The 115,391-nt window shown below is 55.9% G+C and overlaps 13 protein-coding genes across 13 annotated transcripts; 4 read left to right on the top strand and 9 right to left on the bottom strand.

The window, feature by feature from the left end:
- Window positions 1-9,434: 9,434 nt before the first annotated feature.
- Window positions 9,435-12,610, bottom strand: BESB_054970 (uncharacterized protein; the record flags this gene model as incomplete). Its single annotated transcript, XM_029363932.1, has 6 exons — window positions 9,435-9,683; window positions 9,999-10,191; window positions 10,507-10,721; window positions 10,954-11,121; window positions 11,565-11,769; window positions 12,192-12,610. 6 exons carry the CDS (start codon window positions 12,608-12,610, stop codon window positions 9,435-9,437), a joined length of 1,449 nt encoding a protein of 482 aa, XP_029219855.1.
- Window positions 12,611-14,427: 1,817 nt separating this feature from the next.
- On the bottom strand, window positions 14,428-18,989 carry BESB_054960 (uncharacterized protein; the record flags this gene model as incomplete). Its single annotated transcript, XM_029363931.1, has 4 exons — window positions 14,428-15,500; window positions 15,844-16,042; window positions 16,612-17,894; window positions 18,518-18,989. 4 exons carry the CDS (start codon window positions 18,987-18,989, stop codon window positions 14,428-14,430), a joined length of 3,027 nt encoding a protein of 1,008 aa, XP_029219854.1.
- A 3,588-nt stretch (window positions 18,990-22,577) lies between these two features.
- Window positions 22,578-29,209, top strand: BESB_054950 (uncharacterized protein; the record flags this gene model as incomplete). Its single annotated transcript, XM_029363930.1, has 12 exons — window positions 22,578-22,653; window positions 23,235-23,273; window positions 23,652-23,726; window positions 23,855-23,916; window positions 24,297-24,367; window positions 24,551-24,609; window positions 24,872-24,999; window positions 25,519-25,553; window positions 25,786-25,834; window positions 26,524-26,624; window positions 26,993-28,563; window positions 29,073-29,209. 12 exons carry the CDS (start codon window positions 22,578-22,580, stop codon window positions 29,207-29,209), a joined length of 2,403 nt encoding a protein of 800 aa, XP_029219853.1.
- A 2,033-nt stretch (window positions 29,210-31,242) lies between these two features.
- BESB_054940 (uncharacterized protein) lies at window positions 31,243-45,902 on the bottom strand (the record flags this gene model as incomplete). Its single annotated transcript, XM_029363929.1, has 11 exons — window positions 31,243-37,730; window positions 37,801-38,002; window positions 40,873-40,968; window positions 41,390-41,691; window positions 42,039-42,209; window positions 42,484-42,679; window positions 43,204-43,398; window positions 43,759-43,901; window positions 44,278-44,473; window positions 44,825-45,078; window positions 45,542-45,902. The coding sequence occupies 11 exons, from the start codon at window positions 45,900-45,902 to the stop codon at window positions 31,243-31,245; spliced, it is 8,604 nt and encodes a 2,867-aa protein (XP_029219852.1).
- A 917-nt stretch (window positions 45,903-46,819) lies between these two features.
- BESB_054930 (uncharacterized protein) lies at window positions 46,820-48,068 on the top strand (the record flags this gene model as incomplete). Its single annotated transcript, XM_029363928.1, has 2 exons — window positions 46,820-47,030; window positions 47,875-48,068. The coding sequence occupies 2 exons, from the start codon at window positions 46,820-46,822 to the stop codon at window positions 48,066-48,068; spliced, it is 405 nt and encodes a 134-aa protein (XP_029219851.1).
- A 3,597-nt stretch (window positions 48,069-51,665) lies between these two features.
- On the bottom strand, window positions 51,666-68,537 carry BESB_054920 (uncharacterized protein; the record flags this gene model as incomplete). The annotated part of the gene is made up of 10 exons (XM_029363927.1): window positions 51,666-52,652; window positions 52,849-52,944; window positions 53,171-53,563; window positions 53,872-54,729; window positions 55,093-55,303; window positions 55,633-65,036; window positions 65,341-65,765; window positions 66,049-66,292; window positions 66,878-68,117; window positions 68,380-68,537. The coding sequence occupies 10 exons, from the start codon at window positions 68,535-68,537 to the stop codon at window positions 51,666-51,668; spliced, it is 14,016 nt and encodes a 4,671-aa protein (XP_029219850.1).
- A 2,040-nt stretch (window positions 68,538-70,577) lies between these two features.
- BESB_054910 (putative LSU ribosomal protein L18P) lies at window positions 70,578-72,119 on the top strand (the record flags this gene model as incomplete). Its single annotated transcript, XM_029363926.1, has 3 exons — window positions 70,578-71,103; window positions 71,612-71,732; window positions 72,059-72,119. 3 exons carry the CDS (start codon window positions 70,578-70,580, stop codon window positions 72,117-72,119), a joined length of 708 nt encoding a protein of 235 aa, XP_029219849.1.
- Window positions 72,120-72,985: 866 nt separating this feature from the next.
- Window positions 72,986-74,713, bottom strand: BESB_054900 (uncharacterized protein; the record flags this gene model as incomplete). The annotated part of the gene is made up of 1 exon (XM_029363925.1): window positions 72,986-74,713. The coding sequence occupies one exon, from the start codon at window positions 74,711-74,713 to the stop codon at window positions 72,986-72,988; it is 1,728 nt and encodes a 575-aa protein (XP_029219848.1).
- A 2,210-nt stretch (window positions 74,714-76,923) lies between these two features.
- BESB_054890 (uncharacterized protein) lies at window positions 76,924-77,616 on the bottom strand (the record flags this gene model as incomplete). Its single annotated transcript, XM_029363924.1, has 2 exons — window positions 76,924-77,105; window positions 77,280-77,616. The coding sequence occupies 2 exons, from the start codon at window positions 77,614-77,616 to the stop codon at window positions 76,924-76,926; spliced, it is 519 nt and encodes a 172-aa protein (XP_029219847.1).
- A 2,452-nt stretch (window positions 77,617-80,068) lies between these two features.
- Window positions 80,069-92,038, bottom strand: BESB_054880 (uncharacterized protein; the record flags this gene model as incomplete). Its single annotated transcript, XM_029363923.1, has 1 exon — window positions 80,069-92,038. The coding sequence occupies one exon, from the start codon at window positions 92,036-92,038 to the stop codon at window positions 80,069-80,071; it is 11,970 nt and encodes a 3,989-aa protein (XP_029219846.1).
- A 148-nt stretch (window positions 92,039-92,186) lies between these two features.
- BESB_054870 (uncharacterized protein) lies at window positions 92,187-100,251 on the bottom strand (the record flags this gene model as incomplete). The annotated part of the gene is made up of 3 exons (XM_029363922.1): window positions 92,187-92,889; window positions 92,982-100,086; window positions 100,158-100,251. 3 exons carry the CDS (start codon window positions 100,249-100,251, stop codon window positions 92,187-92,189), a joined length of 7,902 nt encoding a protein of 2,633 aa, XP_029219845.1.
- A 2,834-nt stretch (window positions 100,252-103,085) lies between these two features.
- BESB_054860 (uncharacterized protein) lies at window positions 103,086-103,963 on the top strand (the record flags this gene model as incomplete). Its single annotated transcript, XM_029363921.1, has 3 exons — window positions 103,086-103,132; window positions 103,331-103,470; window positions 103,650-103,963. 3 exons carry the CDS (start codon window positions 103,086-103,088, stop codon window positions 103,961-103,963), a joined length of 501 nt encoding a protein of 166 aa, XP_029219844.1.
- A 1,952-nt stretch (window positions 103,964-105,915) lies between these two features.
- BESB_054850 (putative serine hydroxymethyltransferase 2) lies at window positions 105,916-108,931 on the bottom strand (the record flags this gene model as incomplete). The annotated part of the gene is made up of 7 exons (XM_029363920.1): window positions 105,916-106,043; window positions 106,256-106,613; window positions 107,009-107,150; window positions 107,386-107,544; window positions 107,787-107,970; window positions 108,192-108,465; window positions 108,683-108,931. 7 exons carry the CDS (start codon window positions 108,929-108,931, stop codon window positions 105,916-105,918), a joined length of 1,494 nt encoding a protein of 497 aa, XP_029219843.1.
- Window positions 108,932-115,391: the final 6,460 nt, after the last annotated feature.

Genomic DNA, 115,391 nt, shown 5'->3' with positions numbered 1-115,391 from the left:
CCTGCAGCGTTGTGTATAGTTAGACCGGAATTGCGAAACCCGGCGGGGTTGTCTATTCTGTGAGAGGATTTACAGCAGTGCACTTGAGAGGCTGGGTTCAATTAATAAAGTTCCGGTGGTATGTCGATGACAAGGGGTCAGGTATACGTCTATCAGCGAGACAGCTAAGAACTGGTGGGGACGTGTGCGTGCGCACGGTAGCGGAGAGCAGCGAGGAGGCCGTCATTTGACAACATTTGGGTTATTGCCATGTCTACCTGCTTCCTCATGCACGAATTCCGCTACCTGAATCATTACTTGCTCCTCAGCTGGATACGATATTGCGAGCTTCCTTGTTGTATAGACAGTGGCTGGGCCGTCGTGCCTGGCATTGACTTCCAAGGCGGTCTACCAAGAAGAGAAATTTGTGGCCTTTGCCCAGCTCTGTTGCCTTGGGTGACCGTGGCAAAGATTATAGGCACACTCGCCCCTCTCCCAGTGGCTGGTTCATAGGATGCTCTGCCGGTTAGTGTTTTTTTAACGAACCCGGGACGATTTTGGGGGGGCAAAGTACTCTTCGTAGAGAGTGGGTGAGGACTCCATCAAGAGTCTTGTCTCGTCCGTTTACGAGGCCGTTGCCTTGCAGAGACGGAGCCCTGTGCTGATGCAGTGTCTAGCAAGGAATTGAAGAGAGAATATATGGCATGAGCTGTGCGGTGGCCTTTCTATACGCCGTTCTGTCCTTATGTGCATAGCGCTTTTTTATTTCGTCCTCTTAGCGTTTGTGCTTCCTCACTGGGGCGCATTTTTGCCTCGGCGGTCCATGTACGTCGTCGGTCGCGCCCTTCTAGGAAGCTCTGTTTTTTGTGGCTCACGCCGCCTTCAGTATCTGGCCTTTCACTGAGGTCTTGCAGGTATCCACGACATCTTCTGGCTACTTTCTAGATGCAGAGCATTGGAGTTCCCGGGGGAAAGCAAAGAGCACAAGCCAGCGGCGTCTGTGGGGGTTCACGTTGACGTGCCACATGCTGACTGCCCCTCTGGTAAGATCTCGGATTCGGCGATAAAGTCGTTGGGCACTTCCCGGACGGAGCCTGGCCAGCAACCGGCATCTCTAGAGACAGCGATATTGTTCGCGTTAAGATGTTGTTGAATGAGACCAGACACGTTGGAACGCGCGATGACGTGTTGCCAAGGGAAGCGCAACCAGCACCCTGCGAAAGCTCGGCGTCACCGCCGCGGGAAATGTGCCGCACGCCAAGCGTCTTGCTGCTCCACAAGAGGCGAGTGAGCGATTCGGCAGGACATGCGTCGCAGTTGGCCTCTTTACCCAAGGGATTTGCTGAACCCTCGGTAGTAAGATCATGCGTGGATTCAGTCGTGGCTGTTGCAACTGAAGCAGCACCGTGCTCGATCTCGAGATGTACACGCGTCGCGTGCGGAGGGGTCCAGCCTCGACCCCTTGAGGCTGTCGAGAAAGACGTCCGGCGAACAGCGGTGAACCATGAAGCGAGTAATTTGATTCCGAAAGACAGCGTGTTTCGTTCTGTGGCTTTATGCCCACTCGGCGGAGTCGGCGTTATTTCGAACAATGCCGATCTTTCACATTGCAACCCCTCTGACTCCACTTGCGCATCTAACGGCACCATAATGTCAAGCGAAAGAGGGCCGCCGCCCTCCACTGTGCCTTCCCAAATAGTTCCGCCCGTTGCGCAAGGCGGTAACATGCCACAGCGGGGAGACCTAAATCAGCTGGAAACTGAACGTCCTTGCGCATCCACATGCGTTGGGGAGGTCTTGAGTGTAAAGCTTCGGAAATGCGTTGCAGCCGGGCTTGAAGAAGGATCGATTTCAGGCAGGCGATCCCCCGGGATCGGGGAGATCGGGGAGATACACGAACTGAACGACGGAGTCGAATGCGCGTGGCCCATTGATGAGGCAGTCAACCGGCCGAATCATAGCTCGGCGCTTGCTGAGCGGGCTCTCGGCGATGGGGAATGCCGCTGCCTGCGGTCGGCCCCGAACGGACTGAAGAAAATCACGGCAGGATGTGATGACAGGTCGTGCCCGTCCGGTGGGCTTGTTAAATTGCACAAGGGTGAAAGTGGTGACAGGAGAGGCCAGGCTGGACGGTGGAAAGAACCAGATAGCGGAGCCGGGTTGCTCGCTTCCGATACGGTTCAGGTGCGGCGTCATACTGGCGAAGGAGACGTCGGTAAATGCCCTCAGTCGGGGCGGCTCAGGCGACACTCACATGGAGAGCGACAGAGCGACGCATCAGGAACTCTGTACAGCTCGACGCACAGGATCCATTTCGAAACTGAAAAGAAAGGACATCTCCATCCGCTCCTCGATTACGAAGGTGAGGTCGGAATGGGCATGGGAGGGGAGGTACGGGGCTCGAGACACTCTACTCGTCTTCCACTCTCCGGTTTTGCTGGGGGCTTTGCGCAAGCGCCTGGTTCCCGTCTTCCTCCGGGGTCTGTGTCCCACACATACGCAGGCATTGGACAAGCATCTGTAGCTGAGACAGCCCAGAAAGACTCGTCTTTTCCTTTGCTGGAAAGGAGAAACTATCTGGAAGAAGTGGACGCGCGTTGCAATGCTGCATCAGAAGATCAGAGGAAGGAAAGAGCGGACAAAGTGGAACATAGAGATGCGGACAAAGTGGAACACAGAGATGTGGACAAAGTGGAACATGGAGATGCGGACAAAGTGGAACATAGAGATGTCAAGAGCAGCTGCGAAACTGCGGAGCAGCTCTTGGTGGAATACCAGCAGGCGACAAGACCAGAGGTGACAGGCAAATTGGAGCCTTACCTACTAACGTCGTCACGCTCCCTTTCACCGGACGATACGGAAACGGCGACGGCGGAAAAATGTGGCACGCCTCCCAGTTCTCCGCGCCCGTTAGTTCTTCTCCCTATTCCGTCAAGAAGAACCGTGAACAGACCTACAAAAAGCCTGTCTATCTCGGAACGAGGGCGGCGACTGAAGGCGTCACGTTGTCAGTGTTCTCTGGTGACCTCTAATACAGCCGCACACAAAGGCCCTCGCTGCGCCGTTACACCGGGAAGCCTTCCAGTATCTTGCATGTCTTATTCGTTGTCGCCCTCGGGTCCCACACCCGCTGCAGACGCTTTCTCTGTACTTCCGCCAACTGCCGAGTTGAACACAGCAGATACCCACGCAGGCACTGATGGACTGCATATCAACGGCAAAACAATGGTCGTCCTGCCAGCTTCTATCCACGAACCAGCGACACCTCGGGCAAGTCAGTGGCTCCTTTCTCCGCTCCCCTGCTCTTTGGATTCTGTAGGACGTGTTCGATACGGTGATTTGCTGAAAGGTGACGCAGTTGAAGACGTAGCGCAAGAAAATGTTAGACGCAGCTGGTTCTCAAGGGGCGATGGATCACCTTCTTCGACAACAGTTATCAGAAGCAACGGAACTCAGCATTCAGCGTCGGAGTCGTGTGGCTCGAAAGTGGACAAATGCAAAGACGTGCCGCGTTTTGCAACTCTCGCTGTGTCAGGATATCGTCCTCCGACGCCCCCAGAGCGTCGAAGAATAACAGCTCTACATTTTCCCAATTCAGAAACCGACTGCTCCTGCTCGCCCCTAGGTTGCCAAGGGGCTGCACCGTGTCTCGGGTCCCCGCGGAGACGCCTGCTTCTGCTTCCGGGAGTATGCCCCCGCGCAGACAGGGAGGTTCCAACAGCGTTGGACTGGGCCGCGGCCTCATCGTCTCACACCTTCACATCCCCGCGTTCGTCTGCTGTAACGCAAGGAGAAAAGGGCCGAAGCCGGAGCGTAGCCTGTTTTCCAGACGATGCAGTTTCGTTGGAACAAGAACACGAAACGGGCGTGAACCAGACAACAAACGGGGGTGCGCGGGAAGGACAGGAAACTCGTGAGCCAAACGATGGAAGAGCCACGCCCGTGACCTCTGATGAGAGGGACGTTGATTCCAGTCCGTCGAATGTCCCCGCGGTCCCGGACTGGCGTGATGATCTCCACGTCGAGGAGAGCTCTATAATTAACGGCTACAAACGGAAGCTGCCTCTTCATTCGTCGTCCCGCACTTCCTCGCCGGCACGTACGCAGCGAACTGGCACCAACGGATACGCAAACAGAGAGTTCACAAGCGACGAGGAACACGGAGCCGGTACTCCGCTAAGGTTTAGATCGTCCTCCAGAGAGGCTTGCCGAACTGGAAGCTTAGCACGATACAGACGCAGACGGCGACTCGGAACCTACAGCGACAGCTGTATCATCTCGTCTGAGTTGTCTGGAGCGAAGCCCGTCAAAAAGGACGGAAGAAAGCGGACTGTCAAGTTTAGTGCGAGTCTTTGTCAAATATATATGTACGAGGCGTGCCCTGGTACAATGGGAAACCCGGAGGGTCTGGATATTGGAGGGATGGAAGACAGCGAGACGAGTGGGTGGTAAACGAAGGAGACGAGAATGAACTGGCAGAGGAACCGTGCCCAAGCTCTGGGTAAACCGTCCTACGAGGGGGCAACGCGTGAAATAATAATACTTGGTGTCGAGGCAGCATGAAACCACGAAGTAGAGCATGTCGCCAGGCGGTGTGCTGGCCATATAAGGACATGTTGACGAGTTCCTCCGCAGCGCATGTATTTCCATCCTACGCCTAAAACAAGGGAGGGAGTCTTTCTTCCTGTACCGTTTCCATGTTACTGAAAGTCATTGGGAGCTTTTCGCAAGCTTGACGAATGACGTATAAATCTGAATGCGTCTTTTGGTCCATATCGGGGGGTCGTGGGGGGGTCCCTTCCACGAGGCGGGTTTTTGTGTATGGAAAATGGCGGTGGGGCTGAGGGAGTGAAGGTCACTGTTGCCTCATGTGTGACAAAGGGAAGGCATTTCGCCTGTCTTCCAGCGCGCGGTTCTAATGGCTGCGAAAAGAAATGAAAGAGTCCCAAGTGCTAATAGGGAGGTAGCCTTTTGGGCGACAGGAAGTCGGCAGGCGATAGGCTTCCGACTATTATTTTGCTTCTCAGAACTACCGGATATCGGTATCATAAGTGATCTTCAGAGCGCTAAGCAGGCCACAACGGAGCTCCCTACAGAAAACGAAACGAATCTTGTGTGGCAGCGAGTTCACCTTGGTTTTCTGCTGAATGCGTCAACACTTTCAGCATCAAACCAAGCCAGTGGATGGAGCTGATTGGATGGTTATTAAGAGGCAGCAAGGGCCCGCCAGACCGTTCCGTGGTAGAGCGTTGTGCGAATGCTGAATTACGCTCCCTGGAGGATGACGGGGCTGTGACCGATCTCCTATCGCAGCTTCGTTCTCGAGGGCGAGGTATGCCTGTCCGGCGGAAACACAAATGGTCGACAACCGGAGTTATGAAGGCTTCTCACTCTGAGGGCTCCTGTTATTGTGTGTGTAGCTGACAGCCGCCCACCTCTATTCGTTGGTGGCATGTTAAGCGTATATCGAAACGGTGGATCCAAGCTCCTTCCTGTTTCTTGTTTGAGCTTTCCCAAAGCCTTATGCGGCGACGTGAGGCAGCAGCATAGGGGAGGCAAGGCCGTCCCCCTACCTCTGCCGATTTAGAGGTTCATTTCATATGGAGACTGGGAGCATGCGGTCGTGAGGGGATCCAGCTCCAGACAGGTCTTCACCTATGATGCCTGCCTTCCGGTCCCAGCTGCCGACAAACTCAGCATAGTATCACACTCTGTTTACATCTGCTTGTCAACAATGTATATATACATATATATGTATATATAGATGGACGCGGCAACGTCTTGCAACTGTGCTGTTTGGGAGCATCCTCGGGTCCGGGGATAAGGGAAGTGAAGCAATCTTTGTGCACCACAAGGTCATTACCGGTTGACCATCCAGCGGAGGCCTTTCAAGCCGGCGGCTATCATCCTGTTGTGGAGACCGACGACAGGGGCTTCGTGACGTTGGTTCTGGCAGTTCTGTGCTTGCCTTAAAAGAGCTCGCTCCTCCGCTATTGCTGAGGGCAGACAAGCCACCGGCAAGGATGCCGCAACCGCCTGAAAAGACCAATGCAGCCATGGGGTTTTGTCCGCTACGTGACAGGCGTGCAGGCACTCGGTCTGTGGAGGCATTTCTGTCCGTCGAGAGCGTACAAGGCTGTCGCCCTCCAGGGAAACAAGGGACAAGGAGTTTGTTCGAACGCTGCGCCTGCTGGCGGTTCCAGTGACAGTGCAAGTGCGTTAACGTCGCGTTTTTAGATTTGGAACCAGTCTGCCCCTTTTTTAGGTTGTCTTCGTGGAAAACAGCGTCGTACCAGTGGGTATGTTTAGGCAGAATAGATGCCGTTAACACGGCCAATACATTTTAAAAGTGCGGGATTCACAGGGGATAACGTTGCATGCCAAAGTTCGCAGTGAGTGGACATGTGAATGATAAGTGCCGCATGCCAGCGCCCAGCACAACTATCAGACTACCCGGCTGTCTCTGGTCCGGGGGAGATCTTGTGGTGTTCTTTGCTTTAGCAACAACAATGTATAGACTACACCGAGGCCAATCGGAGACAGCGCTGCTGCCGCCGTGCGTGTGAGACTCCCGCAGGGGTAACAGCCGGAATTACGATGGTCCCGGATGGGATTTCTTGCCCTTCGAGATGCAGCTATTCCGTTGTATGCAAGAGCGTCGGGGAATGGTTTATCTTTTCAAGTGATCTTGAATCCGCATGTGTAGAAGTATTCACTCGCCGTCCGATGAAATTATGTTTTTCTATACAGCACGCCGGCTTCATGAAACTGACTCAGAGATATGTTGCATTTGGTGCCGCGTGATGGGGAGATCGTGAGAGTATGCAGGCTGTCGCTCGGCACAATAGTGCCTCGCTAGGGTGACATTCTTGAAGGCTCTGTGGGTCCCGAGGGGATGCTTGTGGTGTCACGCAATCACGTGAACGGCCGCGGCCTGTCGGAGGGGATTCATTGCGTAGCGAGCTCCGAATACGCACTTGGCGGCGGCTGCCTTTCAATGCCGTGAAACCCTTTCGCGTAAGAGTTTTGGAAGGGCACGTTCAGCAGTCATTTTGAGTGCAGTGTCAGCTATAGCTCCCTCCTGCTCCATTGCTGCATCTTCGTCCGCGTTGTGATATTTGTGTTAAACTTGGATCTTAGTGCTGTCTTGCAGTGGTGCACCGGTTCCAGGATGATCGAGCAGTCAAAAAGTTCGATTAGTTCTTTGTTCTCTTCCTCTAGTGTCGGGCTTTGTAAGGGTTGGGAACGTGGAGCAGGGTTGATGCATCGGGGGGGGTGTTTCTGGCTGACACATCATCTTTCCACGGTCTCCTTCGTCAGATCAGTTTCCTCTACACGCAGCGTAAGATACCCTATCACCACGGATCCGGACGTGGGATGGGCACGCGCTTGTGTGTCGTATGTATCGCGTTTCATATGGTCATCCTTGGCTGTCCTCTGTCTCTATCTAACGATTTGGGTGTTGAGGAAGGATGTGAAACAGCTGTCGACTCCAGTGGAGCTTGACTCTGCTGGTTGCACACGTCTGTACTGCTCTCGCCAATCCGACGCTGATCCTTTTTTGCGTGAGCTCGTTCGGCGTATCTGCAGAGGAACGCAAGTGAATGATGGCTTGCACATCTGCGAAACATTGGTCGTGTAGAGCCAGCTGGGACTGCATGTTGAAGTCTGCGTGCGTCGACGTAAATTTGGGAAGGACGCAAATGCTTTGTGACATGTGTCGCCTTTGTTCTTCCCATACTTGTTCCCACTGTTGTATTCGTACATATGCGAAGTGCAGCGAATCGGCGGGATTACATCACGCCTGTAATGGGTGTAGAACAGCGCGGAATGTTTCAACTATGACTTCTGTACGCATGCGGTAAAGACGTTACGGGATAACTCCGTATCGTAGTAGCTCTTCAACCATTGTGCGATGGAATCACGTCCTTCCTCTTGATGCGTGTGCCTTTCCTTCACTGACGTACAAAGGCACAGCGCGTTTTCCTGAGCCGAGGTGTGTGCTGGCCATCGGCTCTAGACACACAACCAACAATAAAGCGACTTCCTGAGGATTGCACTCATATGCTCTGCGGATTTGGTCGTCAGGGGCAGTGGCCAACTGTGAGGAAGGAAGAGCGACCGTCGTGGTAGCTTGTAAGAATCTTACGACCTTTCCCATATTTGACCTCAGTTTTTGCTGTAGTGGTGCCTTGGCTGTGGAATGCACTTTGAAGGAATGCAATGGCACTGTCAGATACAGCATGACGGCGGCATCGGTTGGAAACGTGATTCGCTGTACGCGTGAGCAGGTGGTACGCGGCGCTCGTGGCGCTTCAATACACATAAAGCACGTGACAGCCGTCGCCCAGCGCTTGAGCTAGCATGTGCAAGTTCGAGCGTATTTGCGTACAGGGGACAAGTAGTTTTATGCCTTTTTGGTGGTGCCGTGGAATTGCACAATCTGGCATTTAGCCGTACCATGTACTTGGATAATTACATCAGACATGCAGCAGCATATAGGGTAGGATTCAGTGCAGTGCCCCGCGGGCGGACGCGAATTCTTGACTTAACGCGCAGGTGAGTGTGTTGCGTACGGTTCCTGAGCGAAGCCATACAGAGTGCCTGTGTAAGACAACAGTCGTTGCCAGACGTCGTCTGTTGCGAAGACACACGTCACGTCCTAGGAGCGCTGCGGCAACGGCATGCCAATCTACGGCTCTATGCAAGGTAGCAGGAGTGAACACATTCGCGGAAGCAAGACCTAGAGCAAACCGGAAGCATCAGCAGCGGGAGTGTCAGCAGTAATCCAGCTCTGTAAGGGATTCGCACGAGGCAGAAGCTGTATCGCGGCGTGAAACTATGATGCTCGTCTTTCGCCTGCCACATTGGTACGCCGGGCTTTCGACCAAAATACGGAGACGGGATGCGAGCGGAACAACGACGTGTTTCTACCACCATGGTCGTTTCACATAGCAGCCAATGAGGTTAGTGGTAACAGACGAAAAGGTAGCGCAGAGCAAGAGAGGCCCGAGGCGGTACAGGTGCTCTAGCTGTTGCGTGCATGCGTTCTGCTGACCGTACGTCTATGCAGCTTTCAGCCGGTGTCAGACTCCTAACTTAGGTAAACTAAGGTACGCCGCTTGCCATAGCGCACTTTCTCATGCTGCTGTGAAGTGATACTACTATACGGTTGATGGCAATGCCAGTTGACAACCTGTGGGCCTATGCGAGACACACAGCTTGTAACAGTCGTTTTCAATGCGATAACTTGGAGACTGCGGAGAAGCAACATGCTCAGCCACCACCCCACGTATGCCAACAATATGCGGTAGTCTGATTTTGAAAGCAGACTGTTTTTCAAGTGCGCATGGGCACCACATGCCCGCGAGTCGGTAAATGTATGTATAACGTCGTAGGGCGAGTCGGTGACTGTATGACGCGCGACTTCAGTTCCTTGCATCTTGTAACGCGAGTTACATGTGCCGAAGGCGGCGATGTTCTTCGGCCGCTTCATGAATTAGATTGAGCTCTGAAGGTTTCTTCAAGGTCCCCTTCGGTAAGAACGCCATGAGCTCGGCATGCTCCCGTAAGAGACGCTGCCGCTCTTGCTCAACTACTGCTTGCTTCTCTTCTTCTTCGGCAACCAGTCGCTGTCTAGCTTCCCTTTCTTCGGCTCTCTCTGCCTCAAACATTTCCCGTCTTTCTTCGATCAGCTTCTCCACCTACAAAGCGCACGATTCTATCAACATTAGTATCGAGAGGCCAGCAAACGGGATCGTCGCGCGGCGCTCAGACTCGCAATGCCTGGGAGCATCACAGAGTTTGGATTATCCCCATGTGAAGCAGCGTGCGACACAAACTGTCTCATCCAGGTGATGAGTCGGGCCCAGCTGCCACAATCACCATTCTACAAGTCTGCCCAGAACCAGGCGCTGCTTTGGGGATTGGCAGACTTGCCGAGCCGCGTGTGTCAGGTTCTAGTGGGGCAGCCCAGCATCGCACATGCGGCTCTAGTGTTGATACAGAACCGTTATTACCTGACGCATGTGTTCCTGCAGCTTCATGCGCCTTTTCTGTTCGTTCATCTGCTCCAGCCGGTTTTGTTCTGCAAGGTGCGCCAAGAGGTCCTGGCGGTACTGCTGCTCTTGAGCCTGCGCTTCGCGACGTCGCCGTTCCTTCTCTGCCATCTGGGCATCAAAAGCGCGAAGCATTGCTTCCTTGTCGTCCTGCCTGTCGAAAGCCAGCACGCGGTATTAGAGGACAAGTCTCATGGCTGTGGCGGCTGTGGCGGAGGGTAGCTGTGCCCAAGCTTATTCCCATGCATTGACCTGCTCACAGAAGCCACCGATCGCCATTGTGCGGCAGGGCTTGAGTTGGAGGACATTGTCGCCAACACCGCTAGTGGTGTTTCTGCAGCACGATGCCGACCTTGAGGCCCACAGCCCCCTTACTCAATTCGTGAAGTTCGCGTCAGCCCAACAGGCTTTTGCACGTGAAAATTCGCGAGCCTAACGTGCCCGTTCCATCTGCTGGCGTAGGCCTCACTTTTTCTGACGCTCCGCTGCCTCCTTCCGCCGCTCCAGCTCTTCTTTCTCGTCAAGGTGGAGGTCGTCCAGAAGCTGCTGATACTCCTTCTCCTTTGCCTCCCGCTCTAGCTTCTGTCGTGATAACTCTTTGAGGACGCGACGTTTTTCCTCCTCCCTTTCTTCGCGCTCCTGGTCCAGCTGTCTATCACGGGCCGCTTTTAAATCAGCATACTCCTGACGTCATGGCACCGGATTTCCACCACTAGGAGCCATAGGAAATGTGTTTTCCTCTGCCACGCAACTGCTGCTCGTGCGGTATGTGTGAGCTCAGGAACCACACCGAAACGGAATTCAAAACCATCGCAGGAACAGTTGCCGGATAGAATGGCCGGCCTGATCCGTACCGGGAAACGGTCTCCACCTTTGGGCACAGAAAAGGCAGTCGCTGTCAGAAGTGAAGACTTGCCTGAATTTTCGCATCCTCAAGTGCTGATGCTTCTTTCTGCTGTTGGTGCCATAGCGCCTTCTGGCGCAGAGATTCTTGGATTTGTTTCCGCTCCTCTTCCCGTTTTCCGGCCTGCATCCGAAGGTCCTCGTTTTCCTGAGCGAGAACTTGTCTGACGATGTCTTCTACCTGAGCGCCGGATATCAGTCCAGGTTTCGGCTGAATTCGGGTGTAATATAGCGAAACTGCGACATCCGAGAGTAGGCACTGTGTATAAACAGGAATCGCATCATCAGGCACCAAGCGTGTTGAAGATATCGAACCCCCCCCCCCCCACCGTTATACATTTCAGTTTGCAGCGTTCTCAGGATGCCTAGGTCCGAGGGAAGGCATCGGGCGTGATGCCTGGTTGCGATGAAACCGTTGGCACCTGCTGAACACCGCTCAGGCTCTGCGGTTTGAGAGCAGCGGCAACTGTCACACGCGCTTCTGTTTGTCGCAGTCAAGCATTTGCAGACGTCTCCAATTCCCGTTTCTACAGTTATCGATGCCAGCAAAACTGAGGGAGGGCGCAACGGTCACTGCTATAACTCAACTGAAGCCACTAGACAAGCAGGGATGCAGCGCCGCACCTGAGCTCTATCGTTGTTGTATTCCGCGATAGCCTCGCGTTTTCTCGCTTCCTTTCGTTCGTACATTTGCTGGCGTTGCATATCCTTAGCGGCGCGGGCCTGCTCCAGTTGCTCCACGTAGAGTCGTTTTTCTTCTTCTAGCACGTGGAGGCGAGCAGCCTCGACCTGAGCATCTATGGCGGTTTGAATCTCATCTTCTTCAACCCTGCGTGCCGGGCACTCAACGGGGTGAAGCGAATGTATGCTAGTGATTCTAGCGATCCATCCAGAGATCACGTACGCTCAGTTTATGCCTCTCCTCTGATGCCGGTGATAAACAGAGCTTCGTATGCCTAGCATGCCCGTAACAGAGGGCTGCCGCTCTCACAGCGGATCTGTTACATAGAGGTGCGAACGAGTCCTGCTTGGCCCAGAAAGAGACTGGGTACTAATCGAGCAAGGAGAGACAAAATATCATCTAGCGCCGCCTCGCTAGCTTCAACTCCGCCATTTGTTTGCGTACATGGATGTATAACGTCACAAATCTCCTCGCATAACTTTGCACTCGGTTTGATTCGCCGTGGTGAACGTATGCACGTAAGAGCTTCCGTTTGGAAAACCCTACGATCATCTGTTCTGGTAGCTTACAAGCGCATTTGCTGTTCGATGAGCTGAGCGGCTCTTTCCTTATTCACCTTAGCCATCTGAAGCTTTTCTTTCAACTCCCTGAGCTCTTCACTTTCATCACAAATGCGTCGGCGGCGGGTCTCGGCCCTGATGGTCTCCGCCTGCTGACGCTGGAGCTCTGTGGCAATCAGTTCCTCAAGCTCAGCCAGCCGCTTTTTGCGGTACTCGTCCTGCTCGTGCTGCGTAATCATAGCGTCCATCTCGATCTCGGCCTGCTCCTCCCTGTGCTGGCGTTCCCTTCGTAATGCCTCGACACGTCGGTTGCTTTGGGCGTTTATATCGACGCGTGCGATTGCTTTGAGGTGCTCATGCAATGCGTGCACTCGAACCTCAGTCGCGCGCTGGCGATCGATGCGCGCTTGCGCGAGTAGCCGGCTCATGGTTCCACGCTCGTTACACCTTGTTCCACAGTGGGGGATCGCAGTGCTGTCTAGGCGTTAAGGCCGAGCACAACTACTCACCCACTAGTAATCCTGAGGAAAGCCCGGACAAGCGGTTTGCTCGGCTCTTGCCAGCCAGCACTGGATGAGCTTCAGTGACGTTCCACGCGAGTCAGCGTCATACAACCTTCTTCTGTAAAAGACCCCTTCATTCCTCGAGGCAGTCAGTTATACGCGCGATGCAGTAAGGCAGCTTCCGTCCTTGGGCATTTCGCTCATTAGAGTTGTGTCTGGACTGAACGTAACAAGTGAAGTGTATGCAACCTAAGAATGGTTGCAACGATGACATGCGCTATCACTGCAGAATGTATGCGTGATTCTGAATGAAATGTGCCTGTAGTGTTCGCGCTTCGAAGCGTAGCTGAGAGTAAGCAGAAAAGAATTCGACTTCATAAAAAGCCGGCACAGTTTCGTCAAGACACGTTGATACCTCGAGACAGGAAAACCATAGTCATACTCCTTTACCCCAACCGGGATGTGCGGCTTCTACGCGTCTGCAACAGTGGCAGCCGCAGGCTTCACGGTGGTCTCGAAATGCATAAATGACACGGGATGTATGGCAAGCAGACACCTTCTTAGACATGCAAATATCACGAGAGTGGCACAAAGCAATCCTGTCTGGCTGTTGTCCGGTGCGTGGAGAGCCAACGGGTTACCAGCGTGTGGCGCTCTGCATGCGATAATAGAACATGCGGGGAAGACGCATCACACAGCATGCCTCGCCTTACGCTTGCACGGTGGGTCTCTGGTAGATTCTTTCGAGTATCCAGCGTTGCGACATCTGGCATCTCTGATGCAGTGAGTGCAAATCGGCTCGCGCTTCCCGATGCGCTTGCTTCAAACACGTTCAACGGGCCAAGCGCCCGAAGGAGCCAAATCCCCATAGGGCGCGGTAGCTTGCTTCAAACCAGCATTCTGCGGTCCTGTGAAACAAATGCAAATTGTCCTTGCCAGCAAGTTTTGGTGTAAGCACTGACACCGAGGTGGTTCCGCTCGTTTAGGTTCCTATCTTCCTTACACGTCCCGTGAAGGAACGGTGTCGCTGACGTCACATTACTCAAATAGAAACCTCTGAAAGGCCTCTGGCGTAGACATCAACTAATTCCATGCCGTGGCCGCCAGGGTATCGCTGAATCATCAGGGGGCGCCTTGTATCTCATTTGTCCTGTCGTCGAGACTGATGTAAAACGCTGCCTGCCATTTGTGAAAAGTTGTGATGGCTGGAACGCAAGCTACACCCTTCGCGTCGGTCATGCTCCTGAAATATAACACCTGGATTTTCCGTGGAGCGGGACTGTGTATTCTCCAGTGAACACTGAATGGACCGGTTTCCGCAGCTGGCCGACGCTACAACGAAATTGCAGAACACAAAGCTCTGGAGCACAATCGCCATAATGCGCCAGTGAATCCAACCAACCGGCCCGATCCCAATGACTAGCATGCTGCCGTAATCAGTTAGATCACGTGGAAGCCAAAGCAGAGGTGACACTCTATCGCTGTTTTCTGTGGAGTCATTCAGCGGCGTCTACGGGCGTCGACACCAGCTGGTAGTGGCATGATGTGCTAGCTACATTCGTAGATCGGGCAGCAATTGGTAGGTACGATGGCTTCGAGCTCTTGCACTGCGTTCCAGTGGCTTCGTTTACCGACACGGCGGATTTTTCACAAAGAAATATGCGAAAGAGGCAACGTATAGCATGCTGACCAATAGACGGCACAGCAGATGTGGTTCGCAAAGTGATCCAGTCGTACACGAACTACTCTCCGTCTTCGAGAACGTAAGCCAAAAGTTCGAAAACTGCAGCTGCAATCCGCCGATCGTCAGCTTTCACCTCCAGCTTGGCTGCAGAAGCCGCGCCGAATTCCCCCTGCCAGACTCTGACCAGGCATCGACTGTCTGTCGGCATGTCGCCAACGGCCGCTAGTTCTCCGACGGCAAAAATGGAATTCTCCGCCAGACGATGTTTAATGCCATCTGTCGCTTTGAACTTGCCATTAAGCGTGGCTACCTTTGTCAGCTCAGAAAACCCGCCAGATGTCAGCCGCCTGGAGAGACGAAGGCTCATTAACCTGGAGTGAAGGGTCCCGTCAAACCAGAGTTGCATGAACGCAGCCGGTGACAAAGTCACTGGCCTCATAAACTGCGTGATTACCAGCGGAAGAGGGAAGGTGCACCTGTTTTCGGTGCCGTCAGGAAGGACAGCCTCTAAAGTCACCTCGGGGACGATCTGGAAAGGCTGCATGATTGTGGCGGAAATTGTTTGCACGGCCCGTGCTGGCGACCTGGGACCCGCGGGCGGAGCACGGACTATTGGAGAGACAAAGCATGAGAGGGCCCCCTGCTCCACATTCTCAATTACGGTGCGTACTGAGTGGAATCCTGTCGGAAGGCCTCTATCATCACAGAGACTCTCGCTGAGAGTCGCGGCTCCTCCCCCGAGTGCGTTATTGACTATACTCAGCTCCACGGAGGCATGCAGCACGTTGTCGCTTGGAAAAACCGTAGTACCAACGACGCACGTTACTGAGAGTACATCGTCTTCATAAAGGAGGCCCTGCTGCAGCAGGCATACATCTTTGAACCGATTCGCAGCCTCCACACGCGCTGACGCTGCAGCCGAAGTGGGGAGAAAGGTCGTCCGGATCCATCTCTCAGATTTGTAAAGGGGCGCTCCTGTATTCCAGCAGTCCTCGTAACCCCTACTTCTGTCTCCCCAGCCTCGCAAGAGAGTGGAATCTGAAGTACTGCTCTTGCGCATTGTGAGCGCCGGTGCAGCCACGCCGCTGCAATGCGGCGACTCGGGCGCCCTGCAGGAGTCCGTGGAGTCTCCTGATCGACGGCAAACGGCCACTTGGGAGCCGCTCCTAGATCGGATTATTGGTCGCTGTGGCCCGTCTCGCTGATCTACCGGCAAACGCAGAACACGTCTACGTTGGCCAAAGCTGACAACTAGCACACGCTCTGTCCGGATGTATGTTCCGTCCTCGAAGATTGAGATCTGACCCTGCAGGACACCAGTTTTACTGCGTAGCATCTAGGGGGTGACGCAGGGCTTTTGGCGCGTACATCGCCGCACGAAAGATCTTACATGACCACAGCTAGCAGTACTATCGAGTGGCGCGTCCGCTTTCTTCCAGCTACTGTTGCTGCGAGCCGCCAATTGCAGTCTTACCATAGCATGCTTCTGCAGTAGCGCGGCCAGCGATGGCTCTCGGAGAACACGGCCGGGTGTCTCCTAGAATCTTGGCGTTCATTGCTTTCACCCGGGGGCTGGCCACGTCTGTTACCGCGAGCTGTGGACGAGTATAAAAGGGGGTTTCCGTTTGGCACGGAATGGTGTGACGTGCCACGATGGGCTGCTTGTCTTTGGCCTGCAATGACGCAGCAGCAGAATGAGTGTAGCCCGAACGCTGCAGCCCAGAACTCCGAGGGCTATTACTGCGGCAACTGCAGGGGCTTGTAGGCCTGCTACTGCAAAGAGTGAGTGCGTCACTGATAATGTTGGATAGGGATGATGGTGCCTGGAGGCCTCTAGCCCTTCACAATTATATAGCACTGCCCATGTACCAATGGTAATGCGATGGTGGACAGATGGGGGATGGGGAGCACTTTGGATGTGTGTTTTTGTTTGTCTGGGCTCCAGAGGCAATAGAGGAACTCCTGTTGTCTCCTGAGAAGTCGTATATATGGAATAGCCCTACAGCTATATCAAAGGGGCGGCAGCGAGCGTGTTTTTGCAATGCACGATGTGACAGTGGCCCTCGCCTTAGCGGTGTTGGTTCTAGAAGTAAGTGGTAGAGCATAGTCGTTCTTAATTACCAATATCACCGTCTTCACAGCTTCGAATCATGGGGTAGTTGGGAACGCAGCTGAGCACGTTCGCGAAGGGCTAACGACAAGGCACCTCAGGGGAATCCTAAGCCGTGTAGGCTCCTCGTACCACGCATTCTTCAGTTTCCTTGGCTTCGAACAACGTGGGGGGAGCGGGACTGTAGGTGTGCTTGTAATGGAAACTACAGTCTTCGCGAAAGGAAATGACATCGTCGTCCACTATGCATCCATCTGGCTCTGTCAGACGCACTGGCGGTGCCTCATAGATTAATTTCCAACTTTCTTCCTCATGCTCCGACACGGTATTCTCCTCTCTGCCACTCCCCGGTGACGCGGGCGGAGTTGCTCCCGGCATGCTGGAGCGCTCGAAGACACGCAGCAAGATGTATAACGGTTGGTTGAGAGTTTCTCCGACGTAATCTCTTAGCGCCGTTTTGCGTATGCCTGTTAGACGGTCTACGCTGTATTCGATCAGACAGTAGGAAAGGTGTGGGAAAGCTACCGCTTTTGTTGACACTTCAAGGGACGGCAAGATGCTGACCAATGCCCGGGACTGAAGTTTGATGTGGTCCCGGCTAGAAGAGACCAGATCCAGTTGACTAGTACTTTGAGATGAAAGAAGCACCTTCTCCAGCTTGTACGCGTCAGGCAGGGTCTGCTGGTATAAATCAGTCTTTATGCTTTCTGTTTTTGAATGGTCTCGCCTGCTGTACTTCGCCAGACGAACGAGCGGGACCGCGTGGAAGCAGGTGGTTGCTGTGACGTGCGCGCCAGGTAGCCATTGCTCCCCGACGAAGATATACTCTGGAGCGAACGTGTGCGCCGGGATCACCGCGGTGTTGCACGTTTTGCGCTCAGTACCCCAGTCGGTCTGACAAGACTCCTCGTCCACAAGAGTTGTCATTTCCCCCGGATGAGAACCCGCCGTGGTGCATGCTACCACGGGGCTAGATATTCGCACCGTTTTTTCCTCTCCGTAGAACTCCCCAGTTGTATTGTCTTCGGTGGCAGAATGCAACGTAGTTGAGCGGCAGGGTCCCGCCTCTACTGTTGTGGGACAGCCTTGGGTACACGGCATGGAATCTCCCGCACCGCAGACACGATTAGATTCCAGGGCGAAGGTTTGTGTTTGATGGCATGTAGCTCTCTCATCATCACCGGCCGACTGTGTTGTTTGCTGGCAACACTGACTGTGCCTCCGACGGTGCCACTTTGATGGGGGAGGCGCGCCGTGGGCCGCACAGGTGTTGAATCGGCGGGCCGTACCCTGTCCAAAGGCCTCATCGCATAGTTTCGGTTCTGCGCAGAGAGGATTCAATTGGGCGTTGCTGTTGCATCGTCCATATCGATAAGGTGCACGCTTCACCCGCGAAAACGGAGGGGGAAAGTCGTCTGAACAAAAGCGCAACTACACTGCGGTACCATCGTTGAGTCGACTCAGCCGCGCGTCCCCAGATATGCTGGCACTCACTTGCCAAGCACTGTCCCGAAGAGCCGCGGCGCAATAGTTAAACTGCTTTCATGAGTGAGTAAGCCGCCGCTCTCAGATGAAACAGAATTGACGTGACTCGCGGCGATGTTGGCGACACATGATAACACGTAGGCATACCAGGGAGAGTCTCTGGGTTTTTCATCACGCCTGTTATGGTGTCTGAATCCGTCTCTCTGCGAACAGCTGTTCGTTATCTGCACGCTTTCCCGCTGCAAGGATCTTGCGTAAGAATCTTCTCCGCACTCTATGGGGGGTGCTGTTCGCTAAGGATGCCGATTGTCAACTGGAGAATTAATGGATATTTATAACGGCACCAGTGTACGGGTGAATCTACTGGTCATATAAGTATCGTTTCTTGCAGAGTATGTTTAGCCCTTGCTGACAGCCTCAAGGTCTCACGACATAAAACTATGCTATCTTACAGCTACGGCAGCACTGCAGATGAATGGTGGGGAAGAAGTGGGGGCATTCGCCTTCTTCTGGGCGACCGTTATGGCTTTAGTTATTAATGATAGATGCTCACCTAGGGTGGGGTAGTTTTCGTCGTCCCTTACGCTACATGGTTCCCCGTGAACTAGCCATATCTCAGCGAGCAGTGCTGGAGGGCCTTCCTTGTAGTCAGTGTTCACAGCTCTACGAACGCAGCTTGAATTTGCCGACTGGATGGCCAAGTGGAGCTGAAGTTCGCGGAGGCATCTTCGGATTTCCTCTGGCGTTGAGTTCCGATCACAGGATTCCAGCCGCTTCAGGAGCAATGACTTCTCTGCGTCGAAGTCAGCAACCGATCGTCGAAGGTTTGAGAACTCCGCTTCTCTCTCTTCCTTCTCCACTTGCGCTGCTTTCAGGTTTTCCTTGAGTTCGACAACCTCAGCGTGGTAATGCATGTGCGCGCATCGACGCCGGCTGTGGACAAACACGACCACAATAATCAGGACGAGTAGCAGCCCTGCTGCCACGCTAAGGCCAATAATGGCGAGCAACTGCCAGTCCATCATCTTGCCAGTTGAAGGGACAGGCGCAAATTCAGATTCGCAGTGACCCCCTCTTTTGCGCGCCGGAGGAGTGTGGCTCAGGAGGGGTCCGCGGAGTAGGGAGTGACACTCGGGAGCAGCCCCAAAATTATTTTCCGCATGTCGCAGCTGATCCGGCCCGAAAGCAGTCCGGTACTACGCACATCAACCATCGCGTCCTCCGCGCCGGAGTGAATGACCGGGCAGTTGTCCGTTTCGCAGCGCACTGGAGTCGTGCTCAGCCCATCCGGGCACGAGGCTCCAGCCACAACGGCTCGAAAAGCTGCACGTAGTCCTGCGAATCTTCGGTGGCGTCTGACGGAGTGGCCATACAAGGCTCGAAGCGTCCGCAATGGCGCTTCAACTCTGCACTCTGTGCTGTTGCGGCATGAGACGGCTCGATGAAAGCGGTTGGTAGGCAAATGAAACAGGTTGCATGTTTTGTCACCAGAGGGATTAAGTAGGACCGGTGAGGCTGAGCATGCTTCGACGAAGCGAGGCCATAGCACGAATGCAAGTTGAGTGTGTGAATATCCGATTGTGAGGGCGCGAACGCTGCGTTTTAGTGGAGGGAGTTGCGTGACTCCAGCTTATGCAGTGGCACATTGATTGGGACGCGCGCCACTCCCGTGCTGCTGATCGACTTTTCGTGGAGCAACGGGACGCGCACCAGCTCTATATTGACTTGCTGTAGCCGGAGTCTGACTAGACGGTTCGCAGATTGGTATTCAGTTTCCTATCACAAGAATAGCTCTAGCGGTTTCCTGCATCTGATGAGACCGTGTTTTTTCGATCATCGCCCATAGTCACGCTATCCCATCGCATGCAAGGGCGCGCCGCCTACATGGCAACGCTTTTTGTCACAAGACTGAGACGATGCAGATCGTGGCAGCCACGTTCCTGACGGCCATGAGGCTGCCGCATCAGGCTGGCAACAGCTTCTGCGCGCACGAGGGATGGGCCCATAGATATCAAAAGGGATCTCTGCTGAGACTCTAGGCTTCTCCACTACGTTCACCCGCTTCTTCAAGAAACGAGGCCAGCAAGCACCGGGTACGCGGCAGTTGTTAACACCGTTCTGCAAACGCCTGAGGGAGACCCGAAGACTCTATATGCGCAGTGGTGCGCATGCACGCATGCACCAAACCAGAAGGTCCACGAAATTACTGCAGCGTGACCCTGTTGAACTGCGTATGTATATATATAAACTCTGAATAGTACATTACCGAAACCCAGCGTTCCATGGGCGTGGAGAGGGACACCCTTGTCATTCTTCACAACTACGTCCTACCAGAGGACAATGCGATGCATGCGCAGTCGGGTTTTGCCCACACGTGCATGCGTTAGTCAGTAGTAGGCTTTGGTGTTTCCTGCATTACGGCCTAATCCAACAGCAGAGTTACAGGAGTTGTTTGACTGGTGGAGACCGGCCATCTGTTTGCAGATGCCCCCCTACATGGCTGGGGGCATTCGAATGTATCTCCTGCAGAGTGCGTGCCGCCAAACGCCTCCAATCGAGCTAAAACCCCCGACAGCGGCTACCTCACGCTTCTGCAGCGATCACACAGTATTAGAAAAATCTGCCGGACTCAGTGGGAAGGGTCTCGTAGACCGACGGGCCACCTCCCACGAGGGCTTTCCTCATAACCCACAGATGCATAATGTCCTCCATGGGGCCCCAGTGCAGCAATGCTGCCGCCATTCGCAACCCCTGCCTGAGTATACTTCAGCCTACCGTCCTGGAATTTGTGACAGAAGCCAGGCCATTGCTGCGCATCTGCATATAGGCAGCTGAGATCCAAGCAATGGAATTTTCAAGGCTGTCATCACATCGAAAGAGACTAGCAGTTCGCCACGTGCAACCAATACTGGATTTCGAGACAGCTCAGCGCTTTGAGGACACTGCCGCATTTTCGTCCTTGAAATCTTTGACACCATAAGAAGCTGGCGGCACCATCATGGCAACGTGCACACGAATGCCACCAAAAGTACGACTATCTGTCTGTTTCGGAACAGACATGCAGGCCGAATCGGAATCGCTTTCCCAGTCGTCAGGTTTGCTATGTTGAGGGGCCGGCCAGGCTCAAAGAAAAAAAAAGACCCAGGCACGATCGGTTCTGATAACACAACTTAGATCCACTGAAGAAGTATACCGATTATACCCTCTTGCGTCCACTCGTGGAGTACCGCTGCTCCCTGCTTGGGAGTGGTTGCTCTCCTTCATGTTTCGCTGCTCAGTCCGGAGGAGCGTTCGCTCGGTTCGACGGAAGACAATCGTGCACCCTGGATCGTGTGCCTTCGTCGGTTCTGTTATGCTTATCCAGAGAGCTTCCTCGGAACTACTGGCCTCCCGCGATGCATCCAGACTCCATAGAAATTCCACCGCATCCGAGCTCCGCATCCAGGTTTGGCGCACCTGTCTGTGAGGGGAACAGAGGTTTCCACACGCCACTCATCCTAGATCTGCCATTGATGTCGGGGAACTGGCAGGGACTTGGAGCTCATCAATGCCATTCGTGATGCGGCACACCTCAGAAGCGCCTGGAGGGTGTCGGAGTTAGTGGTTCGGTCGAGCTCTAGAGCTATGCATACGATGGCTCTTCCGTCTCTCTCGCACAGCAGCAGTTGCTCCATGATGGAGCATTCAGATTACGTGTGCGTCGAAAAGGCTCTTGTGGCGTCGAACGCCACCTCGTTTGTGTGAATGGGTGCCTCAGGATACATAGAGTGACCGCGGGCGCTCCCGTGGCCGTTTGAGCGCAGCCGGCGGTTGACACAGGTGTCGTTTATCCCGCTTCTGCAGAGTTGTTATGCAATGAACAGGCAAGATGCGCGGAACTGTACTACGACGCCAAGCAGCGGCGAACCAGGAAACTGCAAGGAACGCTCGAGCACGAAGAAGATGATAAGCTCACGCGAAGCACCCGGGTGTACGGCGATAGCTAACCATGAGGCAGGAAAAACGCGTTCCGAGGCGCTGCACAGTCACACCTCTACTGCCACCAGGTTCCTTTTACTATTCAGATTCCTCACGGAAGTAAAACTCCGCACTGGTGGACAAGAAAGCGAAAGTGAACCTTCTTGCTTTACCGGGAACCCGCTGGCGAGTATTACGTGCTTTTGCAGGAAGAAGATGACAGCGCAGAGATGGCAGATAAAGTGGGAAACGGTAACCCAGCGCTGGCATTATCCCCGCCTTTGCTCTGGCAAACCAATTACCAAAACACGCTCTTCGAGCGTGGCGGTGTCTGTGTTCTTATTGGTGGCGCCTTCCATTTGTTCGAGGCATTGAGTCTCTATCTTTGACAGCCGGTAATGAATTCGATACGTGCTGCCGAGCTTGCTATTTGCCAGGTGGGGACTCGTTATGTCATCGGTGGTGAAAGCGGAACACATCTAGTACCGCTTCGCAATAGAGACCATCAAATCCTAGGTCTGCTTTATACGATCCCTCTACCCACGAAAGCTCCTCTTGCATTGTTGTTCAGATGGTCTCGCGAAAACAAGCAGAAGATCGGCGTCGACAAGAACTGCAGGAGCTCCAGGAGAAACTGTGGGGAATTCTTCATTCCAATGAGGTTGCGACTGCTTGCTAGAGTCTTGCGTGTGGATAAGGGCACTCCCGAGCGGGCCCGAAGGAGTGGTAGCTGTAGGGAATACCATCTTACGAACTTCCTTTAGGTCACGTGCCCCAGAGGTTGTCGCGCCTTTTGGTCTGTGGGAGTCGGACCCTCACTTTCATTCACGCTAAAAAACAGCAAAAAGAACAATATGCAAAGCAGCAGGCTGGCTGTGTCGTACCCCTCGCGTGCTGCCAGGCCAAACGTATGAATGCCACGGTACTCGAGAATCTGCCTACAGTCCGTCGGGGCGCGCGAATCGAAGCCGCTCCAGGACTTTTTCTCTTGTTTAACGTGTGTGGTGTTTGAGGCAAAAATAATAGGAAGGAAGATGACGAACTACATGCGTGCACGTTCTGTCCCCGCCGGTAGGTGCTTGTTTGGTGTCAAAAAAAAGAAACCAGAGTAGAGTGCAGTGCTTTAACGGAAACACAGAGCTGCATCTGAGCAAACTGGATAGAACAGCTGCTTCAGAGGGGACGGGGAGCATGATCGACCACCAGACAGTGGCCTAGAGAACCGACCGGACGCGTATGCAGGCTTAGGTTTGCACTGCACTCGTGAGCGCTGCAACGCCGTGAGCCCTTCCCCCCAAATCTGTTCGCGGCAGATCTGGCTCCTCAAAACCCGTTGATCGCCGCCGGAAGAGGTGAGAGTATAGGGGGCAGGCAGCCTGCGTGGGTTCGAATGGATTGCCGCGTCCCGCTCCTCGCAGCAGCATAACGCTGGTTTGTCATCGCTTGCAATCCAGCAACCAAATCGCGTCCTCGTCTATCGCGGGCGCGTGCCTGTCGACTGGATCCGCATTTGCGCCACGTCTGCTCCCCTATCGCCGGCGTTCGTTGATGAGGCAGAACGCAGAGCCAATGTTGTCATGTGATCAAGAGACAGCGCTAGTCCTCATCACCTGACGGCATCGTTCAGAAAACGTAGTCTGCTGTGACAAGGGGCCGTTCCGGAGAGCGGAAAAATCTGAGGGCTCTGGGAAGAGGGGGAGCGGCCTGCAACTTCTCTGCAGTGTGTCCAGTGTGTCCACTTGTCCTAAATGCTCTCAGCCTTCAGTCGTCAGCTGAGTTTCAAGTCCTCCTCAGCAAGCAGCGAGGTGCGTGAATGAGCAAGGCGTGCCTGCGGTGCCTTCGTGGCTGGCCAGCTGTTTCGTTTAATAGGCACATAACTGTGTTGCCCAGGTCTCTCCTAGAGCTATCCGGCCCTCATCGACGGTACCTTCAGGGTTAAAAAAGCAACTGGACGCACTGGAAAACGAAGAGAAGGGGCTCGAGCCAGAGCTGATGGTGAGCACCGAAGCCTCAGCGTTCCTGAGTCGGAAGCAGGTGCCCTATCCGAATGTGGAAGCCGTCTGGTTTATTAGTCGTCATGTTCTCTCCGACGATGACTTTCTTCTGTCGAAGCCGAGCTTTGAACGCCTGGCTCGTAAAGTGACAGAGTGCTTTTTAGCCGAAGGGAAGGGGTGTTGTGCAGATATATGACACTTAATATTTTGTGATCGCTCTGTGCCACAGTCGATATTGTAAAGGGCAAGGCAACGCACAATTCAGCCGCTCCATTGCAGCACTCGGCACCTAATATCGGTCCGGGCGCTGTCTGTTCTGGCGTCTCAGGTGCTTCGCCGCGATGCCAAGCCTATTGCTGGTGCTACGTTGTCTTCGCTCAGGCAGAGTACAAACGAGTCCTTCAGAACTTCATTCATGAGAATTCACGATGTGTCGACTTGTTCCTAGACACGTACGTACTGCAGCGCCTTCGCTGCCCGACTGTGGCAGCACTGCTCCGTACAGCCTTCCTGCGCGCCACAGACAAACCCAGCGACCGGGAACGTTTCCCATACCTTCACAGTCACCTTTTTCAGGCTGATTCGAGGGGCTGGTCCACACAGGTTCACTGTTCACTGTGGTGATATTTAAACAGCCAAGCCGGCAATCGGATGCTACGGGAGCGAACCAGCGAATATGTCGAGTTGAACCCAGGTACGATCGGCAGCTGGCCGCCGCTAGCGTCAGCGCATAACTGCCGTGGTTCGGATGCGTCCTGCCATCGAGGCTTTCCCGCCCGCGGGCAACGGAGGATTTCCATCCCGCCTGAAAGGCACACGTCTGCGCACACGGATAAGCCCCTCCGCATCCATAGTCCCGCCTGTCAAATCTCCGCTACAGTCAGCTTCACAACTCACTTGCTGACTGGCGATGCCGCGGTGATGGCGGTACAGGTATAGATGCCTGTTATGTGTAGGGCTCGACATAGAACAGGCTGAGCGGGAGGCGCGACTCGACTTCCGGGAGGTTAACGAAGTCCACCTCAGTGAGAAGCTGACGCACACATTCGAGGAGATGAAGAAGTGCTACCGCCTGCGCTATGTCGTAAGTGACCTAAGCAGGACGCTGAATTGGCTGCTCAAAGTTGGCTCCCTATATGTCGACAAATGTCATTGCTTCCGTGGGGCAAACTCAGTCAAGCAATCCTTCCACTCAAGCGACTCATCTGGTTGACGCCTGCCGAAACCACAGTTCGGGATGCACATGGATTTGCTTTGAAGATGCTCCTCGGAGCTGTAGACTCCTGTTAACGTCTAGGACTACCCGCTGGTTTCTTGAACACCGAGCTTTCGCTGCCGTGCCTAGGAGCCCCTAAGACCGAACCCGACTTGTGGTAATTTGGAAACGTGTTCGTTTCCTAGCGCATACTGCAGTCTGGCCAGTGTACCTCCGCCGTATAAGCATTAATCGGCGGTTTGGTACATACACCGGTGTCTAATAAGAGGGCCACTAAAGTTGGGAGTCGACCCTTGACAGCGAGCGATCACTATGTAGAGCCCTGATAACGGAGCTGTCGAACTGATGCCTTACGCTGTTATTATCTTTGCTGGCCATGAATCCCAGCTTGGACGGCTCAACGTGATGTACGAGCTCCTCAAGTAAGCTCTCAGGAACGCACTCAGCAGACTTGCAGAGAGACAGGCGTGAAGAAACGAAGTATGGCACTCAGCCCGCGCAACTCTTTGCCGCCCGGCCTGAAGCCCATATGCTGCGGCCGCTGGTGCACACCTTCTACCATAACCAGCCTGCACGGAAATAGATTACTATGTGGCTTGGTTCCCCACAGTTTCGTGTTTCGTCTTGCTTCCGACGGTTCTATGGAATCCTCAGGATCGAGGAGCAGTACCGCGTGCTCGTCTCACAAGGGAAGGTGCACCCTGTAAGTGAAACACGTGTGGGGCTTCTGCGCACGTCATAGTTCCCGCCTCTGCACTGCAACCATGTTGGCGACCGCCACAGTCGCTACAGGGACTGTCTGGGCTGCATGCAGTTTGTCGGAGTAGAGAGGTGCGCGCCCGTCGGACGGTGCTGGATGTGCTCTGGCCTCCTTGTCCGATGTGCTGACGCGTGCACGTGCTTATCCCGTTGTCACTGCTCCACGTTTATGACCATGAGAGGGGGCGTCCAATGTGCTCGCAGGTGGACTCAGCGCTCTTCGACTCGAGAATTACCAGCAGGATGCGGAGTGGGGAATGGTGCGTTTAAATCGTCGTTCTGTGTTTCCTGACCTGCTCGGGTGAACCTCCGGATGGTAGACTGTAGCTAGCAGGTTCAATGAATCGCATGCCGTAGCTACGCACCTGGCCGTTAACAGAGTCTGCGGTCGCAGAGGTGAACACATCGGTGACGTCCAGCGCGTTTGAGAGTTCGACGCGAGTGTGGCAGACGTGTGACGAGGAGAAGTGTGAGAGCTATGACAGTGATGCATGCCTTGATCGCTACTACATCACATCTCTTGCAATGGGTGTCCCTGTGCGTGCCATACTAACAGGTTTCAGACGGTCTCCGACATGCTGCCGTCACTCGACATTTTATTCTGCGTTAGCGCACCCACGGATTGCTCTTCAGCGCCAAACGATTCGGCGGTTGCAGGTGGCCCCTGCGACCCGAAGAAAACGCCGTCCCAGGAAGTATCTCCAAGCAGGAGAGAACTACTTGCAGCGGGACAGGTGCGGCGTGGCGCCATCCGCTATGCTTCATCCGATACTCTTCCAAGGCATAATACCCGTAGGCGCATGGCTGCAGCCTCTGACTCCTGTAACCCGGAAACGCAGGGCAGCCAGACGGAACAAAGCAACATAGTCGCATGCGGCCTTCCGGTTAAGCCTCCCCGTACTCCATCTTTTGACGTGACAGGTGGAAATAGTCCTTCTTCGCAACGACACGGCGAGAGTGCGCCTACGCCTAGTAATCATTCCTGTCTGTCGAGAGCTTCGCGGAGCACCTCTTCTCCGCCCTTGGGGCGCGCGTCGTCTTTTTCACACTCCCCGCGATCACCCCATTCTCTTGGAACGGCAAGAGAGCACTGTGCATTAAGGTTGCGCCCGCAGCAACCTGTCCGGCGTCTCGGACAACGAGGGGCGAGCTTAGCCAGCGGGGAAGGCACAACTCGCAGCGACCCAAATTCGAGTGGGTCAGCGCTGAAGAGATACTCTTCTGCGAACGGCTGCCTGATTGAGCACTCTTTCCAGCGCCGCGCGACACTTCGGGAAACCGCTAGAAGGCCGCCGTCACTATTAGAGAACTCAGCAACTCTTGTGCTTGACTCAGCAGTGAGGGGTACCCCTTGCAGAAGCGAGGCGTCACAAATTGCGGCCTGCTCGTCACTCCTGTCTCCCCTCGCTGAAGGTGCGGGTGCCTCGAGGCTACCCCTCGTCCCTGAGGACACGGTTGGAGCCCCTCCTGGTGCCAGCTGTGAACTGACGCCACACGATGCTGCTACTACTGTTTGCCCCTCGAGCCAAGGAAACCGACAGGCTAGCCAGTACAACAGTCCTTCCTCTAAGGATTTGAACAAGTCTCCGCGTGGCAGGATGGCTATCGCTAGCCCCCGGAGCTTTCCAGGTGTGGTGTCGTCTGACGAGCAGACTGACGACGGCCATTCAATTACGCATCTGGAGGACCGCAGGCACGCGCCGTCATTCGCCTATGAAGGAGGACGCACCTGCACAGATGAAAGATGCGAATTGCCTGTGGAAGACCCAGGGGGCGCTGTTCGGAGCGCCGAAGGAAGTCAGCACCCCGCCGCACACGTGCTCACCAGCCCCAGCTCTGCGGCACCTCTACCCAGGAGTCTTCTTAAAGAGACAAACGGCATTTGTCCCTATCGGGGGCTCCCTCGACACGTTGCACCGTACGAACTGTCCGTCAAGCATAGCACCAGTGAGTCTAACGAGAAGGCAAAAGCGGATGGGCTATCATCAAAGAGCCGAACTCCCTCAGCCACCACGGGCGGAGATTGCAAGTCCGCCGACGGGTCGATACCCCGGGAGCATTCCGCTGGCCTTTACTACCACTCAGACGCGAGAGCCGAGGGCGTCTGCGGAGGCGCTTCAACGTCACAGCGCATGGCGGAATCTACTGTGGAGCTGTCACGCTTAGCCAGCGTGCAAGCACCTCCCTTCGGCATCCCTCAGCTGATGATTCCACAGTTTTCGGCGGACCAAGCAGTATTGTGGCCGTCAGTGTGTGGAGTGCAAGTGCCCGCCGCCCAGATCAGGAAGAGTGCAACAGAGCGGACAGCCGTCGGAAGAAGGGACTCGACGGAAATCCAATGCATCGAGCAGGTCTCCGGTGTTCCCGTGTATCTGAAGGACCAGGATCAGACCAATGACAGCGTGATATTAACACCGGCTCTGATGCAGTGCAGCGGTGCTATCCAAGCGACGCCACTTCGTACATGTCCGGGGAGCCCTCACTCAAGGCATGGCGTGCTCACAACTGCGGCGGGACGGAATGTCTTGGAAGACTCTGGAGGCACAAGCAGTACTGACCATGTCCCTACTGCTGTGGGCCCGTTCCAGGCGGAGAGTAATGGGTCGTGCAATGCAGACGCTCAGTTGGGTCGTTGGCTACTCTCCAGCACCCATGGACGCCATCACATCAACGGTAGACAGACACATCGTTCTCCGCTTCCCTGTCGCGAGAGGCACCTGGCAAGCAGCAACTCGATGGCACGCCACTTCCACGGTCAAAGTCAACCGTTAGTTCAGCAGGCAGTCGGCCAGGAATATGGCCATCGCTCTGTGCAGCGGCCACTCCAAATGGATAGAGCTCAGGCGAGACTACTCTCCTTGTTCCAGCGGCGTGCGGACCATGACACCGAAGGCAGGAGTTCTCGGCTTGCAAGCGCATGCGGGGCTAACTCCTCCATTTCCTGCGCTGAGGCTACGGACAGCCAGTTTCTGCTCTCAGTATCGAGTAGATGCGGTGCGCCGACTGTAGCTGGCGCCGGCAAGAATCGTTCGGCACCTGAAGCGGTGCCGGGGTCGCGTGTCCTGACGACTGTCAGGGTTAGTCAGGCAATAGATCATGGCGGACGCAGAAGGAAGGTCGCGCAGCACCTCGATAACGGCGCAGCTTCCAACCTCTCGACTGTTCAACTGGTGGGCTGTCAGCAAAGATCCAGATGGAGTCCGAGAGGGGCACCGCAGAATATGGCACGACGAATCCTGCACCGCAGAAGCATGAAAGCGTCGGCTACGATCGAACAGCCGAGCTCGTCTGGCGTGTTGATACGTCCGGCATTGACTAACGAACGAGTCCAGCGTCCCAGCCCCCAGTTGCCGCAAGCGGTATCTTGTCCCAGCCATCCATCAGCCGCCTGTAAAAAAGCCCTGGGATGCCACACCATTGATTCGCCTGCCACAGGCCATCGCTCAACGCGAGCTGCTCAACCGCCTCTGGTCCTCAGTGCCGCCTCAACCAACTCTAGTGCGGCACGTCGCGCTCTATCTACATTTTTTGTGCCGTGCAATGAGGGCAAGGCATCTGACATGGAGCGGTCTGTCGCCGAGAAGTCGCAGGCACATCAATCGCGTTTCAATGGAGTCACCCTACCCATGAGTTGTTCAGCGAGTTCAGGGTATTGTACCGCGGCGCGAGAGCCTACTGTCGATGTTCCGAGTAGGGAGAACACGGACCCCGCCGCATCGACGTTGGCACCTGCCGCAGAAGATTACGCTGCGAATGCTGAAAAAGAGCCAGCGCAGCTTGGGAACGGAATCGCAAGAGTCACGGGTGAACAACAAGTGACCTCGAAGCTTCACCAGCGCCCAGCGGGTCATCAATCGGCGTCCGCCTTTGTTATAGGCAGACACGGGTCTAGCGAGAAGCCTCAGGCGTCTTCATTCGCTGGCGGACCGCCTGCGGGTGGTGATGCGGTTCGGAGGAGGACTCCCCACGTAGAGAGGCCCGTTGAGCAGCCGAGCTCTCACGAGGGTATTTCACACCTTCCCACATTTGTGCAGGGGGCGCCTGCTCAATGCGCATGTGGCAATTCTTGTGGAGCATCGCACGAGCATCCCAACAGGGCTAACCAAGATACGGTTGGGCAAGTCTCTACAAACCCCTGCCAGACGGTTACCGGGTTCCCCTTTGAGTTGAGGTGGAACCCCGGTGGTGCTGCCACTGGAGGCGGTGCTGCTTCTCTTCATACTCCTCTGCAGTATGCATTGCTGATGCAGCCGTTGCACTCGCGGCGTAGTAGTTCCTCCGGCGGGCCAAACACCGTCGTGGTGGGGTGCAATCAAGTCGAGAATCCACGCTTGGTGCTCGCACACCCAAACCCACTTTCACTGGATGAAGCATCAAACCTTGGTGGTGCCTGGAGGGTAATCGACTGTCCAACGGCCGGTCACCTTCAATTACCACAATGCATGGCCGCGCCAGGCGCTATTATTCCATCCCACTTTCCACCTCTCAGTTTCCCCGACACAGCATGTCACTCACAACCACTCACAGCGGGGCAGCAATGGTAACCCGCATCTCCCAGATTTCTGGTGGCCGCTACAGACTCCCCTCAAGCCCTACGAATGGGGCGAGTTATATGCTTTGCTATTGCTTTGCCCATGGTTCCGGCAGATACGATGTGGACAGACTGATGCATGCTAATGTACTTCCATGATCTTTCATGCCGGCCTGCTCTGGCAGTAGATCACAACCCGGATGTGCTGTCGGCGGCCGCGGATGCGAGGGCCGTTGGGGGCTGCAGAATCGTAGGGACGAACATAACATGTGTGCTTGGCGTTTCTCGTTTTTTAGCTCCATTTCGCTAGCACCTCTCTAGGGTAACACTGAGTTCTTTGTGCTTCGCCAAATCCTGATTCGAGGAAGACGTCTCCTAGTCTTCCTCGGATCAGAATTTGTCTGCGCCTGGATAAGAAACCAAGGAGCCTGGAGCAATTTCAGCCCTTTTATTTTGTGCAGTAGCAGACGAACTCCAATGCCTGTGTCCGGGTGCCTCTAATAGAGCCGTGGTTCGATGGTGAACCGCAAACCTCCAAGAGGGCACGACCGCACCAACTCGCTAGTGAAGATGAACTCTTATCTTTATTGATGTCATAATGCCATGCGAATGTCCACATCAAGTCATCGTATGTTCCACATGTAACCGATGCCAACCTCCACTAGAGCTGGATCTCCGTAAAGCAGCATACGACAGGGTTATTCACAAAATGACTGTTGCACGGCTCGCAGCCTCCAATTGTCACAGCGCCGGCGCCTACTGTGCCTGACCGTTTAGCGTACACATCATGCCACTCCACAATATCGTTCGGGGTGGTCCCCTTACATGAATAGGGTGCGCAGAGGCCCCTCGACAGCTTGTGATACACCAAGTAGCTTCGGCGCGAATGCCGCTGCCAAAAGAGCTTTCTTGAGCTTGACATCATTGGGCTGCAGCAAGAGGGACTTCAGTGCAAATATCTTCAGTAACTGGGGCGCCTTTCCAAGCATCAAGGTGGCGACGGGAGTCATCAGATGTAGAGGGTCGAGAAATAGCTTGAAGAAAATCTTCGTCAGGGCAACGCAGGAGAATTTCGAATCTGTCACCGCCTCGAGTTCCGATGCCAAACTGAGCAGGGCGCCGAGCTCGCCATCAAATAGCTCGATGTTGGAAAACTGCGTACTCCAGTCAGAAGCCACATTAACACTCTCTGGAATCTCTTTCCTAGCCTGGCGTATCATCTCTGCTACATCCTGTAGGAGGCCTGTAGGTGCAAGGAACTGGTCTACGAATGCTGTAGCGATTTTGACGTACTCTTCCGGCGCTCCTCTAATGTTTCCCATCTCGCCAGCGAACCGGATAATCTGGAACCGTGCCTCTTCTTCAAGATCGTTTCCTTGGTGTCCGGCACTCCTTGCTGCGGATTTTATCGCAGCCATCCTCTCTTCAACGGTACCGAAAAGCTGATCCGCACCAGATTCCAGTTGAGGACCACTGCTCAGTGAAACAAGCGCCTGCACCGAATCCGGATCAGCCAGCAACAGCGGTAGCAACCCCACAAATCCATGGCAGTCACCAAAAAAGCTACAGCCACGCCCTACAGGCACTTCCAGCTTCATACCAGCCTTCAGTCCTTCAATCAGGTTCGGCACCAACACCGCAGCCAGAAGTAGCTTCTTCAACTCCAGGTCGCCGCCGCCAGGCAAGAGGAGACCTGCCTTCAAGAGGAGATCCGGTTTGAGCAGAAGCTCCGGCATGAAGAGAAGATCCGGTTTGAAGAGAAGATCGGGCTTGAGCAGCAGAGCCTTCAGTGCAAACGCCTTCAGCAGCAACGGCTTCTTGTCAAGCAACATGCTGGCTACTGGGGCTGCCAGCTTGAGTGGCACTAGCACATACTTGAAGAATGCCTTGCCAAGAGCAAGGCAAGCGACTTTGGACTCAATCAGCGCCTCTAGCTCGCCCAGCATGCTCATCAGCGCTCCAGTGTCTCCATCAAGGAAGTCAATGTCGGTTGCCGGCGAGTTCATTCCCTGGGCGACTTCGTCGCCATTCTCCCTCGCCTCGCGCGCCGCCATCATCATTCGCGCCACTTCTTGCGTCAAACCCGCGGGAGCGAGAAACTGGTCAACAAAATCAGCAGCGCGACTGGCGTACTCTTCTTCAGCGCCTTCCTGTCTTCCCACCTCCCGCGCACACCGGATAATCATCGCTCGTGCGGCCTCCTCTGCACCTGCTGCCGAGACATCAGAGACCTCCACCGAGTTTGCTGAGTTGGCCAAGTCTTCTCCAGTTGCTCGAAGCTTCACACTATCTGCGTCCATGGTCTCCAGCAATCCGTCAAGGCCGCCACCTGCCAAACCCGAGAGAAGCGTCACGATCTGGGCAGGGTCCATTGAAAGCAGCTTCTCAATTAGCACGAATGGCACGTCAATCGCAGAGGTGCCGAACTTCGCCTTGAGGCCTGCTATCAGTTTCGGCGCCAACACCGCAGCCAGAAGTAGCTTCTTCAACTCCAGGTCGCCGCCGCCAGGCAAGAGGAGACCTGCCTTCAAGAGGAGATCCGGTTTGAGCAGAAGCTCCGGCATGAAGAGAAGATCCGGTTTGAAAAGAAGATCGGGCTTGAGCAGCAGAGCCTTCAGTGCAAACGCCTTCAGCAGCAACGGCTTCTTGTCAAGCAACATGCTGGCTACTGGGGCTGCCAGCTTGAGTGGCACTAGCACATACTTGAAGAATGCCTTGCCAAGAGCAAGGCAAGCGACTTTGGACTCAATCAGCGCCTCTAGCTCGCCCAGCATGCTCATCAGCGCTCCAGTGTCTCCATCAAGGAAGTCAATGTCGGTTGCCGGCGAGTTCATTCCCTGGGCGACTTCGTCGCCATTCTCCCTCGCCTCGCGCGCCGCCATCATCATTCGCGCCACTTCTTGCGTCAAACCCGCGGGAGCGAGAAACTGGTCAACAAAATCAGCAGCGCGACTGGCGTACTCTTCTTCAGCGCCTTCCTGTCTTCCCACCTCCCGCGCACACCGGATAATCATCGCTCGTGCGGCCTCCTCTGCACCTGCTGCCGAGACATCAGAGACCTCCACCGAGTTTGCTGAGTTGGCCAAGTCTTCTCCAGTTGCTCGAAGCTTCACACTATCTGCGTCCATGGTCTCCAGCAATCCGTCAAGGCCGCCACCTGCCAAACCCGAGAGAAGCGTCACGATCTGGGCAGGGTCCATTGAAAGCAGCTTCTCAATTAGCACGAATGGCACGTCAATCGCAGAGGTGCCGAACTTCGCCTTGAGGCCTGCTATCAGTTTCGGCGCCAACACCGCAGCCAGAAGTAGCTTCTTCAACTCCAGGTCGCCGCCGCCAGGCAAGAGGAGACCTGCCTTCAAGAGGAGATCCGGTTTGAGCAGAAGCTCCGGCATGAAGAGAAGATCCGGTTTGAAGAGAAGATCGGGCTTGAGCAGCAGAGCCTTCAGTGCAAACGCCTTCAGCAGCAACGGCTTCTTGTCAAGCAACATGCTGGCTACTGGGGCTGCCAGCTTGAGTGGCACTAGCACATACTTGAAGAATGCCTTGCCAAGAGCAAGGCAAGCGACTTTGGACTCAATCAGCGCCTCTAGCTCGCCCAGCATGCTCATCAGCGCTCCAGTGTCTCCATCAAGGAAGTCAATGTCGGTTGCCGGCGAGTTCATTCCCTGGGCGACTTCGTCGCCATTCTCCCTCGCCTCGCGCGCCGCCATCATCATTCGCGCCACTTCTTGCGTCAAACCCGCGGGAGCGAGAAACTGGTCAACAAAATCAGCAGCGCGACTGGCGTACTCTTCTTCAGCGCCTTCCTGTCTTCCCACCTCCCGCGCACACCGGATAATCATCGCTCGTGCGGCCTCCTCTGCACCTGCTGCCGAGACATCAGAGACCTCCACCGAGTTTGCTGAGTTGGCCAAGTCTTCTCCAGTTGCTCGAAGCTTCACACTATCTGCGTCCATGGTCTCCAGCAATCCGTCAAGGCCGCCACCTGCCAAACCCGAGAGAAGCGTCACGATCTGGGCAGGGTCCATTGAAAGCAGCTTCTCAATTAGCACGAATGGCACGTCAATCGCAGAGGTGCCGAACTTCGCCTTGAGGCCTGCTATCAGTTTCGGCGCCAACACCGCAGCCAGAAGTAGCTTCTTCAACTCCAGGTCGCCGCCGCCAGGCAAGAGGAGACCTGCCTTCAAGAGGAGATCCGGTTTGAGCAGAAGCTCCGGCATGAAGAGAAGATCCGGTTTGAAGAGAAGATCGGGCTTGAGCAGCAGAGCCTTCAGTGCAAACGCCTTCAGCAGCAAAGGCTTCTTGTCAAGCAACATGCTGGCTACTGGGGCTGCCAGCTTGAGTGGCACTAGCACATACTTGAAGAATGCCTTGCCAAGAGCAAGGCAAGCGACTTTGGACTCAATCAGCGCCTCTAGCTCGCCCAGCATGCTCATCAGCGCTCCAGTGTCTCCATCAAGGAAGTCAATGTCGGTTGCCGGCGAGTTCATTCCCTGGGCGACTTCGTCGCCATTCTCCCTCGCCTCGCGCGCCGCCATCATCATTCGCGCCACTTCTTGCGTCAAACCCGCGGGAGCGAGAAACTGGTCAACAAAATCAGCAGCGCGACTGGCGTACTCTTCTTCAGCGCCTTCCTGTCTTCCCACCTCCCGCGCACACCGGATAATCATCGCTCGTGCGGCCTCCTCTGCACCTGCTGCCGAGACATCAGAGACCTCCACCGAGTTTGCTGAGTTGGCCAAGTCTTCTCCAGTTGCTCGAAGCTTCACACTATCTGCGTCCATGGTCTCCAGCAATCCGTCAAGGCCGCCACCTGCCAAACCCGAGAGAAGCGTCACGATCTGGGCAGGGTCCATTGAAAGCAGCTTCTCAATTAGCACGAATGGCACGTCAATCGCAGAGGTGCCGAACTTCGCCTTGAGGCCTGCTATCAGTTTCGGCGCCAACACCGCAGCCAGAAGTAGCTTCTTCAACTCCAGGTCGCCGCCGCCAGGCAAGAGGAGACCTGCCTTCAAGAGGAGATCCGGTTTGAGCAGAAGCTCCGGCATGAAGAGAAGATCCGGTTTGAAGAGAAGATCGGGCTTGAGCAGCAGAGCCTTCAGTGCAAACGCCTTCAGCAGCAACGGCTTCTTGTCAAGCAACATGCTGGCTACTGGGGCTGCCAGCTTGAGTGGCACTAGCACGTTCTTGAAGAATGCTTTGCCAAGAGCAAGGCAAGCGACTTTGGACTCAATCAGCGCCTCTAGCTCGCCCAGCATGCTCATCAGCGCTCCAGTGTCTCCATCAAGGAAGTCAATGTCGGTTGCCGGCGAGTTCATTCCCTGGGCGACTTCGTCGCCATTCTCCCTCGCCTCGCGCGCCGCCATCATCATTCGCGCCACTTCTTGCGTCAAACCCGCGGGAGCGAGAAACTGGTCAACAAAATCAGCAGCGCGACTGGCGTACTCTTCTTCAGCGCCTTCCTGTCTTCCCACCTCCCGCGCACACCGGATAATCATCGCTCGTGCGGCCTCCTCTGCACCTGCTGCCGAGACATCAGAGACCTCCACCGAGTTTGCTGAGTTGGCCAAGTCTTCTCCAGTTGCTCGAAGCTTCACACTATCTGCGTCCATGGTCTCCAGCAATCCGTCAAGGCCGCCACCTGCCAAACCCGAGAGAAGCGTCACGATCTGGGCAGGGTCCATTGAAAGCAGCTTCTCAATTAGCACGAATGGCACGTCAATCGCAGAGGTGCCGAACTTCGCCTTGAGGCCTGCTATCAGTTTCGGCGCCAACACCGCAGCCAGAAGTAGCTTCTTCAACTCCAGGTCGCCGCCGCCAGGCAAGAGGAGACCTGCCTTCAAGAGGAGATCCGGTTTGAGCAGAAGCTCCGGCATGAAGAGAAGATCCGGTTTGAAAAGAAGATCGGGCTTGAGCAGCAGAGCCTTCAGTGCAAACGCCTTCAGCAGCAAAGGCTTCTTGTCAAGCAACATGCTGGCTACTGGGGCTGCCAGCTTGAGTGGCACTAGCACATACTTGAAGAATGCCTTGCCAAGAGCAAGGCAAGCGACTTTGGACTCAATCAGCGCCTCTAGCTCGCCCAGCATGCTCATCAGCGCTCCAGTGTCTCCATCAAGGAAGTCAATGTCGGTTGCCGGCGAGTTCATTCCCTGGGCGACTTCGTCGCCATTCTCCCTCGCCTCGCGCGCCGCCATCATCATTCGCGCCACTTCTTGCGTCAAACCCGCGGGAGCGAGAAACTGGTCAACAAAATCAGCAGCGCGACTGGCGTACTCTTCTTCAGCGCCTTCCTGTCTTCCCACCTCCCGCGCACACCGGATAATCATCGCTCGTGCGGCCTCCTCTGCACCTGCTGCCGAGACATCAGAGACCTCCACCGAGTTTGCTGAGTTGGCCAAGTCTTCTCCAGTTGCTCGAAGCTTCACACTATCTGCGTCCATGGTCTCCAGCAATCCGTCAAGGCCGCCACCTGCCAAACCCGAGAGAAGCGTCACGATCTGGGCAGGGTCCATTGAAAGCAGCTTCTCAATTAGCACGAATGGCACGTCAATCGCAGAGGTGCCGAACTTCGCCTTGAGGCCTGCTATCAGTTTCGGCGCCAACACCGCAGCCAGAAGTAGCTTCTTCAACTCCAGGTCGCCGCCGCCAGGCAAGAGGAGACCTGCCTTCAAGAGGAGATCCGGTTTGAGCAGAAGCTCCGGCATGAAGAGAAGATCCGGTTTGAAGAGAAGATCGGGCTTGAGCAGCAGAGCCTTCAGTGCAAACGCCTTCAGCAGCAACGGCTTCTTGTCAAGCAACATGCTGGCTACTGGGGCTGCCAGCTTGAGTGGCACTAGCACGTTCTTGAAGAATGCTTTGCCAAGAGCAAGGCAAGCGACTTTGGACTCAATCAGCGCCTCTAGCTCGCCCAGCATGCTCATCAGCGCTCCAGTGTCTCCATCAAGGAAGTCAATGTCGGTTGCCGGCGAGTTCATTCCCTGGGCGACTTCGTCGCCATTCTCCCTCGCCTCGCGCGCCGCCATCATCATTCGCGCCACTTCTTGCATCAAACCCGCGGGAGCGAGAAACTGGTCAACAAAATCAGCAGCGCGACTGGCGTACTCTTCTTCAGCGCCTTCCTGTCTTCCCACCTCCCGCGCAAACCGGATAATCATCGCTCGTGCGGCCGCCTCTGCACCTGCTGCCGATGGGGCGTCCGCTGCAGTCGTCAGTGTGTCCTCGGGTGTCCATATGGTGTTAGCGATTCGGGCGGTGTCGGTTATTGCGGTCTGTAGGCGGCGGCGAAGGCGTTGTTGCTGTAGAGTGTGTTCTGAATCACAAGTGGCAGCAGAAAATGGTTTAGTGTAACAGGCCTCCCATACGTGATATGTCTGGCTTACCATCGGCTGTTCGAGGTTTGGACTTGTGCGCATTTTGACCGTTGCTCTTGAGATGAAGTGCGGCAACCAGTAGCGGGTCGTTCGCAATAGACCACGGTGTGTGCTCGCCCGTTTCCACAGACGCGGGAGGAACCAAATATTTGTGCAGATCTTTTAGAGAAGTCGGACCATCATCCTTGAGGAATGTAGCGTCGGACACAACCTGCTTTTTGTAAACTGAGAGGGCGTTTGGGAATGCAAGTACCTCTGACAGAAGAAAGTCTACAACTGGTATAGTAGCTCCTTCACCAATCTGTGTGGAGGTAGCCGAGTCGTGTTGTTGAGAGCCCTGGGCTAGCTCTGACAGAAAACCGAGCCCTGTCCAACAAAGGACTAACAGCAATTTAAACACAGGGCGATTCATTGTTGCTCCACGTTTTCTTGCGATGAAACGGGATACGTATAACGAACGACACAAAGTGCAAAGATAACAAGAATGACAGGGCCGGACGGTTCAGCGGGTTTGCCTGCGCTTCTTGCCTCACGCCCCGCCGGGTCGAGCGTGCACGATCCCACAATTTATATGGCTCTAGCGTAGCTATTAGTGCTTTATACGGACTTGTTTCTTGTGCCGTGGAGTGTGCACAACGTGGTCGGTGTCGAAATCGCGATCGACGGGCGCGCCTTTACAGTAATAACCGGGAGGTAGCGTAGAGACGATACCACCGCAGCCGCTTAACCCTTGGGCCGCGAAAGCCAGGCGGGTCTCCCCTCTGGGGAATGCGAGCGTAGTCTATATCTCGGAACGGCTGCAAGACTCGTTCCTGTGGGAACACATTTTCGAGGATAGCGGAGGGCAGGACAGGGCAAGCCCTGAAAGCAGCACGGTCGATGTGTCATTCCTGTTGAATGGGATACAACGAAAAACCAAACAAGGCCCTACCACCACCAGTTCCGTTCCTTTTGTCTTGGCGTCCGGAGTATCCATTGTGCAGGGGATGCCTGGCTGTTGGATCCAATTTTTGGCTACTGAGTTTCGGAGTGGGCCACGGAAGTGTGGCCCTTGTCTCAATTTTCCTTATATTGCTACGCACCCCGCCGGTATCCACCGTAGTTGTGATACAGTTAGTGTTTCTTCTCGGTAGTCTATCCCTTCTGAAATCGCAGTCGCTCCTCCTGTGGAGTAGTTACTGTGAGGACGCTCGTGACAGTTATAGGTCTGTCGACCATCTAACGAGACAATTCAGCCGATATCGCTCCTTGTATCTGCGACTGTAGGAAGCGTGCAAATGGTACCAAGTTATAAGCCGGAGTACGCCGGCATGTTGTAGTTCCGTCCTTGTGCACTGGGTGGCTCGGATCGCAGAGAGCCGCACATGTTACCGGACCTACGCTAAACCGTTCCAGAGATCCTCAGCGACTGGTGACGAACCCGCAGCGTTTCATAAACGTACCGAGACACGAGCGCGCCCGGTCACTGTAGTGCATTTCCAGCAAACCATGGGCTTTATCTGAGTCTCGTACTGTGATGGAGGTGGATACCGGCGATGGGGGCTACTTGCGCCGTGTGTGTGGTCGCCAACTCATCGGCCAAAAGCATCACAGTGCGGATACTTTTCAGCAATCTGATTCAGTTCTTTCCTCTATGATATGTTGCATCTGCCGCATGTGAATGAGATCAAACATCCACTACGGCACTAGGCGCAAGACAGCTCAGAGCGCGAGTGATGCTATATTTGGATGTACGGACTGTTGGTCCATTGCTGGTGACACTAAGTAACTGCATCGTGGCGGTAACCGCGCCTTAATGCGAAGCATCGCACACGTAGCGTTCTCATGAGCCTTCACTGCATGGGGCTCTCATCTGGCAGTGCCGAGACAGTAGGTCACAACATGGGTGAGATCGCAAGCGGCTTCACACAACCAGACTCATCGGCCGTCCCGAACTTTGGAAAAGTCGCTATCAGTCGTCGTTCTTGCATGCGGATCCGTTGAACGGAGCCGCAGGCCTCCTGGCTTTTGCAAGCGTTCTGAACCATTCCTCAAATGACGACTGCAGTCGTTGTTTGTTGAACTCCATTGTGTGTAGCACTTGCCTGATTTGGTTCTTCACCTGAGACAGTTCTTCAGTGCATCGACTGTAGTCCTTTCTATAGCGTGAAATTCGTTCGCGTATACATTCTTCCTCCTATACAGAAACAGTGTGACAACAGGGCCTATCCAGCTGGCAACAGAGCATTCCGCCTGCCACCATGCCCGCGTCGTCAGTGTTTGTCGCGGTGGTCGTCCCAGCGGGGCGCTACAGCGTGAAAATAACAGGGACGGCGAATCTGCCTGTTTACTGTAAAACTAGTGCGCGAAACCGCATCCTTCGCCGTCTACCTCGCACAGCAAGTGCTTTTGGGACCGGGTCCGCAAATATGCTGTAGAGAGACTTGTTTACCTGTCCTGGGGGCGCGTCGCATGTGTCATTCATGTGCGCCACACGCAGGTGACACAGCTTATCCCGTTCCTCGATTACGCCCCTCCTTGTCTCGTTTGCTTGCTTTGCGAGTCTCTTTGCCATGCCATACAGTTCCTGTAACTGCGCCTTGTTATTCGCGTGAATGCTGGATCTCCGTACGTTTCTCCTGAACACCTCGAAAGCCCGTCCCCTGTCGAGCAAGAGCGCAGTCGCCTTCTCATCGGTTAAAGAATGAGTGGCTGCGGGGAAGGACGCACATCGCGCGTGTAGCGGAGACAGTGTCAAGCATGAAACGCGCCGAGAGGCGCGCCTGCGGACGCTGGCGTCCTGAGCTGGTGCTTCAGCGACTATACTTCGTGTCCGCTGCAGGAACCTCTCACAGTTACATGGACGGCAATACTGCCGTGCTCTTTTGCTCTGTCAACTCCAATATCTTTCAGCATACGTATCAGCCAAGGCATTGAGTTCCTTGCATAAACAAACGCTGCGTCTGGCTAGTGACGGCCGCGGGTGTTCATCTTGCTGTCTCCGTCCATGTGGCACTGTCAGCTGATGCTGCGGATGGCTTGAAGCAGACTTCCTCCCGAGCTAGCGCTTGACAGCCACGGAGAGTATGCCTCTACGCTTACTTTTATCTTGTGAAGCATCTGCACCAGGAGGCGGGTGGGAGTCACCACGAAGCGAGAACTGGCCCGGAGCGCAGTCTCGCGGCAGTGCGCAGGCACCTGTAAAAGCATACCGCACCCTGCCTTGACTGCGTGGCGTAAATTTCCGAGTACGTTACAGAGTATGATATGGCGCGAGGCGCAGCGTGACACAATAGGGGCAAGTCTTCTTGGTCTATCTTTCGTCATCCGGCTACTCGTGAACTGGCGAGACATTTAACTCTGCCACCGAGTACAATTACGGATGGTTTCGCGCCTCGGCTGAAGCGGTTCCGCAGCGCACGGTAGAAACCAACCTGTGCGCGTTGCTGCATCTGTTGTCCTGGAACTGCGGGCTGTCTCCACTCACATGCGAGGGCAGGGCCGCCTCAAACGATGGGATTGCTCGAGGCTGGCCGTTTCCGTGTAGGCAACAGGCTTGCCTCGTCACACGTCATGCACCACTTCTACGCTTTCAGCTGGGGTCCCTTTTGTAGCGTACTCTGTAAGTGCGGGGCATCAGCCCCGCTTCCTCGCCAGCTAAATCGCACAGACTGCACGTACTCTTATCCGCGGCTGGAAGCACGTCCCGTGACTGTGCTGCAACTGCAACTCCGTTCACACTTTCGCGGTCCCGACCGACGCCATGTTTGTTCAGCATGTCGATCAAAATTGCGATCTCTGCATCCCGTTGCTCCACATGCAACTTGAGTTTGGCGATGTCACTCCGGAGCTGGGGGCTGCAGCTCCCCTCCGACGAGCTGAGGTGAGAAGAGACGTTTCCTGTGCCTGTCCCCTCTCTGCCTGGAAGAAGGCGCAGATCCCACGACAGACATGTCAGATAAGCGACAGCGTGCGCGTGGTCTCTGAGCAGAGAGGCAGCAGCCTCGACGCGAACCGGCGAAGAGCCAACCGCCCCTTCTATCGAGCGTGTGCGCCACGACAACCTGAACCTGATCGGCGTAAAGGATTGATCAAAGACATGGGTGGACAAATAGACCACCTGTAGAAGGAAGCCACACCGGGGGGTGACAGGAATACTTCTTATCACGCTGACAGGAATACCGCGGAGTCCCGCTTTTTGGTGGCAGTACATAGTGCAAGAAATGGCTTTCAAGGTGTACTGTGCGGGTGCGCAATCGTTTGCGGACCTGCTCTCTCTGTTTTGGTATTTTCTGTGCTGCATGCCCTGTCGTTCAAAGAAGTCGCCTCCAGCTGCGTCTTGAGACAGACGCAGCGATCGCGAAAGATCTTGAAAGCGAGGCGAATCTTCCGCACATCCGGTCCCAGGAGGGGCTGAGCCTCAGGATCTTCTTTGAAGGCTGCGCAGATACCATCGTAGAGATATCTCCTTCTTTTGCTGGTTCATATCACGGCTTAATTTCCAAGTGCAACACAGAGTCTGCTTCACATCGCCGCCACCGATAAGGTTAGGGTTAGCCCTAACCCCTAAACGTGGTGGCCACGCACCCTGAGTTTGTCTCCTAGTAGCACCTAAGTCAGTAGCGTATGCTGAGGAGCTCGTCACACGGTTTGATAGTAGGCGCCTGTGCACGGCATCTCAGTGTGATGCCGGTAAACCTCACTGGCGACTACCATTGATGTAGGCATCCACGTAGTCTTCACATCTGCGTTTTTCTTCCTCGCTAAGGTCTCTGTCGACGCTGAAGCCGCCACCTCCTTGAGATTTTAAGATCTCGATGTGCGCGCGGAGCTCCTCGTTTTCCCGCTTCAGCTTTTTTATCAATAGGCTTGGATCGATCTCTTCGTTCACAGTCGCTTGGTTTTCGATCTACATAGGGGTCTCACAAGTTGAAGACTCACGTGGCACTGAATGCGGGGCAACTTGAAAGAGCGGTAGTATATCTAATCTGGACATAATCACGATTGTTTGCCTCGAAACTGCATAGTAGCAGCCGGTGCTGGATCCGCTTCTGCAGTCTCCTCAGGCCGCGGGAATGGGTTGCGTTCTGCTAGAGTGAACTAGACCAACGCCCAGTATGTGGCAATGATATGGCCACCAGATATGTCTGAAATGTGTCTGCCATGGTGTATGTATCTGAATTCGACTGCCATGGCCATCTCCAGCTGCTGCACCCAAATACAATTACCCTACGAGTTGCGCGTGGAACACAAACTGCGGCGGCAGCGGGAGCGGCTCGACAGGAGCCTGCAAACTTCAGCGACGAGGATGGTGGATGCTGTCGACTGGTCCACGGGTGCTGGCCGTGCTTTGCATTGGATAACCCCAGTCGGGAAGGACAGAGAGCTCCTGGGTAGCCGGCTAGCTGTTTCCACGCGTGCGTCCCCTCTTACTCGAGCAACAGCTTGTGCGAACCTACAGGTCGACACCGTCTCTGGAATTGAATCTCGTTCCGGAGTCACAGTGGCCACCATGACGGTGTGGCAATTGCCTCCGAGCGAATCTCGAAGGACAGATGTCATCATGGAGTTTCTGTATGGGACGTGGACGCGACGGCCCTGAGCCCGTTCGTGGAGGGCAACGATGACCTGGAGGGACAGTGGACTCCCAGCGTCGCGCGTGCATGACGGACGGGCTTCGCTTGGTTCCCCGGTGACAGGGCGATTGAAGACAAGTTCATCTTGAACTGATCTTCAGTCGTAAATATGGAGGTTCCCTGCTACAGATTCGCCAGAACTCTTTGTCAGACGGCCGAACCTCATCTCACGGTGCTGGCGTGCGCAGGAGTAGATGTGTCGACGCCGGATGTGCCTCCGGATGACGGCGCCAGTATTTTACCCCATCGGGAACGCTGCCTGTTACACCACCAGGCCATTTCGCTGTGTCTAACAAGGTTTGCGCATGCCGTTTGCGGGCGTTAGGTACTCTTCGCTGCCGTGTGCTGATACCTGTTCGAGATAGTGTAGTGCAAGATTGATGCTGCAAGCCTCTCTGAAAACGGTCTCGCCAGGATTGACGCCGCTCTGTTTGACTCTCTCTGACCCCGCGAGGTCGACTAGCTGCAACTTCGAACGCCTGATCACCGAAGACCCTGCAACGCAGAGGGTGGGCAAGTCGGCTGGGCACGAAGCTGGACCCCGGTCGTGGGAAGTCTGCCTGCTAAAGACTCATGTCATATCTTCTGTAGACAGAAAACGGTGAATGGTTCTGTAAATATCTTGCATGACATGCCTTTAGATTCGCTCAAGATTATACGCCTTGTAGGCAATAAACAACTGAATAGCAGTTCTTATGACGCTTAAGTGACTACCACCTGAAAGTACTGACGAGTACCGGACGACAAGAGTACACAGCTACTCAGCACGGCGCGCGTGGGCGCGGCTGCTGACCAATGAAAGTCCAAACTCCTGTCAGCGGCACCGTCTACGAACCCAGTGCTCACTGCATCAAGTTTGCGTCTATCATACCTGCTTCGCGGGCTTCTAACCATATAATGAAGATGCAGTGGGATCGAGTGGAAGAATCGTTCAGCGGCGTTTCTGCCACGATCCTGTTAGTGTCACCATGGAAAAGCAAGTGGATTGCTTCTTCCTCGGTGGTCGCAGTGTTCACAGATAAACCTCGCAAGACGAGATTTCCATCTTCGTCTTCACTCGCGACGACCTAAGCGGAATAGCAGGCAGGGGGATAACCAGTCCATAGATGCGTCACCGGCGTTTCATGTAGCTGGAATAAGGAACTCTCATAGCGCGGCGTAACCCTTCCTTTCGTCATAGGTGCTGCGAACGAATGCTGACTGCTTCGTTGAGTGACTGCACGCGTGAGCGCTGGGCCTGCATGTCCGGGAGTTGGTGGACATGGGTGTCAATCCGAGGCTGCGAAAGAGGCTTGTTGGAGCTTTTTAACGCTCTCCGTCGCGACGGCAGAACCTCTTAAAGGCAAAAAGCTTTACTAAGACGGAGTCCCACGCATAGAGGCCGTGACTTGTGCGTCCGTTATTTGAAATGCGCTTGCCTTTTGCAAATCGTCAATGCGACGCGCGTCGACCTGTGCTTTGGTCAGGAGGTCGTATCCCTTGTCTTGGTACACCTCCAGATAAGATATCGCCACCCTGTATTGTACCAGTCCGTCCCGTTTTATGCAGGAGAAAATGAAGGACAGAGCACGGGGGATTATTCCTCGATCGTTGTAGCTCTCCGCCCCACCAGTTATCGTGAAGGTCTTGCCAGTGCCCGTCTGGCCATAGGCAAAAATTGTGCCGTTGATGCCTGAGTTAACAAAATTCGCAAAACAGTACGGGGCTGTCTGCACGAGCTCCAGTTGCGATTGCCGTCCTAGGCCCTAGGCAAGCAGAGCAAGTTGCTGCCCCGCCTCGCTTCCCCAATTTGAGGCGATTCTGTGTCGCAAAGGCTCTTCGCCGGCCGGTGCCACGGTGCTTGTACAGCTGGCAAAGCGGCGCCCCTGAGACTGCACCAGAGCTACGTGTCTGGACAAAGGTGGCATCATTATAAGTGTAGTGAAGATCAAAGGAACGAGCGTAACCCCGTAGCCCTGGAGCAGCTGAAGATATCGGTCGTAAAGAGGCACAGGGCATAATCTGCTCATTGCGCTGTGGGGATCCTGCGAGACCTCACGTCCTCTTCCGTTGTTGCCATCCCTCGCAGTAGGCATTTTCGTGCCACTTCTCCGAAATTCTGTGACACGAAAACGACAGTTCGCTTTGCGGGGTACCTTTCATAAGGCCCTCCAGGACAGGGGTCGCCACTGTCTGAAAAACATTTTCCTGGTGCGCCTCCATAGGAAAGATGCCGTCAAAATAAAAGGTGTGCTCGAGCTTGGTATTGTCCACGATTCCTTGTCTAAAGTCATTTTCTTTTCGGGGTAGCCGAGCCACCAGAATATTCTTGTGTCGTCCCCGCAGTTCCAATAGTTCTGTCGCCTCAGTTGTAGGTCTCATTCTCAGGTAAACTTGGACGTTGATTCTCCTATCAATGCAAGGTGCGGCGTCGCAGCGGCTATAGCCGGTGGTATTATTGGTAGCGGGCCAAGCGCAGGGGGTGGCATCCGCCAGGTTGACGGTGTCATCCGGCATGTTGTCTGAGGATAGATCAAAGTCAGCATGACTGATAAGATTCGATGGCCGCTGGGGAAAAGAAAGGCGTATCCTGCTGTTCAGGTTCCTTGGAAGAAGGAGGTATCCCGACACGAATGAGATGAAGTCCAGCTCAGAAGAGCTGAGCGCTTCATCAATAAAAAGTCAAGGCGGCTTCCGTCAGTAGCGGCTACCCACCTGAGGAATAACGCGAAGCGAGTACTGACGGTGGTCCCTTATGTCTAGAGCTACGCATCACATCATCTCTCCTATGAGTCATCTATCCGAGTGGAATTACATGCGCGAATCATGCGGTACTGGTATACAAGCCTCAAACCCAAACGCAGACAAGCTACTTGGGCTTTGTTACGCACGTCACGCACTCATGTCACACAATTTCACAGGCGGAGGCTCAAGCACGTACCAGTGTGCCCAGGTCCCGCTACAGTACAGGCTTGGCAGAGACGTTGCGGTAGCGTGCTGCAGGAAACCACACGAGCTAATCAAAAGAGCAACGATCGCAATCCATTTCCGACTGTGGAGTTTCACGCCGGCCGCCGTTGTGGGGCATTCGTCTTGTCCAAGCTATTTCGCATGCTCCTGGCCTTGCGAAAACAAAATGCTACATACAGACAGTAGCTTCGCCTTTTTGGTTTTCGGCCACGATGGAAAATACCCTGGTTAACACGAACTCACGCATGGGGGGTGGCGCTTCGCCGGCGATTCTGTCGAGTTTGCATTTTGAGAGAACAAGCTGGGCTGCTCAAACGCGTCCTACCGTCCGCCGTGGAAATTTCTAGAGCATCATGAACGCGTCCGACAAGCGTCTTTGAAGCATCTGTATACGGCCCTCTACATATGCGGTCATCGTGGCTTCTCAATTCAGATGATCATCGCACACAGTGGCGTGTTTACCGATGCCGTACGGTACCGCTCCAATCGGATTCAAGGCCCTGCGGGCCGCAGATCGGCTGCAAGTGACGACGAATAATTCCTCTTGCTCCTCACAGCAGCCAACGTCGAAGTGCGCGAGCACATGCGGAGCACCAGATTCGAAAGGCAGTGCAACGGCGCACGATGAAACTACTATTGAGGCGACGGCCATGCCGGTGGCGGCGAAAACCTCAGGTATGTCTGCTCAATGCAATGGGGCATCCTGTCATATCTGCCTACGACGCCGACCGCCAGCCGTTGGTGTCTATGCACCTGCTGCGTATGGCGATATTTCAGAGCGTGACACGAGCTTGCTTTTGTTGCTGTTGAAACAAGTATGTCATTTTGTGCGGTGCTGGGTAAAACAGCTGAGCCGTACAGCTCAGCTTGGTTCGAGGGGTCGCCCGTACCGTTAGCAGAAGTAACGAAACAAACCTGTTTTCAGAGAGGCTTACGGTCAAGAAGGCGGTATGACCGAAACCTTACCTGGCAGATTAATACCCACACAAAGTCTGTTCAAAAGCCATCACGGCACCCGTATATGCCAACAGAAGGCTCCCCGTTATAGGGATTGATTCTCCGTTCTAGACGCAGACTTGATCAAAGGTATATGTTGCCGAGCAGGGCTTGCGGTGTTGCATTGTGAATGTTGAGGTATTGGTTCCGTCTTCCGCTGTTCAAGATGTAAGCCTATCGTCGACGCCACACCAACGTGCTGAATCCCTGCCGTGTCAAGCGACATGGTAGGTGACAGATAGACGCAGTAGTACTTTGAGACCCCGAAACCCACTTACTCCCCGATGTGTCTGCAAGTTTGAAGCGGGGACATCTGAAACAGTGCTGAGATGCTCTGCTGAGTCTCGCAACGGAATCTCCAATTTTATACGCTTGTGCAGGAATAGTTTTCTTCATCAGTGCGAGTGGTAAAGCACGCGTGGCCCGGCTGTTCATTAATAGTACCACCTGTCGAGTAAATCACTGCACTTCCAGCAGAACTGCACGTTGCAACAAGATTTTTGGTTTCCTCCTCTACCAACAGAGACGGGACGACCGGGCGCGAAGGAGCGGTCCGAGGCGTGCGGTGCCTACAGTGACTCTCCCACAGCCTTCAGGGAGTGCCAGTTTGGACTGAACGAGCAGATGGCAGCCGAATTCTTCGCTGCAGACCACAACTACCTGGCAGAAGACAAACTGCGAGTAATCTTTGGAATGTATGCCTCGATATGCCAGTGATGTCGCGCCCGCCCCCCCTTCGGCACAAGGACTATCGTCCGCTTACGCAGCTACCAGCATCGGAGATTGGCAACAGTGAGCCCACATGCTGTATAATCAAGCGGCCACCAGTTGGTCGTCGGCAACAGAGAACCCTTCCGGAGGCCTCTACACACCTTCGAAGTTGTTGCCAGCAGTGTCACCGTTTACTGACTTCCTAACCTGATCGGGGCCCAAGTGCCCATTGTCGAAAGGCAGGCGCGCCGACAATGTGTTTCTGGCTGTCACTTGTTTCGTAGTTTGCGGGACGAGAAGCTTGACGAAGCTCATAGGCTCTGCATGCAAAGTCTACACGAGGCGCAAAGAAGTCTCAATGAAGCGACAAAATGGCATGCCCTTCATTTACTGGGAATCGTGCAGTGCCAGCTTGGTGAGATCTGGCCGAGAAGAGAACTCTTGAATAAAATATTGCTTAAGTGAATATATTAGAAATATTGCTTAAGTGAATATATTAGAGACTTAGAGCAACGTACAAAGCTGCGGATGCGATGGAACCCCATCGGCTCCGCTGTTAATTGGATTTCGCCCTGCATGCTTGAGAGAACAGCAGTAAACGTTGCCCTCGTTTGTGGGGCCGTACCACCCACACGCTCCAGCTGTCTACGTGGAGTCCTCTCAAGTCTCTGCGCAGTGGGAGACGGTATGCATGCCTCGTCGGCGTACTCTCTACGTGCTTCGCTTGAGCACACGGTTGTTCATGTCTCGGCATGAGGGGGAGGTGCGCGACTACGGCTGCAAGCAATTTCGAGGAGGCTATAAGAATTAATAGGAAGCGCCTTCTTTTGGCCAAGGGAGTCGCGCTTGTCAACTTCGTCTCCTGCCTGGTTTACTGCTGTTTGTCAGTCACCCGGATAGGTGATCAGGTTAGACGCAGCAGCTCATCAGTCGCACTTAGCAACGCGCGTAACATGGTGCTATAGTAGATGGGAGAAATGAGACAGATTCAAGCTGTGCCGCCTAACTGCAAAAACAGCTGGAGCCACATACTGTTCTGTTCTCGGCGGCGTCGTGCAAGGCTCGACCGAAAGGCTGGCTCGCTCGGCTCTGGCGAAGGCGCTTCAAGCATCAGGAAGAATTGAGGTGATCCCGCTTTGGTCTCAGTTTGCAGCTGCTGTAACCTTCAGTCCACCTCGAAGTCGGAACGGGCATGCGACGCGGCAATACACGTGACCAAAGCAAGCACTGGGACTCACCGGCTATCAGCACTCCTCCATTTGTGCTGGCGCCCGCACCAGACGAACTCAACAGGATCTCCCGTCGCACCGTTTTTCGTACCCATGACTGGCACACCTTGCAAACTGACATTCCCGCTATATTGCCTGCTGCTTCATCTTCCACACGCTCTAGTCTGATCATACTAGGCATAGTCACCCGGCACTCATATCGGCCTATCGCGGCCGATAATAGTGTAGCGCAGCGCGAAAAACTCGCGCCGATGTAACTGTGGACAAACAGCTGACGCTGAGTGGAAAGCACTGGCCTGCGAGGGTCCTTGCAGGAAGCTATGAAACTGCTTGAAGAGCTGCTCTACGTGGGAAACAGGAAGAGTGGTCCTTGCAGATCCGAGGCTCTCGCGCCATGGACACTGTACAGATTATCGCAGATGGCACAGTGACCATGATAGAAGAGACAAACGGGGCAAGACGCCGCTGGAGCCGTCCAACATGACGGTCACGACAGTGCTTGCAGCTGACCATGGGGGGCGGTTCATCGGGAGCGATTCCCGCGTCAACGATTGTGACGTGCAGGACAAAAACGCGCAGAGTTCTGCAGCCGCCGACCTCAGCCTGCCATGCGACCTGCCATGCAGCACGACACAAGTGGCGGATATACTGGGTTATCCGAAACGGTTGGCGATGTACGTTGGGGCGCCATGGCCTGTTCTCGAACCCGCGTTCCCTGGAGGAGATGGGAGGAGGGATTCCTCAGAGACGAGGTCACAGCCGCTGTGGCGAGCTGATAGCCTCACTCGGAAATAGTTTTCTCAAGCACAACCGTGATGCAAGGCTTACTGAATTGCCACGCTCACGCACTCGCGCTTGAGAAAAAGGTGCACGATTGTCCACTAGTCTGCGTCTGTTGTTCGAAAATCAGGACAGTTGGGCGCAGCGAGGCTGCGGAAAGTGCACGACTCTTGTTGGGCACCTCTCGCGCATCCTGCAAGCTGGATCAGTACAAAGAACTTGTCAACTCGAGCCTTGAGGGACTGCTGACGTGGAAGAGCCGTAGAGTTCTCGGAGCAGAGAGAAACGCGAGGCGGCAGAAAAGTTATCGGGGGGGGGGGGGGGCAGCAGGGGGAGGGGGTGGACGGCAGCCGTGGGTCTGTAGGCGCACGAAAGACGGGCGGGTTCTCCCTGAGCCGCGATGCTGTAGTAGAACGCAGGCAAACAAGACGGGACTTGACAGCGCCTGCCTTCTCCTGGTAGCAGTGAATCATGAAGAGTGCTCTTCAGCCTGCCACTCGATGAAGAACTACAGTAGTTTGACCACCAAAGTGACCCACGAGTAGGTGCACTGCTGAAATCCCTTTGCAGAAAGCATATCATGACGTCCTCTGTCGAAACCTGACGGATCCGGCTGAGAACGAAGTGAATAAATACCACATAAGAGACTGCATCCCGAGACGGACGTCATCGCGAGGACACGGCGGACAGTTGGATACGCCCGCGCCTTCGCTCAGTGTTACCTAATTATGCAAGTTGCGCTGCACGGCCCCATCGTTATGCCAGCAGCCCCGCGGGGACCCTCCATCCAGCGGCCGATCAGCGCCGCTGTATTGCAGGGGGGAGTCGTCTCACTCTGCAGTCAAGCACTGCGTTCTAGTCATCAGACTATTATATGCCACAGAACCACGAGAAAGGAGCTTATGCCACAGGAACTACTTGAGCGAACCGTGGCTAGCACCCCAAACAGAGGCACATGGTGAACCATAAACTCCTGGTGGAATCGCAGCCTTGTACGCAACAATTCTGCACTAGGCATATACGTGGATCTACTCGCGGCAACATGCTTATCAGCAGGAGGGGCAATGAAGGGCGTGTCGCCGTGGCCATCGAAACAGGCAACACAACATGGAAGTGGTCAAAATGATTCACCGTAGCGTTCCGCGAAAACTACCTGACCTTCATTCACGTTGGCTCATAGATCGAGCTCAGGTGTGGACAAGATATTGTGGTCCCGAAATGTTCTCGGTTGGTCGTCTATATGCACCAGCCGACAACCAGGAATGACGGTGGCGAATCCCGCTAGAGCACTTGTCTTCTTGAAATGATGTAGCGACACACTGCATTAGAAGGCTATGCGCAGACACTGACAAACGCAAAAACAGAAGACGTCAGACCTGCGATCACTCGCTGCAGCTACACTTCGCTCATGTGGTCCCCCAGGACGAGTTCGCCGCATCAGAAAAATCATTCGAGGACGAGCTCAACCGCTGGGCTAATCGGCCTGCACTCGACCGGGCATCAAACGCGGTTCACAATCTTGCGGTTCGGAACTCCTGGCGAACGCGTCAGAGCGTTGCTCAGGTGGGAGCTTAAACTCCTGTACAAACAACGGTCATAACCTTTCGGCCGTCTCAACCGGTCGCTCCCGCAATCGCTTCCGGCTTTTGGTAGTTGTATCGACGACTGGACGAGTTTGTGGCATACGGTCACTATCCTCAAGTCCCTGTTCCGACGTCGACGGGACGCTCTGTTTACCCGCTTCCGAACTGGGTCCACTTTTGCCTTCGGCGCGTACGCTTGGGACGGCGTCCTTCATCCGTCCCGCATGCAGGACCTTCTTTCCCGTGGAGCGGCGACCAGGTTTCAGCCCTGTGGGCTGTTTCGAATCCGTGGGTCGCGCGCCTCCCCTCTTTCCAGCATCGACTTCATCGATGTTTCCCTCGGCGGCAGGCAGCGACTGGCGTGGCGCATGCATGTGCACGCGCAAGAGCGTGTCCACGTTGCGAGCGCGCATTTGCCTCGCATGAGATTGCGAGGGAGCGGTTTGCGGGGTCGTCCGGGTGGCTGGCGACATACTGAGGCCAGGCGCAGCATCCGCCAACTTGCGCCTCAAGAGGAGAAGCTGAGGGGACGGAGTGTGCTCCACACGCCCCCTCATCGGCGACTGCGACTGGCTTCCATCCGACTCTGACACGCCTTGTGATGGTTGCCATTCGAAGAACGGTATGGAAACTACGTGCCACCCGGTTGCCTGCAAAAGCTGACGCTTGAACTGCGTCAAGGCTGTAGGCACGTACTGTCGCCCGTAGATCTCGCCTGTGGCACGTGGTGTTGTCGCGTGATTATCCTCGCCGTGTTCTCGCGTAGTTCTCCCCGAAGACACTGTTTGGTCAGTTGGAGTGCAAGGCGATGCTCCGGGTTCTTTCATGTTGGAGTTATTGCATTGGTGACGGGCTTCACTGTAACTTGCAAGCAAATTGCCATCGACTGAGAAAAACGTTTCTGGGGCGTCCCCCACCGGCGCTGCCCCCCTTAGGATTTCCGTGAAGTGAGTCGGGCCGTCAACTTCAACAGCTACAGGTCGTCCGTCTTGAGCCTCCTGAACAATCAGAGAGACAACATCCTAACGAGTAAGTGATCTGCATAGCAGCTTAGAATCATTATCCCTCTCTCACTAACGTACACGGCACCAGATTGTGTGTGTGGCGAGCACAAAGATGCACGGCTCTATCCCCCCCTTCCCACCTCGTTTCATTGCCTCTCGGGCCAGCGGGAAGCGAGGGCTGATGACGTACCGCAGTAAGCGTGATATCCAAGGAGAGGCCCTCAGGCGTCCACGCCTCGTTCTCGTGAGCAACTCCCAAGCCGTGCGCCAGCACGGTACTTATGGTCTGAAAATTGCGCAAAATACCGGCAGCCTCACAGGCTCTCAGTGGACACCCATTTTAGACGAGAGGGACTTGCCCGCTCGCACTGTCCAACGAGCAAAGTTGTCATAGTCAGTAGGTGCCTCCGTGGAGGCCCACGAGGTATCTTATGTAATCTGTTGCACACTGAAACGTCGAGGATAGCATTTCTGTTGTATTAGAAGCGGTTTATCTAGTATGCTCGGCTTACTTGATGGAATCCTGAAGACCCTTTGCTGAGAAAGTGACGCCCTGCCGCACGGAGCAATCGTGGCCATTCGGGACCCTCGTTCTGGAGAATACGTAAAGTCTCTGCAATGCCACCTGCCGCGAGCGCTGCCGTCGACGAACGCCTCCCATCCTGCTCTGACTCAAGCAAAGGCTCCTCGCAGACCAACGGAGCGAATGGGTCCTTTATCCGGTTACTCGTAGCCTCGTTGGGCGTTGTCGATGGGGGTCGGTTCTCGGGTTCCTCAAGGGAACCCGCACCGGCCTCAAGAGAAGTACTCAGTGCGTTTGAAGAGAGGCGCCGTCGGCGGTCAGTGCCGCGGTTGGACTGTCCCTCCTGTCTCGCTCGGCGACTCAGCATATGCAGAAGGCGGACCTGTCCCAGGAAACACATAAAAATCATAAATCCGTGCACGTTATATCTGATCCTGAAATCAGTCGCCCTCACTAAGACGATACCTTCACCTCGAGCCCGTCATCGCATTAGACAAGTGCTGTTCGCTGCTCTTGCGAGAAAGAAACACCGTCTTCAAGGCGAATGTCAATTGCGATTAAAAGACGCTAGAGTGCATGGAGCAGCGAACAACGCTCAAGCAAAAGTCCCGACAGCAGGTACGTCATACTGGCGCTTTCTTCCGTAGACGCGAACAACATAGGGTACGTAGATTCTTCGCGCTTATTTACCTTGTTAATGGTGTCGATAAGACCCAGGACAGCGTAGCCTTGCTTTTCTAACTCCATCAACGCTTGCGAAAATGACCCCCGTTCTCGGCCATCTTTCAACTCTCTGAGAAGCGGGGCGCCCTCCTTCACGCAGCGAGCAGCTACACTTGCCATAACGATATCCTCTCGCGATTGGTCAGCAACACGAGACCGGGATTTGCAATTTGTTACACCAACAGACTGGACCGACAGGAGGGCCGTCCCGGCCGCCGGAGTCGCCAGGTCAGCGCTAGCCATCATGTGCGTAGCTTCGGCTGGCTCTGTCGAGCCTGCTGGGTCGCGGGCGGTAAGGGCAAAGCGAAGAACGCGAACGATGTGTTGAAGCGGCAGAGTTTGTATGGTATGCCCGTCATCAAGGAGAAGTAAAAGCTCGCGTCTAAGTGTTGCAAGCGCTGCCTGGGGTTGATGGACTGCCGCATCGGCGAGAAGAAGCAGTGCCTGCCAATCCTTTTCCAGATGCGCGCGCCTCGCTGCTTCCTTTCCCCGCATTTGCAACGGTTCCTCATGTCTCTCTCCCGAGTCGAGGCTCGCAGCTCGCTCTGCCGGCAGCCGAGTACGACGGTGGGAGGCGACTGCGTTCGCGACTGCCTCGACCAACGGCGGATAGAAAAACCGAGCCTGGCGACTTAGATGGAGGACGTATGCAAGCGCGTTGAGAGAAGAGTATTGCGGAGTTGAGCGGTGGGAAACGCAAGGCGTTGCGTCACGAGGCATTGTCGCAGAAGGGCGAGAAGCGCCTGGTATGAAGTCGCTGGGTAAACTCGTGCTCATGTCGGACGCACGGTCATTAGTCAGACTTGTCAGACCGTCTAGGAGGTCCTGAAATCAGCAAGCATGAACAAAACATTTCCGGAATACACATGAATCATGAGTTCTCCTCACTACGGGATGGACTATGCCGCCACTTAGCATAGCATCACTGGCCGTCGTTATATCTACGGAACAGTGGGTTTCAGAGTTCCAAGCGCTCAACAAACAAAGCCAGTAAAGCTCTTCCATATTTGACGAAGTCTTGCTCACCGACATTGTTTAGAGCAGCATCCTCAAATGGGAATGAAGGGATTCTTGGAATCGGTCGTTGCTAAGGTACTGCATCCTGCGGTACGACACACGGGCTACTCGTGAAAGCCACGGAGGTTCGATTCCAGCGGTTCCGGGGACCTCGTTGTTTTTGCTCCTTACGGGTATGGCAGGGTGCCTCGGCAGGCCTCCCAAGATATATCCGCCTGAGCTTTCAGGCTGGCCAAAGGACTGCCGTATCCGCGCTACAATATCAAGAGAGACAATCAGCTGCGAGTACAGCTGGGACGGTCTTCTGCAGCAGCCTGAAAGCTTGTGCGACCCTTGCTGAGGCGGCGACTCCTCATTCTCCTTGGCGCGGTGCACCCTGTACCTGCGAGAGTGCGCACATGCATCGGAATCCGGCATCTCTCAGCGATGTGCGCAGTTGATAGCGAAACGTGCGTATCCCGAAACTAACTGACGTGCTGGAAAGACAATCGTGGAACAAAGAAGCCATCACTGAGGCGCGGCAAGCGCATGCTGCCTTGTCTTCCACCCCCACTGAGTTCTTCAAAGGTTCAAAGCTACAAGGCACACCGCAGCAAGGAACTGCAAAATGTGCATCCCGGCTACGGCAGTGCAGTCGCGGAACGTGGTCTGTAGACCAGCCCGGGAACGCGAGCGAGGCTGTCTTTTATTGCTTTCTCCAGATGCACTTACTGCGCGAGTTCTCCCAGTAGCACTTGCAGATAAGACTGCAGAACGCTATCCAAGCGGCCAGATGCTCCGTAGACTGCGCGCATCGAAACTGCTCCAAAAGGCCTACTGGCGCTGTATTTCTCTCTTCCACGCTCGTCCGCTGTCCCCGCCGGCTGTCGACGATCTGCCGAATATTCAAGGGAACGCTGGTGAATCTGCGTTGCAGTCCAAAGCAACCACCCGGCCGTCGCTACATCTGGCTCAAGTAGCTGTCTCTCGCCTTCAGGGTTTTCAGTTGATGCGCGTTCACTCAAGGCAAAGGCGGCGCCAGTGGACGAAGGGGTTACCGGGGAGGTGACGTCTTTTTGACACAGGAGAGCGCTTCCCGGGCCGTCGTTTCTTTCAAGGCAGTGACCTGGCGAGGCGGGGTCTCTACCGTTGCCGGCAGACAGCTCGTGTGACAGCTTTGCACGTGTACGTTTTAATCTTCCTCCCTCCTTGCTCCGCGCGTGCGCAAGGGCTTCACCTGCAGTGTCTAGGCTGCTTTTTGACTCGGCATGCCCGATTACACCTCCGCCGGCCCCAGCAAAAAACGTCCTGCCCGGTTTGACGTCAGCCAGAGAACCCCTCGTGGAATTCTTGTGTTGACCCATCAGAAGTTGGGCGTTGGTGAGAAGCTCGTGCACCAGAGCAGATGTGGCCGCAGGAGGGACGCTCTTTGAGTTGGCAATGAAAGCCAGCAGTGAGAAATACGCGGCGCTGCCAGGCGTAGCACGGGCAGCAGCCGTCGCTATGCGTTGTTGCTCTTCACTGCCAAGCAATCCAGACCCTGCTGCAGCAACAGCTCCTGCGAGCCATTGGCACTCAGAGAAACCTGCAGAATCTTCCTTCCCGGAGCCGCTAGCTTGATGCTCTGACTCCTTACCATCGAGCCGCTGGCGTTGCTCTCCGTTGTGAACGTTGCGGGTTGTCTGCATGCTACCAGGGCACGCGGCGTTGCCAGGCGTTTCGCCGTGTGCTGTGCATCGTGCGAGTGACACAAGCTTGTCCGTCACAGCCCTGACGATGCGCCGAAGCCCCAACGACATCCCCTCCGAATTCAAATCAGCGCTGGGCGCCGGCAAGTGACCCGCCGCGTGTGCCTGCAACGCGAAAGCCTCCCACAGTCGTGCAAGAGCACCCGGGCTGAGACTCCGCACAGTCCGCAATGCACCTTGCTGCAAGCTGTGGAGGAGGGCACCCCTGCACACAGGCGCTTGCCATGCGCCCGGCGAGTAAACGTCCGTGCTTATTTGCGGCCTTGCGCACATGCGAAGCGGCGCCTCGCTTTCCTGTCGCAGGCCCGGCTCGCTTGAGGACAAACGCTGAACCATTTTCGACGCTGCTTGCTTCGCTGTCGCCCCTGAAAGTTGTCCAATTTCGTGGTTCGCGGTACCAGTGATTGTGCGCCCACCGAATTCATCATCATCACCTTGAAAGGTGAAAGTGGATTCCTCACTGCCCTTTACCACGCTCGTGTCTCTGAAGGGGGGGACCGACTCGCCTTTTCCGCTGCTGCCCCACAGCAAATGAAGCAGAGTGGCACCGCGGTGCCCGCCCAGGCGCGGCAACCACTCCTGGACGAGTGGAAGCATGCGCTCCAAGAACGATGCAGCCGCACGCTTCAGCTCTCGGCTAGCGGGATCCAGCGGCGCAGCGGAGTCGCTGCGGATATCTCCCGCGCCTCGCATGTGCAGCCGCCCATTGGGCCGTGACGCCGTCGCACAGCGGTCGTCCTCCGAGGATCTGTGTGTGTCACCCTCTCTCGCGATGTTGGGCCTTCCCCTCCGACGGCGCCTTTGTCGCAGGTCGTCTCTGCCTGGCGGCTCTCCGTCTGGCGGTTCATTTGGGGGAGCTGGTCTCGCATGACCATTGTCATGGCAGTGCTCTATTGAGTCCCCTGGTGTGGCATCGCTGAGGACACCGCTCCAGCCGTCGTCCCCAAGCAGGGATATTACAGGGCCTACAAGCGACGCCGCGGCATCGAGAGGCAAGCTTTGCGAGCCCGACATCGTTAGTAGCAGTCGCGTCAGGGCCACATGTAGATCAGAAATGACCCCCCTGACATGGGGCGGCGGCTTCCACGGAGTCCGCCGGTGATCCAGTTCAAGGCTGGAATCATCCTTTGCCACTGTCGACGGGGGACGTCCATCACCGGCTACGGCAAGCACCGGATTCAAAGAGCGCTGAAAGACAGTTGCGAGCCGGTGCTGACTTATGACGGCAAGCTGCTCCACAAGCTCGAGGAAGTATGACGCGCCAAGCTCCTGGAGCTGTAACAACAACTCACTTTGAGGCGTTTCCCATTCCGCTGTTTTTAGTGCGTCACCTCTGCCAGACACCTGCCCCCCGCCAGCACCATCTGGCGCCGGCGACAAACGAATGACGTTTTTCTCATCGTTGCCTGGATCCTGCTGCACATTACTTCCAGGTAAGAGGGGCGTCTCGTCAATATGCAGGGGGCGTGAGGCGCCCCGCCGAAGCTTTGCTGTGCCCTCCACTCTAAGTGACGGGCCTGGCGATCTACCCGATGCCCCCCGAGGTTCGCTACATTCCCCTCTCTGTTCGTAGTTGCCATCTTTCGCAGCGAGAGTCTGTTTCGCACTGTCATCCTCATCAGCGCCAGCGCCCTGCTGTCCCGCCGGCTGCGAACCCTGCAGCATCTGCATGGCATCCGCCAGCACCACTGCGTCTTGCGCGAGAGCGTGTGCAACGATGTGACTCTCAGCGCCACCGCCAAGCAGTCGCAAAGCCCCTGCAACGCTAAGCCGATCGCCCTTCTCGCGCACGAGCGCGCGCACCGCTTTCGACGACAAAGGCTTCACTCGCGCCTTAGGTCGCGAAGGAGGCGCGTTGGGTTCGCCAATGCGCCCTCTGTAAGCAGAAAACTTAGTAGACTGCGCCCTGCGAAGTGCATCCGCACCTGGCGACGCTGACGCGGGCGCGTCATTCGCGCCGCCTCGCGGGCTCGCCGTGGGAGACACAGTTCCTCCCTCAGACTTGCCAACCTGGTCAGCAGTCCAAATGGAAGCTGTGGAGCTGCTCGTTGCTGACGGCCCTGTCGACAGCAAATAGCGCGTCATTGCGGCCGCCGCCGGAGCCAGAAGCGAAATTGCTGCGCTCTCTGCCTGGGATTTGGCAGTCGATTCAGCATTCGGTAGAGAGGATCCGATATCACCATGCGTGGAAGAAGACTCGTGTGACGCGCCGCTGAACTCTGGACAAGTTGTTGAGTTGCCACCCCGTAGGGGGGCCTCTGTGTCACCTCCTCCGGTTTTGGGCTGTATTCTTCGTTCAAGCATCCGAACCCAGAATGGAGCCGCCGAAGGTAACCCAAGCAACTGCGCAGCTGCGGTACCGGCATGGGCTAGCTGCTGCGAACCCAACATGTCCCAACCAGTTCGCGCAGGAGCCCCGTTCTCCGCGCCGTGAGTGCTTCGATGGGGTCGCTCACACGCCTCCGCGTCGTCCGCCGCTGGTGCCTCAGGTTCTGGTTGCGATCCCAGTACTGCGCTGCCGCTGGGGTCGTCTGCAATGCTGTCACCTTGCAAGTGACAGCCGTCGCGCCACTCGGTAGAGTCGGCTCCTCCGATAGTGGCGACTTCTCCTTTGAAATCTGCGACACGTGTTCGAGCGTCGCGGTGCTCAAGCGCTCCTGACACGGGAAGGACGCGTAGGCAAGCAGTGTCGCTCGGGTCACTTTTAGTTCTTTCCGGATGCGAATGCTCATTCGTGCGACCCAGCAGCGCAATGAGCTGAAGTGGGACATCCTCAATGATCATCCGCGCCCAGCGCGCCTCAGCTGAGCGGTCGTCTATGCCTGGAGGAACGCGGTAACCCTTGTCGTTACCGCTGGTCTTGGCGCCTGGCTTGTCATCAGAATCGAGCCCCGTGTGCGCGGAGCGAGCGGCCTGGCAAGGCTTAGAGGAGTGGTCAGGCACATGCACGCTGCTCGTGCCTTGGATAGCGGAGGCCAGAAACGCTGCGACAGCGGCATCCTCGGGCGACTCAGCTGCAGCCTTGAGGCGCTGCAACGCTGTTAGGCCATGGGCCAGATCGGCTGGCGAAAAATGTGGAATCAGAGAGACAGGAAAAGCTGCGCGAAGAAGCGAGGACAAGAGTGATGGCGGCTGAAATGTTAGCCGCTCGCGATGGTGCAGAAGAAGGGACAGGAGGGCTGCACGGGATTTCCGTAGAGCGAGCTTGATGTCGGCTCCATCGCAAATTTTCAAGGTTCCCGTGTCTTCATCCGGCTTTTCTCTCACACTCGGAGTTTCCACTTTTGCCGCATGGTGGCCATGAGCTGTGTTCAGAGAGCTACCCTGGAGTGCCACATCATTGAGCGCTTTGAGCAACTCTTCCTTGGCTCCAAGCAGCTCAAGCATGGGTAGCAGGCGGTTATACATCTGGTCGCTGACCTCGTGGACATTCTCGACCAGCCACGTCAACAATGCGGGCCTCAGTCGCCGCCGCAGCAAGGCCCTGAGTCTTTCGGCAGCAGCCGGAGGAACGCTGGCAGCTCGCTCGTCTGCCGCAGCGTCCGGCGGAGCGACAGAGCGGCAGCCTCCGCCACCGGCCAGCGTCGTCCCTGCTGCGAAAGAGCTGGCATTCTCCTTGGAGGGCGAAAGCCCTGGCGTCAGGCAAGAATCAGGTTGCGTCCATTTATCCTCTTGTAGTTCCGCTGCATTTTCCTCTACATGCGGGTGTCGTCCGAGACGCACCCCCCGCGAGATCGCGTGCTGGTCCCAGGCAGAAAGAAACGCGTGTAGCTCCAAGAGGAGAGTTGGGAACTGCGGATGACTGGGGGAGGCAAACCCGCTTTGTAGTACACTTGCAGCCATCTCGATGATTGCTTCTAGCACTCCACCGTGCACGGTTACAGTCACAGGCTCGCGGGCAGTAGGCCCGCTGGAGCCGGGACAGCCGTCAAACGGCATCTTCTCACCTACAAGTCTTTGCTGCGCTGCCACAGCCTCGTCCGCGTCACGCGCTTTAGACACCTCATCCGCACCGCCGCGTTTCTGTCCGCTCAGTGGATGTGAAAACTCGAGACTTAACGAAGTCGCCTCCGGTTCGCGTCGATCCCCGTGAGGGCCGGTGCAGCTCAGCCGGCCAACCCAGTCCTCCGCTGCGGTGGGCACTGTTCGTCGCAGACTACGGAGTGCGAACAGAAGCAAGCTGAGACGTTTCACCCAGCGATGCACAAGCTGCCGCTGTCGCGCGACAGTTGGTCGCTCTCCAGCGGCGTTCCCTGGCTCCGTTCGCGAGAGCGGAGATGCGCTACGAGATCCTGTTTCTTTCGGACCCGTGAGCTCCGTGTTTGCATGTTCCACAGACCGAGCCACAAACGTCTCAAGCAGGGATAACAGCGCTGAATGCTCTACCGGCGAGGGCTCCAGCAGGGCGTCGCCCACGATCCCGGCAGGCGGCTGCTGCCGCGCAGATTCACTCGGCCGCGAGAAACGTGCGGAATCTGCGGCGGCAAGCTCGGGAAGCCTCACCCGGTCTCTCTGCATGGTCATGAGGGAAAGCAGGATGGACTGGGCGTGCCGCGCTCTCCAGTAGTCCTTCGGCGGCGGCCACCCGGTGCGACGGAGCACTAGCTCCAAGTCTGCTTTCAAAACACCTATCGCTTCCCTCTCGACAACAGAAAGCGTAGGGCAGTACATCCGCCGTAGCGTTCCTGCCTTGCCTGGAGATCGATTCCCCTGGGGAGAATGCGCCGGCGCAGCAGACGTCACATGGGCATCGCCACTTTGAATTCCCGCAATCGCCCGCGTCGAAATTTCGGCTCTTTCCCCACCGCCCCCTGAGACCTCACTCACGCCACCACACTGATTCAGCGACTGTTGTGCGAGCATCGCAAGAATTGCCCAAACACGGCTGTGCAGTTCCCCTGTTCCGCGACTATTCTCATGGCCGCTTTGCAGCTCTTCGGCAGCCGCGGTTGGTTCCAAAAGAGCCGACGGTACGCCAGCTGAGGCCAGGAAAGAAGGCTGGCTGCCTGGAGAGTCTTCAGCACTTCGCCGATGCTCCTTTCCGCCTCTCTCGCGTTTAATATGCTGCGCGTCCCGGCGCCGCACCTGCGCGTGGCGAAGCAAGACGAGTGCACGCCGCACAGCAGCCAAGAGCAATTCCGGCTCTTGCCACCGAAGCATGAGACCCGCGAGCAGCAGCATACTCAGCGCCTCCTTGTCTAGCATAGGCACCTGGGCGCTCAGCCGTTGCCGAACTGTGTCAAGGAACAATTTTTCCTCCAGAGTCAGAGCGACTGGCTCTGTGTACACAGCAAGATCATCTGTGTCGTGTGCAGCAGTGAGCCCTGTGAGAAAGTCCCCGTTCTCAGTCTGACGATGAAAGTGGCGCCACTCTGCGCCAGTTGCGTCGTCTCCAGGAGCCAGTGAATCTAGGCCTCCTTGTGCGCTGCCAAGTGGTTCACCGATCAAGGCATGCTCGGAACATCGATTCTTCAGCTGCCGCTGATCCTTTCGCCTGCGGCGGCAGCTCGCCATCACAGCCACCGCCCAGATAGCGTTTGTGAACGCTTGTGCATTGCATTTAGAAATCTCCATTCGCAAGCGTCGAAGGACAGCACCGACGACAGCGTCACCGCCTGCGCTCGTTTGTGCAACGCCGTCTTGTGCTTCGCCAACTTCGCCCGGGAGGCATGACGGTGCGTCTCCTGAGCCCTCCGAATACCAGCCGAGAGAAGCGAGGGAGAATAGAGCAGTGCTGGCGTCCAACGCGCTCAGCGACGGAGCCACGAGCAGCAAACGCCTGCGGAAGCTATCGCGGAGGTTCGATTCACACTCCACAGAGGACGCGCCCGCAGGCCACGAGGCAGCTGCGCTTCTGGAAACGGCCTCTGTTTCCAGGGTATCCACGCTTGAGGCGGTGACTCCCGGCGCAGTAGCGAGTGCGGACATGCCCACTATGTCACCGGTTGCCTGACACGGGGCGCTGAAGAAGCCGCGGGCCTTGATGTTGGCGACCACCCGAAGTGCGGATGCGAGTTGAGTACCGTCCATCTCCTGAGCAGCCGCCAGTTCCGATAGACGTGAAAAGAGCCGGACAGGCAGTTGCTGTTGCATGGAAGCTGTCCAGTACGCCGGCGCGCCGGTGGCAGGTCGGTGTGTGCTCCCCCCTTCCAGCGGAGACGGCGGCGTCGGCACACCGTCAGGCGGAATCTCCATCTCAGTCGTCCGGCCAGCGCCAGTCATGAAGGCGGGTCCCTTCGATGCCGTAGAAGACTTGATCAGCGAAGCAAAAACGGACGGCTCAAAAAACTCGAGCTTTTCGAAAGCCCAAAGGATTCGGCTTGCCTGGTGATCCATGGACGGCAGCTGGGCAAACACGGTCACAAGCAGCTTGTGCATTCTCCGGTCATGCCACAGCCGAGTACTGTGTGCGCGCACCTCGTCCTCGGCGCGCTGAGAAGTCGCGCTCCGCACCGACCCTTGCCCAGCCCGGGGCCTGGGGGTTGCCCCGGCAAGGCCAGAGCTCCCTGCAGGATCGACACCGCCCCAGTTCTTCACAACGGCCAGCCGGTGCAGTGCCGAGCTGAGCGACAACGAATCCAGGTAAGGTATACCTAATTCATCGGTGCCAAGGTCAGGCGTTGGCCTAGGAATCCCCCTGTCTCCCGCCCGAAGGGACGCCTGCGATGGCCGCGTATCTGTCAACATGCGTCCGCAGCCGCTTGTGGCTGAATCCACGACGGACAGAACCTCTTCAACGCTATCAGCCCACTGGATCTGCCGACGAAATTCCCTACTGAACTGGAGCTCTTGGAGCTTTCTCGTGGCTTCTGCTTGGACGCTAGCGAGCCACTCCGAGCCGCCGCCGCCGCCAGCCAGGTGACCAACCTTCGGTCCCTGCACATCCGTATCTGCAAGTGACCGTCCAGCCTCGACACCTGCGTGCATAGTGCACAGCCCTTCCCTCGTGTCAAAGGCCAGAGGCTGGCCGCGCAACCTGGCACTGCTGCGTCCGATAATTCCCTGAACACGGTTCGCGGCCAGCTCCGCAGTATCACGCCGGTTTAAGCGAAGCAGCAGGCGCACCAAGCTGCTGCAGTTTTCCAGGAGATGCACGTGTTTGACTGCAAGAGAAGCCTCCGGAGGGAGCTGATCGAGCGATCCACAGCTCGAGGCTCCGCGACCGGCTCCCTTGCGGTCAACGTGCTGCTCCATCTCAGGATCGGAGTGTTCAGTGCTACCGCTCGGGATCTTCAGTGCGCTGAGCTGGACATGGATCCTGGTGGCGAGTTGCTGAAGGACGGACTCGACGTCCGCGTTCCGTTCCTCAGCCGGCGAGCGCCTCGAACCCGCAAACGTGGTGAGTGGAAATCTGTTCATCTGCTCACAATCGCCGGCGGACTCCGAGCCGCTGTTGAGCGCCACGAGCCGAGATCTGCTGACTTCCAAGGAGTCAAGCGCGATGAGCAGATTCACAGTATTCGGCAAACTGTGCATGCGGCTAGCTTCGCGGCGTATCGCCTGCGTGGCGACCGAAAGCAAACAAGACAGATTCTCCGCAATCGATCTCATTGACCAAAACTCTGGGGCAGCATCACAGTCCGAGCCGCAGCGCTGCGCCTCCTCAAAACTCCTAGCATCTTGGCCTCCTGACTCTACAAACATGTGATTGTCCGGCAGGCGTCGTGGCTGTCCGCCAGCATCCGGGGTTCGTGTCCACGCACTTAACACTTGCTGCATCTTTTCAACTCGTTCCTCCACGAGGAATGCCGTGGCGCCCAGCAGCTGGGGTAACTGTGAATGCACCGGGAGCACTCTCTCTGCGGCTATGGCGAAGAAAGCGAGAAAGTTCTCTAGGAGCCCTTCTGTGTCGGTGGATGAGCCCACACACCGATCTCCACCATCGTTCCACTGCGAGGCGGATTCCACTCGGGGGCGACGATGGTGGGGCGGCAAGGCTGCGACATCTGAATCATTTCGGGTGGCTTCATGCTGCTCGGTTGTCTCGCGACCCGCTGTATCTTCGGTAGGTGTGAGAAGTCCGCAACCCGTCGCATTCGGCAAGCCACGCGGTCTACCGGACCACATCTGTGAGTCTCCCACGCACGGTTGCTGGTCGTGGTTTTGCTTCAGCTTCGTCAGCGAATACACAAGTCGCGCCAGAATTGTTGCGACATCCACGGCTATCCAAGGTCTGTGGCTGCTTCCATCTCTCGTGAAGGCACTGCACGAGGGTGCCACCAAATGTCTGCGCGAACCTCTTGAGGGTTTCGCCCTTGGCGCGCGTTCTCGACCGTTGAAAGACTCAGAGGCGCTAGCATCAGGGCTGTCACGCGGCTGTGACGCGGGCGGTGCGCTCGCCAGATGAAGCCCTTGCCGTAGGACTGCAGTAACGACTCGTTCGAGAGCCTGAGTGACATCACACAGCAGAACAACAGAGACCCGTACGCGGCGCAGGCATCAACAGCAGGAGAGTCCTGCCCGGCGGCTGCCCGCCGACAGTCCGGAGACAGAGCAACCGGCAATCAGTGATGCACGCTCTTGCTAGAATGTAGCGGACGGGAAGCCCGCTCCAAAGTAGCAATCCACTGTGTCGGCGACGCGACGACCGCCCTCACGAGGATGTCGCTCCAGCAAAGATGCTCCTGCTGCCTCCTGGCTTCCGGCTTTCTTCAGCAGCGAGAAGCTTTGTCTACATGTTTAGGGTTGATACCTGGACAAATGAGTCGTGGTATATGCCGAGTTTGATTCCAGCTGCCGCTCTGGCCACGGCCGCGACAAACCCCAGGTGCCGGCTCAACTCAGCCCAGTCGCTTCGGCGGTGTGCGAGGCCGCCAGGACTGTCTAGCCGGTGTTTGGACCAAGACAATGCGTCTGGAGTTCTGTGTGCATGGGCACCACCAACTTGGGCCTCTTCTCGATTCTCGCGACCGGATACACAATCATATAGCTGGGCCTGGCGATCTTTGCTCGTGCCTTTCTCTGCGTCGATGGAGTCCGCGAGGCGCCGTCCGCTGGCCAGCGTCTCCCAGCGCGTGGCCAACGCGCTGAACTGGCGGACGGTCAGCTCCACGAGAGCTGGAAACAGCTGTTCGCGGCGAAGCGGGACCAGCGTCTCGCATGCGGCCCACAGCTGGCCTGAATCGAGGATAGAACCAACACGCCAGATGGGCTGCGTCGCTTCCCTGCGACGCTGGAGCTCGCCTGTGGAAACGCCGACTTGCTGCCCTGAGTCTATGGCTAAGCTGGCAACGCTGTGACGCAGTAAAGGGCGGTTTGAGGTCCTGAATTTCCCCGGTGGCCCAACGCTACGTAGAGGAACTTTCGGTCATGGATGACGTAAGAGGCATCCTTTGGGACGTCACCGGTTCTTGGAAAGGTCAGTGGCGGAAGCTGCACCCGCTGTGCGTCAGTCACTTACTCAGTTCTGCAGCGGTTAGCGCTTCGCGCTCCTCAACGCGCTGCCGAGGCGTCTTCCGTTCTGCAGCGCTCGCGGCCGAAGGGCCTAGCATGGGTAAAAGAGCGCGACGGGTAATAGTGTCGGCAGCTCGGCGAAGCAAGGCCGTCGACGGACGAAGGCCGAATCCAGCGAGAGCGTGGAGGAGCGCGACTGACAAGGATGCCGAGAGCGAACCAGCCTTGTTCGGAAGTATGGAGAGAATGTCCTACGACAGAGAGTTTCAACAGGCAGAAGGGAACACACGACAGGTGAACAAAGATCACCTCACGCGCTGGGCACCTATTTACCCGACGAAGACACTGAGAACACCAGCTGGCACCGCAGGAAGAGTTTGGTCGCGGCGATGCTTGTGTGAGTACGCAAGGTCCGCCACTTTGAAGTGTTGAGCATGGCCGAGTCGGTGTCCAACGCAAGCACACAACTACTCTTCCACGAGACGGGCCCGATGCCTCTGCACCCCCCCCTCGCCACCAGCGGCGTTCGTTCGTATACATGCTGGTAGGAGGGACCCTAGCACGAGGTGGCGCGGGTGGCGCATTCACTGCGGATGCTATTTACATGGAAGAGCCTACGAGTCCCCAGCTCCACAGACCACCGGCGCTTGGTGTATGGGGGAGGCTCCCGCTCCAACCCCCCCTCAGAGTCTGTCGACGTACAAAATGCCCCTAGCAGGAAAATTAGCGATCTTTTAGGGCGACGCACAAGGACGTGGCTCAGGCGAGGTACGCACCACCTTCCATGCAGACGCAGAAATAGAGGGCGTAGCTCATCCCTCCTGATGTACGCTTACCTTGAAAATTGGATGTCTCTTCATCTCCTCCCGAAGGCGGGTCAACCTCGCTTCCGGGCGCCCTCTCTGGTTGTGTCTGTCCCACGGGGCAGTCTTCCTGGAATGTGGAGCAGCCTCCACGTCTTGGAGTTGAATCTCGCCGTGCTCCGCGTCCCTGGCATCGGACATATCTCCGCGGCCGTTGTCGGCGGTTGAGCTTGAAAGCGCGAAGAGCCGCAGGAGGATATTTGCGAGTTCGACGCCAGAGAGCCGATGCAGATTGTGTTGCTGCAGAAGGCTCCACATATCTTCCAGTCGGGTGACACCATGGAGGGCACGCACACTCCACTGGCCAGCGCAGTCACGCGTCGCGCCAGCTGGAGTCCCCAGCGGCCCTCGAAAGCCTGGAAAAGAGGCGGTAGCCTCTTTGTTGCCGTCTTGTACGTCGCGCGGTTCACCGCTCATCCGGACCGGACGGCGCCTCCGCTCACGAAGCCACGGCGGCGTCAGGCGGTGTCCCTCGGCGGCGCCGCGAGCGTCGTCGCTCACGGAGCTCCGCCCAGCGGACAACTGGCGTGTGGCAATGCCACGTCCGCGGTCGTGGATGCCCGCGGGAGGCCAGGGCAGCCTCTGCCGTCCGCAGCCACTTCCGAAGCGGGGGAAGCGGTCCGCTCTGACCCAGTCTGAGGCGGAAGCAGCGCTAGCCAGCAATGGAGGGCCGCGCGACGGAGCCCACCGCGGTGCTTCCGGGCGTCCCTGTGGATGGCATTGTCGACTTGAGCGCTGCAGCGAGCGACTCGTGGCAGCGAGGAAGAACCTGCCAGCCTGGTGAACGAGTCGATGACCTCTAAACAGGAAGCCACAGGGACGGGTCGCTCGCGCGTCGCCATGGTCAGCTGTGGGCGAATGGAGAGCTTGCAGAGGCCTCGGAGACGCGTGCTTCGTACCTTCCGCACCGACACTTGCGCACCAATCCGTGTGCCCGTTGGAGATCGATGCGCCCGTCACAAGAAATGACAAGGACCCCTTCTTTGCACTCGTGTATGGGTGGAGGCGGCTTGCTGGTATCGCCTTGAGGGCGTCGCGGGCGTCACCGAGAGCTGCCCGGCAAGCCGCTGAAGAGTAGTGCACTATTGGAGCTCCGTTGCGGGGGCACGTCAAACCAAGGAAGTGGGGGCTTCCGTTTTGGAACGAGACCGCTGAGCGTGGCCAAGTGTTGATTTGGACGGCACAGGCCACATCAGGCACGACGGCCGCGACGCTGCTTGTGAGAAAAAGACACAGGATGAGGAAGCGAAGTCGTGACGCGCGTGGCATGGTCGGTGCAGCTCTGAGGCATTCACGCGGGCGCTACAGTACGAGAGCTCGTCCGGTGCTTGCTTAGACGCACGGGAGAATACGAGCTTCGGTTCCATCAGTGCCATACCTTTAGCGTAGTCCTTTTTTACCCATGAGGAGCAAAAAACTGCACAAGTCCCAAGAGGCAGTTCAAACATATATGAAGTTAGAGGACAGTCGCTGACGATGGGCCGTTGAGGCAGCCATGCCGAGACTGCTGAAAGCCGGATCCGCCGCCAACGTAGAGACCAGCGCCCTCCCCGTAGGCGGGAGACTCCTCGTCCCAATTCTGCTCGGCCCAAGAGTAAGACAGATACAGTTCAGAGATGCGGAAGTTCCTCATTGGTCTAGATAAGAGCTCCACAGCCCTTGTTCCTGTCATTCGTAAGGAGTGTGCACATGAGGGGCCCGAGCAAGTCGTGCGTACAACTGCGGATTTCCTTGTTTGTGCTTTCACTCACAGGCTGAGCTCAACGGTGGACAAACGCTCTTGCGTTCCAATACGAATGCCCCCCTTTACCACGAAAGGAAAAGACTCCGGAGCCTCCGGCCTCGAAAACGCCAGCTTGCGGAGGGTCTCACCAGCACACCTGATTCACTTGTTTGCTTGGGTTTGGCCTCCCACACAATAACGCATCGTTTGGACCTTCTGTCCAGAAATCATTCTATGAAAATGAAAAAAAGAACGTGGATATGTGACACTACAGATAATTCAGGGGTCCACCGCGGCTCGTCCAGGCACAGGGGAAGGGAGTCTCGTGCCCTTGTCTTGTCGCCAGGCTTCCTGCGGTTTGGAGTCCCCCCTAGTAGCTGGAGGCCCAAACACGACGGGAGACGGTACTGGTCGCAGAGAGGGAACTGATCATCAACATTTTGTGATCCAGAGGTGGAGACGAGTCGTCCGAGTTTACAATGCGGCCGCCAGGTGGCATGTGATGCGTGCTAGTTGTAGTAGACCTACGGACCCGCATGCACACCCGACTTTCCCCGGCTGCTGGATGTCGGACGGTGTGTACTGTCAAGTTCGAAGAGATCTTTACGAACGGCACGGGGCCGGCGAAGGATTCGAATGTATAGTGCTGCGACAAGGATCAACAGTGACTTTGCATCACAGAGTATGAAAGTCCTGTCTCATGTACAGCTCACGGGAGCTCTCTACGCGTTGCGGCAACAGGCACCAGACCCAGCAATAAGGAGGGCATGGTGAGCGTTTTGTCATTTTCTTTGATGTCTACCGGTTTCCGTCTCTCAACGGTGTATTCGGTGGTTAGAGTTTTCTGTGTTGTAGAAGTCCTGAGCTCTTAGTTTGTCGCTTCCTCTTCTTTGTCAGCCCCGCCCTGGGTTTCGTAACTGACGTATCGGCATTTTACTTCATTCGTGTGTATGGCTTCGCCAGCGTGACTGGGTGACTACGAACGCTGCAGGCTGGGAACTAACTTCGTAACTGACAAACAAACTCCCGTCTTTGTGGGGTGGTCCTTCCTTTCTCCGTGTGAAGCAGTCACGCCGCTGGCATGGATGTGACGAGAGCCATTCATTTAGCCGTTACGTTCTCCAGTCGCCTGCGCGCATTCTCACAAGAGATTACAGTCGAGTAGCACATTGCAGTGCCGTGCAAGGGGAGGGATTCAGCGGCTTCTACAAATGGCCCTCGATGCCATCGACTAAGGTGCGTGCCAGCCGCTCCCAAACGGGTTTGGCTCCCCTTTTTGCATTGCTTTTGCAAGGAGGTGTTGTCGTCTTCTTGGGGGGAGTTCTTCACGCAGATGCTTCCCGAATATGTCGGGCCTCGGTTCCTGCGTGCCAGATCCCGGGCGTGGGTCAGCATCTGGGGGTCCACAGTCCCCCTGAAGGGAGCGGCAACAGCTGGTTGCCGTTTCTGTCGCAGTCCACCCGGCAGCCGTTTCTGTCGCAGTCCACTCGGCAGCCGTGCGCTGAGAGGCTGTTTAGCTCGACAGCCCACGCAATCCATGAGAGGACTTCCCACTCAGAGCGCGCCTTGTCGCATCGCGGGAACTGTTTTCGTCACGTGAGGAGTTTGTTTCCCTCCCAACGAACGAGAGCCCGGCGCTTCCGGTTGGGGGCAGCTCCAGACGACCTTGAAGCTGCTTTGTGGCTCGAAAACCATGCTGTTCAATATGGGGCCTTGTGTTCCGGCGTAGGGACCCCTAGGTCTCCTGAGGAAAGGACCGGCAGCTTACGGCTGTCGCCGCAGGCTTGGATCACTGCAGTCCCCAATTTCCTCACCGGAACTCTTGCCGCGGGGAAGCGAACAGCTCCCTATGTGTCGGCCTGTCGCGTTCCCTCCGTCCCCCCCTGCTCCTACCACAACAGTTTCAGGCGCTCCTCTGGATTTTTCGCATCTGGACACTCCCGTCTCGCAATGCGCAGCTCTGCGTCTGTGGTCTCCTCTCCTACGGTTGATTGTTTTCTTTCACCCTGGTCGTCGTCGTCGATGCGCCTGCTGAAGCGCCCCCTGCACGGAAGTCCTCTCCTTAACGGCGGCTCTTTCGAGGGCACCTGTCACACAACGCGGTGTGCAGCAAGCCGTGATTTGCCTCGGCACCCGGGGGACGAGGAAGGAGATGAAACGAAGCAACGGCGGGAAGGACATGCCGCGGGCACAGCTGTGGACCGTGCGCCGGAAGCCTGCAGTGACGGTACGAAGTCTAGGGCTGCGCCTGAAGAGCCACCGTCCACACTGCAGCACGCCAGCGCTCGTTCACAGGACGCCCCTGTTCGGGACAAGGTGCTGCTTGGGGAGACGCGCGCGCGCCTAACGGTGACTCTCAGCAACAACCAAGTCCACGCATGCGTTGTCAACAACAGACTCCAGAGGACGTATGCGTACGCAAGCAGTTTTGATCCTGCGCTGCGCGTGGAGATCGGCTCTACCCACCGAAAAAGGAGTGAGTGAAAGGCCCATGTAGGTCGTCTTCTGATCCGTTGTTCTGAGTCGTTCTGCTGGGCGCCTTCATTCCTTCTTGTAAACGCAAAACCAGCACGATGGGGTCGTCATGGCCCAATGGAAGAGTGAAACTTTGCCTATCGCTCGGGGCGCTACGCCTGCTGACTCTATCTGACGTGCCCTGTCCCCACGCAGCTGCGGGCAACCGGTTCAGCGGTCGCAACGGGCAGGCAGCGACAGCTTCACCCGCAGCACTCGAGGTGAATGCAATCATGAGTGTGGGGTTCAGTAGCGCCAAGTGAGGACAGAGTAGATCAGGCATGAACTGTCGTGGAAGCCACACGCAGCTCCTCAGTTCGCGAGCCGGGTGGTGGCCTACAGCGCCCTAGCGAAGTGTGCGACGGGCAGAGGCCAGAGGCCAGTCAGACTGCGTTGAGGGTGCAGGAGGTGGGCTGGTCGAGATGTAGAGGTGGTTCTTTCGGTGAGGTAACGGTTTGTTTTTGTTACAGGCGGGATCCCGCGTCCGCACGGTGGGACAATGAAGGCTGCCCGAGCCGTTGGAAGACTCGTGGCACAGAGGGCTCTTCGGCAAGGCATCAAGAAGGTTTTCTTCGACCGCAAAAGCTACCGGTATGGCTGCGTCTTCAATGTGCGGGTAGTCAGTAGTTTGCCTCCGCGATTAGCTTCTTGCCGGGTTGTGGAACGGCGTGCTTCCCGTGGGCATGAGGGTGAGCGAAGGGCGTTGCGGGCAGGACGGTGGGGTCGTGCATCAGTCCGTTTGGCCGCTCGCGCCGGGCTGGCTTTGACAGCAAAAGGAAAAAAACGAACCGGGTGTCAGTGGGCTGATAAGCGCGCCTAGCCTTGCTGAAGGGAATCCTTTGGCAGGTCACGTAGGCATTGTCACATTGGGATACCTCCCCTGTCTGTGTGGTCTTATGTGTTATATTGTCTCTCAGGTATGTGGGACGAGTCAAAGCGTTAGCGGATGGTGCTCGTGAAGGTGGCTTAGACTTCTAAAGTCTGTGTTGTGTAAGCGGGAAGGTGATGGCAATTTCCGTGCACGTGGTGGTATGGTACAACACCTGGTTCGCCGTTGCATGGAGCCACGTCAGGCTATGCCATAAGCAGCAGTCCGCCATGCTGCATGTGCATGTTATGACTCCTGCCAACGCTAGCCTTCACAGATGGTTGTGTGGGACTTGGATGCACGTTTTCATAAGTAAAAACCACTTTGGGCACCTTGGGCGCCCGTATGCTGATGCGCCTCATAAAGATGTTACGACTGCGGGGGGCAGTTGCAACTTATTCCAAAACTGAGGTTAATGCGTAACTGTAGCACAGTCCAAATCAAGAATAGACATGAGTGCCACTTAGTCTGCCGATGAAAGTGACCAGCAGCAGACCATCGTGAGAGCGCACAGTGACACGAGGCCACGCCTTCAAAGGATTCGCCGCTAAGCGGTGGCCGTGCTGGGATAGGTGATGTCGATGAGTGAAGGGACCCGGTCTCGGCATATCAGCTGTCAAGCGAAAAGGTATAAACATAGTAATTAATTCAACGTCTTTGCTTTTAGTAGATGAAACGGATGCACGTTTCACATCACGAATTTTATAAAGAGTACCAATTTGCGATTCCCCGAGTATGTACTGTCCCGTCGTCGTCCTGCATAGAAGCGCTTCTCCGGGTTGAAGCGTTGAAGTGAACTACCGCGTGCGATAACTCGCCTTTCATTGGCGAAGCTTCACCAGACCACATAATGAAAGCGAACCAACTAACCGGTTGAAAAGTGGCGCGGCATCAGCTGGACATGAGCTGCCCTGTAGCCCTTGGCCCGCTGTCATTTGTGCCTTTTACAATATTTACGGTGCTGTAGCAGCCGCCGTCACCGCCGTTTGCGTGCTGATTCTGCGCGAGCTCGCAGTGCATCCTGGTCCCGAGGGGTACCCTCACGTTCCGTGTTTTTCTGGCTTACCTGTTGCTTCGTGGCAGCGAGCTCGTCATCAAGCTTTACGCTTCTTGCACGTACCTCCCTTTCCTCCCATGCAAGCGTCGCCGACTCCTGCTGCAGCTGCTGCAAGTGAGTCGCTAGTGCTTGGATACGATCACGCTGCTCCGGACGTCCTTCACCGTTGCGTGTTGGAGCCGCCCGCTCCCCGACACCCTGCCCCTTCTCCCCTCCACCAGTCTGCTCCCCCTGTTTCCTCTCTCGCACTCTCTGTTTTTCTGCTTCCCTCAATCGGCTCTGGAACGTCATCAGGTTGCTCTCTAGCTGCTTGCGGTCTGCCGTTAGAGCACCGATCTCGTTCTCCAGTTTATCACCAAAGTCCACCGCCGAGGCGACAAGAGCTCGTATCAGATCAGCTCGCACATGCTCGAGCACACGCTGAGCTTCCTTGAGTTCGCGAAACTGCTGTCCCGCCGCAGTGCGACGCGTTTCGAGCTCGCGCAGCTTGCCCTGTGTTGACCGCAGTGTTTTCAGAGCAGCGATAACCGCCGCTACGCACCGAACGGTGACCACCAGTAAAGTAAAACCTGACCCCCACAGCAGCCAGCTCGGGACCCCCGTTAATGGCCAAAACTCGGGGCTTGGGGTTCCTACACCGTACATAGCACCCGCAGGGGCCTCGGGCTGCAGATCCTTGACCGCCCGCGGAATCATATGGGGTTCCCTTCCACGCTCAATAATGAACTTTGCAACATTCTTCATTGAGAGGCCCTCTGAGCCGCCTCTTAGGGGCGATTCTGGAGTTGGCTCGGCAGCGTGCGTTGCGCCGCTAGAAGGTTCGCTCTCATTTGAGTAGTGTGGCCCATGCGTGGTGTCAACTCTGGAAGAGATGCAAAAGGCGGCCCCGTAGGCAAGAACGGCAACGGTCGCCGCAAAGGCGGCACCCAAGAGCATTTTTTTCAAAGGTATCCGACGCGCAGCTCGCTCGTCTGGCTGCTGCTCCACGGGCAGGCTTTCATGATGGAAATCAATGGCCTCAGCCGCGGCAGCAGTCGGAAGGACAGGTGTTAGGTCTTTCCCCGGAGGCTGTGGATCAGCCTGAGGTGGCTTTTCCGGGGGCACACCCACATCCGGGGGGACACTCACATCCAGGGGGGCACCCACATCATGGCGGACACCCACCACATCAGTTGACAGCGACATTTGAGTCCGTGCCCCCCTGCGAAACACATAAATGCCACCCAGCAAAGCAACAAACAGCAGGACAGACCTCGCAAACACCTTGGACCGCCTTCGCCAGGCTTGGCTTCTCTTCTCTACGGCTACATGTGTCGCTCGTTTTCGGGTAGCTAAGGCAGTCGCCTGAGAAGAAAGATCTTCGGCCCTAGTATGCTCGTCATTCGCGGAAGCGGCATCCGCCTCCACTGCTGCCGGTGGAAGGTATAGCTGCTCCGCATCTTGCTCGCCGTCAGCAGGGTCTCCCGTATGTGCCAACAGCTCTGTCAGATCGCGGGCATCTGTGGTTTTCGCAATCTCGTCCACGACGCCCTCGGCCCCCGGCCCAACCACGATGTCAGTAGCAATTTGGTGAGATTCATTGCTTGCACTGGCAGCGTGCAAACGGCCAAGTAGAAGAAATGAAAGGAACAGATGGGCGAAAGACATGGCGTGGACAGGTGCTTTACTGAGAGGTATTGAGATGGGTGGTCCCGGCCCAAACGGCAGAAGCTGACGTACCAGTGGGTAGATATTTTTTGTTGGTGTTTAGACTGCATCAGTCAGGACTCACACGCAAGGCACACGCGATTTTGCATTCCTCAAACCGGAGAAGCGAGTAGCTTGCTCCATTGGAGGTTAAGATGGCCAAACTTGGGAATCCTGGCAAGGATTTTTCCACACGGTGGAAAAACAGCACCTAACCCGGCGACGGGAGCTCCATTATTGAGGACCAGACGGAGGGAGCGTCGAACGAAAAAGGGTTCCACGGTCATTGCGACGGTGAAAATGGTGGATGGAAGTGGATGGGGTTGCTGCTGAAGCTTCTTGTCGGAAAAAGCAGTGCAGGAGAGACAGCGTCAGTGGAGACCCCCATCCACAGCCCCGGCCGCACGCGGACGGGTACCCGACCTGCATCGCGCGGATTCACAACCGCGCCGCGACCTGCTTGAGGCTCGGGGTGGGCGGGGCGCGTTACGTGGCTTTTTAGCGCTGTCATCTTGCTTTCCTGCAACATCTAACGACGTCAGAACCAGGCACGATGGGTCACGCGACGTGTAGCAGCGTGTATACAGGAGTGAGGCTGCTCCAAGGCGCCAGGATAGACCGTACCTAGTCGTCGTGCGTGACAGTCAGGGGCGTGGGATCAGGTAAACCCAGTTCAACGAGAATTACGAGGCCCGCGACCGTTGCCGTAGGCGCGGCAAAAATACGTACACACTGGCAATTCAGGCAGATGGCTAAGCACGAGGAATTGGAAGAGCACCCACACTGACTCATCGGTGTGGCGGCAACTCCAAAAATCCTGCGGTGTCATATCACTGCTTCTCTTCCCCCGTGTCTTTTCCATTTCGCTCCGTCACCCGTCGGCCGGGCGTCAACAAGGCGCGCCGTTATCTGTGCACGTGGACAGTGTGGTGTCGCAAAGGGGGATTACCGTCCACCTGCCACGCCCCGCCACGATAATCAAGACTCCGGCGGACTTTTATGGGGTAGGAGGATTGGAACGGAAGTCACACATTTGCTGCTTTTCGTTTCCGCAAGACCACTAGTCGCAGCTCGAGTAAACAGCTAACCCACTTCGCTCTTGCAGTAGTACCATGTTCTGCAAATGCTTTAGGTTAAATCATTGTCACATCGGTGAGTGCCACTCTGCCCCGGACAAAGGAGCTCAGTCTCACGGCCGTCACTGTACGGGCACGCCAAAATGCTCTCCCCGTGACGCTGCTGAAGCATACACCACCATCAGGGAGTCCGAATACATTTTCTGTTGGGCACATCAATACGGTGATGCATATCTATCCAGGTTGCAGGCGTATTCCATACACGGCGCGTCCCGTGCATATGCACATGAAGCAGTGGTGGTAGCTTGCAAGACGAGTCTGACGAAAACTTATCAGACCTCGGAGGCATACTAAGGCAGTTCTCCGAATGAACAGAGTGAGGTTCCTTATTTGTCTGCAGTCCAGCCCTGCTTAATCACGGTGTCGCTTTTCACTTGGTACAAGCATCTGCATTAAAAGATCATTGTGCTGCGTTCGCAGCAGTCCGACTGTACCTTGGACTCAAAAAGGATGCGCCGTCAACGGTCAAGTATGAGGGCCAGACAGAATCTTTGCGCTCTACGCTCGGCCCTCCTGTGGCGGATAACCAACGCCGAGACGCCGGCAGCACCGGCACACATCTACTCAGTAGAGGTGTCAGTGACAGACCCAAGGTCCTGCAACCATGTTTTGACTGGAGCATTAATCGTTGTACCAAAACGAGTGCTCTTGTTTTCTTATCATCGTGACCCCACAACGAGCGACTACCCATGCGAGCCGAAGAACAGGTGTTGGCACTATTGTAAGTCTCTCTACATTTGGGCTTCGCGCCATCGAGTGCCAGATGTCACGAAGCAGTCTCATTCCGGTTTCTGTGCGAGAATCATTTGAGGGATCCAGCAGTGGCGTTTTAGAGGTCAGTTGCTTCACTTGAGCGTCTCCACGCTCGTCAAGCACAGCGGTGCGGTCCAATCTCGATTCAAAGTCAGCCACGTCGGACAGGGAAAAGCAATTCAGAAAGGGCGGCTGCCGTAAGGACGAGGCAAAGTTGATCCGTCTTTCCTTCATAGAGCACCATATTAGCGGGGAGCCGAAGTAGAGGATATCGAATGTGTCTTACTTGCGCCCAGCCGGCCGCGACGGCGGTCCACCAATGCTATCCGGCGGTGCGGGAGCGAAAGATGTAGTCGCCACGTAGGACAGGTCCATGGACGGGTCGTAGAGAACTGGAGACTGAATAAAGGCGAATGGCTCTCCCGCTACGCCAACTGCAGGCGGCGATACTGCACCGCCGTAACCTGACAAATACGTCAAACTCATGCTCACGAATAACAAGCATGGGGGCGCTAAGCACCCGGCGACTGGCTTATACCATATATGGCATGCTGGACGACGCGACGCAGTTGTCGCAGGACAGCTATGTTAGAGAGTGTCCCTCAATCTTGAGCGCAGCACGGAACTCAAAGTCTCACCTGGATATCCTGGCCCTGGTTGGCCTGTCGCAGAAGGTTGAGCGCCTAGCGTGGAGCGGGAGACCGGCGGTCGTCTCTGAGGAACTGAGGGACTTCCGAAAAGCTTCGCCTGTAGTTGGGTGATGTATTTCACTAAATCGTTGTTTCGCATTTCAAGTTCGACAATGCGACGATCCTTGCTCTCACACCGTTCACAGTATATGTCGAAGCACTCAAAACAACCCGCCTTGCCACAGATCACTTCAGACTTTGGAATAAATTTGAAGCCGGGGGGTGGAATCATCAACAAGCTGTCGTCATGCAAAGGATCTTTTGCCAAAGGATTCCTCCGAGCCATGGTTGCGATCCTCGTCTGTGTTCTGCAGAAGGGGCGGTTTTATGCACACGAGAGAAAATCGGGCATCACGCCTCCTGCAGCATGCCGGCGTCGCCCCGATTGAAGCCGTTTGTCGCCGGGTTACAAGGCGCATGGGCCACACCACAAAACCCACGGGTGGTGACGACTATCATTCAAAAGGCCCGTGCATACGAATGGCATTCACACAGGTCAGGCGGATGAGACGTCTCTGCCAAACAGGGAATGGGGAAGTCCCAAGATTTCGTGGAGCTTTGCTTCAAGTCTTTCGAGCGATACACTGGCCGGCTAGCTGGATATGGGAAATGTGGTGGAATGGAAGAAGGGAAAGGCCTTAGGCTGTCAAAGATACCTTCCTTCCTAAATGAGGCTTACAACCGAGGTGCCGTGGCAAGCGCTTTTCCCCAGCAAGTCCACGCAACAAAGACGGCACGTCCGCGTGTCTTGCTCTCTCTCGCGGGCGGCGCACGAACTGCCAGCCGAAACTGCCACTTAGAACCGGGGTTTTTACATGGTGTCTTTGACACAAGTTTTTTTGCTCCTTTTCGACAAGAAAGATTAGAGTGAAGCATCCTCTCATTTGCTAGGCAAGCCCCGCGAGAACAATCACCGGCTGTGTGACACGCGCTTTCATGGACAGTAGCCCAGCCGTGTCATTCAGTTTTCCACCAGGCGCATGCGAGCATCCCGGACGTACGAAGGTTGGCCCCTCTCACCGAAGCAACGGGCTCCCCTAAGCAATTCACAAAGTTGTTCACTCAGAGAAAAATAGCCACAGTCACGCTCAAAACGAGTCCTGCCACACTGTTGTAGTTTAGCTGGCGGGCCAGGGGACAAGGTCTTTGAACCGTCTTGGCGGACTGAGGATCTCGGAAATCACGACGCCCACTTTCGGGAGCGAAGGCTTCTTTGCTTTTTGGCTTCCGGCACGCTGATCCCTTTGAGCTCTTTGTTGCATATTCTTCGTTCTATACTTACTGCTCGGGCTCGAATGAGGGAGAGGACAACGTTAGTCACTGCAATGGCATTTTTTCTTGCAGTATTCTTCCCAGTCTTCTTAGCTGAATGTGCAGCTCAGACACGGGTTTCATACATGCTGTTGTTCGACCGCTACCACTTCTCACCCCTGTTCTGAAAGCGGGTTTCTGATAGTCACGAGGGCGTCTTCAGTGTCTCCAAGGCCCTGCAAGTAATGTTCGATTTCTGTCCACAGGGGGCAAGTAGCACACACTTTTGCCATCCCGCCGTTAGGCGCTCGCGCTCGGAGCTAGAGGCACAGGGAGCCTTCTGTCACGCTCGGTCAGAACAGATCTCTTGGTAGAATGCTGCCCAGTTTCCCCCGTACCGTCCACGCTTTCTAACGGGAGACAAGGAAAGGGAATTTCCTCAAGGCTCTGAGATCTGCGAACATCGGTTGGTATCGGACTTGCGTCCGATGCAAATGGATCGGCTGAAACAGCCCCGTCTTTACTCTTGCGCGAGTTCTACGTGGAGCGTGGAAGAGGTAATGGACGTGATCTTCGTTTCAGCCCCGGCACTCGCTCCTTGGTGATGAATCAGACAAAGTACAAAATTTCCCGGTGTTTGCCACACGAGATGTTCGTCCCGCAAGACCTTCGGAAAAAGAGAAGTGGGTAGTCCGTCCTATGAATCGAAGTGAATTATCCGGCCGCGAACCGGCAGTTGTTGGCCACGCCTGGAAGTTCGGGCGAGTCTGTGAAGCTGGGGAGAATCACAGAAAAGCGCATCATCCCAGAAAGACTTTCGAAGCCCCCGCCACATGCGTGTGGTAAGCGCGTTAGTAGTAGTCGTGCCACTGGGGCTCGGCAGAAGGAAGTCAGTGTCTACCCTCCAGCCCACGCCGAGTTCTTTAGGGGTCTGAGAAATTGTGCGCGATCTAATACAAGCACACCGGTATACGGCGACAAGGGCTGGAATTGTTCGCCTGCTACGAGTGATACTTAGCAAAGCGTCGGAATGTAAGGGTGCTGTGTTGCCACGTTTTGTACATTCCTTGTGTTCGTGATTTCGACTGGATGTCTAGACCGCGGGGGGGAGGCGCGAGTGATCCCTGTCATGCAGAAACAACGCTGAAGTTAGCAGCCGATCCAAAATATGTATTTGTGGTCGGGACTGCAATGTATAGAAAAGTAAAATTAGCTGAGAGAGCTTATGACACTGTGTTACTTCTTTCAATGGATGGAAAAGACAGAGACTACTGATACGCCACCAGCGGAAGAGGCGATAAAGAATGGAGCGATACCATTCCGTAATATGCCAGACGCCCGTGTGTTACGCGTCGAAAATAACGCTGGGTGCGGCAGGCGTAATCCAGGCCACATGCCAACACCACAACCAGACATACTCGCAGCGAAATCCATATCCTCCACCATAAACTTTCAGAACTCACACTCACATTTCACATTCCACCCCCTCAAGCATTCATGAGCAATGCCTTTGCTGCGAACGCCACCAACAACTTCGGCTTCTTGTCCAACAACATCCGCGCCACTGGAGCCGCCAGCTTGAGCGGAACCAGAACGAACTTGAAGAACGCCTTAGTCATCTCCACGCATGCGATCTTCGACGCCACAATATCCTCCAGCTCCAGCACCAGTCCTAGAAGTTCCTTCAAATGGGACTGTTGGAAGTCCGCGGTGTCCGGTGACTCCAGGCCGTCCACAGTCATTGCGTCTCTCGCTCTCTCCATCATGGGCGCGACCTCGACGAGGAGGCCGGCCGGGGCCAATATCGCGTCGACAAATGCACCTGCAGAGTCCCCACTCTCGGCGTCCGCACCTGTCCACGCTGCAACGTCCCTCGAGATAGATTTTACTGCCGACTTGGCTTCCTTTGCTTCCGTTGCCGCCCTCGAAACTGTCATTTCGTCTTCGAACTGTCCGTCCGCGACCGCCCAGGAGTCAACCAAATAGTCCACCACCGACATTTCCTCGTCAGACGTTTCCACTGCCGTCGCCTCCACGCCGTAGCCGCCGGAAACCAGCTTCTTGCTAACGACACTCTTGAGCAACGCAGCCACCTCCGGAGCATCGAAGGCAGCCATGGCGAGCAGCGCGATCGGCAACAGCTTGTCCAACTTGGCTCCCCCTAGAAGGGGAAGAAGTTTGAGGAGAGGCAGCAAATCGCCTGCCGGATTCGTCCTCAACACATCAAGAGCTTTCGGTGCGACGAGCGCCAACAGCATCAACTTCTTCATTCCGTCGTCGCCAAAGGCTTTGCCCCCTGAAGCATTCATGAGCAATGCCTTTGCTGCGAACGCCACCAACAACTTCGGCTTCTTGTCCAACAACATCCGCGCCACTGGAGCCGCCAGCTTGAGCGGAACCAGAACGAACTTGAAGAACGCCTTAGTCATCTCCACGCATGCGATCTTCGACGCCACAATATCCTCCAGCTCCAGCACCAGTCCTAGAAGTTCCTTCAAATGGGACTGTTGGAAGTCCGCGGTGTCCGGTGACTCCAGGCCGTCCACAGTCATTGCGTCTCTCGCTCTCTCCATCATGGGCGCGACCTCGACGAGGAGGCCGGCCGGGGCCAATATCGCGTCGACAAATGCACCTGCAGAGTCCCCACTCTCGGCGTCCGCACCTGTCCACGCTGCAACGTCCCTCGAGATAGATTTTACTGCCGACTTGGCTTCCTTTGCTTCCGTTGCCGCCCTCGAAACTGTCATTTCGTCTTCGAACTGTCCGTCCGCGACCGCCCAGGAGTCAACCAAATAGTCCACCACCGACATTTCCTCGTCAGACGTTTCCACTGCCGTCGCCTTCACGCCGTAGCCGCCGGAAACCAGCTTCTTGCTAACGACACTCTTGAGCAACGCAGCCACCTCCGGAGCATCGAAGGCAGCCATGGCGAGCAGCGCGATCGGCAACAGCTTGTCCAACTTGGCTCCCCCTAGAAGGGGAAGAAGTTTGAGGAGAGGCAGCAAATCGCCTGCCGGATTCGTCCTCAACACATCAAGAGCTTTCGGTGCGACGAGCGCCAACAGCATCAACTTCTTCATTCCGTCGTCGCCAAAGGCTTTGCCCCCTGAAGCATTCATGAGCAATGCCTTTGCTGCGAACGCCAACAACAACTTCGGCTTCTTGTCCAACAACATCCGCGCCACTGGAGCCGCCAGCTTGAGCGGAACCAGAACGAACTTGAAGAACGCCTTAGTCATCTCCACGCATGCGATCTTCGACGCCACAATATCCTCCAGCTCCAGCACCAGTCCTAGAAGTTCCTTCAAATGGGACTGGTGGAAGTCCGCGGTGTCCGGTGACTCCAGGCCGTCCACAGTCATTGCGTCTCTCGCTCTCTCCATCATGGGCGCGACCTCGACGAGGAGGCCGGCCGGGGCCAATATCGCGTCGACAAATGCACCTGCAGAGTCCCCACTCTCGGCGTCCGCACCTGTCCACGCTGCAACGTCCCTCGAGATAGATTTTACTGCCGACTTGGCTTCCTTTGCTTCCGTTGCCGCCCTCGAAACTGTCATTTCGTCTTCGAACTGTCCGTCCGCGACCGCCCAGGAGTCAACCAAATAGTCCACCACCGACATTTCCTCGTCAGACGTTTCCACTGCCGTCGCCTTCACGCCGTAGCCGCCGGAAACCAGCTTCTTGCTAACGACACTCTTGAGCAACGCAGCCACCTCCGGAGCATCGAAGGCAGCCATGGCGAGCAGCGCGATCGGCAACAGCTTGTCCAACTTGGCTCCCCCTAGAAGGGGAAGAAGTTTGAGGAGAGGCAGCAAATCGCCTGCCGGATTCGTCCTCAACACATCAAGAGCTTTCGGTGCGACGAGCGCCAACAGCATCAACTTCTTCATTCCGTCGTCGCCAAAGGCTTTGCCCCCTGAAGCATTCATGAGCAATGCCTTTGCTGCGAACGCCACCAACAACTTCGGCTTCTTGTCCAACAACATCCGCGCCACTGGAGCCGCCAGCTTGAGCGGAACCAGAACGAACTTGAAGAACGCCTTAGTCATCTCCACGCATGCGATCTTCGACGCCACAATATCCTCCAGCTCCAGCACCAGTCCTAGAAGTTCCTTCAAATGGGACTGGTGGAAGTCCGCGGTGTCCGGTGACTCCAGGCCGTCCACAGTCATTGCGTCTCTCGCTCTCTCCATCATGGGCGCGACCTCGACGAGGAGGCCGGCCGGGGCCAATATCGCGTCGACAAATGCACCTGCAGAGTCCCCACTCTCGGCGTCCGCACCTGTCCACGCTGCAACGTCCCTCGAGATAGATTTTACTGCCGACTTGGCTTCCTTTGCTTCCGTTGCCGCCCTCGAAACTGTCATTTCGTCTTCGAACTGTCCGTCCGCGACCGCCCAGGAGTCAACCAAATAGTCCACCACCGACATTTCCTCGTCAGACGTTTCCACTGCCGTCGCCTTCACGCCGTAGCCGCCGGAAACCAGCTTCTTGCTAACGACACTCTTGAGCAACGCAGCCACCTCCGGAGCATCGAAGGCAGCCATGGCGAGCAGCGCGATCGGCAACAGCTTGTCCAACTTGGCTCCCCCTAGAAGGGGAAGAAGTTTGAGGAGAGGCAGCAAATCGCCTGCCGGATTCGTCCTCAACACATCAAGAGCTTTCGGTGCGACGAGCGCCAACAGCATCAACTTCTTCATTCCGTCGTCGCCAAAGGCTTTGCCCCCTGAAGCATTCATGAGCAATGCCTTTGCTGCGAACGCCAACAACAACTTCGGCTTCTTGTCCAACAACATCCGCGCCACTGGAGCCGCCAGCTTGAGCGGAACCAGAACGAACTTGAAGAACGCCTTAGTCATCTCCACGCATGCGATCTTCGACGCCACAATATCCTCCAGCTCCAGCACCAGTCCTAGAAGTTCCTTCAAATGGGACTGTTGGAAGTCCGCGGTGTCCGGTGACTCCAGGCCGTCCACAGTCATTGCGTCTCTCGCTCTCTCCATCATGGGCGCGACCTCGACGAGGAGGCCGGCCGGGGCCAATATCGCGTCGACAAATGCACCTGCAGAGTCCCCACTCTCGGCGTCCGCACCTGTCCACGCTGCAACGTCCCTCGAGATAGATTTTACTGCCGACTTGGCTTCCTTTGCTTCCGTTGCCGCCCTCGAAACTGTCATTTCGTCTTCGAACTGTCCGTCCGCGACCGCCCAGGAGTCAACCAAATAGTCCACCACCGACATTTCCTCGTCAGACGTTTCCACTGCCGTCGCCTCCACGCCGTAGCCGCCGGAAACCAGCTTCTTGCTAACGACACTCTTGAGCAACGCAGCCACCTCCGGAGCATCGAAGGCAGCCATGGCGAGCAGCGCGATCGGCAACAGCTTGTCCAACTTGGCTCCCCCTAGAAGGGGAAGAAGTTTGAGGAGAGGCAGCAAATCGCCTGCCGGATTCGTCCTCAACACATCAAGAGCTTTCGGTGCGACGAGCGCCAACAGCATCAACTTCTTCATTCCGTCGTCGCCAAAGGCTTTGCCCCCTGAAGCATTCATGAGCAATGCCTTTGCTGCGAACGCCAACAACAACTTCGGCTTCTTGTCCAACAACATCCGCGCCACTGGAGCCGCCAGCTTGAGCGGAACCAGAACGAACTTGAAGAACGCCTTAGTCATCTCCACGCATGCGATCTTCGACGCCACAATATCCTCCAGCTCCAGCACCAGTCCTAGAAGTTCCTTCAAATGGGACTGGTGGAAGTCCGCGGTGTCCGGTGACTCCAGGCCGTCCACAGTCATTGCGTCTCTCGCTCTCTCCATCATGGGCGCGACCTCGACGAGGAGGCCGGCCGGGGCCAATATCGCGTCGACAAATGCACCTGCAGAGTCCCCACTCTCGGCGTCCGCACCTGTCCACGCTGCAACGTCCCTCGAGATAGATTTTACTGCCGACTTGGCTTCCTTTGCTTCCGTTGCCGCCCTCGAAACTGTCATTTCGTCTTCGAACTGTCCGTCCGCGACCGCCCAGGAGTCAACCAAATAGTCCACCACCGACATTTCCTCGTCAGACGTTTCCACTGCCGTCGCCTCCACGCCGTAGCCGCCGGAAACCAGCTTCTTGCTAACGACACTCTTGAGCAACGCAGCCACCTCCGGAGCATCGAAGGCAGCCATGGCGAGCAGCGCGATCGGCAACAGCTTGTCCAACTTGGCTCCCCCTAGAAGGGGAAGAAGTTTGAGGAGAGGCAGCAAATCGCCTGCCGGATTCGTCCTCAACACATCAAGAGCTTTCGGTGCGACGAGCGCCAACAGCATCAACTTCTTCATTCCGTCGTCGCCAAAGGCTTTGCCCCCTGAAGCATTCATGAGCAATGCCTTTGCTGCGAACGCCAACAACAACTTCGGCTTCTTGTCCAACAACATCCGCGCCACTGGAGCCGCCAGCTTGAGCGGAACCAGAACGAACTTGAAGAACGCCTTAGTCATCTCCACGCATGCGATCTTCGACGCCACAATATCCTCCAGCTCCAGCACCAGTCCTAGAAGTTCCTTCAAATGGGACTGGTGGAAGTCCGCGGTGTCCGGTGACTCCAGGCCGTCCACAGTCATTGCGTCTCTCGCTCTCTCCATCATGGGCGCGACCTCGACGAGGAGGCCGGCCGGGGCCAATATCGCGTCGACAAATGCACCTGCAGAGTCCCCACTCTCGGCGTCCGCACCTGTCCACGCTGCAACGTCCCTCGAGATAGATTTTACTGCCGACTTGGCTTCCTTTGCTTCCGTTGCCGCCCTCGAAACTGTCATTTCGTCTTCGAACTGTCCGTCCGCGACCGCCCAGGAGTCAACCAAATAGTCCACCACCGACATTTCCTCGTCAGACGTTTCCACTGCCGTCGCCTCCACGCCGTAGCCGCCGGAAACCAGCTTCTTGCTAACGACACTCTTGAGCAACGCAGCCACCTCCGGAGCATCGAAGGCAGCCATGGCGAGCAGCGCGATCGGCAACAGCTTGTCCAACTTGGCTCCCCCTAGAAGGGGAAGAAGTTTGAGGAGAGGCAGCAAATCGCCTGCCGGATTCGTCCTCAACACATCAAGAGCTTTCGGTGCGACGAGCGCCAACAGCATCAACTTCTTCATTCCGTCGTCGCCAAAGGCTTTGCCCCCTGAAGCATTCATGAGCAATGCCTTTGCTGCGAACGCCAACAACAACTTCGGCTTCTTGTCCAACAACATCCGCGCCACTGGAGCCGCCAGCTTGAGCGGAACCAGAACGAACTTGAAGAACGCCTTAGTCATCTCCACGCATGCGATCTTCGACGCCACAATATCCTCCAGCTCCAGCACCAGTCCTAGAAGTTCCTTCAAATGGGACTGGTGGAAGTCCGCGGTGTCCGGTGACTCCAGGCCGTCCACAGTCATTGCGTCTCTCGCTCTCTCCATCATGGGCGCGACCTCGACGAGGAGGCCGGCCGGGGCCAATATCGCGTCGACAAATGCACCTGCAGAGTCCCCACTCTCGGCGTCCGCACCTGTCCACGCTGCAACGTCCCTCGAGATAGATTTTACTGCCGACTTGGCTTCCTTTGCTTCCGTTGCCGCCCTCGAAACTGTCATTTCGTCTTCGAACTGTCCGTCCGCGACCGCCCAGGAGTCAACCAAATAGTCCACCACCGACATTTCCTCGTCAGACGTTTCCACTGCCGTCGCCTCCACGCCGTAGCCGCCGGAAACCAGCTTCTTGCTAACGACACTCTTGAGCAACGCAGCCACCTCCGGAGCATCGAAGGCAGCCATGGCGAGCAGCGCGATCGGCAACAGCTTGTCCAACTTGGCTCCCCCTAGAAGGGGAAGAAGTTTGAGGAGAGGCAGCAAATCGCCTGCCGGATTCGTCCTCAACACATCAAGAGCTTTCGGTGCGACGAGCGCCAACAGCATCAACTTCTTCATTCCGTCGTCGCCAAAGGCTTTGCCCCCTGAAGCATTCATGAGCAATGCCTTTGCTGCGAACGCCAACAACAACTTCGGCTTCTTGTCCAACAACATCCGCGCCACTGGAGCCGCCAGCTTGAGCGGAACCAGAACGAACTTGAAGAACGCCTTAGTCATCTCCACGCATGCGATCTTCGACGCCACAATATCCTCCAGCTCCAGCACCAGTCCTAGAAGTTCCTTCAAATGGGACTGGTGGAAGTCCGCGGTGTCCGGTGACTCCAGGCCGTCCACAGTCATTGCGTCTCTCGCTCTCTCCATCATGGGCGCGACCTCGACGAGGAGGCCGGCCGGGGCCAATATCGCGTCGACAAATGCACCTGCAGAGTCCCCACTCTCGGCGTCCGCACCTGTCCACGCTGCAACGTCCCTCGAGATAGATTTTACTGCCGACTTGGCTTCCTTTGCTTCCGTTGCCGCCCTCGAAACTGTCATTTCGTCTTCGAACTGTCCGTCCGCGACCGCCCAGGAGTCAACCAAATAGTCCACCACCGACATTTCCTCGTCAGACGTTTCCACTGCCGTCGCCTTCACGCCGTAGCCGCCGGAAACCAGCTTCTTGCTAACGACACTCTTGAGCAACGCAGCCACCTCCGGAGCATCGAAGGCAGCCATGGCGAGCAGCGCGATCGGCAACAGCTTGTCCAACTTGGCTCCCCCTAGAAGGGGAAGAAGTTTGAGGAGAGGCAGCAAATCGCCTGCCGGATTCGTCCTCAACACATCAAGAGCTTTCGGTGCGACGAGCGCCAACAGCATCAACTTCTTCATTCCGTCGTCGCCAAAGGCTTTGCCCCCTGAAGCATTCATGAGCAATGCCTTTGCTGCGAACGCCAACAACAACTTCGGCTTCTTGTCCAACAACATCCGCGCCACTGGAGCCGCCAGCTTGAGCGGAACCAGAACGAACTTGAAGAACGCCTTAGTCATCTCCACGCATGCGATCTTCGACGCCACAATATCCTCCAGCTCCAGCACCAGTCCTAGAAGTTCCTTCAAATGGGACTGTTGGAAGTCCGCGGTGTCCGGTGACTCCAGGCCGTCCACAGTCATTGCGTCTCTCGCTCTCTCCATCATGGGCGCGACCTCGACGAGGAGGCCGGCCGGGGCCAATATCGCGTCGACAAATGCACCTGCAGAGTCCCCACTCTCGGCGTCCGCACCTGTCCACGCTGCAACGTCCCTCGAGATAGATTTTACTGCCGACTTGGCTTCCTTTGCTTCCGTTGCCGCCCTCGAAACTGTCATTTCGTCTTCGAACTGTCCGTCCGCGACCGCCCAGGAGTCAACCAAATAGTCCACCACCGACATTTCCTCGTCAGACGTTTCCACTGCCGTCGCCTCCACGCCGTAGCCGCCGGAAACCAGCTTCTTGCTAACGACACTCTTGAGCAACGCAGCCACCTCCGGAGCATCGAAGGCAGCCATGGCGAGCAGCGCGATCGGCAACAGCTTGTCCAACTTGGCTCCCCCTAGAAGGGGAAGAAGTTTGAGGAGAGGCAGCAAATCGCCTGCCGGATTCGTCCTCAACACATCAAGAGCTTTCGGTGCGACGAGCGCCAACAGCATCAACTTCTTCATTCCGTCGTCGCCAAAGGCTTTGCCCCCTGAAGCATTCATGAGCAATGCCTTTGCTGCGAACGCCAACAACAACTTCGGCTTCTTGTCCAACAACATCCGCGCCACTGGAGCCGCCAGCTTGAGCGGAACCAGAACGAACTTGAAGAACGCCTTAGTCATCTCCACGCATGCGATCTTCGACGCCACAATATCCTCCAGCTCCAGCACCAGTCCTAGAAGTTCCTTCAAATGGGACTGGTGGAAGTCCGCGGTGTCCGGTGACTCCAGGCCGTCCACAGTCATTGCGTCTCTCGCTCTCTCCATCATGGGCGCGACCTCGACGAGGAGGCCGGCCGGGGCCAATATCGCGTCGACAAATGCACCTGCAGAGTCCCCACTCTCGGCGTCCGCACCTGTCCACGCTGCAACGTCCCTCGAGATAGATTTTACTGCCGACTTGGCTTCCTTTGCTTCCGTTGCCGCCCTCGAAACTGTCATTTCGTCTTCGAACTGTCCGTCCGCGACCGCCCAGGAGTCAACCAAATAGTCCACCACCGACATTTCCTCGTCAGACGTTTCCACTGCCGTCGCCTCCACGCCGTAGCCGCCGGAAACCAGCTTCTTGCTAACGACACTCTTGAGCAACGCAGCCACCTCCGGAGCATCGAAGGCAGCCATGGCGAGCAGCGCGATCGGCAACAGCTTGTCCAACTTGGCTCCCCCTAGAAGGGGAAGAAGTTTGAGGAGAGGCAGCAAATCGCCTGCCGGATTCGTCCTCAACACATCAAGAGCTTTCGGTGCGACGAGCGCCAACAGCATCAACTTCTTCATTCCGTCGTCGCCAAAGGCTTTGCCCCCTGAAGCATTCATGAGCAATGCCTTTGCTGCGAACGCCAACAACAACTTCGGCTTCTTGTCCAACAACATCCGCGCCACTGGAGCCGCCAGCTTGAGCGGAACCAGAACGAACTTGAAGAACGCCTTAGTCATCTCCACGCATGCGATCTTCGACGCCACAATATCCTCCAGCTCCAGCACCAGTCCTAGAAGTTCCTTCAAATGGGACTGGTGGAAGTCCGCGGTGTCCGGTGACTCCAGGCCGTCCACAGTCATTGCGTCTCTCGCTCTCTCCATCATGGGCGCGACCTCGACGAGGAGGCCGGCCGGGGCCAATATCGCGTCGACAAATGCACCTGCAGAGTCCCCACTCTCGGCGTCCGCACCTGTCCACGCTGCAACGTCCCTCGAGATAGATTTTACTGCCGACTTGGCTTCCTTTGCTTCCGTTGCCGCCCTCGAAACTGTCATTTCGTCTTCGAACTGTCCGTCCGCGACCGCCCAGGAGTCAACCAAATAGTCCACCACCGACATTTCCTCGTCAGACGTTTCCACTGCCGTCGCCTCCACGCCGTAGCCGCCGGAAACCAGCTTCTTGCTAACGACACTCTTGAGCAACGCAGCCACCTCCGGAGCATCGAAGGCAGCCATGGCGAGCAGCGCGATCGGCAACAGCTTGTCCAACTTGGCTCCCCCTAGAAGGGGAAGAAGTTTGAGGAGAGGCAGCAAATCGCCTGCCGGATTCGTCCTCAACACATCAAGAGCTTTCGGTGCGACGAGCGCCAACAGCATCAACTTCTTCATTCCGTCGTCGCCAAAGGCTTTGCCCCCTGAAGCATTCATGAGCAATGCCTTTGCTGCGAACGCCAACAACAACTTCGGCTTCTTGTCCAACAACATCCGCGCCACTGGAGCCGCCAGCTTGAGCGGAACCAGAACGAACTTGAAGAACGCCTTAGTCATCTCCACGCATGCGATCTTCGACGCCACAATATCCTCCAGCTCCAGCACCAGTCCTAGAAGTTCCTTCAAATGGGACTGGTGGAAGTCCGCGGTGTCCGGTGACTCCAGGCCGTCCACAGTCATTGCGTCTCTCGCTCTCTCCATCATGGGCGCGACCTCGACGAGGAGGCCGGCCGGGGCCAATATCGCGTCGACAAATGCACCTGCAGAGTCCCCACTCTCGGCGTCCGCACCTGTCCACGCTGCAACGTCCCTCGAGATAGATTTTACTGCCGACTTGGCTTCCTTTGCTTCCGTTGCCGCCCTCGAAACTGTCATTTCGTCTTCGAACTGTCCGTCCGCGACCGCCCAGGAGTCAACCAAATAGTCCACCACCGACATTTCCTCGTCAGACGTTTCCACTGCCGTCGCCTCCACGCCGTAGCCGCCGGAAACCAGCTTCTTGCTAACGACACTCTTGAGCAACGCAGCCACCTCCGGAGCATCGAAGGCAGCCATGGCGAGCAGCGCGATCGGCAACAGCTTGTCCAACTTGGCTCCCCCTAGAAGGGGAAGAAGTTTGAGGAGAGGCAGCAAATCGCCTGCCGGATTCGTCCTCAACACATCAAGAGCTTTCGGTGCGACGAGCGCCAACAGCATCAACTTCTTCATTCCGTCGTCGCCAAAGGCTTTGCCCCCTGAAGCATTCATGAGCAATGCCTTTGCTGCGAACGCCAACAACAACTTCGGCTTCTTGTCCAACAACATCCGCGCCACTGGAGCCGCCAGCTTGAGCGGAACCAGAACGAACTTGAAGAACGCCTTAGTCATCTCCACGCATGCGATCTTCGACGCCACAATATCCTCCAGCTCCAGCACCAGTCCTAGAAGTTCCTTCAAATGGGACTGGTGGAAGTCCGCGGTGTCCGGTGACTCCAGGCCGTCCACAGTCATTGCGTCTCTCGCTCTCTCCATCATGGGCGCGACCTCGACGAGGAGGCCGGCCGGGGCCAATATCGCGTCGACAAATGCACCTGCAGAGTCCCCACTCTCGGCGTCCGCACCTGTCCACGCTGCAACGTCCCTCGAGATAGATTTTACTGCCGACTTGGCTTCCTTTGCTTCCGTTGCCGCCCTCGAAACTGTCATTTCGTCTTCGAACTGTCCGTCCGCGACCGCCCAGGAGTCAACCAAATAGTCCACCACCGACATTTCCTCGTCAGACGTTTCCACTGCCGTCGCCTCCACGCCGTAGCCGCCGGAAACCAGCTTCTTGCTAACGACACTCTTGAGCAACGCAGCCACCTCCGGAGCATCGAAGGCAGCCATGGCGAGCAGCGCGATCGGCAACAGCTTGTCCAACTTGGCTCCCCCTAGAAGGGGAAGAAGTTTGAGGAGAGGCAGCAAATCGCCTGCCGGATTCGTCCTCAACACATCAAGAGCTTTCGGTGCGACGAGCGCCAACAGCATCAACTTCTTCATTCCGTCGTCGCCAAAGGCTTTGCCCCCTGAAGCATTCATGAGCAATGCCTTTGCTGCGAACGCCAACAACAACTTCGGCTTCTTGTCCAACAACATCCGCGCCACTGGAGCCGCCAGCTTGAGCGGAACCAGAACGAACTTGAAGAACGCCTTAGTCATCTCCACGCATGCGATCTTCGACGCCACAATATCCTCCAGCTCCAGCACCAGTCCTAGAAGTTCCTTCAAATGGGACTGGTGGAAGTCCGCGGTGTCCGGTGACTCCAGGCCGTCCACAGTCATTGCGTCTCTCGCTCTCTCCATCATGGGCGCGACCTCGACGAGGAGGCCGGCCGGGGCCAATATCGCGTCGACAAATGCACCTGCAGAGTCCCCACTCTCGGCGTCCGCACCTGTCCACGCTGCAACGTCCCTCGAGATAGATTTTACTGCCGACTTGGCTTCCTTTGCTTCCGTTGCCGCCCTCGAAACTGTCATTTCGTCTTCGAACTGTCCGTCCGCGACCGCCCAGGAGTCAACCAAATAGTCCACCACCGACATTTCCTCGTCAGACGTTTCCACTGCCGTCGCCTTCACGCCGTAGCCGCCGGAAACCAGCTTCTTGCTAACGACACTCTTGAGCAACGCAGCCACCTCCGGAGCATCGAAGGCAGCCATGGCGAGCAGCGCGATCGGCAACAGCTTGTCCAACTTGGCTCCCCTAGAAGGGGAAGAAGTTTGAGGAGAGGCAGCAAATCGCCTGCCGGATTCGTCCTCAACACATCAAGAGCTTTCGGTGCGACGAGCGCCAACAGCATCAACTTCTTCATTCCGTCGTCGCCAAAGGCTTTGCCCCTGAAGCATTCATGAGCAATGCCTTTGCTGCGAACGCCAACAACAACTTCGGCTTCTTGTCCAACAACATCCGCGCCACTGGAGCCGCCAGCTTGAGCGGAACCAGAACGAACTTGAAGAACGCCTTAGTCATCTCCACGCATGCGATCTTCGACGCCACAATATCCTCCAGCTCCAGCACCAGTCCTAGAAGTTCCTTCAAATGGGACTGTTGGAAGTCCGCGGTGTCCGGTGACTCCAGGCCGTCCACAGTCATTGCGTCTCTCGCTCTCTCCATCATGGGCGCGACCTCGACGAGGAGGCCGGCCGGGGCCAATATCGCGTCGACAAATGCACCTGCAGAGTCCCCACTCTCGGCGTCCGCACCTGTCCACGCTGCAACGTCCCTCGAGATAGATTTTACTGCCGACTTGGCTTCCTTTGCTTCCGTTGCCGCCCTCGAAACTGTCATTTCGTCTTCGAACTGTCCGTCCGCGACCGCCCAGGAGTCAACCAAATAGTCCACCACCGACATTTCCTCGTCAGACGTTTCCACTGCCGTCGCCTCCACGCCGTAGCCGCCGGAAACCAGCTTCTTGCTAACGACACTCTTGAGCAACGCAGCCACCTCCGGAGCATCGAAGGCAGCCATGGCGAGCAGCGCGATCGGCAACAGCTTGTCCAACTTGGCTCCCCTAGAAGGGGAAGAAGTTTGAGGAGAGGCAGCAAATCGCCTGCCGGATTCGTCCTCAACACATCAAGAGCTTTCGGTGCGACGAGCGCCAACAGCATCAACTTCTTCATTCCGTCGTCGCCAAAGGCTTTGCCCCCTGAAGCATTCATGAGCAATGCCTTTGCTGCGAACGCCAACAACAACTTCGGCTTCTTGTCCAACAACATCCGCGCCACTGGAGCCGCCAGCTTGAGCGGAACCAGAACGAACTTGAAGAACGCCTTAGTCATCTCCACGCATGCGATCTTCGACGCCACAATATCCTCCAGCTCCAGCACCAGTCCTAGAAGTTCCTTCAAATGGGACTGGTGGAAGTCCGCGGTGTCCGGTGACTCCAGGCCGTCCACAGTCATTGCGTCTCTCGCTCTCTCCATCATGGGCGCGACCTCGACGAGGAGGCCGGCCGGGGCCAATATCGCGTCGACAAATGCACCTGCAGAGTCCCCACTCTCGGCGTCCGCACCTGTCCACGCTGCAACGTCCCTCGAGATAGATTTTACTGCCGACTTGGCTTCCTTTGCTTCCGTTGCCGCCCTCGAAACTGTCATTTCGTCTTCGAACTGTCCGTCCGCGACCGCCCAGGAGTCAACCAAATAGTCCACCACCGACATTTCCTCGTCAGACGTTTCCACTGCCGTCGCCTCCACGCCGTAGCCGCCGGAAACCAGCTTCTTGCTAACGACACTCTTGAGCAACGCAGCCACCTCCGGAGCATCGAAGGCAGCCATGGCGAGCAGCGCGATCGGCAACAGCTTGTCCAACTTGGCTCCCCCTAGAAGGGGAAGAAGTTTGAGGAGAGGCAGCAAATCGCCTGCCGGATTCGTCCTCAACACATCAAGAGCTTTCGGTGCGACGAGCGCCAACAGCATCAACTTCTTCATTCCGTCGTCGCCAAAGGCTTTGCCCCCTGAAGCATTCATGAGCAATGCCTTTGCTGCGAACGCCAACAACAACTTCGGCTTCTTGTCCAACAACATCCGCGCCACTGGAGCCGCCAGCTTGAGCGGAACCAGAACGAACTTGAAGAACGCCTTAGTCATCTCCACGCATGCGATCTTCGACGCCACAATATCCTCCAGCTCCAGCACCAGTCCTAGAAGTTCCTTCAAATGGGACTGGTGGAAGTCCGCGGTGTCCGGTGACTCCAGGCCGTCCACAGTCATTGCGTCTCTCGCTCTCTCCATCATGGGCGCGACCTCGACGAGGAGGCCGGCCGGGGCCAATATCGCGTCGACAAATGCACCTGCAGAGTCCCCACTCTCGGCGTCCGCACCTGTCCACGCTGCAACGTCCCTCGAGATAGATTTTACTGCCGACTTGGCTTCCTTTGCTTCCGTTGCCGCCCTCGAAACTGTCATTTCGTCTTCGAACTGTCCGTCCGCGACCGCCCAGGAGTCAACCAAATAGTCCACCACCGACATTTCCTCGTCAGACGTTTCCACTGCCGTCGCCTCCACGCCGTAGCCGCCGGAAACCAGCTTCTTGCTAACGACACTCTTGAGCAACGCAGCCACCTCCGGAGCATCGAAGGCAGCCATGGCGAGCAGCGCGATCGGCAACAGCTTGTCCAACTTGGCTCCCCCTAGAAGGGGAAGAAGTTTGAGGAGAGGCAGCAAATCGCCTGCCGGATTCGTCCTCAACACATCAAGAGCTTTCGGTGCGACGAGCGCCAACAGCATCAACTTCTTCATTCCGTCGTCGCCAAAGGCTTTGCCCCCTGAAGCATTCATGAGCAATGCCTTTGCTGCGAACGCCAACAACAACTTCGGCTTCTTGTCCAACAACATCCGCGCCACTGGAGCCGCCAGCTTGAGCGGAACCAGAACGAACTTGAAGAACGCCTTAGTCATCTCCACGCATGCGATCTTCGACGCCACAATATCCTCCAGCTCCAGCACCAGTCCTAGAAGTTCCTTCAAATGGGACTGGTGGAAGTCCGCGGTGTCCGGTGACTCCAGGCCGTCCACAGTCATTGCGTCTCTCGCTCTCTCCATCATGGGCGCGACCTCGACGAGGAGGCCGGCCGGGGCCAATATCGCGTCGACAAATGCACCTGCAGAGTCCCCACTCTCGGCGTCCGCACCTGTCCACGCTGCAACGTCCCTCGAGATAGATTTTACTGCCGACTTGGCTTCCTTTGCTTCCGTTGCCGCCCTCGAAACTGTCATTTCGTCTTCGAACTGTCCGTCCGCGACCGCCCAGGAGTCAACCAAATAGTCCACCACCGACATTTCCTCGTCAGACGTTTCCACTGCCGTCGCCTCCACGCCGTAGCCGCCGGAAACCAGCTTCTTGCTAACGACACTCTTGAGCAACGCAGCCACCTCCGGAGCATCGAAGGCAGCCATGGCGAGCAGCGCGATCGGCAACAGCTTGTCCAACTTGGCTCCCCCTAGAAGGGGAAGAAGTTTGAGGAGAGGCAGCAAATCGCCTGCCGGATTCGTCCTCAACACATCAAGAGCTTTCGGTGCGACGAGCGCCAACAGCATCAACTTCTTCATTCCGTCGTCGCCAAAGGCTTTGCCCCCTGAAGCATTCATGAGCAATGCCTTTGCTGCGAACGCCAACAACAACTTCGGCTTCTTGTCCAACAACATCCGCGCCACTGGAGCCGCCAGCTTGAGCGGAACCAGAACGAACTTGAAGAACGCCTTAGTCATCTCCACGCATGCGATCTTCGACGCCACAATATCCTCCAGCTCCAGCACCAGTCCTAGAAGTTCCTTCAAATGGGACTGGTGGAAGTCCGCGGTGTCCGGTGACTCCAGGCCGTCCACAGTCATTGCGTCTCTCGCTCTCTCCATCATGGGCGCGACCTCGACGAGGAGGCCGGCCGGGGCCAATATCGCGTCGACAAATGCACCTGCAGAGTCCCCACTCTCGGCGTCCGCACCTGTCCACGCTGCAACGTCCCTCGAGATAGATTTTACTGCCGACTTGGCTTCCTTTGCTTCCGTTGCCGCCCTCGAAACTGTCATTTCGTCTTCGAACTGTCCGTCCGCGACCGCCCAGGAGTCAACCAAATAGTCCACCACCGACATTTCCTCGTCAGACGTTTCCACTGCCGTCGCCTTCACGCCGTAGCCGCCGGAAACCAGCTTCTTGCTAACGACACTCTTGAGCAACGCAGCCACCTCCGGAGCATCGAAGGCAGCCATGGCGAGCAGCGCGATCGGCAACAGCTTGTCCAACTTGGCTCCCCCTAGAAGGGGAAGAAGTTTGAGGAGAGGCAGCAAATCGCCTGCCGGATTCGTCCTCAACACATCAAGAGCTTTCGGTGCGACGAGCGCCAACAGCATCAACTTCTTCATTCCGTCGTCGCCAAAGGCTTTGCCCCCTGAAGCATTCATGAGCAATGCCTTTGCTGCGAACGCCAACAACAACTTCGGCTTCTTGTCCAACAACATCCGCGCCACTGGAGCCGCCAGCTTGAGCGGAACCAGAACGAACTTGAAGAACGCCTTAGTCATCTCCACGCATGCGATCTTCGACGCCACAATATCCTCCAGCTCCAGCACCAGTCCTAGAAGTTCCTTCAAATGGGACTGTTGGAAGTCCGCGGTGTCCGGTGACTCCAGGCCGTCCACAGTCATTGCGTCTCTCGCTCTCTCCATCATGGGCGCGACCTCGACGAGGAGGCCGGCCGGGGCCAATATCGCGTCGACAAATGCACCTGCAGAGTCCCCACTCTCGGCGTCCGCACCTGTCCACGCTGCAACGTCCCTCGAGATAGATTTTACTGCCGACTTGGCTTCCTTTGCTTCCGTTGCCGCCCTCGAAACTGTCATTTCGTCTTCGAACTGTCCGTCCGCGACCGCCCAGGAGTCAACCAAATAGTCCACCACCGACATTTCCTCGTCAGACGTTTCCACTGCCGTCGCCTCCACGCCGTAGCCGCCGGAAACCAGCTTCTTGCTAACGACACTCTTGAGCAACGCAGCCACCTCCGGAGCATCGAAGGCAGCCATGGCGAGCAGCGCGATCGGCAACAGCTTGTCCAACTTGGCTCCCCCTAGAAGGGGAAGAAGTTTGAGGAGAGGCAGCAAATCGCCTGCCGGATTCGTCCTCAACACATCAAGAGCTTTCGGTGCGACGAGCGCCAACAGCATCAACTTCTTCATTCCGTCGTCGCCAAAGGCTTTGCCCCCTGAAGCATTCATGAGCAATGCCTTTGCTGCGAACGCCAACAACAACTTCGGCTTCTTGTCCAACAACATCCGCGCCACTGGAGCCGCCAGCTTGAGCGGAACCAGAACGAACTTGAAGAACGCCTTAGTCATCTCCACGCATGCGATCTTCGACGCCACAATATCCTCCAGCTCCAGCACCAGTCCTAGAAGTTCCTTCAAATGGGACTGGTGGAAGTCCGCGGTGTCCGGTGACTCCAGGCCGTCCACAGTCATTGCGTCTCTCGCTCTCTCCATCATGGGCGCGACCTCGACGAGGAGGCCGGCCGGGGCCAATATCGCGTCGACAAATGCACCTGCAGAGTCCCCACTCTCGGCGTCCGCACCTGTCCACGCTGCAACGTCCCTCGAGATAGATTTTACTGCCGACTTGGCTTCCTTTGCTTCCGTTGCCGCCCTCGAAACTGTCATTTCGTCTTCGAACTGTCCGTCCGCGACCGCCCAGGAGTCAACCAAATAGTCCACCACCGACATTTCCTCGTCAGACGTTTCCACTGCCGTCGCCTCCACGCCGTAGCCGCCGGAAACCAGCTTCTTGCTAACGACACTCTTGAGCAACGCAGCCACCTCCGGAGCATCGAAGGCAGCCATGGCGAGCAGCGCGATCGGCAACAGCTTGTCCAACTTGGCTCCCCCTAGAAGGGGAAGAAGTTTGAGGAGAGGCAGCAAATCGCCTGCCGGATTCGTCCTCAACACATCAAGAGCTTTCGGTGCGACGAGCGCCAACAGCATCAACTTCTTCATTCCGTCGTCGCCAAAGGCTTTGCCCCCTGAAGCATTCATGAGCAATGCCTTTGCTGCGAACGCCAACAACAACTTCGGCTTCTTGTCCAACAACATCCGCGCCACTGGAGCCGCCAGCTTGAGCGGAACCAGAACGAACTTGAAGAACGCCTTAGTCATCTCCACGCATGCGATCTTCGACGCCACAATATCCTCCAGCTCCAGCACCAGTCCTAGAAGTTCCTTCAAATGGGACTGTTGGAAGTCCGCGGTGTCCGGTGACTCCAGGCCGTCCACAGTCATTGCGTCTCTCGCTCTCTCCATCATGGGCGCGACCTCGACGAGGAGGCCGGCCGGGGCCAATATCGCGTCGACAAATGCACCTGCAGAGTCCCCACTCTCGGCGTCCGCACCTGTCCACGCTGCAACGTCCCTCGAGATAGATTTTACTGCCGACTTGGCTTCCTTTGCTTCCGTTGCCGCCCTCGAAACTGTCATTTCGTCTTCGAACTGTCCGTCCGCGACCGCCCAGGAGTCAACCAAATAGTCCACCACCGACATTTCCTCGTCAGACGTTTCCACTGCCGTCGCCTCCACGCCGTGGCCGCCGGAAACCAGCTTCTTGCTAACGACACTCTTGAGCAACGCAGCCACCTCCGGAGCATCGAAGGCAGCCATGGCGAGCAGCGCGATCGGCAACAGCTTGTCCAACTTGGCTCCCCCTAGAAGGGGAAGAAGTTTGAGGAGAGGCAGCAAATCGCCTGCCGGATTCGTCCTCAACACATCAAGAGCTTTCGGTGCGACGAGCGCCAACAGCATCAACTTCTTCATTCCGTCGTCGCCAAAGGCTTTGCCCCCTGAAGCATTCATGAGCAATGCCTTTGCTGCGAACGCCACCAACAACTTCGGCTTCTTGTCCAACAACATCCGCGCCACTGGAGCCGCCAGCTTGAGCGGAACCAGAACGAACTTGAAGAACGCCTTAGTCATCTCCACGCATGCGATCTTCGACGCCACAATATCCTCCAGCTCCAGCACCAGTCCTAGAAGTTCCTTCAAATGGGACTGGTGGAAGTCCGCGGTGTCCGGTGACTCCAGGCCGTCCACAGTCATTGCGTCTCTCGCTCTCTCCATCATGGGCGCGACCTCGACGAGGAGGCCGGCCGGGGCCAATATCGCGTCGACAAATGCACCTGCAGAGTCCCCACTCTCGGCGTCCGCACCTGTCCACGCTGCAACGTCCCTCGAGATAGATTTTACTGCCGACTTGGCTTCCTTTGCTTCCGTTGCCGCCCTCGAAACTGTCATTTCGTCTTCGAACTGTCCGTCCGCGACCGCCCAGGAGTCAACCAAATAGTCCACCACCGACATTTCCTCGTCAGACGTTTCCACTGCCGTCGCCTCCACGCCGTAGCCGCCGGAAACCAGCTTCTTGCTAACGACACTCTTGAGCAACGCAGCCACCTCCGGAGCATCGAAGGCAGCCATGGCGAGCAGCGCGATCGGCAACAGCTTGTCCAACTTGGCTCCCCCTAGAAGGGGAAGAAGTTTGAGGAGAGGCAGCAAATCGCCTGCCGGATTCGGCCTCAACACATCAAGAGCTTTCGGTGCGACGAGCGCCAACAGCATCAACTTCTTCATTCCGTCGTCGCCAAAGGCTTTGCCCCCTGAAGCATTCATGAGCAATGCCTTTGCTGCGAACGCCACCAACAACTTCGGCTTCTTGTCCAACAACATCCGCGCCACTGGAGCCGCCAGCTTGAGCGGAACCAGAACGAACTTGAAGAACGCCTTAGTCATCTCCACGCATGCGATCTTCGACGCCACAATATCCTCCAGCTCCAGCACCAGTCCTAGAAGTTCCTTCAAATGGGACTGGTGGAAGTCCGCGGTGTCCGGTGACTCCAGGCCGTCCACAGTCATTGCGTCTCTCGCTCTCTCCATCATGGGCGCGACCTCGACGAGGAGGCCGGCCGGGGCCAATATCGCGTCGACAAATGCACCTGCAGAGTCCCCACTCTCGGCGTCCGCACCTGTCCACGCTGCAACGTCCCTCGAGATAGATCGCACTGCAGATTGGGCTGTGCGGTAGTCGGAGTATGTGAGAATGTGTGTTTGTAGGTTGGGTCCGTCGTCGGGTTTGTTCGCGCCGTTGTGTTGTTTCCGCGGGTTCGTCAGTGTGTTGTCCTCAGATGTCTTTGGGGGGTGTCGGGCATTGCCACGCGTACGGTGTCTGGCGGGCACTTCCGCTGTGGACAGGAAAACAGGAGAGAATTGTGGTGGTATTGAATATTCGAGCTGGATCGGATGTATTTCTTACCGTATGTGTAGTGAATTGCTTGTCGGTCCTGTGGCTCGTCCGTTGGAGGCTCAGCCAGATGGCGGGCTTGAGCCGTGCTAATCTTTGTTGACATTTTGACGGTGCTTCGATTATGCCACAGTGACCGCGAGTCAGGCTGGTGAATGGAGTCCGGAGAGCTATCGGCAATGTTTGGACGCATCGCCTGTAGAGGGTCTAGCATCAAATTGTCAAGCACAGAGTGTAGCCGAACCCCGCTCAACGAGAGGGACCGATTGTCCTGCTTGATGGTAGTGCCCCCACTCGATGAAACAGGGGTGTTCCAGGTATAGGACCTCAGCAGAGGGCTTCGAGTTTGAACTGACGCGTCTGGCTCAATTGCGCCAGCGGTAATGTGGTAAGAAAGGATAATACACCCCACAATAAGGAGGGCATAGTGAAAAGGATAATTTCGACAAACTGCAACCATTGTATCCAATGTTGTAGTTGCGATTACGACAAATATGATTGCGGGAAAGAACTCAACTAAAAAATAAAATGACCCCTCACATCATAATCCTTGTATGTGGCGGCCTCTGTGGCCGTGGATGATCCCTTAAGATACGAGCACTGTCGGCAGCCACCATGCTCGTTGGGTGCCTTTACACTGCAGGTACAGAACGTACAGAGGTGTGAGATTGAGCCCTTCTAGCAAGTTTTCATCAAATGTGAGCAAGCGGATTTTCCTCAGCAACGTAAGAAACAGTGCGTGAAGGAACAGTGCAGCAGCTCTTCGGGTCCCCTGGCCCGAAACGTGGTCGCTGCTTGCGTATTAGGCTGGAATTTTCGGGATGATTCTTCTCGTAGACCGAGTCGAGCCCGGTTCGCAGATGTTTCCTAAAGGCATTTTCGCTGTCAAGTCAAAGGAGTCGTCGAGTTTCAGCACGCCGGAACAGTACGGGCCGCACGCTCGGCACATGTCTTCGTAGAGTGACTTGAGACACAGTAGACGTGAGAGGCATCGAACTGTTATTTGCTAACAAAAGATGTGCAACGTCCTCTCTCGATTTTCTACGTTGGTGGCGGCTGAATATGGCCGATACTGTTGCGTCCCTTACGCAGTCATCCGTGGCTTACGCAGCGTATAAACAGATGACAAAGCGCAAGCCACGCGATCGTTCCCTTCGAAAGTGGTATGCAGACATGGACGATCCACATTGAAAGAAAGTGTCCTCATTCGAAAACTGCGGGCTGAGTGCCTAGGTAACGCGTATCTTCAGCGTTACATAGCATACAAACACTTGGATCCTACGCCACGCTTCTTGGAACATCTGCCAACCCCCTTTATCCCATACGCCCAACAGTTATGCCTGTTCGCGGCTGCTCGCGGCTTCATTTCACCAGAACCCACATCCTAAGACCATTTCCGCCGTTGAGGACGAAGCAGACCAGTGAGAAGGCACGCGCATACGAACGTTCGTAACGGTCAATTAACTTGGGATCACTGGCGGTGTCGTCTAGGCTTGCAACCGCCAGTCCTGCAAAATAATCCACCACGGAATGCTTCGAACGACAGTGGCTGGATGCTGTAAGACATGAGCGGTATCCACCCAAAACATTGTTGCGGTGTTGTTTCAATTCAAAGGTGCTGCGCGTGCGAGAGAGTCTCACAGGTTACACAGCGTGCGTACTCTAGTTGGGGGGGAGGGGGGGGGGGGGGAGGACACATCGCGTGTGCGAGACTGCAGGGAGACCAATAAAGGGATATACAGGGCGTGCGGATTACATCGGCCTGCATGCACGCCGCAGCTCGTATTTAGCCTCAGGAACGCAGTTAGTGTCTGTGGCTGACGCATCTACGGCGACTTTTCCCTGTTGGCTCTCTGCCTGCGGTATAGCAGGCTGAGGCTGCAGTGACCTCGGCGCGTTAGTTTCACGCCGCCAGCCTCGTTCCGGTTACCATGACTGTGCTAATTGTGTGCAGCCGTCCAGTTCTCCGGGCGGTTGGCAGTCGGCCACGAGGAACTGGCTCCTACATTGAACAAGAAATTTGAATGTACTTGTCGAACGTTGTCTGTGCCTCAAGTCAGTGGTGGCTCCACAAAAATTACGGACGGTTCAGTGCTCAATGCTTGGTATAACCCACCCCTAGTGCGGACAAGTAGTGCTGCTAGTGTAGGAGCGACTGCGTCGCACCAGTGTCGCAATTTGTTTCAGTGGTCTTCGCGTTGGGCGTGATAGCAGCAATTACGTTTCGACACGCGTTTTTCCATCGAAGTGAAGGTGGAACCAAAAGTTTTGTGGGGGGGAGGGAAAAACCATGGGTTGTGGCGCGAGCAAGAAGCCCATTAGTACGCCGGCGGATCGGCAAGGCCAGATCAAGCAGACAAGGAAAAACGGGGAGCAATACGACTCGAGGACGGTATGGACGCTCGAGAGCCTCACGCACCAGTTGCACAGTCAGTGCCCTATGTAGCTAGATTAGCGTCAGCGCGGTGGAAGCTGACCGCATCTCGAAGCAATTTTGGATGGACTAAGGAGATGATGTCATCGGCATGCCGAGGGCACGCTGGAAATATGCGTGCTTTCATTGAAGCGTGCATTCAAATTACCGGCCTTCCCCAGTGGCATGACTGCGCTTTTGGTTGATTTGCCATCCGCAGCAAGCCCCTCCCGACGCTCCTGCAACCATCTCACTTCGTAGTGTCAAATATCACTGCTTCCCAAATTCGCCATGCAACAGCAATTGTTTTGGTATATCTGGGACTGAGGGGGACGTACCTGCGCGCGCCCATGCGTTTAGGTGCGGGAGGATGTGGTCCGGCAGTTACGCCCAACCCGTTTTTTTAATGTCACGAAAACTTCTGTTGAGTAAGCAAGACTGGGACGCACTGTTTTTATTTGTTTCTTTTGCATCGTCACATGTGGGCATCATCTGTCTGCTCGAGCTACAGCGTAGTAGTTTGCAGTATGGGCATCGCTTTCAATTTGTGGCTGGCTTCGACGGTGGATAGGGAGTAAGCTTGCCTATTCGCAAGCTAATTCGGATGAAGAGCTTTTTTCCCACTGTCGCTGGTGATACTCTGCCCAAAACAGGACTATCGCCTGCGAACGTCCGCCTCTTCTGGTGGCGGCAAACGACGATACCATGTGGCTGACAAGGATACCAGCATATTGCGAGGTACCATTATCTTCTGCTGGACCGCTATTTGCAGGGCGACCGTCACCGTCGACAAGCCAGCGACTATCCGTGCGTACTTGGAACCCGACGGTGGAGGATCTGACACGGAAGAAATTGAACTGCAGTGCGAGGCTGATGTTGACCATCACCTGGTCTACGAGGGTCTAAAACCAGGTCCGCCTGCTCTACTCTATTCTGGTAGTTTTGTGGGCATTTGCCCGTTATTGTTAGCACACATCGGTTTGTCATGAGTATCTTCAGATGCTCCATGGAAAGGCTCAAATGAGCATTCCCATGTGTTCTACAGTGCTTCTCGCCCCGAGACAGGTCCGTGTGTCGTGCATTACGCGTAGGCACGCTCTACCGGCTGAAGCTCTTCTACGTAGTTCCTGAGCGTTCTACTGTGAGCCGTCTCCTGACGTCGATGCTATCTGCTGAGCGTTCTGCACACGCTTCGGACGCAGGCGGCAGCAGTGAGACAGCTGTCAAGGTGAGACGCCATAAGCCGGCGGCGGGCTCTGTTGGCGACACCTTTGGTCGACGCAAGGTCGTCCGACGACTGACGGCCCAGTCTACCATGAAGCCTGTTTGGATTCCCCCGAGAGAAACGACGAAGAATGAGGTGCGCACTCTCCCGCCTGATTGGGCCTCCACAGAGTCTCTATAAGCCACTCGACATGCTAAGCGCTGATATTGGCCAGCGAAACATTATGCTGTCTAGTCGTCACCGACAAGGCTATACGCGTAACACCAAGCAAAGTTTCCTTGTGACACGGCTCATCATCTAGTACACAGGAAAAGACTTGCATGTCAAGGGTACGGAGCCAAGTTGTTCCCGAAGAGTATTTGAGTGAAGTGCTACCAGCGATTCGGCCATGAGAACAATTCAACAATCGGGATCATGTGGGGTCTTGTTTTAGCGATCGATGGTGCACGCGAGTTACATTGTCACGTCTCTCCTTAACTGCTCACCCGTTGTCGCGAATTGCTATCTCGACGGACCGCCTCGCCGTGGAGATAATGTGCGGCCTTCGGGCGGGAGTTCGGATGGAATGAGAATGGGGTCTTGCTGACATTGCGCAAACTGCTCTTCTTTTTTCCTGCCATTTGAAGAGGGCATGGTGGGTGAGTGTGCGTTGAGATGGTAAGGCTCCGGCGACGCAGCGGGCCTGCGCAGAGGATAGATGAGGGTGGGCTGTGAATGAACATCAAGGCTATCTGTTCTGGAGGACGCGACTGGAAGCCAGATATTATAATAATTCTGTTCCCCCATGAGGTCCAGCAAATTGTTGCAGCAGTTTGCCACTGGACTGATCGTCTTCACTGTGTATGCCGAACAAGCCAGAATTACGTGCGTATTTGGGGAGACAGTGAACAAAAACCTGCTGTGAATCAAAAGGGACGCGACAAATTGAATATGTGCAGTCACTGGGCGTGCTGCTGTACGCGGCAGGCCACGCTTCATAACAGATGTAGTCAAAACAACCTTGTTACCGTAGCTGTGCACTGGCACCAACGAAGAAACTCGGACACCTGTGCAACCGAAGTTCTGAGGTGGGATGCGCTACAGTTCCATGCTGATGGCGACGCAGTCACGAAGCACAAGTATCTTGCTTCCACAGGGCAATCAAAGCTGCTCTCTCGTATGTATTTCGTGCACGATCGCAAGAATTCAACAGCTCGGTTACAGCAGGATCTGGAGAGTTCTCGTTCGTGTATACTAGCTCGACCTGCTTACGGACAGAGGAGGGAGCTCAAAACATTCGAGGCCGTCCTTCCCCGGAACCCCCCCACAGTGGCGCCCAGCAAAGCAGAGAGTGGAGCGCCATGCACCTTTAGCTCTCACTGAGCAATTTCTGTTTAGGGCAGTACGTATGAAAACCAGAAGCGGTTAATCGCCGCCTTGCTGCATGGGGCAGCATGATAGTCCTGCTGTCAAAGCGGCCCCAAGAGCGTGTGCTGCACAAATGCCCACGTTAGCAGGAGACTCTGCGAGGCCCGATGGCGGCAGCAATGTCCAATGAGTTTGGGACTCTTTGCTAAGGCAACGTGGACTGTACAGGCTACCGCGCTGATCTCGCGAACGGTGCGGTTCGCTGCACCTGACGGCGTCAACGCCGTGTTCATACTGCTGGCATGCAAAAGACGATTACGGTTCACTAGCAAAGGCAGTGAAAAGGAGGCCTTTGCTAAGGTGCCCTGCGGGTGCCTGACAGGGCAGCGTTACGGCGGTGTGACTCCGTAGGCGAGCCTTGCGATTCTAGGGAAATGCCCCGGCTGCATCTCGCGAAATTGTGAGACACTCTCTCGACAACGGGATGTGAGCACACGGACGAGCAATCACAACCGCTCTGGAGGCGCCGCAGACTGTGCAGCATGAATTTATTAACCTTCACGCACAACAAATTGAACACCGCAAGAAACGTCGGCGAGGTCGGCCTCAACTCTTTCGCCACAACACCCACAGCAACATGGTGCGGATGGGCGCAACGGCGTTTTCCCTCCGCTGTGGGGTGTTCAGGACTCCTAAACGACTCCCACCTTCTGACTCTGGCCTCCCGTTTTACCCACGAGTAGTGACCACAAATTTTGACATGAACATTTTCTTCCGATGTGTCGTTAGATGTCAGTGTGGCCTGGCATCGGAAAGCTGCGTGCGAAGTCGGTAACTTCACGCCTGATTTCGGCTAAGCGCGGATGCCCGTGGACGCCTTTCTTGAAGTCCACAATCTTCTTGCCGTGTGTTGCTGGCCACAGGAACGCACACGGCCACCGGAACACACCGTGGTGAGTTGAGAAGGGCAGCGTAAGCCCGAAGCCAGATCAGCTGCACCAATACAGAACAACTTAGCCAGTGGTTGAACACGGTAGGTGAGAGCTCCTGTACTTTCTAACGTCGCTATGTTGATGGGTCCATTGGTGTCTTCCCGCCCGGGACAGTGCTTGCTCGTCCTCTTACTCTGAATTTCTTGCGCAACAAGGATGATTTCATGCAACCAATCGGCGACCCGATGAAAGTCTTTTTCCTTGAAGCCTCTACTCGTCAGAGCCGGAGATCCTATTCGCACTCCGGAGGGATTCGCTGCCGACGTGTCACCAGGGACAGTATTCTTGTTGAGCGTAAGATTTGCTTCATCGCAGCAAAGTTGCATCTTTGCCCCTGTTATTCCGTCTGGCCGCAGGTCCACAACAATTAGGTGATTGTCCGTCCCCCCGGTCGTCAGTTTGTGACCCCAATGGCCTTGAAGGCGCTCAGCCAAAGCCTTGCAGTTCTGGATAACTTGAGATGCGTAAGTCGCCCAGGAGGGCGACAAAACCTATTTGATCACGGAAGCACAAAGTCCCACGCGGATGGAACGAGCGGATTGAGCGGTGGGGTCTGCCTTCAGAGAGACGAAGGCGAACGCCTCCATCATTGTGCGTATCACTACGCGACCACTCCCCCACCATGAGCCAAGCAACTGACAAAGACAGGTACACGGCTTTGACAAGCACTTTCGTTTCAGTAAGAGATCCCTGAGAAGCACTGCGCATTGCTCGGAGAATGAGTTGGTGAACACTTGCGAGACAGCTGTCGCTATTTTTGTTGAGTGATAAAACAGGGGTGGGACGTCTGCCTTGCAGTCGTCGGCAACTCGATTTCACACCCGACAGACGTGATGGGTGGCCTCACGCCCCTGGTGACAGCACATTTCGTATCAGGCTCGCTCACCTCTTTCAGTTGACAGGCGAGAGCTGCAATCTGGTGATTGTGCGGCCCGCCCTGAAGAGACGGGAAGACAGAGGCGTTGATGCGTTCCTCCCCTTCTGGCACATTCTTTCGATTGACGAATATCACTCCGCTCCGGGGGCCTCTGCAGACACGTTTCAGTCCAACACAAAAAAGTGAACATCATGTTAAAAGTCGCGCGTGGCACTGAGATGGTATATGAGCACAAACGTGGATCGAATACGACTTGAAGATGCCCACGTCTCATGTTTTCTGGAGGCATACGAAAGTTGGTACGCGCCCCGCGCTGCCTAGAGAATAGATGTTTCATTGTTGCTCGTACGCTGTTTATCGTAGCTCGGTTTCGAATCCCTCCTTACCGCAGAGACTTGTGCGTCGTTGTCGTGACAATATCGCACCACTGGAAGGGGGATGTGAGGAGCTTGGCGGCGATCAAGCCACTCGTGTGTGCCATATCGCACATCAGCATCGCGCCCGTGGCATCTGCAATTTCTCTAAACTTCGCGTAGTCCAGATCTCTGCAGCCAGAGGGTGCAGCAAGCTCCATCGCTCTCGACTCCTGCCAGAGAGGGAGGCGCCCTCTCTCATGCAACCTCACCCACCTCTGAGCAAAAGTTCGAAGGGCCCTAGGGAACCACACCGCCCCTTGCGCCCCCCCTCCCCCCCCTGCGTTCTGGCTCCGTTTTACGAATGCGACAGAGCGCGAGCAGCCCGCCTAGCTCTGGACCTGCGCTGAATGACACCAGTTAACTTTCCGTACCTTGGGTACGCCGAGTGACCACATATGATCAGCTTTGGCCGAAACACAAGAGCCCGCTTCCGCAGCTCCTCGTAGTCAATCAGTCCGGTCGTTTCGTGCACGCCGTATGGCAAAGACTCGAAGAAAATCGACGTCGCACTGATCCTCTTCTTCGCCGTGTAGAAGCCATGCGTGAGGTGTCCCCCTGCGTAGATAGGCGCGTGAGCAAGTTCACGCAATAGGGATTCCCTACGTGTGAGCCTTAGTGGTCTCGACACGCAACCCAGAGACAAACTGGAGAGCTGCAATCTGGATGACTCAAAGACGCATCTGCCGATCGCGGTTCCTCCTTCCCCGCCACCGTCCCATTTCCACCCTCCCTCCGCTGGTCGTGAAGCCTGCATGCACGCTGACGTTTACTCTCACCAGAAGGGAGATCGAGCCCCATGATTCGATCGTGTGGCTGAAGAAGTCCCACGAAGACGGCCAAGTTAGCTGGACTGCCGCTATACGGCTGAACATTCACAGTCCACTCCTCCGCGTTCAGGCCGAAGGCCTCCAAGGCGCGACGTTGGCACAGAGACTCAATACGGTCAATCACATCGTTTCCTCCGTAGTACCGAGCGCCTGGGTAACCCTCGCTGTATTTGTTCGTCAAGCAGGAGCCGAGACATTCCAGCACAGCCTGGGACGTAAAGTTCTGAGAAAAAACAAAATACAGGACACGTCCGCTGTTTTGTTTCAGATGTGGGTCCAAACACCGCGTTGCTACATCTTAAGCGTCTGCTCTGGGTCCCCACTCCAGTATCGCGGGCACGTGCTGCGCATTAAACCCTAAACCCCCCCTCTCCCCTCAGTAAAACAAGGACTCCAGCTGCTGCATGATGATGCCAGCACGTAGCGGGGCATCTCCTTACTTCTGAGGCAATGAGCTCGAGACCAGAGACTTGTCGCTGTTTCTCCTCGACCAGCAGCTCGTACAGCTGGGGGTCCTGCGCAGCGAGCGCCCGTGCAGGCTTTACCTCTGCCGTTCGTCCTACGGGCCCCGCTTTTTCAAACTCTCCTCTCGGAGTCGCTGACTGGAGCATTGTAACATCTGCCTCACCGTTCTGCTCGCTCCCTTTAGTTGCGACCAAGCCTGAAGTGGCTTGAGTGATCGCGGGCATGTGCTGCGCATTCAAGCATGCAGCAAGCAGTGGTCCCCCATGGACTCGGAGTCACATAGCTGCAAGAATGGAGGCTCCAAAGTTTTTCCCAAGCGGCAAGAAAGGGGATCTGATCAACCTGCTTTGACCCCTTGGACAGCAACACGGCAGTCTCGGTGTCACGATGCTGGTGATGGAATCAAGAGAAACCGCCTTCTCTACTCTCCGTGTTTGCACATATGTGCCTTGAGGATAGAACCAGTCTATGCAAGCCTACGAAAGACAAGTATGGTTTTGTCGTTTCCTCTACAAAGAGCGCCGCTCCGCGCACGAGACACGAGGCAACGGATTAGCAGCCCACCGTCGAGGGGGATCAGACGCTGCCGTGCTGTGCTGCATGCCTCTGCTGTTGGGATTCAGCCGTACCTGAGTCATCTTGATTGAGTTACACGATGTACTGCTGATGGTGCCACGAAGAGGCGGCCCTGGTGGAGAGTGGAAAACTGATCGACGAGAAGGTAACCAGGCAGCACTCGGTCTGGTGCTCTGTTTCACGCCAGAATCTTGGACGATGGAATAAGGTGCGCCGCTCGTTGAATGGTAGGCGGCGGGACAGGCGATCGACACACTTCGTGTCAGTCGGAAAGCGGAGCAGGCGCTAGCAGAGAAGAGGAGAGTTGACAGAAATGGGGGAAACAAATACGGCCGCGGCGGATGCATAGATACCGGAGTGGCTGACAACGAAACTCTATTCAGCCCTTGCGTGATTTTTCTGAACTCCGGAGAGGGCGGGAGGCGGCGTTCCAGGCGAACGTGCGCAGAAAAACCGTTCAGATATCTTGTAGTTTTCACGCTGGGAACCATCATCGAGGAGCAATGGGGGCAAGACACGAAGACCGCCGCAGCCCAACAGACCAAGACCCGAGACAGGACGCAAGTTTAACAGGCTGCGCGCCGCAAACCGAGACGCGGTGTGTGCGGCCCGCGGTCGGTGGAAGATCTCGACGGGAGACGTGCAGTTGCGCCGACATGTGTGCCTTTGCGTGAGTGTTTCACCTCGAATCTCGTAGCCGCGATTGCACCGTTTTCAGTGTTTCATTTATACGTACCAAAACACTTGCATTATCCACTCGGGTTGCAGAACCTGCCAAACCCTCCGTCCAGCCATCGGCACACGCGCCAGGGGCCCCTCGTGGTTGGGTGTGGTATTCCAACCGCGAAAAATGAAAATGTTCAGAGGGCGAGCAAGTCCAACACATGCACGTGGCTGGCAGCAGAAACAAGTTAGCAAAATGCGTAGCCGCTCACGCCATTCTATCGAAGGGGATGCGTTCTAGAAGCCATGCGCATGCCATGGCGCAATTCGTTGAGTAGAGAGCGGGCAGCATTCACCCCCCACCCGCCCTGCTCCCCCCTCTCAGGCCGCTCTCAGGTTACAGTCATGTCGCAGCGCACACATTGCGGTGATGTTTCAGCTGAATGGACCCTTGGCAAAGAAAACAGACGGGCGCAACAGCGCCTGGATCCACCTCAAATGCCTGTCGCTGTAGTAATACGCCTACGCACGAGTTGTGCCGAATAGTGAGCCGGCTTCCTAGTTGAGATGGCGTTTCTCAACGAGGGCGGTCCGGGAAACTCGTGCGAATGTAGAAATGGGAAGAGTACCCTGTCCAGCTCGGGCGTCTGCACCACTTGACGTCGGAGACCGGACTCGCGTCCTGAAGCCTAAGCACGTCGTCCATTAGGGGCGCGTGCCATTGTAACAGACAGACAGTCATCATGTGTTGTAGACCAATTTGCCACGTGGCAGACTCGGCTCAGTACAAAGCCAAGACACATACACGCTGAGGGAGGACCGGCGTCCTACTTTTCCGCGTGATGCGTGGGTGGCTCCGAAGCACGTGCATGTCAAATCGTGCGTGTCCATCCACTCTCTTTTCTGAGGCCTTTTACTCGGTTAGCGAAGATCGACTGCCAAAAAGCGTTTGCTCGTCATCGTTGACGGTAAACAAGTACCTCACGCAAGCAGGGCACTACAAGGCTGTGCACCGGTCGCTGAAATTTCCGTCAGACATCCCCCTGCTCAACCGTATTCTACGAGAATTAACACACTGTGGATAGGCATTATCGTAGGAGCACAGTGGGGGCACCCTGAAGGGTACCCAAGCTGACTCGCAGGCACCAGCATTGACTATATCGATTAGCCAGTACTTGTCAATCGCTACTCAACTCTTTTATCCCGGCGTGAAAAAGGCACAGTGGATGGAAACGAAAATCGACAGCATGAGCTTTTTCCACGCCATCGGCAAGTTGTGCCCGTCAAATTTGGCGGCCGTGTCGCCTCTTCGTTCAACACCCTGGTTGCTGGAGTTTTCCCAGTTCACCTGGAAAAAAGTGAATTGACGTTGTGCTCTTGTGAGGATTGTCGAAAGGCCGATGCACCGCCTGTGTCAAATTCCACAGAGTTTAAGAATCCAATCCGTTCGAGAGCGCCTGCTACATTCCTGAGAGGCATGTGGGGGACAATTCTGCATATTGTTGAACCCAGCACAGAACTTCTGCCGAGAAGTCTAACGACTTCCCAACTGTGAAGCTCTCAAAAATATATAATGCGCCGCGCAGGGCTTGCTCCTTCAGTAGTCCTATCGCCTGTTCGCCCCTCAGTTCGGCCGTATTCCGCAACGGTCTGCACAGAGACCTGCGGGTGGAATTCAAAGCCGCGTGCAGTATGTCGGGGATACAGGCTTGCCGAATGGTAGAGTGTCATCCACTGCGTCACAGGAGCTGATCCCTCTCTCATCCCACGCAGGAGCTGACCGATCCAGGGGGTGTGGGGCCCCGTTGGCGCGGCAGAGTGGTTTTAAGAGACTTCGATAAGTCAAAAGCTGTAGCGGTAACGACTAAGGTTTTTCCAGATCGACCTCTTTCACGAAGAGTAGGGGCATTCGTTGTGACGCAACTGTCAGTTTCTGCCGCTGGGCGTTGAAGTTCGAAGTTGGCTACAGTACATGATAGTGCCTCTTTATGGAGTGACTCCCCCGCCAGTCGCGTCTGACTTGACTTCAGGGGCTGCTACTAGGCTTCAGTTGTGGCGGCTAGAAATAACCTACGCCGCGATACTGGCTGTCCAACGGGGCGTGAGGTCCTCGGTGTGCCTTGCGTCTGTTTGAGGAGTTGTCGTGACGCCAGGTGCCGCTTGACAGTTTTCTCTTGGTGACCTGATAAAACGAACGGATGGCGCCAGTTTCATGACGTATGTGGCTTGCACTCCAGCGTGAAGTCGGTAATACCGACATGTTAAAATATGGGGACACCATCAACAACTATGCCAGCGATGTTCCCACGGGTGCACGCGACACCTCTAGCGCGTTCCACCATGGAGTTCGAGCCGCGAACAGCTCTCGCAGGCAACTGTGAAAGTGTCAATTCGGTGCTTTGCGTGCAGCGCGGACCGGTAGCTGTCAACACACAAGCAGTTCACAGTTCGGCACTGCAAACATGGAAGACATTAGCGTAAATGAGAATAAGCGTACACAACCCACTGCAAAAATAGCGATGCGATGCGTATGCCGTTAGGCCGTTCCAGAAAGGAACTGCCTCTTGATACAGGACGGCCGCGGGTGTCGCGCACCACGGGACGCCTGCTGCTCCGCACTACTGGATTGGAATCCGTCTGGAGCTGTTAAGAGGTCAACTGTGGGGCAAGCATAGCCTATTTCGAGCTTCCCTCTGGCCTCTTTCTTTGCAGAAGCGCTTCAGAAGGCAGCGGGGTACCTTGCCAGAAACAGAGTCGACGAGCTGCTGCGAGTGCGTATGTGCTTGTTCACATCTCGGATGGCACAGGGCCGATGAGCGCGCGCGCTTCCGTGACCGCTCTGCTGATGCCCAGCTGTAACAGGAGATGGGGATACCACCGTGAAACAACAAATGGCGCTGAGTAGCGGCCCGTTATCCACCACGAATATTTCTGACCTCTCAACCACTATAGCAGGACTGCAATAATCTTTCACAGCGAAGAACAAAGTAGCGGATTATGTACCACAGTCGACGTCACAGCTGTCCTGCTAGATCCATTAAGAAGACCTACGCTTATGTCCGAATCCATTGACAGGGTACCTCAGTCCTTCGCTAAGTGATAACGGCTCTGGCGCAACATTCCGTGAAGCCCTTGGACAGTACAGAACTGCTGAATTATAAGGAAATGCAGTTGTCCAACATAGGGCAGCTCTAACAGCGACAAGTGCCCCTCCGTGTTTCATCGCGTTGCAAACTCGCGTTGCGGCAAAAGTGACGTTCTTGCAGCGGCAGCAGTTTTGCACCACTAGCAGGTTGAGCCTTGTATCTCTGTTTGATCGCCAGGATTTGTTCGCCTGCCTTTGCTTCTACAAACCGACAGATATTAGGCAGTATCTCGTGAAGGAGCTACGCCGACGCAAAATTCAGGCAAGCACCTAATTTCGTAGGCGGCAAGCGCATTCCCTCTGTCACCATTCAAATGCCGTCCGAACGCGAATGCCAAGTGCCGTCCGAGTACCGAGACAGATATCTAGAAAACCGGCATTTCCCCTACATCAACTCCCATCTAGATCTGGTCGTGTGCTTATGGTGTTGACAGCGGAATCAACCCGGGGGCATTGCACTCTTCTGAAGAAGCCTGTGCACAATCCTTGAAATGCGAAAGGCGCTAGTGGAGAAAGCATGCGGAGTGTCGTCTGCTACGAGTAGTGTATTCGTCTAATTCTGACGAGTTCCCGTGCAAGGTGTCTTGTGTGCGGCTACCTCCGGTACAGTTGAATTCTTCTGTGGTCGACGGCCCCAGCGGCAGGTGTGTGCTGCACTGCCATTTGGGGGAAGGAGGCGTGCCAGCCACGAGGACGTGAACGATCCATGTGACCTACAAGTGTCGAGTGCTGATGCGCGTCCTCAGGGGCCCGCAGCAGGAATGTTTACGGAAAAAGAAATAGATGCAGTCTTCGAACTATGCGATACTGAGAAGGTTGGCAAGATCTCTAGGGGAAAATGCAGGGCAGGTTAGAAACTCAACACCTGCACATCGCCGTCTCCGCCGATATGCTTCCTTCGAGTGCAACGAGCAAGTCTGTTCTGCTAAGGATACGAAACTATTTCGCACCGCTGCTGCAGTTTCGACTAGCAGCGCAGCTGTGGTTGCTTCCCATCAAGCAGAGGCACGATGAGATCTCTCCGCAGTCGCATCGTGTGCTGGGCGACCCTGCTACATTTGTTGCAGGGCTCCGATACATCCTTTCCTCGTTGCACGACTACGATGAAGTTGGAAGCGTCGTTATTCCAGACGTTGTCACGGCTCCGCAATTTCTGAATCTAGCGTAAGAATAGAAGACCAGCGAGGTCACTCTGAAAACACTCTTTTCGCCACTCATCGCCGTTGCCATAGGAAGAGCGTTACGCATCGCTGCCCCGTTCACATTTTTCTCTCCCGTAACCGTGGTGGCTTCCAATAAGTGCCTCATCAGTCTGATGCCTACAATCACCTAGCGACACATATTTCCGCTACTGCGTGGGAGGAGTTAGCTTATTGAGCCCGGGCACTTGTCGGAGCTCGTCTTGCCGGCTGAAAAAGATGGCTGCCGCACTACACCGGATGGCGGGAAGTGATTCTGAAAGATATGGTTGACTACGCACAGCCATGCCACAGCCGCAGAGCCACGAGAGGTTCGAAGAGCAGCTCGATGAATGCCACTAGTGCCAAAGAACGCTATTTGCAGGAAGTCGCTTGTACACCTGCACTCTGGATCGACGGCCCCGCGACGGTTTGCTACGGAAGACGCCGTTTCTCCTTTGTCGCGATGACAAGGAAAAAAGGTTCACTACCGTCTAGGGCGGCGGGAGCAGTGGCGCGATGCGTTCAGGGTAATCCGGAGTATGTTAAACTTGTTCTGCTTCGCCTGACGCTCCCTCCCGGGGAACTCCGGCGTAGCCACGCTGAGCCTCTTTTCTAGGCATGTGCAAAGCCAACAGAGTGGGCCGCTTGAATGACGACATTACGTCGTGACAGCATCATCCAGCGACGAATCTTGCATTATCTTTGACATACCTCACCCAGCTACACGGTGACAGGGCAGTGTCGGTGGGGGAGCAGCACTAGCTTGCCGCGCTCTCGTAAACCGTGGGCTTGATCCAGACAACGGCGAGAATGAAATACGTACCGACAAATCCAACACGCAGACTGCGTATTCAAAAAACAAAAGTTGTGGCGTTGAGAACCGTCTGAACTCTCCAAGGCGAGTGCATCACCCAACATGACGGCACACTAAAATTCTGTCGCGCACGGTGCCACAGACCCGCCACTGGCGCACCTGAGTCGCTAGTGCTGCGCCCAGGCGAGGTACCTACCTCCCCCTATACAGCACTTGTTTTCATTGTGAAAGTCCTCACCTTGCAAACGGCGTTCCACTCCACTATGCTGAGGCCGCTTTAAAGAAGGCAACCGAGCAGTTGCTTC

The sequence above is a fragment of the Besnoitia besnoiti genome, chromosome IV (assembly GCF_002563875.1).
Source record: "Besnoitia besnoiti strain Bb-Ger1 chromosome IV, whole genome shotgun sequence".
Lineage (NCBI taxonomy): Eukaryota > Apicomplexa > Conoidasida > Eucoccidiorida > Sarcocystidae > Besnoitia > Besnoitia besnoiti.
Note: the sequence above shows the minus strand (reverse complement) of the source record. Positions and strands in the feature narration are given on the sequence as shown.